At 42.2% G+C, this 140398-nt stretch overlaps 11 protein-coding genes, 1 long non-coding RNA gene and 1 pseudogene across 16 annotated transcripts; 8 read left to right on the forward strand and 5 right to left on the reverse strand.

Moving 5' to 3' along the window:
- Positions 1-11621: 11621 nt before the first annotated feature.
- gpat3 (glycerol-3-phosphate acyltransferase 3) lies at positions 11622-19920 on the reverse strand. 4 transcript variants are annotated; one of them, XM_026354700.1, is made up of 14 exons: positions 19899-19920; positions 18935-18989; positions 17548-17743; positions 17329-17395; positions 15078-15366; positions 14825-14899; positions 14655-14744; positions 14461-14554; positions 14268-14383; positions 13828-13883; positions 13648-13733; positions 12754-12882; positions 12423-12502; positions 11622-12160 (listed from the first exon to the last, which is right to left on the reverse strand). In XM_026354700.1, the coding sequence occupies exons 3-14, from the start codon at positions 17689-17691 to the stop codon at positions 12025-12027; spliced, it is 1362 nt and encodes a 453-aa protein (XP_026210485.1). In that variant the 5' UTR covers positions 17692-17743; positions 18935-18989; positions 19899-19920; the 3' UTR covers positions 11622-12024. The 4 variants fall into 4 exon arrangements, with proteins under 4 accessions (XP_026210485.1, XP_026210482.1, XP_026210484.1 ...); XM_026354697.1 differs by lacking the exon at positions 19899-19920 and adding an exon at positions 19338-19406; XM_026354699.1 differs by lacking the exon at positions 19899-19920 and adding an exon at positions 19134-19202.
- Positions 19921-20130: 210 nt separating this feature from the next.
- Positions 20131-23987, forward strand: abraxas1 (abraxas 1, BRCA1 A complex subunit). Its single transcript, XM_026354701.1, has 9 exons — positions 20131-20223; positions 21179-21269; positions 21517-21553; positions 21685-21751; positions 21825-22021; positions 22406-22525; positions 22598-22682; positions 22770-22881; positions 23303-23987. The coding sequence occupies exons 1-9, from the start codon at positions 20143-20145 to the stop codon at positions 23602-23604; spliced, it is 1092 nt and encodes a 363-aa protein (XP_026210486.1). The 5' UTR covers positions 20131-20142; the 3' UTR covers positions 23605-23987.
- A 55-nt stretch (positions 23988-24042) lies between these two features.
- On the reverse strand, positions 24043-25701 carry mrps18c (mitochondrial ribosomal protein S18C). Its single transcript, XM_026354702.1, has 6 exons — positions 25609-25701; positions 25386-25438; positions 24905-24988; positions 24616-24673; positions 24483-24542; positions 24043-24176 (listed from the first exon to the last, which is right to left on the reverse strand). Exons 1-6 carry the CDS (start codon positions 25667-25669, stop codon positions 24100-24102), a joined length of 393 nt encoding a protein of 130 aa, XP_026210487.1. The 5' UTR covers positions 25670-25701; the 3' UTR covers positions 24043-24099.
- Positions 25702-26254: 553 nt separating this feature from the next.
- helq (helicase, POLQ like) lies at positions 26255-33311 on the forward strand. 2 transcript variants are annotated; one of them, XM_026356944.1, is made up of 18 exons: positions 26255-26795; positions 27116-27746; positions 27951-28129; positions 28331-28531; positions 28624-28696; positions 28788-28885; positions 29057-29155; positions 29440-29585; positions 29662-29901; positions 30234-30375; positions 30581-30685; positions 30775-30982; positions 31365-31522; positions 31604-31702; positions 31943-32116; positions 32205-32318; positions 32652-32786; positions 32905-33311. In XM_026356944.1, the coding sequence occupies exons 1-18, from the start codon at positions 26625-26627 to the stop codon at positions 32992-32994; spliced, it is 3063 nt and encodes a 1020-aa protein (XP_026212729.1). In that variant the 5' UTR covers positions 26255-26624; the 3' UTR covers positions 32995-33311. The 2 variants fall into 2 exon arrangements, with proteins under 2 accessions (XP_026212729.1, XP_026212730.1); XM_026356945.1 differs by having other exon boundaries at positions 32883-32992.
- Positions 33312-33691: 380 nt separating this feature from the next.
- LOC113158713 lies at positions 33692-36532 on the forward strand (annotated as a pseudogene).
- A 105-nt stretch (positions 36533-36637) lies between these two features.
- On the forward strand, positions 36638-39022 carry LOC113158714 (tripartite motif-containing protein 16-like). Its single transcript, XM_026354821.2, has one exon. It carries the CDS (start codon positions 36976-36978, stop codon positions 38569-38571), a length of 1596 nt encoding a protein of 531 aa, XP_026210606.1. The 5' UTR covers positions 36638-36975; the 3' UTR covers positions 38572-39022.
- A 286-nt stretch (positions 39023-39308) lies between these two features.
- hpse (heparanase) lies at positions 39309-46637 on the forward strand. Its single transcript, XM_026354823.1, has 13 exons — positions 39309-39333; positions 39531-39946; positions 40937-41061; positions 41660-41788; positions 41855-42028; positions 42549-42720; positions 43504-43551; positions 43646-43739; positions 43819-43925; positions 44364-44478; positions 44817-44941; positions 45023-45169; positions 45648-46637. The coding sequence occupies exons 2-13, from the start codon at positions 39696-39698 to the stop codon at positions 45805-45807; spliced, it is 1647 nt and encodes a 548-aa protein (XP_026210608.1). The 5' UTR covers positions 39309-39333; positions 39531-39695; the 3' UTR covers positions 45808-46637.
- A 571-nt stretch (positions 46638-47208) lies between these two features.
- On the reverse strand, positions 47209-49524 carry LOC113159045 (myosin light chain 5). Its single transcript, XM_026355517.1, has 7 exons — positions 49302-49524; positions 48717-48824; positions 48562-48637; positions 48258-48362; positions 47737-47815; positions 47600-47648; positions 47209-47324 (listed from the first exon to the last, which is right to left on the reverse strand). The coding sequence occupies exons 1-7, from the start codon at positions 49302-49304 to the stop codon at positions 47220-47222; spliced, it is 525 nt and encodes a 174-aa protein (XP_026211302.1). The 5' UTR covers positions 49305-49524; the 3' UTR covers positions 47209-47219.
- Positions 49525-51411: 1887 nt separating this feature from the next.
- On the forward strand, positions 51412-74810 carry ppp3ccb (protein phosphatase 3, catalytic subunit, gamma isozyme, b). Its single transcript, XM_026354027.1, has 15 exons — positions 51412-51987; positions 58091-58288; positions 58976-59100; positions 61080-61191; positions 61341-61486; positions 61762-61901; positions 63358-63435; positions 64299-64393; positions 64520-64645; positions 65771-65848; positions 68650-68734; positions 70251-70348; positions 71240-71266; positions 72486-72722; positions 72771-74810. Exons 1-14 carry the CDS (start codon positions 51936-51938, stop codon positions 72668-72670), a joined length of 1545 nt encoding a protein of 514 aa, XP_026209812.1. The 5' UTR covers positions 51412-51935; the 3' UTR covers positions 72671-72722; positions 72771-74810.
- A 1598-nt stretch (positions 74811-76408) lies between these two features.
- On the reverse strand, positions 76409-86567 carry dmtn (dematin actin binding protein). The gene is given in 16 exon segments (XM_033326283.1): positions 76409-77883; positions 78504-78584; positions 78832-78897; positions 79172-79179; positions 79348-79393; positions 79780-79862; positions 79865-80027; positions 80248-80342; positions 80784-80918; positions 81011-81055; positions 81226-81334; positions 81988-82032; positions 82123-82266; positions 82347-82427; positions 82785-82839; positions 86418-86567. Coding segments are annotated over 15 exon segments (1224 nt in total). The 5' UTR covers positions 82794-82839; positions 86418-86567; the 3' UTR covers positions 76409-77769.
- On the forward strand, positions 81366-86411 carry LOC113159745. Its single transcript, XR_003298640.1, has 4 exons — positions 81366-81754; positions 81859-82038; positions 84766-84858; positions 86007-86411. It is a non-coding gene; the product is annotated as an uncharacterized LOC113159745 (long non-coding RNA).
- Positions 86568-87785: 1218 nt separating the features above from the next.
- Positions 87786-92022, forward strand: pbdc1 (polysaccharide biosynthesis domain containing 1). Its single transcript, XM_026354696.1, has 6 exons — positions 87786-87912; positions 88486-88551; positions 89471-89530; positions 90410-90550; positions 91323-91434; positions 91731-92022. The coding sequence occupies exons 1-6, from the start codon at positions 87883-87885 to the stop codon at positions 91823-91825; spliced, it is 504 nt and encodes a 167-aa protein (XP_026210481.1). The 5' UTR covers positions 87786-87882; the 3' UTR covers positions 91826-92022.
- A 659-nt stretch (positions 92023-92681) lies between these two features.
- xpo7 (exportin 7) lies at positions 92682-113507 on the reverse strand. The gene is made up of 28 exons (XM_026354695.1): positions 113431-113507; positions 106661-106807; positions 105977-106070; positions 104940-105106; positions 104791-104856; positions 104597-104701; positions 104071-104236; positions 103455-103528; positions 103245-103364; positions 103016-103162; positions 102706-102878; positions 101819-102012; positions 101546-101651; positions 100939-101074; positions 99536-99609; positions 98819-98899; positions 98384-98447; positions 98171-98279; positions 97855-97961; positions 97488-97576; positions 97259-97366; positions 97079-97161; positions 96767-96981; positions 96231-96369; positions 95986-96143; positions 95688-95786; positions 95477-95604; positions 92682-95071 (listed from the first exon to the last, which is right to left on the reverse strand). The coding sequence occupies exons 1-28, from the start codon at positions 113461-113463 to the stop codon at positions 94978-94980; spliced, it is 3276 nt and encodes a 1091-aa protein (XP_026210480.1). The 5' UTR covers positions 113464-113507; the 3' UTR covers positions 92682-94977.
- Positions 113508-140398: the final 26891 nt, after the last annotated feature.

Raw genomic sequence — 140398 nt, forward strand, 5'->3', positions numbered from 1 at the left:
TTAAAAGGATGACGAGGAGCCGGCTGAGTGTGTGTTGGCTGAGGCCTCTCTTCTCATTTTCCAAGTGCACAGCCCCCGTCGCATAAGCTAGTGATTCATCCCCTTCATGCCCCCACCCCTCCCTGTCAACAAGTGCTGCCGCCTCCGTCTCATCTCTGATGAAACGCTGTTTACTGCAAGCTCACGCCACGGGGCGCTGGAAGAGCAGTCAGCCGAGGACCACAGGTACCATCTCACTTTCTTTCTGGGAGGGGGCAGCGGGGGAAAGATGTGTTTCATCTTCTCTCAGCTTCAGACTGGTAGACAGGTCGACATCAGTCGTGGTCAGATCCTGATCCTGAGACATTCACTTCTTATTTTTACGTCATCACGTCTCTCTGCTGACGTTTTACTTCTTCACTGGTCATTTCTCACCTTTGGGATAATTCATTCTCCATCTTTGGTTTGTGGCATCATTTTTATCTGCTGCGTCTCTCCGGTTAATTTTTAAACAGTTATATTATATTATTAATATTATACTGTGTTTTCTCTTTGTGGTCATTTTGCACCTTTGAACTTTAAGTTCTATGACTTTCATTACCTGTCACTTCACACAGACCCTGGGCCGGGGGACACTCGAGCTCTTGGACCTCTGTGCGTGTCCCCAGGAGGCCCGTTCACTAATCCGTTTAGTATTGGGCTGGAATTGTTTTGAGGCTCTTGCAGACGTTTCAGCGTGAAACACAGACCTCTGTCATCTAATTCCTACACAGCCTCTACACAAACTACCAAATTAAATTTTTATTTTCTGTGAGCACTTTATGAATCTAATAATAATCTCTAATAATATTGTATTCAAAATGATGATCTACTACTTTTTTCTGGAGCGAATAAAAATCTAAACAGAGATTTAAAGATGGAGTTCTCTCAGGTAAAGAAAATTCAGTTGGTTTCAGCATCTTTTTCTCCAAACGTTAGGAGCTCATAGAGGAATTTAATTTAATTTGAACTCACACACACTTCTGCTTTAAAGACACTGACATAAATCAGTGCATCAGGTCTTTATTCACTGTGCTGCTCTGACAACAGTAAAATAAAGTCAGATAACATGACTGTAATCAAGGCTGAGCCACAGCCGGTAACTCCTGAAAAGATTTATGAAGGATTTAACAAGCTTTTCAGTTAAACTGTAAAATATGGCTTTGATTACTCAGCATTACAGAAATTAATGTCTTTATTTAAATTAAAATAAAGCCTTATCACTGTAGTATTTAAATAAGACAAACGATGACAGGACTTAAATAATGACTCTGTCTTTATGTTGGCCTTACATTAATATTACTTTTTATCTCCGTCCAGGATATTAATAATGGAATACTGTGGGAATTAATACTTTTGATCATTAAGAGTTCAGAGCTGTATGAGTGGGAGAAATAAGCACTCAGGTCATCATTAATAACCATCATAAAACATAGAACCACGGGGGCTCTGTGCTGGTCATTGATCATGAATATTAGCAACGGCAAATGGAAAATAAATGGCACCATTTCAATCCTCAAGGCCCCCTCAACAGAAGAGGCAAGCAAGAGAGCATATTTCATTTCATCCACCAAAGCTGACAGAGGAGCAGGAGAAGGAAGGGCACTGTCCAAAATCCTTTTTGTCCTGCACACCTTTCTAGTTTCAGCGTGAGGTCCTTAGAACTTCTTTATTGTTACTGTCATAATATCAAAGACACATGTTAATGTTCCCATACGGGTCCCAGTGTGACCTGGTTCTGTATCACAGTAAAACATCTTAGATCAGCATCTGCTCTGGGTTTGACTTATAATTAAAAGCAAAACAAGTTCCTAATGCTAAATTCTTAAATAGTTTAGTTTGATCATTACGAATTCATTTCCAGTACTGACGTGTTAGAGAACGTACTCTGCTCTTTAGGTTCATTAATGTGCAGCTTCTGTTTGTACGACTTCATCTTCATCTTCAAAGAATGGCGTCCATAATTATCCAGAGTAAACTATCGATGAACTGGGTTCTTTAACAGTTTTGCCCTCAGTTTATTTTCTCCAGCATCAAAGTGTCTGAACAGTCCAGGAACTCCAGCTAACGATGCTAAGCTAACAGACCTTTTGTGCTTTGTCTTTTTGCAGATGACACACCCCTGTACTGAAGGTGTGTTAGTGAGTGAGCCCTGCAGTTGATCGGGAACTATGTACTATTTACTGTGGGGAAAGGTTTAGGATCTCCATGACCTTGACTTCAAATATTCAATGACTTCACTACTGTGTGGTCACTTTTCTTTACTCTGTAAAGGACATGTTGTCTCTCATCAATGAACCTCTGTGTAATCTGTGTAATTTCAGTCAAACATGATGCTACAGTGATGCTGTCAGTCTAAAACTGTTCTGATCTAATTAGCATTTAGCTCAGAACACTGTTGATCTGAAGTTCCTTTAATCCAAAGACAAATTTCAAATTCAGGGGACTAAAAAACAACCTTGACCTTCATATTCACCTTAAATCCATCATCAGACCTAGTGTCCTTTCTTCTGACTGCATTGTATGAAGTCCAACCCCCATGCACCCCAGGCCCTTAAATGATAAAAGGAGCTAAACAGTAAACTCCTGTGGGACATCATCTCTCCAACAGAACACATTTCTGCTCTAACATATACTGTAGTAAAGCTCGGAGCAGAGCCCTGCAGCCGAGGATAGATTTATTCCCAACGAGCAGCCCGGGGCGGTGCCACCGGTGTTACGATGACCCCATACATCATGCCTCGTGTGAGCACATATTAAGTGCTTTTCTCACCCCCCACCCCACCCATTAAAAGTAAATAATCCTCAGAGAATGGGGCATTTGTTAAGGAGCCATCCTATTCTTCATACGTGACAGGTATCTGTTTGTACAAAGCCGGGGAAGGTGTGCGCAGAGAAGCGGGAAGCAGGGTGGAATGATGATGTGAGAGGACTGAATGTGGCTGTTAAATCCTGCTATTAAATCCCCTCTGCTGCTGCTCAAAGACAAGATTTACACCCCAGTGCTACTGTGTAACCCCAATGTTTGAAGAAAGCCTCACACCTTATTCGAAAAATGAAACCTTGCTTCAGTAAGAACCGAATTAAAAAACTGAAAAACGCACAATGTTCAGTTCATTAACACAAATTTCTTAATGAGCAGAGAGAGAAACCAATTAGTAATTAAGTCCCACCATCACATGAGAATAAATGAAAATTATGCAGCTGCATTGCTTTCATGTTTTTGCATATTTATGATGCTGAATTCATTCCATACCTCCATATAAATCATGCAAATTTATGAAGTGAAGGTTTGGTTTTATTACAGCGTATTATGTCATGTTCAATGTCTGAGGTGTCGCAGGGACGACGTAAAGGCCAAGCTGGTGGTGGAGAGTCGGAATTATTTATGGACACTTCCTCTGTTACACAGGGCTGCAGTGTGTGTGTGTGTGATCAGGATATCGATGACACAATCTGTTTCAAATGTCCACTTTTCACTCTGTGGCCTGAATCAATGCGGTTTGAAATATGTGCTTATTATCTAAAGTCGTGACCTTTCCTGCTGGATGGTCAACAGCAAGCAGGTGACTTTGATTAGTTCTGCAGCAGAAACAACGATTTCGGTTGTTAGTGACCGAAGCAAGTAAAAAATGTCAAACTCACCGTCCTGGTGTGTTTACGCAGCTCCACTGTAGCATAGTGTGTTGTTTCTCTTTTTATAGGTTTCTGTGCTTTCTTTAGTTCATTTTCACAGCAAAATTAAAAATATATTGTCCTTGAAACTAGAAATTAAAAATTCTATGTATTGTATTTGTATGTATTGTATCTATGTATTGTAAATTGTATGTGACATGTTCAGGTCTTTGTTCAGTTTAATTCATGAACAGATTCAGGGAGAGAACCGCTAGTGCGGATTTCAGCCAGTTTATGTCCGGACAGGTGATTATTAGGAACATTTGATTATATTTTATCTTCTAGATCTGCAAAGTAACCAGATCCAGGTTTCTCCTCTGGATCTGTGTTGCTGTTGACACAGTGAGTGTGTTTTTCCATCCAGAGTAGAAATGGTCTGAAGTGGGAAAGTTGGTGCCAGTAAAAACAAAATGAATCGAAATCTTCCAGTGAAGACAAGAAGACAACAGATGTGTGTGAATCAATGCTGCTGCTGCAGATTTCCTCAGATCAACACATGGAACCCACAGAAATATCCTGTTTTCAACATCATCAACTGGAGAATGAGCACAGCAGCTGTTTATCTCCATCAACCCGTCAACACCAGCTAATGGAGCTGTTTTTACAGAATTTCTCAAAATCTGGTTCAGATGTGTGCAACATCTGGAAGGAGACACACCTACGACAGACGCCCAGCTTTTTATTTTTCTACTTAGCTTTCATGTTTTAACCGTCCACTGCTTTTCACAGATTAGCACAATGTTAAGCATCCTAACAGGATTATTCTGGTTTTAAATGCACAATATGAACCAAACGGATGCAGGAACAGACACCGGAGTGAAGACACGTAAAAGAAGGTTAATTCAGATTAAAATACTTCCTTTGACTTTTATTACATATCACAGCAACATTTGATAACATAACAAGAGGCAGCTGTTGATCAAACACATTAAAAGAGGAAATGTTTCCTGTTACAGCAGTGAACGTGCGCTCAGCACAACCATGTAATAAAGTCGTGGAACAGACTGTAAACAGATGAAAGTGTATATTAATACCTGTGTTTTAACTAATACCAACAGCTGTAATAATATCAAGATGTACTAACAACAGCTTCATTCCAGTGTCATGTATTAAATGTGTGTGTGCTGCTAATAGATTTTAAATAAGAGCATTTAAAGTAAGTGCTTTGAATTTTTCAGCAGGGTCTCTCTGTGCTCCACAGGCTGCAGGTCTCCTCTGATTCTTTCAATCACCGACATGATTCCCATAATAAATAATGGATGTGGCCGATCCACGAGCAGCTGTATGAGTCCTGAGAGAAAGCTCTGCGGCGTTAAATGATCTGAGCTGGGATGAAAGGCACACAATGAGCGGGGAGGAGGAGCCGTGGAGGGTTAAATGCTCAGCAAATGAAAACCTCACCGTCGGTGTCGGGAACTTTGGAACATGAAAACCTCACCTTCAACTAGGGGCCCACGGGGCCCCGGCCCCTGACCCGGCACCTCGGTCTGAACATGATTGCTTTTGTTCTGTGGAGAATATTTAAATAGGGCTTTATAAAAGCGCCAAGTGTGGGTCATAACACGCCGATTCTTCCAAACTGGTACAGATGCTACCTACGAGCAGGGTCACAGCTCAGCGGTTAACAAAGCGCTGCCTGCTTAGAATGATCCAGACTGCACATTCACTGCAATTTAGCTTGAGTAATAGATGGGGGTCACGCTGGGTCACTTTCAATTTCCACTTCCACGGGAGAAAAATGAAAACAACTCATTTGCACAAATCTGAATAATTCAGTCACTCAAAAATGGGAGAGATGAAAATATGGGCATGAGGAGAGGATAAAGGAAGAGGAGGGAGACACTGTTGCATGTCGTGCAGTAATGACGGACGGCCTCTTAGTCGTCTTGCATAAAGGCTAATGATGAATCTGACAGAGGATATGAATCCAGATGTAAGAATAAAGCGCCCCTTTCTCTCAGCAGCCTCACTCGGGAGGCTCCGCTGCCTCCAGTGAGCTTTTAAACTTATCATAAATGTATTAAGATTGCAGCGGGCCATGAAACAGCTGTAGACAATTAATCTTCTGCAAATCTTATCCGAGGAATTGGTTTCTGCAAAGTAACATCTGCTGCGAGAGGCGATTATTCATGGGCAACGCACAGCCGCCGCGCCTTTATGCATAGGGCACAATCATTGCCAATGAAGTAAAAATTTATAGTTTTCCCTGTTCAGTAAAAATAACATTCAGCAGCATTAAAACATCATCCATCAACATTGTCCTGGGGCCCGGGGCCATCCCAGGCAGAGAAATTAAAAAGTATTCATTCTGCAGAGAAGTTGCCGAGCGTGCTGCTCCGCTCAACTGCTTTTTTTCTGCATTGCTGCTGAGAATGAAATTGGTTGCCGGCGTTGCTTTTTGCTCTGCTTGGTGAAAGAGGAGAGATAAACCTCGTCCCCCAGAGACGGTGATCAGACAGTGCAGGCCGTGATGGATGACAGTCAACATGGACTTGCCAAATATGAACTTGGAATAAAATCAAGCAGCGTAATTTTCTTTGAAAGTTATTTCTGTGATGAGATGTGACACAGTTTAGTGCAGAGGAAACAAAATACTGACAACACACAACATAGAATACATCACTGGGGCCGCAGTGGAATGTCAGGGTTAGGGTTTGTACACACTGCTGCTGGAAACTCCTGAGCTTTTACTAAAGAGCCCTGAACAAGTGCAATCAGACATGTCACAATTTCAAAACCTGCAAACACAAATGGACAAAAGACAAATTACAAAAATAGGTAACATATGCTGCGGAGGCAGAAAACACTGTTTCCAAAAACCAAATAGAAATCTGCTAGAAACTTGTTATTTAGCAGACAACATGTCTCCAGAGAGTCACTCCTCAGGTATCAGCTCAACTGAACTTTTTCCATCCGGTAGAACTTGTAGAAAGTTCAGGCCTCTTATTCTCTCGTCTTCCTGTAACGTGCTGCAGGCTGCAGCTACTGTTTGCAGTCCAGTTGTATTGAAGGTCATTATGAAGCTTTGTAGTGTGTCAGAGAAGTGAACTGATAAATGTCTATTTGAAGGCTTTTATTGTGAAAACGCTGCATCTATTTATCAGAGGTCATGAAGTGCAGTTTGTGTGTAGTAAATTTGTGAACTCTGTGTGTGGCTTCAGTATCTGCTGTGAACAACTTTAACTAAATGTTTCCAGTTGTGTTCATCAGATCAGTTTGGAGGGATTTCCTGTTTTCTGTAGGATTGAGGTGTGGATTTCAGCACAGGTGCTTCCACCAAGCGCCACCCACCAATTTAAATACAGTTTGCACAGGTTCAAACAGCAGAGCAGCTCCAGACGCACTGAACCGTGATCTTGCTGCAAACTTTTACCATTTCCACTAAATGTGTTGATGCTGCACTGCTGCACTGACACGAGCTGGAATATGAATGGGCCGAGTGGAGATTGATAGAGACCCTCTTCTTCATTCCCCAACTGCTGTAATCTCACAGATGGCAATATCATTTACAATAGAGGCTGTCAGCTGGAGCCGGGCCAGACGCTATCTTAATACGAGCTTGATCATCTGTAACTTTGGCTGCCTGTCAGTTGTTTTGGTTTTTAAACAAAGCAAAGTAAGAATATTGTGGCAATCAATCCTCATCGCTGTTTCCGGTGCTTATTGGGAAAAGTAGTTAAACTCCTCTATCACTGGTCTTAAAAGCAGAATTCCCAGAGGAGAGAAGTCCAGCTGAAGCAGCTCGGTTGGATGGTGAAGAAGGGGGTTCAGAGGCTGCAGAGGACCAGACTTTGGCACCAGTGTGGAGAAAATAGAGACACTGGTCCCATCAGGAGCTCCGTGTGGAGGCAACGTCGTTTAAACCTGAACATGTATTGTTCAACGCGACACGCTCGATTTATCATTAGTTGTGAGGGGAGAACGGATGAGTACACTTTCAATTTAGTTCCGCTGCTTTCTCCATTCATCACACCTCTCTCATCATCCATCATTTCCCCAGCTCAGATCCATAGCAAAAGGCACTTTCATAAGTTTAATACAATTAATCTTCATGCTAAGATAATTTCATATTAATGAACCAAGACATTTATTTGATTATTCATTTGATGAAGTTGCACGAGCGGCGGCGTTGACAGGCTGTGTGTCGCCCACTGAGCATGAAAGTGAGAAGATTTCGATGTGTTTCTTTTGTGTTGTCTCTCTGTGGAGGTTTATGTACATTTCCCACAGAGCCCGTGATGCCAATGTCTTCTGTCTTCATACAACAAGCCCTGAGAAATTGGAAAAGTTACAGCAATAGATAGGAGGTGACCTGGAAACAAAAGCAATCAAGGTTGGAGGAGGATGTCGGGAGCAGAGGGCCACCAGCAGCAGCAGCCGCCATCAGGCTGCAATTCAGCCCCTCTGTCAATAAAAGAAGAAATACCTTTTGAGGCACAGGGCCGAGGGCAAAGAGGAGTCTGCAATTTCACACCTTCATGTACCTCGCTGCAGGACATTTTTCATGTAACTCCACCTTTCCACTCAGTAAAACACAATGAATTGTTTGGGACAGATTGTGGATGACGGCAGAAATGATTCCTCCCCTAACAAACAGGGATTGGAGGAGCGGCCCGGCCTCTCGGCTCTGCCTGTCCAATCACAGCATCAGTACATAATTATTTTCTAAACTAAATAAACTGGAATTTAACCACAGATCAATCAGTTCTCCACTTGAAGAACTTCAGACTCAATCGTAGCTCAATCAAAGCCGGGAAAAAAAATCAATTCTGACCAATTATAGCCGCTTTCATTAGTGTATGTAAATGAGAGGCTCGGAAATGGTTTGGTCTCATATTTCCCCCTTCTGGTCAGACGGACTCACAGAGGTACGCTGAGGCAGGACAGGACATTAAAGAGGCATCATGTATGTACAGTTTGACCAGAGACAACACAACACAGAACCAGGGATGTGGTCTGTGGATCCTCAGCTCCTGAAGAAAAAACATCTGATCTCCTCCACAAAGCAGCTTTTAGTTTCTGTGAACGAGTGCAAAGAAGACGACGACTCAAACAACATAAGGCAGTGTCCAAATGGATCACATCTCCCTGGAAGCAGGAAATACGTCACTGGACAGTTTAATAACTCAATCAGAACAAAATAAAATCTCAGGAAAACAGGAAAATATCTTCTTATAAATATAAGAAGGGAATATTTCACCTGACCGAGTTAATATCTCACACTAAACACATGATGAAGTGCACGTAGAAAACATCTCAGAGTTAGTACAAATACCTGAAGACGAGGTCATCTAACCTGAACTAAATCAGATCTCACCTGGACACAGAAACCTGAGATGGAGGCCTTCTGTGGTTCACTTCTTTATATCCTGATACATGTTTAAAGTCTTGTTGAAATGTCTTTTTATCAAACTGCTAACAAGACGCACACGCTGCTTTTTATTGCATCATGTTCAGTAGAGTTTCCCTCCGAGGTGCTGGTAGAACAGACACATGAAGCAGCTCCTGAGCTTTTCAAGTGCTGCATCAATGAGCTTCTCACACGTGCTGTTTGCTGAACGAGCTGCTGCTGACCAACATGGAGATTTCAGGAATCCCTCCGAGTACAGACAGTCTGTATTGATCCCTCTCCCGGCCGTATTGTACCTCCTCAGCATCACATACATTACAGCAGGAGCACAGAATAGATGGCAGAACAATGTATTTAGAGGCATTACACTCCAACTAATGGCAAGTCTTAGAAGCAGCTCCAGTCATTTACCCTTGTGAGTGGTCAGAGCGCTCAGTTCCCAGCACAGCGTGATTTAAAATGATGTCCTCTGTGGACTACATTCACTGGGATTCAATTTGGAAATGTATTCATATTTACTTAGTGTACCTGCATTACATTTGTATAGATCACTGAGGGTAAAAGTAAAATTGAGCAAATCGAATCAACATATTGGGACATACAGGGTGGTTGTATGGAGTCTTCAGTGGGGGTCACTCCAAGGCCTTTTATGATGTCCCTCTGAAATCTATCTGAATCACATTAAATTGGTTCTAAAGATGTGCAGACACATACATCACAGTAAATGGTGTGGTGGAGCATCGCTCGCCAAGAATCCCACCTCAACAATCGGGTTATAGAATCGGCTTTAGATCCTATTAATAATTCACAATCTTGTTAGGGGAGAACAAACATTTCTGTTCAAGCAATTTGAGTTGTGGGATTGTTATTATAGCCGGGTGCTGCAGGCGGCCTTGGCGTGAGAGCCAGAGAGGCTGTGAAACGTAAGCCTGGCTGTGTGTGGAAGAATAACTCCATGCTATTTCACACTCTCTGCTTTCTTTATTAAAGCACCGTCACAGTAAACATGTCCCGGCCCGACTCAGCTGTGCAGACGCTTACTGTAATTCTTTCCTGTGTCGTCTCGCTCATCCACTGCCTCCATTACACAAGAGGACGAATAGATTGGGGTTTTTATCATCAAGGACACGTCTGGGCTTTATGCAACCTCCACAACAAGGTCATCATGTCGTGAGACTAGTGATGTTGCAGAAAACGAGGATTCAGGTAAATCACTGATTCATCCAGGCTCATTTTCTTTAATGAATCAACTAAAAAATATCAGAAAACATGTTCAACAACCACATCTGCTTATTTTATGACAGTTAGACATGAACTGTCACTATATTACACATTATATATACGTTACCTAAAAGGTCACTTATAATATGTGTGAATGCAGTAAAGGCCCCAAACTGAGGTGCAGAATAGAATAGAAGTTGAAATTGATGAATTTAAATGATGAAGTCTGTCTAACGTAGTTTTTTAAAATGTGTAAAATTAAATTGAACAATTAAAAATGTTTGTAGCATTAACAGTAGAGTTTTCAATCTCCTTCTGTCTGCAGCGTCAGATTCCGACCTGACTCCATTTAATTATCTATATTCAGTTTGTGCTGATTCTAAAAACAGCTACAGGACAGTTTTCATACAGACTTCAACAGCTGATCTTATTATAACTGAAAAAGAATTTAATACAAAATAAGAATCAATTATTGATTCAATGACAGTTGAAGAACTTTTTAAAACACCATGTATCATCAATAATGAAATGTGTCGGGGTCACGGTGGACGTCCTCGTCTTCGATCCTGAAACTTTATGTCTTAAACTTCCTGTTTGTCCACCTGGACTGAACTAGTGAGGAAATGTGTAAATTCAAGATGTGGAATCTGTGTTTTTTTAACAAGTGTATTAATTAATTAAATAATCTGCAGTTCAATTCTATAAAAAACACATGTATGTTCTGAAACTGAAAACTTCACTGTAAGTGCTAAAGAGAGTAATGAGTACTTCATTCTGGTTAAAATACTGTGTTACTGCAGTTACCTGTATCAGAGCCCGACTGAGTGAACAAGCTGAGATCAGGATTTAGAAATATACAAGATGGAAGGTGAAAAATCATTTGTCCTCATTAGAAGAAACTCACCAACATCACATCACATGATTTAGACTAAGAGAAAATTCAAGTGTTGTAACGTTCAGCTGTGAAAACAGAGGCTCTCACCCTGATGACCTTCAGGATTCTTATTCGAGGTCGCCCAGGTGAGTTGTGCCCAGATCCATAGAAGTGGTTTGCACCTCCCCACTCGGCCTTTCTACCCAGGGTCTATCAGACACTGGAGTCATATTCTCTGGCCTTTGCTGAGCTGAGAGAGGCCTGCAGGGTCTCGAGCTTTTAGAGTAAGACAGACGATTAAAACTGGGCCAGTTCTCAGTTTCTAGTTTATTGGATGTAATAACTACATCTACTACAACTTACCTTTTCAATTTTTAATAAAAACAATTATAAAATAATAAAGTCCAACTAAAATGTGTATCTCAATGTTTTCTGTTAGGTTTAGTTCAGTTTAGTGTGAAATACACAGAAAAACTGAAGAAATGTGTTTTTAAAAAGTCTTTTAATTACAGAAGCAGCTTCACACATTTGGTAAAAATATTCACCTACAAACATTAAAAGCAGTTTCTCGGTACGTCTTGTCTGGTTCACTGTGTCCTGTGATGATGGTCTGACAGGAGGTTTGAAGTGTTTTTAATCAGCAGGAGAAAAACGACCAACAGGGTCAATCTGTGGTCAGACTCTGCCCCCTGCTGGTGCAAAGATGCTTCCAAGCAAACAAGAAGGAAAATAAAAAGACTTCTGGTGCAAGAATCTCCAGGAAAATATGGTTTCAATAGAACTGTCACTGGAGAAGGTGGATGTTCCCAGATGGAGCAACAGAACTGGAAAACATATTGGATCCATCCAGACCACAGGAGACGTGTAGAGAAGTGATCGTCCAGAGTTACTGCTCCTCCGTGTTTTCACTGCATGTTCCTGGAGACTTGTTGTTGTTGTGTCCAACGACGATGCTGCTGAACATCTTCTGCTGCTCTTCTTTAAGCGAATTCTTCACCTTCTCTCTTTTCAGTCCTCCGTCCCTGTGAGAGACAGAACAAACAGCTCCATCATCTTTGAGTCAACGGACAACAAGCAGCACTGGTTTCAACTGTTTCACTGCTTATTTGTCATATTTCACAATAAAACCTTTAGACTGTGATCAAAGATGCACCTCGTCATTATAGTACAGTAAAAAGTATCTGAAACTGTCCTTCAGTAATACGTGAGTACTTGAGTAAAAGTACTTAGTTATATCCACCAACAAAGATGTAATGTGTCTTGTTAATAGCTGGTTGTCCTCACCACGCCAGGTCCAGCAGTCCTCCCTGATGAGCGATGGCAGATTTCACTCTGTTTGCAAACTGAGCTGCATCCTCATCATCCTTCACAGCACACAGTACACAGTACAGACAGTACACAGTACACACAGTACACAGTACACAGTACACAGTACACAGTACACACAGTACAGACAGTACACAGTACACACAGGTTGTACTTTAATTTAGTGATCATACACAGTAATATTTACATGATACTGATCACATCATTATGAAAGTAACCAAAAGTTTTATCAGCGATGAAAACAGTGTGTGTGTGTGTGTGTGTTTGGAGGGGAGACCACTTCCTGTACCTGTATAGTCATAGGGGGGAGGTACCACACGTTGACGACGATGGCCCAGCTGGTCATCATCCGGAGCAGGTAGCTCACCATGTTGTATTTGCTGCTGTTCCAGAAAGCATCACCGAACCGAGGGTCGTACTGAGACACAGACGGGAGAGTGTGTGAGAGGGAGACGAGTTTAGTGTTCTGTCAGTTCTGTAACGGTCCCTGACTAAACAAACACACTGTGTTTGCCTGTTTGGTTCATGTGGACTAACGTGAAGCTGAAACTGAGCGCGTGTACCCGAAAACCAGGTTTCAGTCGACTTCCAATCAGACACTGAGGACTCGAGAGTTTCGAGTGAAAAGCCAAACGGATTTTATGATTTAAGTCTTAGTAAGAATGAAGAACTACTGTCTTTCTTATTTTGGAAGGAGTGAGGAGGACGTCATTTATCAAGGCCGTGGGTCTCCAGGTAGACTGTGATGTGGACACTGTTATTAACTATTAGCCCTGCAAAACACAGGCCCGCTCCAAGGAGAGAGAGCTGAAATCCAGCAGGAGCAGAGAAGTGCTGGGACGTGATCTCTCCAGATTAAAGTGGACGCGTCATCGAATGAAACGGCCTCTGTCACTCATTACTACTGGTACTGCTCTTCATTTCTTCTGTTCTGATGGTTTTGATTTGGTTTCTGTTGTTATTTTATCTACTGCTGTGGCACCTGAACTTCCCCCTCAGCGGATCGATAGAGCGTTACCTACTGTTCTTTGTCATGTCAGCCAGATACAACAAACAGTACCAGAGTGCAGTTGGCAGAGTTCACACCACCATCCACACATCAACTGAACCAAACAGACCAAAGGTCAAAGTTCTCTCAGTGATCAGCTGTTGATCTTGACATCATTTCATTCATCCTGTTCACCTTCATTGCTACTGGATATATCGTCCCTCCGATTTCAAAGCTTCCCTTCTTAAACATCATGACTGAAGTGTTGTTGATGCAGGTTCCTGTTAACAGGGACAGACACAGACAGACATTATCTGACCATAAAACCACCATCATCATCCTCACATCACAAGCTGCAGCACAGCAGAGGCTGACCTTCAGGAAATATCAGGATGGGAAGTTTGGTCTTGGCTGCAACGTGAGCTCTCAGCCTGCAGACAGAGGGAGTTCCTGTTAGTCTCTGCTCCTCTTTATCCTCTTTCACGTTCATTTAAAAGGTTTTTCTTTCAGTGCAGGACATGAAATTCTGGATTCTCATTCATATCTGAGTGATGTGACCGATGTGGAATCACCAGTTAGAGCAGTGGACATGTGGTCAGAAAGCATCATTCAGCTGTGAACACTTGAGACAAGTCTGTGATGAATGTTTCATTTTCAAAGGGAACAGAACGATGAGAATGAGCATGTTGGACTTGACTTGATGTTGAACATTGTTCAACACTTCTGATGCATCATGCTGCTGCTGCATGTGTTGGATCAGGTCTATTCGAGTCAGATGTGGCTGTTCTAGGGTCTCACGTTTGAGTCTGTCTCACCTGTTGGTCACAGCGTGGCGGTCTTTCATCTCTGACCTCTCGAACCAAACATGAGGACAAGAACGCACCATCGACCTCTGCATGATCCCCATCAGTCCTCCGTGGATCTGCCCCACCTGAGGACGACAGGGAGCATGGAGCAGTGACATCACTGTACGAGACGCACTGAGCCGCTGTGCTCACTCGTACTCACCATAGCGTAGCAGCCGTCATTGGCCAGAATCACAACATCGATCGGTGTGGTGTGATTGGCTACACATATTCCCCCTTTCTGTGGTCGGTTTTCTCTGTAGACGTAAGACAAAGACATTTTCCTTTATTAGCACTGACAGAAGAAGCACCAGCACTCCCACGCTTACTTATGTAAAGTGAAGTGAAGGAACAGACCTGTTGTGGTAACGGATGGTGGCTGACAGTCCTCTGGCACAGATCCTGTAGCAGGTCAGGTGGACCACTTCACTCAGCCAGTTCTTCTTACTGATACACAAACACACGCTGTAACTAACAATAATAAAGAGCTCTACATGATCTGTTTAAGGTGCGGACGGCTGCTGTACCTGCTCTCAGGCAGAAATCCAACCAGAGTGGTTCCGATCACGAGCCACGAGAGGCCGATGATCGCCAGAGTTACCCTGCGAGAACACAAGAGGGAGGACGTGCTGAGAAGACAATAAAGTGACTTTACGAAGAAGAAACAGGAAGAAACATGTAAAAGCTGAAATGCAGGCTGCAGGGAGTTCTTAGGATAAAAGAGCTACGTTTAATGAAGTGGTTCTACTTCTGTTTCACTGAGGAGAGTCTCCAACTGACCTGAGAGGAAGGAGGATGCAGTAACGTACGAAGACGCCGATGCCCCAGATGATGGTGAGCCGGAGACTGATGTAGCGGAAGTTCTGGTTGGTGCGAGTGAGGAGGTTCCAGGAGGCCAGCTCCTCGGAGGAGAAGCGCTGGGTCACCTGGTCGTCAGCGATGCTCTCCAAACCTTTCTTGCAGAAATAAATGGCATCGCTCAGAGCGAACTGCCCCTCCACCACGGACCCAGAACTCCGTAGCTGCTCTATCTCCTCCTTCATGGAGCTCGCTGCTCGCTCTATGATCCCTGGGAAGCAACAACAGGAAGGCTGCAGGTAAAATTATAAAATAAATAACACAGTTATTGAACACCAACACTTATGTAAAGACGTGTATTTGAAAAGAACTGAAATCGAACTGGTTTTCACTAAAAGTAGAGTAAAAAACAACTGAAGAACAAAGTTTCCTCTTATCGACCAGTATATCTGCAGATTTCCAGTATCAGTGCTGAGTTCGGGAGAGTCCAGGTTAACTCAGAGTAAAAAACGAATGTTGTGTTAACCTCTATGTGATGAATGAAGTAGTGTCCCCTCCAGCCATCAAGTCTTATTTACATAGTGTATCCACACCTCTGTGTACAGAGCTGAACTGTAGAGTCTGATGAGGCCAAGTTTTTGTAGATGACTCAGTAACTTTTGCACCACTGTGTTTCTCGTTATTACCAACGTGTTGTGACCCAGTATAATAATTAGCTACTGGACATTTACATTAAGTCGGCCCTGCGATGGACTGGTGACCTGTCCAGGGTGAACCCTGCCTCTCGCCAGATGATGACTGGGTTAGGCTCCAGCATTCAAGTGACCCTTCAGAGGACAAGTGGTTTGGATAATGGATGGATGGAGATTTACATTAATTATTCAGCGTTTTGTTCCTTTTTTCACGTGCACATGTTGTTTGGATTACTTGTAGAACAGCACTTCTTTCTACGGCTTCAAATGAGATTAAACCGAGCGGCAGCAGAAGAACAGTGTGCATTATGTTAAAGCACAAACGCTCCCAGGATCACAAGGGTGCTGACCTCTGAGAAATGTTTAACTACTTTAAATGTTTAGCCCCTTATTCCACTCTGTTCCTCTTTTATTATAAGGAGTCTCATCAAAAAGCCTGAGAACCAATAATGTGCTGAATTTTATAATCTCACTTTATAAAAAGAAGATTTATTTTTGTGGCTGAAGGTTTAAGTATTTCTGACATACAGTGCTTCATGTTCAGTAATGCACGTGATGTTGGACAGATTACTGAATGAGCCTCCTGGGAACCAGGAGAGAAACCCGATAGATGAAAAGACATTACGAGGGGCTTTGTTCCTGTCTAACTATCCGACCGTAGGGAAAGTTAAAAAACTGTGGAACATGAGTGTGTCTGAAGGGTTAAACTGGTGCAGAGCCAGTGTCTCATAATAAACTTCATCTATTTGGCTAAAGTTGCACAATCTGCTGTTGCATCATCATCCCGAGACGAGCCATGTGTTTTTCATCAGACGCTGAGGCTGACCAATGGAGAGCCCCCACACTCACTCGCACAGCGTCACGTGATCTCTGAAACAAGTCCCTCATGCAGCAGGACACAGTCTGCTGAGAGCGCAAACAGGGAACTACAGCCGCTGCTTCCCGACTTCCACCCATGACTGTCTCATGTCAGTCAGCGCGTTAAATAACAGCTGGTTTGGTTGTGTGGGTGTTTTAACCCGGGACCAGTTGGATAAAGACATTGAAGATCAGGTCACAGTGTTGGTTTGCTCTTTGCTCACTCTAATGTAGGTCAGAGATTTTATCCACAGAAATAAAAACGGACTCTCTTAAGACTACAATGTCGGCCATATTGTGCACAGACTGACTTATAATGAAGATCCAGACCAATCAGCCACAACATAGAGTCCTGGACCCCACAAGGCCTCGGGAGGTGTCCTCTCGTATCTGGATCCAAGACATCAGCAGCGGATGCCTTAAGTCTTCTAAGTTGAGGTGTGGTCTCCATGAGCTGGACTCTCATAATGCCTCTTCCCCAAGTAAATGACGTAAACGCAAAATGTGATTAATGAGACCAGGACACCTCCTTCCACTTCTCCGTGGTCCAGTTCTGACCCGGGCGGTCAGGTTTGGACCTGCAGGTTTGGAGATGCTCTGCCCCGGTAGTTGTTGAAACTGTCCTGTGGTAGAAACAGTTTAATAAACTCTATAATCCTCACAGTTACTGTGAATGGACGTACCATTGGGCAGAGGAACTGGCACAGTCGGCTGCTTCTGCCGCCCTCTCTGGATTCGAAGCGTGGCCCACTACAAACAAAGATATTTTCAGATGATCTCTGACACAATGCCTGCTGCGACGCATTTCCTAACTGTACACAGACATTAAGTAAGGAGAGAAGAGGGAGAACACATGTCCTGCTGACACACTGTGGGAATTAAATCAGGTCTGCTTCTCTTACCTTCAGGATTTTGACCAGGACCTGGATGTAGATCCCGGTGACCCCCAGGGAGAGACCAAACATAGCAGGGAGCATGATGAGGAACACCACCACAAACATCCACACCTGGAAAACACCTACAGCCACACACCAGAGGTCCTCCATCCCTGACACCTGAGACAGCCACAACTCTGCAGCTCTGAGGTCACGTCATCATCTGCAGCACAGGACAAACAGCGCCAGAGATCCTCAGTGAACATCAGAATGAACTATTTTATTAGAAGTCTTAGAAATCTTTCCAGAACAACAGCTGTCAAATAAATGAACAAATGATGAATAATTAATAATCTAATAAGAAAACATTAAATATTAAACTGGTGGTAAAACCTTTTTCTTTTGCTTTTATAGAATATTTTTCAAACATTATGTCCACCACAGCTTTGAGTGCATGTTTGTACATCTAATGACCTGTGTACAGTGTAGTATTAAAGATACTTCAACCACATTTATGTTCCTGTACCAATAATAATATAATAAAATATTATCCACCTTTATTATTGGTTGTAAAACACATGTATTATACATACAGATATACATATACGACAGAAGTCATCCCAAGGCACTTTACAGTGTTTAAGACCTTACAGAGTATAACTATATAAAAAAAAAGATCCCTGATAACCCAACAACCCCCATGAAGAAACCTCCAGCAGGCTCATGGTGGGCGGCCATCTGCCTCGATCGGTTGGTGTGAGTGGAAAGAGGAGAGAGAATCCAGTAATGAGCCATTCTGCATAAAGAGTACTTTTGGTACTTCAAATATATTTTAGCTAATCTTATACTTTTTGAATTGTAAAAAGTTGCAATAGAATCTTTCTGCACTGTGGTATTTCTACTTTAACTTAAGTAAACGATTTGAGTTTGTTCCACCATTGTGCACAAACAAACAGAGCCTGTATGTACTGTGTAGGCATCACACAGCCTACACACAGTACACACAGTACATACAGTACACACAGTACATACAGTACATACAGTAAACACAGTACATACAGTACACACAGTAAACACAGTACATACAGTACACACAGTAAACACAGTACATACAGTACAAACAGTACATACAGTAAACACAGTACATACAGTACACACAGTACACACAGTACATACAGTAAACACAGTACATACAGTACACACAGTACATACAGTACAAACAGTACATACAGTACATACAGTTCATACAGGACATACAGGACATACAGTACACACAGTACATACAGGACATACAGTACATACAGTACACACAGTACATACAGTAAACACAGTACACACAGTACATACAGTACACACAGTACACACAGTACATACAGTACACACAGTACATACAGTACATACAGGACATACTTACCCACATACATGGATCATACTTTTGGAAAGACAAACACGTGCAGCTGGTTCAGTTACTGTTAAAGTAAAAGAACAAACTAACGTTAAATCCTGGACAGCAGAGACTAAAACACCAGCAGGCTGGATTACAGATGTTGAAGTAACAGTACCTGGAGCTGTGTTCGTCGTCCTGCGGGTTACAGATGTTGAAGTAACAGTACCTGGAGCTGTGCTCGTCGTCCTGCGGGTTACAGATGTTGAAGTAACAGTACCTGGAGCTGTGCTCGTCGTCCTGCGGATTACAGATGTTGAAGTAACAGTACCTGGAGCTGTGTTCGTCGTCCTGCGGGTTACAGATGTTGAAGTAACAGTACCTGGAGCTGTGCTCGTCGTCCTGCGGATTACAGATGTTGAAGTAACAGTACCTGGAGCTGTGTTCGTCGTCCTGCGGATTACAGATGTTGAAGTAACAGTACCTGGAGCTGTGTTCGTCGTCCTGCGGATTACAGATGTTGAAGTAACAGTACCTGGAGCTGTGTTCGTCGTCCTGCGGGTTACAGATGTTGAAGTAACAGTACCTGGAGCTGTGTTCGTCGTCCTGCGGATTACAGATGTTGAAGTAACAGTACCTGGAGCTGTGTTCGTCGTCCTGCGGATTACAGATGTTGAAGTAACAGTACCTGGAGCTGTGTTCGTCGTCCTGCGGGTTACAGATGTTGAAGTAACAGTACCTGGAGCTGTGTTCGTCGTCCTGCGGGTTACAGATGTTGAAGTAACAGTACCTGGAGCTGTGTTCGTCGTCCTGCGGATTACAGATGTTGAAGTAACAGTACCTGGAGCTGTGTTCGTCGTCCTGCGGGTTACAGATGTTGAAGTAACAGTACCTGGAGCTGTGTTCGTCGTCCTGCGGGTTACAGATGTTGAAGTAACAGTACCTGGAGCTGTGTTCGTCGTCCTGCGGGTTACAGATGTTGAAGTAACAGTACCTGGAGCTGTGTTCGTCGTCCTGCGGGGACAAAGACACCGTGTCCCGTGTCCCGTGTCCCGTGTGGTTTTATGGCACTTACGGCTTGCCATACCCAGCTGATCAACCCGCTGCTGCCTCTTTAAGACACGCCCCCTGCTGCAGCTTCCTGCGGCCGCGCTGCGCAGGACAAACGCAGGATTCCGCTGCGGCCGCGCTGCGCTTGAGTGACGCCGTCAAAGCTGTCGGTGCGGTCAACAAGCAGCATGGCGGAGCCGACGGTCCGAGTGTCCGGGATCGTTGTGGCTTCTCTCATGTTTCATCATGTTAACAGTGACTCCGACGTGGTGAGAAACCTCCTTACACCTCATTAAAACGGACATATTTCAAAAGGGGGATCTGTCGAGCGGCTAGTGAGGTGAAAGCTGGGGAGAGGGTTGAGCTAGCAAACAGAGGCGTCCTAAGGTCGACAACAAACTTTTACACGGACTGTTGGTGTTTAGTAGTTTCAAAGTTAAGGTTTCAGTCTGGACTTCAGAGCAGCGGAGAGGAGCTTAAGTCGTCAAAGCGAAACTACAGCTCCCACTGCACTTTAACGGAAACACCAAGCTAGGAGTTCAAGGTCCCGCACGCACCAGACTCCATACAAAAATGTACTAATTTGATTTGCCGCTGACTAGGAGCAAATAGTTAAATCTTTTGATGTATGTTTAAATGATGTATGTTTCAGTTGGGTCTTCTGATTAATTCGGCACATGTATAAACTAATAAATGATACGAACTTAAGTCAAAATTCAACTTATCCAACTGGCGCCACTGCTGAGTTGTAGTCAACTACTGTGAGACAACAGATAATAAAAATAGCAGAATTTAAAATGAGGTTCGCAGGGCACTTGGAACTGTCCTACTGACAGCAGCTACTGTACCAACATCAGAGGAGTTAGGTTTACTTTTACATTACGTTACCTGGGAATGTCTTTAGTTACTTTACAGTTCCCGTTAATAAACAAATATTAAACAGATGAATCATTTTCTGTTGTTAATGAGAGTTTATTGAGCCACAGGAGGCAAAATCATAAATTAGGCAGCTGTAGTAAATAAATGTTTTAAAATGAGCTTCATCTGTATCAGCTGCAACATTAGACATGAACACGTGAATGCATCAGTAATCATAATCCAGTAATGTGAGCTGGTCTTTTTTTAAATTTAATTTAATAAAGAATGAATTTGCATTATTTCAACTTGTAATCACAAAGCCGCAGTTAAACAGCTCCAGTATTTGGTATCTGTGTCACTTTGCAGGAGGGTCTGATCCTCGGAGAGAGTAAGTTTGAGGAGCAGATCACCATCAGTGATTCTCAGGCTGATCACATCCACATCGAGGAGACATACAGTACGTTCGTCCACTTACGTCTTCATTGATGCATTATCTCATATATGAGCGGATAATACTGGTGTGTCTTATACTGCTATTTTACATGGAGCTGACCATACCTCTGAACTTTTACAGTTGGTCATTTAACTGATAGTACTTGTATACAGTACTTTCACCACTGATATGCCTCATGAAGCTTATAATCCTTGACAAGACTTTTCAATACTTGTTCCACAGTATAATAAATAATTTCTTTCTCCAACAGACGTCCAGAAGCACATCGCCTGTCGCAAACTGAACAAGTGAGTACAGCATAGAGGAGTACATGTGCAGCGTACTGAATTGTAATTAAATGTAATAATGCAGATGTTCAGTGAATTGCTGAAGGAATTGTTCAGTACATTAATGCTGGTTCTTATTTTGATGCTTGTAGTTTTTACAACAGCGTCGGAGCGGTGGACGTAGAAGCAATAAAGAAACTACTGGCAGACAACAAGCAGGTGAGAAACTTCACGTGTGGATTTGATTTGTTCCAAACTTCAGCAGAGACTGAGCTGTTTTTCTGTTACACAGGAGAGTGTGATTGGTTGGTACAGGCAGCGCAGGAACACGGATCAACAGATGACGTTCAGGGAAAAGATCGTCCACGAGAACCTGAAGTCTGCTCTGTCCAACCCTCACATCATCTTTGTGCTGCTGACGCCCAGTAAACTGACACCTCCAGGTTCAACTCACAGGATGGAGTACGCCGCCTTCATCTCACGCAGCAGGTGAGTGGAGACGAGAACATGTTGGGAGGAAATGACAGCGTTTCCCTGGACACTCAAACGGTTAATGTGAAGTTGAAGGTGTTTTTCTTTTTGTCAGTATGGAGATAAAATATGTCTTTAATTGGATTCACAGTGGTCTGAAAATGTAACTTGTTGAAACCTTAGTTCACTGCTAAATGTTTCAATGATCATTACCATAGTGTAGAAATACTGTAACAAGCGAAAGTCCTGCATCACCAACTTTATTTGAAGTATAAGAAGTAATATCATGGAAATATACTTAACTACTCATTATGCGTCTTTGATGCATTCACATGTACACATCTCTGCACTCTTTCTGTTTGCGGTGCACCTTAGATAAAGTGCTGTCTTTCTTCTGTGAAGGGAGTTCATGAACGTCCCCGTTCTGGTCAACAACCTGGGTCTACTGGAACAGCTGGCGTACTGGAAGGTATCAGCTCCGTGCTCTGCAGCGGGTTATAACGTCACCATGAAGAAGCACGGGTATGATCCTGCACACAGTTTACATTTCACCTGTCTTTCTGCTGCTGTAACTTTGACGATCTGCTGCTGCAGGTCCAAGTTCTTCTCCTCTAACGGGCTGCTGAGAGAAGTCAACGAGGTCAATAAGATGAATGAGACTCTGCAGTCGGAGCTGCAGGTGAGGAACAGGCAGATCCGTTTGAAACTGTGTGTTTCACCTTCCTGCTGCTTCACTCAGTCTTTCTCTGTGCTTGGTGTTGGATAGAAAGCCTGCAGGAACGTGGAGGAGAGTGAACGTCTGGTGGAAACTTTGCAGGCTGAAGTTTCGACTCTGAGGAGACGAGTCAGAGAAAAGAAACGGAGCAAAGCAGCAGGAGGTACGTCTGTGTCTTTGTGTTTGATCTGCAGTAATTCTAACACCTCAGTTGAATGAAAAGAGGTGAGACGACCTGGAGTCAATGGTAATGGCCTTGTGGTCTGCTCTTTGTTGCCTGTTGTTTGGGATTAACATACTGTGAATTCATGATCATGAATTAATTAGACACCAAATCTCAGATGGACACTGTGGCCCACAGAGCTACTCTTTGAACTTTGGCTCAATTTCCACAGTAGATAAATGAAATTCAAATTACTTCATTCGTTTGTTAGGTTTTATTTAGTTTTAGAATTAGCTTTAGGTCATATCTCTGCAAAAAGGAAGGAAAGAGAGGTTGTTTAGGAAATTCTAAAGGGTTCACAAACCTTCGAGCACCACACTGTTTAATTCAGGACTAAATGATGAGTGTTTTCTGTGGGCAGATGCAGACGGTGGTCGACTTGAGCAACAGAAGAACAACCCGCGTCTGCACGAGGCTGTCAGAGTTCTGTTCGCCTGCTCTTCTCTGTTTCACACTCAGACTTTAACACTTGACGCCTTTCCTGTTGCCGATGGCTGCTGCTGCAACTCCGAGCAGGATGAACACACAATGCAGAAAAACTCAGATACCCTGAATACTCAGGAAACTCTGTCCCTGCTGAACCCCTGCAGAGCAAACTGTCGGAAAAGGCTGAATGAAACGTTGCCGGAGAGGGAAAGCAAACGCAGGAAAAGCAAGTCCTGATGGGAAACTGTTACTGGCCAGATGAGATAAGTTCAGGACGCCTGACCTTCAACTTGTTTTCATCAGTTGATGGTTGTTAACTCACTGACATGAAGCTTATTTTGATGCCAGTAAACAGATTGGCTGTTGATGACGGGAGACGTTGATAACCAGCGACTGGCCTTGAAATTGTACAATTTGTTTTTCATATATTGTCAGAATGGTTTGATAAAGACGTTTATTAAAATGTGTTGTAGTCGTCATTGCCTGATAGGCTAGAACTGTTTCAGTACAGCTGTAAGTTACAGAATTTACCTCATGTGTTTAACAAAATGTGACTAAATAAAACATACAGTAATTTTAGGACTTAGATTACATTTAAAAACTGAAATATCAGAAAATTTTGAATTTTGAAGAGGCCTGAAGAGGTCAAATGAACTGACTGACAAGACGTGTTACTCAGAGCTAAAAGGCTTTAATAGACAAAAGATCACAGATTAAACACACACTGATCCACTAATCACGATGTCTGACACCACAGATGTTGGGGTCCTTCATGAACTGTGGATGCTTGTGTGTCACCGACATGAAACCTAGAAGGACAAAAAAAAGATTACAAGAAATAAAACCTGATAAAGCAGAGATACTGACATGAGAAGCCTGTTTCATTTTGAATCCAAGTAAATCTGCAGCCAAAAAAATCCCATATTTATAGAATCAATAATTCACATTCTCTAATTGTCCAACAGATGATGACAAAAACAAACTTGATAACTGCGACACTGTTGTCAACAAACATAGTGGACTGGCTTAAACATATCTGCAGCAGGGCACTTTGGTCCATTATTATCTCATTTCCCAAGAAATGTTCTGGATTGTTAAAGATCTTAGGGACGTACCCAGTGAGTGAGCTTTCTTTATAGCTTTGGAGACTTCCTTCTGTTTTTTCCCACACAGACCTAAAAAAGAAACAAAACGTTTTTTTAATGTACAAAAAACTAGAAACATCTGCGTCACAGTTCAGCTGCTCACCTGTGATGTGTCGGCCATAGATTCTGCCTGTGTGAGGTGAGATGAACTGAGACAGCAGCTGTAAGAAACAGGACAGGTCGAGTAAATACACTTAGTTAGCTTTTATGTTCCACTGTAAACAAAACTCACTTTCAGTTACATTTGGAGATCACTGATGATACCAAAGCTTGTTTCGCTCCAGCTCTTACAACAGTGAAACCAACTTCAACACAGGACTCTATTGTCGACAACAACATTCAACAATAACACATAACTGAAAGGATCTAAAATCAGTTTAAGAGTAACTCACCTGAATATTTTTGTAATCCACTGTGACACTGCAGAGAAGACATCTTTTCTGAGGTTCTTTGTACGGATTATCCATCTTTACAATCTTAAAGAAAATAAATGTACCCTGTTATTGTAGCGCCGTTCTCAACTGCAGCTTCCCAAACAACAACTTCCCCGGGAGGAACAATAAAATATGTCATTAATATTATTATTATTATTTTATTAGTACTGATACATTACTGCACTAAGCAATAATGTACATTTTAGTAAACATTATAATAACATCAGTCTAGTTTCACGATTATTGTTGTACGCTAGTTTGCTGCCTTTGGGGTTTATTTATAATACTGGATTGTATTTTCTTTTAAATTATTATGCTGACATTATATATTATGTACTGAGCTGGTACTTTCTCTTCGTACATGCTCAGTCAAGGATTACAGATGGCTAAATGTAATACAAATGCATGACTAAAGAAGTGAATTAACAGACAAACCTACCGCGTCGTCTTTTTGTTGGACTACGTTTGAAGCGTTGGTCAAACTTCTTAAACCTGTGAAGAGAAGTTTAATTTTCACAACATCTTGTTAGCACGCTAGCTAACGTTAGCATTAGCAGCCAGTGGCTCTGAATCAAACTTGTATTTAAACAAGCAGCAATAATGACATCTACACAAGTGTATGAATGCATATAAACTCAACATAAATATTTAATTCCCCTTACTTGTGTTTCTATGTTGAGAGAAAACTGACTTTAGCCTCTGTAACCCTCTCAGAGCAAGCATTTTGACCTGACACAGGACAGGAAGTGGTACGACGCCGAAATGAGTCAGGAGGAACTGTGTTTTCTAAACTGTGTTCCCTCTAATGTTATTCATATTTCTTTATTATTATTTATTTATTTACCGTCTGTTCTCTACTCAAGGTTGTTTTCCATAAACATTCCTTTATTTTATTAACGGGCTAATGGCTAGTAAAAGTGATTCTGATTTATGCTTCATATAAATAATTAATACATTTTACGTTGTTTTACGATTTTACAAAAATGCTCCGAGTTTATGTGTTTCGGAATAGTTTAAACGTTACCCTCATCAAAGATTTAAAACGACAAGATAGAAATTACCCCGAAATGAGCAGCACAAACAACAACAACAACAATAAGAGAGATTATGTTCAAACTCATTTAGACATAATCAGTATCAGTATCAAGTACAGCTACAAACTAGAATATACCATCTGGTGATTATTATTTTTATTTATTAAACCTATTTGTAGTTTACTGTAAAGGAAGAAAGAAAATGACCCAAATAATTTAGCATTAAAAGTAGCTAGCTGACCGTTAAACCGAAAACGGAAGTACAAGTGCAGGATTTGTCTTTACCTAGGAAGTGATGCCAGTTTTCAAATGTGATGCACGCCGGGCTCCAAACTAACGTTACTCCAACAAAAATAGTAATTAACGTTGACTAACTGTGAGTTTGTGAAGTTATTTTGGCGACAGACTTTTCTACGTTTTGGGCCATTTGTGATTGCAGTGCTTTGTTAGCTAGCTGAGCTAGCTGAGCTAGCTACCTACTGAACCAGGTAACGCTAAGGTTGGTTGGACTCAATCTAACCAGGTGAACTTTACTGTGACTGACATTTAACATCATGGAGAACCCAGTTTAACTCAGTTCTAGTTCTCTAGCTCCGTGTGTTCCAGTCTGACTGGGGTTTGCTTACTAGCTGAGCTGCACGGTAATGAATGGAGAAAAGCAAGAACTTAGAATAAAAAGAGTTTTCAGTAGAAAGAGGCCGAGGGACGTCCTGAGGACTCACCTGACACCTGTCAACAAGAGAGGAGGGGGTTCACAGCAATGTCCCTCAAACAGGAGGCTCAGCAGCATCATGGCTGATGTCAAAGCTGTGGAGGTAACTACAGTAATGTGCACATCACATACACAATAATGAAAGTAACTGCCAGTAAAGTAACACTTCATAGTCTTCAGACTGTTTACATGATCCGAAATGTATAACAAAGAAGTACTCATACCCAATAAGACATAGACAAGTCCAACTGTCAACATATTAATAAAATGAATGTAAACGTCTTAGTTTAATTCATGGACATGATTCTCGAAGCAGAAGTCTTATTCCATCAGCTACTTTCTGCTGTTTGATCATTTCATCTCTAACCTGAGCTCCACTTTAATGAGACAGTATTAACTTTACATTGTGTGTGTTGTTGGCAGTACTGCAGTGACAGTGAGGATTTATTTGGGGGCTATGACAGTATCCTGGAGGACAGCTCTCTCTTGGCAAAGCTGGACGATGTGGAACAAAATGAACGACAGAGTGACCTCCAGAGTGCAGCTCACACCGATGCTGTGGATCAGCAGGACTTCACAAGTCTACGACCATCAAATGAAGGGAATCAAACCTGTGAAGACCTTCTCACAGACTCCATCTTAGACGACCTCAGAAATGAACCCTTGGAGGACTTACCGGCCAGCCAGCTTCAGTTTCAAGAACAAGTTAATGAAAATGTAAAGAGGAGCAGACTGCAGGAAGGAAATAAAACCTCCACACCCGACAGGACTGAAAGAGAGAGGAACATAGAGGACAAAACCAAGAGGCAAAGCAAAGTGAGGAGGAGCATGACGGATCACCTGAAGAGGACGATGCTCTGTAACGCGGCAGCTCCCTCAAATGTTTCTCGAACTGTAGTTTTAAAAGAAGCTGTGGTTTCTGAGGAGATCAGCGTCGCCATGCAGGCCATGGAGACCGTATCTGCTGAGACCACTGACCTTGGACCTTTCTTTGGACTCCCCACCAAAGTGAAAGACCTGATGTACAAACTCAGAGGAATCAAGAGTTTATACAGTGAGGCACCGTTTTCTCTGTCTAGTAGTTCTGGTTTTTGTAGTTCGCTGCCACCTTCTGACTTTTTGTGGCTAATTAATCATTTATTAAAGTTATCATAAGACTAGGGCAGCTTTTAATGATTATTTTTCGAACCGATATTTTAAATAGAACACTGACATTTTGCCAGTGCAGTGCAAAGAGCTTTATTTTACTGTTTTTCAGATTGGCAGGAGACTTGTCTGAACCTGGGCTGCGTTCAGCAGAGGAAGAATCTGATCTACTCTCTTCCCACCAGCGGAGGCAAAACTCTTGTTGCAGAAATCCTCATTCTCAGAGAGCTGCTGTGCAGAAAGAAAGACTGTCTGTTCATCTTACCCTACATATCACTGGTGCAGGAGAAGGTACTGAGACCAGAGATCAACTCAGACACAGACCTGCATTTGTTCTTCTAACAATAGAGAGAGATGAGCGATTGCTGATAGTGTTGATAATATCATATAAAATGTATTTTACAGATGTATTATTCATGGATATATTGAATAGAAGTGGACTAAGAACTGAGCCATGCAGAACACTTGTTGACACTGTCTGGTTATTTGCAGGTTCGTGGGTTAGCAGGCTTTGGTCTGGAGCTGGACTTCATGGTGGAGGAGTATGCTGGCAGTAAGGGCAAGTTTCCCCCAGTGAAGAGAAGAAGCAAGAGCTCCCTTTATATTGCTACGATAGAGAAAGCCCACAGCCTCGTGAACTCTCTGATAGAGACAAACAGGATGGAAAACCTCGGGCTGGTGGTGGTTGATGAGGTCCCAGCACGCTTTGTTTGAACAAATGGTGTTTTAGTTGTAAAATAAAGTCAAGAGGAGGTTTAACTGAAGTGTCTTTACTCTACACACAGCTTCACATGTTGGGGGATGGCAGCAGAGGAGCGTTTATTGAAATGACACTTGCTAAAGTTCTTTATATGAGCAGTAAGTCTGTTGTTATGATTCCCTTTAAATCACAGTTCACTGTTCACCACTGTTCAAACTGGGTTCATAATGATTTTCTTTTCTGATCCAGAAACAACTCAGATTATTGGCATGAGCGCCACTCTGGGAAACATCAGAGACCTACAGACGTTTTTGAGGGCAGAAAATTACACAAACGACTTCAGGCCTGTAGGTTCTGATCATAAACATCTAAATATAGCGAACATCCTGACAGCTTTAAGCCAAAGGCAACATTAAGCTGATTATAGTTTAAATATTTGTTTGTCTGGTGAATCTGTGAAAGACACTGATAGTATTAGTCTTTGTTACCTGTAGTAAAATCACCCTCTGTCTTTTCAGGTCCAGCTGAAAGAATATGTTAAACTGAAGGACACGATCTATGAAGTGGATCCAAAGGAAGAAGAATGTTTCAAGTTCTCACGTGCTCTCAACTTTAAGGTACGTACAGCATTCACAGTTTGTGTTTGTTTGAAAGACGAGAGTCGTCATGTTTCCTGGAAGTGAGAGGTCTGAAACTATATTTGTCTCTTTCTCCGAAGAGAAATGATTTGAAGTTTCGTCCAACAGCCTCAACATAGTGATTTAATTCTGCTGTAGCTCTCCATGTATGAGTTCATTCTCTTTTTTTACCAGCGTTTGACCTTTTAAAGCAAATATTACAGCATGTTGTGCATGTTCTGTCTGTTCAAGAGTTTTAAAAGATATCATCTGTTCTTCCTCAGTATTCTAGTGGGATGCAGAGAATCGACCCAGATCACATCATTGCTCTGGTGACTGAAGTCATTCCGACACATTCCTGTCTGGTCTTCTGTCCCACCAAGAAGAACTGTGAGAACGTCGTCGGGATGATCTGCAAATATCTGAAAGAGTGAGTGAAGCAGTTGGACGACGTCTGCTGTACTGATGTCATTGCTCCAGATGATTCAGTGTCGTCACTGTTACAGGGAGTTTCTGCAGCACAGGAAGACAGAGAAGACCGTCCTGCTCAGAGAGCTGAGGGACAGCGGGAACGGCTCTGTGTGTCCTGTGCTCAGGAAGACTGTGCCCTATGGTTTGGCCTATCACCACAGCGGGCTGACCACCGAGGAGAGGAAACTGATCGAGGAGGCCTACTCCAGCGGGGTGCTCTGCCTCCTGACCTGTACCTCCACCCTGGCTGCAGGGATCAACCTTCCTGCCCGCAGGTGAGTCTCTCTTTAAAGGCAAGTAGCGAACAAAATCCATTTTAGATATTTCATTTTCAATATTCACAAATTGCAAGTAATTCAGTAAAGCAGAAACATTTCTTACTGTTACACTTTAACTGCTAGTTCCTGGATATTCAGTGTTAGTTTGAATCGGCACGTAAAAAAAAACTAGAATCATTGAAAATATACAAATCTGACCTGAGCACAAGTTGTTCTTTAATATGTTTGAGAAGCTGTTTAGTTACAACTTCAGTAAAATCTTTATCTTTTCAATGCTTTAATGATTTATCTGCTTAGCTGATAAATTGATTCAGTGTCTGCTGATCCAGAGTGATTTTGCGCTCGCCGTACGTGGCCACAGACTTCCTGAAGAGAAGTCAGTACAAACAGATGGTGGGACGGGCTGGTCGAGCTGGGATCGACTCTGTGGGAGAGAGCATCCTCATCCTGCAGGACAAGGACAGGGATATGGTAACAACACTCACAGCACACCCACTAATATGTGTGGTAGAAGACATCACTTTCTGCACCCTCTGTATGTTCCCTAATAATAACTGTATGTTCATGAAGACACAGGGGGGGTTACCCACCCTTCAGAGGTTAACAACCTGTGACTGGACAACTAGAACGACATTCAACATGAGCTGTTTTGATGTTTCTTATTTGCTGTTTTCAGGCTAAAACACTTGTATGTGCCCCGATGGAGAGCTGTTACAGCAACCTGATGCATGATGACGGAAAAGGCATCCTGAGTCTCCTCCTGTCCCTCATTGGATTAAATGTAACCTCTTCCTGTTTCTGTGTTACCTTCACATCTGAGCATGTTACCCAGACGCAGACGAAGTGAACGCTGCAGCTGTTGTGTTGCAGATCACCACATCGCTGGATCACATGAGGGAGTTCCTGTGTGGGACGCTGCTGTATGTGCAGCAGAAGCAGCTGTGTGTGGAGAGGAGCCTGTGGGAGGTGGTGCAGCAGGGTGTCGACCTCCTGAAGGAGAAAAATCTCATCACTGTGACTTCAGACGAACATGGTCAAACTCTGCAGGTCACCAAGCTGGGAAAAGCTACGTATAAAGGTAAAACCATGTCACTCTTACATCTTTACAAGTGTTCAGGAGTCTTCAGATGTTTTACTCTACTTCTACTTAAGTAATACTAGTTTATAGAGGCATATTAACATAATGATGTTTGAGTTCTGATGAAGAGCTTCTCTCATTGGCCACTTTATTAGGTACACAGGTGTAATCTATTACAGTCACACAGAACAACTGGAATATAAATCATCTCTTTATGTTGTGTTAATGTCATCACACATATTGTAGCAGCTGGCTCCAGTCAGACTGAGGTGATGGTGAATGAGATCTCCAATGGGAATCAGATACAGGAGTCATTTTATATGTCTTAATACTGATTATAGGGGGACTTTCATCGTGCAGTTCTGTGACTTCTCCTCCTCAGGTTCAGTGGATCTGACCTACAGCGACATTCTGTACAAAGACCTGTCGAAAGGTCTGGAGGGTCTGCTGCTCAACAGTTACCTCCACCTGGTCTACCTGGTGACACCCTACGACATGATTTTACAGTGCAAACCTGACTGGATGGTTTACTTCAGACAGGTACTGAGACATTGTTGGACACGATAAAGTCGCTGCTTCACAGATCTGTGTGAACCTGTTAATGTCGCTGGTCTGTTCCAGTTCACGCTGCTGTCTGCCGCAGAGCAGAAGATGTCCGCAGCTCTAGGAGTACCTGAGAGTTTTGTTGCTAGAAAAGCTGCAGGGCAGACGGTGAAAAAGGTAAGAAAGCATAGACGGTGAGTCTGGTGCTGCAGAATAATCAGATAATAAAGAATTTAAATAAATATCTGGGCTCCTACTGGTCTTTGTGTTGACACACTGTGAGGCGTCCCAGTCCTAGTCTGGATCCAGCATGACAGTTTGCTATTTCACTAAACCAACTGTAGATCAGACCTTATGGCTGTGAGAGCAGCTTCTGTGCCGGTGATCTCTCCCACTCAGTGTGCTGTTGTGTTTCAGGACTCGAACATGGTGGTGGTGAGTCGGATGTATTTGGCACTGGTGCTGTTTTCCTTACTGAAAGAAACCAACCTGTGGAGCGTAGCCGACCGGTTTCAGCTGAGCCGAGGCTTCGTTCAGGCGCTGCTCAGCTCCTCCTCCGCTTTCTGCTCCTGTGTGCTTCACTTCACGGAGGTACCAGCATCACTGAGATCTGATATAAACTGTATCTGCATGTAGAAGATGTCTGAGGCAGTTTAAGCTGCTTTCTGTCTGTGCTCAGGAGCTGGAGGAGTTTTGGCCGTTTAAAGCTCTGCTGACGGAGCTGATGCGGAGGCTGAGCTACTGTGTGAAGGCTGAGCTCATCCCTCTGATGGAGGTGGCTGGAGTCATGGAGGTCAGTGAGGTTACAGTCCTCACCAAAACAACAAAATAATTATATGACTCTTCTACACTAAATACCAAACACTAGAATTTTTGTCTGTTCACTAGACAAAACAACACATTTGAGGAAGTCACGTTGGATTTATTCAACACAAATTCATCATATATTTGAAATATTCTACTAAACAAGTCTTAACATTTACTGTTTGCTCTCATCGGGATTTTCTGTCGTTCTTTTTTATGTTATAGTAAATTTAATGTTGAATTGTTTTGGACTGTTTGATTTGAACAAATTTCAGAAACTTAACTACACGACCTCTGACACACGGTTTATTTTTCCCTCCAGTCGAGAGCCAAGCAGCTGTACAACGCTGGCTATAAGACACTGAACCACCTGGCAAACGCTGACCCTGCTGTTCTCTCCGACTCCATAGAAAAGCTGTACAGGAAACAAGCCAACCTGATAGTGGCCTCTGCTAAAGTGAGCCTCTTGTTCACCTGTCTTCTTCTTCAGCAGGTTTTCATACAGTCCAGGTCCGAACATGATAATTAACTGGAGAACTTTTCTGTCTATCAGATGATGTATCTCTGTGTTCCAGATGCTCCTGAATGAAAAAGCTGCAGCTCTTCAGGAGGAGGTGGACGAACTGCTGACGGTACCTTTAGATCTGCCCCAACAACTCACCTGAGCTTTTATTCTCTTTGTAAATGTTTGTATTATTGAATTAGTTTCAAATACATATCTTATTAAAATAATGTGCAAGAAAAACCTTAATGTGCTGATTTCATTCAACAGTAGAAAACAGAAAAATCTGGACCAGTCTGCTGTTATTCTGTTTTCTACTTCTATCAGTTTTATTGTATAATATGGGAAATGGGTTCTTAGGGACAGCAGATTAATCCACATTCACGTTGGAGTTTCTGATACTGTACAACTGACATTTTGACACTGATGATTAGAGGGGAACATAAATTCTGATACAACTGACCACATTTTAATCTGAAATAAAATTAACACATTAAATAAAAATACATATTAGCAATTGTATTATTTACATTTAAAAGGTTTTAAATGATTTTGTCTTTATGGCTGTTTTTAGTTAAAATAATCATTTACTGATAATATTTTACCTCTAATATAAAGTTGTGTGTTTGGAATTTCTTACATTTGCAGTTTGTTTGTCACCTATGTTCACACATGTGCCCCTGTCTTTGCACAAATGCCCCACATTCAAGAAATTGTTGACACTCACGTGTAATGGAATGATTAAATCTCAGTATAGAATAATTAACTGAAGGGAAACAAAGCCACATTCCCCTCCCTCCCTCCTCGCCCTGCTCACACGCCCTCCACTGAGGAGACACGTGTTGTTTAGAGCTCAAAATAGTTTCAGTTTTGTGAAAGTGAAACTCAAACAGTCTGAGAGCTGAGATGGCGCAGAAAGAAGTTCAGCTGGACCTAGAAACTATTTGTTGTTCGATCTGTCTGGATGTACTGAAGGATCCGGTGACGGTTCCCTGTGGACACAGCTACTGTCTGAACTGTATTAACAGGTTCTGGGATGAAGAGGGTCAGAAGAAGAAACACAGCTGCCCTCAGTGTAGACAGACCTTCACACTGAAACCTGTCCTGGTGAAAAGCACCATGTTGGCTGTTTTAGTGGAGCAGCTGAAGAAGACTGGACTCCAAGCTGCTCCTGCTGGTCTCTGCTACGCTGGACCTGAAGACGTGACCTGTGATGTCTGCAGCAGTAGGAAGAGAAAAGCCCTCAAGTCCTGTTTGATGTGTCTGGCTTCTTACTGTGAGGAACATCTCCAGCCTCACTATGATTCAGCTCCATTAAAGAAACACAAGCTGGTGGAGCCCTCCAACAAGCTGCAGGAGAACATCTGCTCTCGTCACCATGAGGTGATGAAGATGTTCTGTCGTACTGATCAGCAGTGTATCTGTTACCTCTGCTCTGTGGAGGAACATAAAGGTCACGACACAGTCTCAGCGGCAGCAGAAAGGACTGAGAGGCAGAGAGAGCTGGAGGGGAGTCGACAAAAACTCCAGCAGAGAATCCAGGACAGAGAGAAAGAGGTGAAGCTGCTTCAACAGGAGGTGGAGGCTATCAACCACTCTGCTGGTAAAACAGTGGAGGAGAGTGAGAAGATCTTCACTGATCTGATCCGTCTCATGGAGAAAAGAAGGTCTGAGGTGAAGCAGCAGACCAGGTCCCAGCAGGAGACTGAAGTGAGTCTTATCAGAAAGCTTCAGCAGAAGTTGGAGCAGGAGATCACTGATCTGAAGAGGACAGACGCTGAGCTGGAGCAGCTCTCACACACAGAGGATCACAGCCAGTTTCTCCAGAACCACCCCTCAGTGTCAGAGCTCAGTGAAGATACAGACTCGTCCAGCATCAACGTCCGTCCTATGAGGTTCTTTGAGGACGTGACGGCAGCTGTGACAGAGCTCAGAGACGTACTAGAGGACATACTGAGACAGACATGGAGAAACATCTCACCAACAGTAAATAAAGTGGATTCTTTATTGTCAGTGGGGACACAGATCAGAGATGAGTTCTTAAAATACTTCTATGAAATCACACTGGATCCAAACACAGCACATACGAAGCTGTTATTAACTGAGGGGAACAGAAAAGCAACACTGCTGAGTGAGAACCAGTCTTATTCTCATCATCCAGACAGGTTCACTAGATACACTCAGGTCCTGAGCAGAGAGAGCCTGACTGGTCGCTGTTACTGGGAGGTGGAGTGGAGCGGGGGGGGGAGTTTACGTAGCAGTCAGCTACATGAAAATCCAAAGAGCGGGGAGATTAACTGAATGTATATTTGGAGGCAATGAGAAGTCCTGGGCTTTACGATGTGACCAGAACAAATGTGTATTTTTTTATAACAAGATCCAAACTCCAGTCTCAGGTCGTCCGTCCTCCAGAATAGGAGTTTACCTGGATCCCAGAGCAGGTGTTCTGTCCTTCTACAGCGTCTCTGGAACCATGACTCTCCTCCACAGAGTCCAGACCACGTTCACTGAGCCTCTACACGCTGGACTTTGGCTTCTTTATTCTGCTGGAGACACTGCAGAGTTCTGTAAACTGAAAGAACTAGAATGACAGCGCTGTGGTCGGATGTCTGTGTCCCTCAGTCAAGTTGCAGTTAACATGCATGTTTGTACAGACTCATTTTCTAACGGGTGAAAAGAACTATAGCACTGGCTAAAGGTGGACATGCAGGATGTCACAGTGAGACACTGTGTTCAGTCTGGACACTATTGTTATAGTCAGGTCATTTGTTAGTCTTACAGATTTCTGGATGGTTACTTCCTGGTTCAGTTCAGGCACAGGTGTTAACGCTGCACATTATATTTGGAGTTTGATCTGAGACTTTGTACAGTAGTCGTTTGGATTTATATCTAGTTTGTTTCTCACTCAAACAGTGACCTGCACTGTTTGAGTGACAGTAAAGTAAATGACTACATGTAGAGAACTGAACGAGAACCATCTGTCTTCTTATACTTTTAATCAGAGAACTCAACAATAAAAGTTCACGAGTGTTAATAAAGATTTTTATTTTTTTTACCACCTTGGATTATAAAGAAAGGTGTGAGTAAGACAGAAAGTTCATGATTCCACTTCAAAATTACAGGAAGAATAAGTTTGTGCTGTTTTACTTAAAAATAACGATTTAGTTAAAATCAGTTGATGAAGTTTTTAGTGGTTAGATTTAGTTTTGTTTCAACTCGACTGAACATAATGAATTATTCCTCATTATCTTTGTAATTGTGAGATTTTATTTGTCCTACATACGAGACGTTATTCTGGAAAATCTGATTTCTTTTGGTATAATCATAAAATAACATCCTGTGTGTGAGGAGGTTTCTCTCTTCTTATAAAGAATTGTCTTTACATCGATTCTTTACTTTGGATTTTCCATTTGAGAAGTGAATTAAGATCTCTCATTATGTACTAAAGTGTTTTCTGTTAGTGAAACATGAAGACGATGTGTGTGGATCAAATCTTATGATGATGTGATGATTCATGTGTTTCTGCATAGTTTCAGTTGGAAGAATTGGAACTAATCATTTTCTATTGTCTGAGCTGCTACAGGACACTGAACAGAGCCTGTTACCACATTACTCTGTGTTAACTAGAACATTTACTACATCTTACTACTGCTGACTAAAAACAATAAGTGAGACTGTAAAATAAATGTGTTGATAAGTTTTGTCTTTTCCTTGACATGAAGAAGTTCAGGGAGGATGTAACAGATCATCTATTATTAACGTTAGATAGTTTAAACGAACCATCGGATCTGTGTTTCGATCATAAGAGGAAACGTCGTCTGGGAAAAGTTGACAACTAGCACTTAAAGTGTTTGAAAGAGAAAAAGGATCAAACACACAGTTTGTCTCTTTAAATCCTTCCTCTTCTTGAAACGAGTCAAAGCCTGATAACCCTCCCTCTTCCTCTGAGGAAGCTCCACTCTGGCAAAACATTTCCTGGTTCCCTCCCCGTCAGATCTACAATTTCAAGATGGGTGTAACCAGCATGTGGTGAAGTGCAGGAGCTGACGGACCCCGTTCACTGCAGAGACACGTGCTGTTTAGATCAGAGGTCAAACTAGTTTCACTTCAGACAAAGTAAAACTCCAACAGTCTGAGAGCTGAGATGGCGCAGAAAGGAGCTCCGCTGGACCGAGAGTCCTCCTCCTGTCTGATCTGTCTGGATGTACTGAAGGATCCGGTGACCGTTCCCTGTGGACACAGCTACTGTCTGAACTGTATTAACAGGTTCTGGGATGAAGAGGATCAGAATAAACGCCACAGCTGCCCTCAGTGTAGACAGATGGAGGCTGCTCCTGCTGGTCTCTGCTACGCTGGACCTGAAGACGTGACCTGTGATGTCTGCAGCAGTAGGAAGAGAAAAGCCCTCAAGTCCTGTTTGATGTGTCTGGCTTCTTACTGTGAGGAACATCTCCAGCTTCACTATGATTCAGCTCCATTAAAGAAACACAAGCTGGTGGAGCCCTCCAACAAGCTGCAGGAGAACATCTGCTCTCGTCACCATGAGGTGATGAAGATGTTCTGTCGTACTGATCAGCAGTGTATCTGTTACCTCTGCTCTGTGGAGGAACATAAAGGTCACGACACAGTCTCAGCTGCAGCAGAGAGGACGGAGAAACAGAGAGAGCTGGAGGGGAGTCGACAAAAACTCCAGGAGAGAATCCAGGACAGAGAGAAAGAGGTGAAGCTGCTTCAACGGGAGGTGGAGGCTATCAACCACTCTGCTGGTAAAACAGTGGAGGAGAGTGAGAAGATCTTCACTGATCTGATCCGTCTCATGGAGAAAAGAAGGTCTGAGGTGAAGCAGCAGATCAGATCCCAGCAGGAGACTGAAGTGAGTCTTATCAGAAAGCTTCAGCAGAAGTTGGAGCAGGAGATCACTGATCTGAAGAGGACAGACGCTGAGCTGGAGCAGCTCTCACACACAGAGGATCACAGCCAGTTTCTCCAGAACCACCCCTCAGTGTCAGAGCTCAGTGAAGATACAGACTCGTCCAGCATCAACGTCCGTCCTGTGAGGTTCTTTGAGGACGTGACGGCAGCTGTGACAGAGCTCAGAGACGTACTAGAGGACATACTGAGACAGACATGGAGAAACATCTCACTCACAGTGACTGAACTGGATGTTTTACGGTCAGAACCAGAGCCACAGTCCAGAGCTGAGTTCTTAAGATATTCACGTGACATTAGACTGGATCCAAACACGGCACACACAACTCTGTCATTAACTGAGGGGAACAGAAAAGCAACAGTCATGAATCAACCACAGTCTTATTCCAGTCATCCAGACAGGTTCACAGTCTACACTCAGGTCCTGAGCAGAGAGCGTCTGAGTGCACGTTCCTACTGGGAGGTGGAGTGGAGAGGGACCAGAGTTCACGTAGCTGTTGCGTACAGGAAAATTAGCCGAGCAGGGAACGATTCCGGTTTTGGATGCAACGACCAGTCTTGGGCATTAGATTGTGACCAAAACACATTTAGCTTCTATTACGAAAACATCCAAACGCCCGTCTTTGGTCGTCCGTCCTCCAGAATAGGGGTTTACCTGGATCCCAGAGCAGGTGTTCTGTCCTTCTACAGCGTCTCTGGAACCATGACTCTCCTCCACAGAGTCCAGACCACGTTCACTGAGCCTCTACACGCTGGACTTTGGCTTCCTTACTCTCCCGGGGACACTGCAGAGTTCTGTAAACTCAAATAGAAAAAAGTTGAAGTGGATCAAACTCAGTATTTTATGTTATTTTACTGTTTCTTCTTTTCTTTCAGCAAATGTTATTATCAGTATTCAGCTTTTCTGATTGGCTGTTAGTGTTTGACAGTGTGATCTTTGCTCGTTTCTATTTGAATCATGTTGTTTCTTTTGACTGCATGAGTCTTAACAGAGACTTTTAATTATAACGGTCCATTAAGTAAATCTGAAACCTGTATTAAACTGTGTTAACCACTTTTAAAATCAATAACTGTAATCATTATCTAATAATGGAAATAAAGCTTTATTCAATCCCAAGTTATTTCAATTAGTTTATTAGTTCTTTTCTCCTGTAATTAAACAACTTTTTGATTTCAATATTACAAAAACAGGTATTAATACTTTTTACTTAAATTGTTTTCCAAACTGACATTATGACACATGTTCCCGTCACTTATTAGTTAGACCAGGGACACGTGGTGGTTTGATGGTAACACTGCTTAAAACTGTGAAATGAGGACAAAACATAAATCTTCAAATCAAATCACTGGAACCAGTATCAAGTGGAGCCATGTTAAATGTACAGCACATGATTTAACATTTGGTTTATCACTGTGCCCTTCAGAATTCACAGTATTATTATTATTATAATTAGTTATATATTATTATAATACTGAAACAGTTATTAATATAAAGTACCTGGATGTTGTTCCCTCGTGTGTCCAGTAGGTGTCAGTGTGAAGGAACCTTTTCTCAGGTGAGGCTGTACCTGAGGTAAAATCACCAACAACCTGAGGTTCTTCACAAAGTCAAATATTCATGTGATTCTCACATTAAATCTTTGTTCTGTGCTCACACATTAACTTGTTCTACAAACTGAACACAGCTTGTTTTACACCGTGTTAATTATTAATGAATCAATTCCACTTTAAACTGCAGCTTTTTAATTTTACTGTCTGACGTCACCTGAGTCCAGGTCCTGGGGGGTGCACCGGGGTGGACTCTGTGATGTCCGGGTCCTGGTGGGGGGGTCCACCGGGGGCCCCTCCCGGGGGAACCTTCGTGTGTCCTCTGGTCTCCGTCGATCCGCTGATGCTGCAGCTCCGCAGCAGGAAGTGTCTCCGTCAGTCTGCACCATGAACCGGGTCGTGCTGCTGAGTCTCTGCTTCCTCTGGACTCGGACCGGCTCCTCTCACCGGCTCCTCGGACCTGACTCCGGCTCCGGCTCCGGCTCCGGCAGAAACTCCTCGGGGTCGCTCGACGTGTCCGTGTCCGTGTCCGTGGACGTGGACTTGTCCTCCGCGATCCGCCGGGTGGACCGACGCTACCTGTCCGTCACCGTGGACGCGAGCCTGGCTGCGGAGGAGAGGTTCATGTACCTGCTGAGGTGGGTGTCGACCGCCAGCTCACCTGGTTAATCCTGGGGAAGCAGCTTCCACAGGACACGTCGGAGTGGATTTACTGAGCACACAGCTGTTAATCCGGATTAAAGAAACCTCTTAGGGATTTACGCACTTACTCGTGTTGAGGTATTTGTACTGCGTTTCTGGCACTTTTATTTTGAAAGTGCAGTATCAGTACATCACGACAGTGGTAAAAAGTAACTGAGTACTAGGAACTACTACTACTACTAGGAATTTTACTTGAGTATAGTTGAATTTAACAGATGAGCTGTAATAATATTGAATCTTATCGAAGATTAAAAGTAAATGAAACCTCTTATTATTGTCAGTGTTGAACAGGAAACAAACTGCTCAGGGTCACGGTCAGCGACTTATGAACCCTGAACTGTCCTTTCCTGCCGCGTCTTCGTCTTCTAACCCTAACCCTCTGAGATCCCTTTGTAGGTGGACATGTTACCTCCACCTGCAGATGTTGTCCCCTCCCTCGCTGCCTCTTTATCTCTTTGTGTCTGGTCTTTACAGGAGGGAGTGAGAGCTCTGTTCGCAGTTCATCAGCTCAGAGTTTAAATAAGTTTCAAAAACTCACAGACGTCAAGTCATCTGCTTTTTGGATTTTTGAGTTCTTTGAAAGTTGAACTAAAATCAAACTCCATTAATTGAAGAAAGACTGTGAAGAGTTTCTGATCCTTCTGTTGTGGCCTCCCTTTATATTTGAGTGTGAATATTTAAAACTATACGTTAGTTCAGTTTTTACTGTGTTTTTATCAGTGTTTGTCTTCATTCTCTTAAAAAGTGAAACTTTAGATTCAAACCCCAGTTTTCAGTTTGCTCCATAATCTTCAAACATACATTCAAATTCAAACGTTTGGTGAGATCCACTCGTTTTCTGTCACATTCGTCTTTTAATATTTGCTCCCAACACATCAAACGATGGATCATTTCTGAATCTCACATCAACACTGTTCTGTTTGTAGCTCTCCGAAGATCAGGACGTTGGCGAAAGCTTTAACTCCAGCTTTTCTGAGATTTGGGGGGACCAGACAGGACTTCATGGTGTTCACGCCTCAGGGGTTTCATAAGGACTCGGGTGTCACTGCAGGTAATGTCAGGTTTCCCTGATCCTGTTGGACGTAATGAAAACAGTCTTTTCGTTCTATATTTACGTTCAGTTCTTTAATTAAAGCTGAAAATCTACAGTAGATGTTCAGAGCCAACATGAAGAAAACTGTTACTGTCCACATACTTATGGACCTGACTGGGCACTGTTATCCTATGCAGATGACACAAACTGTAGCTGTACAGGTGTCTTCTGATGATCTGGTCTAATACTTGTCAAACCTTTTTTTTTTACTGTAGAATAAAGAATCATTTTTAAAGAACAGATGATAGAAGACAAATCCACAAGGTCAATAAATGAAAAGGCACGAATACATGAAATGTTCTTCACTGGGACATAAAGAAGATCCGTGTTCCAGGAATCAAATGTGTCCGTCTTCACTGTTTGTTCTTCACAGCTTTGTTCAAGAGGCAGAATATGTGTTCAACTGAACCTCAGAGCAGAGAATGTGCTGTTATAGTTTGACTGGACTCAGTTCAGACCGGGGTCCAGCAGGTCAGGCGCTGTGTGGTCACTGAGGGTTTTTCTTCTGACCTTTGTGCAGCTGAAGTCACGTTTTGTCCCTTTGTCTGTGACTCAGATCCGTCCTGTGATGGAGTGGAGTTACCTTCATGGCTGGAGGACAAGCTGAAGAAGGAGTGGACTCAACAACAGCTGATCCTGATGAAAGAAGACCTGCAGAGGAAGTACACCAGAGTCAAGTTCACAGGTACGAGTCTCATACAGGCGTCCTTATTGAAACACTGCTGCTGCTAAAGTCCTCTTCCTGTGACAGAGTCCACCGTCGACCTGCTGCACTCCTTCACCAACTGTTCGGGCATGGATCTGATCTTTGGACTGAACGCTCTGCTCAGAACCGCTGACAACAGATGGAACAGCAGCAACGCCCGCTCACTCCTGCAGTACTGCGAGTCCAGACGGTACAGGATGTCCTGGGAGCTGGGGAACGGTACGAACAGATGTCCTAGATTTGATTTTGTTAACAAAAGAGCTGCAACACTCTGAACGGTCTGCAGACATTTTGGTAACTGATGAGTTGAAATCATTTTTCTAGCAGAAAGGTAAAAAGAAAGTTTGAGCATTTTAACATCATCACAGTCGACTTGAAATCACGATGCACCTTTTTAACTGTTTCCAGACATTTTATCAAGCAAATGATTCAAACAACAATAATTAATAAGCAAAGGAAACAGCTGTTCATGTGTTTTGTTCATTATCATACTGAAGCCTCAGTTCTTCTGACACTGAGGTTTGAGTTTCACTTCCGTCTTCATGCGTTGAGAGGACTTCATTTAACACCCCTGAGTGCACACAGGAAGTTATTTCATGTTTTATGTACTTGGGAAAACTGTTTCAGTGGTTTTATGTCACAGTTACAGAGAAGGAAGTGTGAACAGTTTAGTTTCAACACACAGTGTTTGTTGTAAACGGATCTGAAACTGACACTGCTGTCACTTGTTGGTCTTCAGAACCAAACAGCTACGAGAAGAAGGCTGGGATCCGTGTGGATGGAGAACAGCTGGGACGGGACTTTACACATCTCAGAGAATTGATGTCAGAATCCAAATTGTACCGTGACGCTGGGCTGTACGGGCCGGACGTGGGCCAGCCACGAGACCACAGGATAGACATACTGAAGGGGTGAGAGGTCACACGGAGACAAACCTCATCAGCGTGTCAGTAGAGCGGGTCCAAGTTTGTGAATGACATTATATGTATTATAGTATTTAGTTTGGCCTTAGTTCAGCTTTACCAGGTTTTAATACACAGTGAGTCTGTTCAGTTTCACTTCGACCAACTTATGTGTTGAGTCACCATCGTGGGGACGACTGAGAAAGAGCACTGAGGGAAACAGCGACTGTCAGCTCGGTGTGTCTCAGGCTATAGATACAAAGAGGAGGACGATGTTTCCACACAAATAAACTGTGTCTCCACTCTGTTCGGACTGTTTGACTCACACGACAAGTGTTTTAAAGCTGAATACATCACATCTGCACCAAAAACAGACTCCCGCCAACAGGTTTTCAGGCCCTGAGCGTGTTCATACACATGTCCTGTAATATATATCTGATGAAAAGTGTTGTGTTCAACTTGAAACTGAGTTGAACTGAGCTCATTCTGTCCCATAATTAAATTCCAGAGTCACATGTGAGCTGCAGACTTCACTTCGTTACCTCCAGAAGTGTTAAATGAATGGACGACTTCTCCTGTAGAGTGGCAGGAAGGTTTCATACGGACACTGAACATGACACTTGGATTTCTCCTTCAAGTGCTTTAAATAACTGTAGTGTCAGTTTTTGTCATTTTACTAATTCAGATCATGCAGTGATGCGTTCTCTGAAATCCAGTATCAGTGAACAGAGCTGATACGTTCTAATCATGTGTCAATACTTTTGAATTGGTTGTGACTTGTTCTGTATTCAGGTTCCTGAAGAGTGGAGCTCGGGTTGTCAACGCCTGTACCTGGCACCAGTGAGTTCACCTTTACTCTGCGCTGTGTTACCTGTGCTCCGTCACTTCACCTTGTTTCTCCTAAACGTCACTCGCTCTCCTGTCTCCTTCCTAGTTATTATGTGAATGGAAGAGACGCGTCCTTGGACGATTTTCTAGACCCAGTTGTTCTGGACACACTGACTGTAAAGACTAATAAAGTCCTGCAGGTAATAATGTACAGCAGAGTGTTTCACCTGTGGGAGGTCCAGGTGTTGAAGTGGATCTGTGTTTTCCCTCCGTGTCCAGGAAGTCAATCTAGTTTCTCCAGGGAAGAAGGTTTGGCTGGGAGAGACGAGTTCAGCCTACGGAGGAGGAGCTGCAGGACTGTCGGACACATTCGTAGCAGGATTCATGTGAGTTTTTAAAGACGGTAACCTGAACTGTAGTCAAGACCACATGAGTCTGGGACCAGGGAACAGAAAACTGATCTACTTGAAACTGGGAAAGGACACAAAACAGTTTGATGAGAAAAACACTACAAGTTCACCGACTCTGCCTTTTTAACTAAATGTTTGTGCTCAGTGTTGTTAGTTAACTTTAAATCTGTCGGTTCTGTGACTGTTGTACTTGACAAGAACAGAACAGAGTAAAACCAGAACTACTGTTACTGAAACCCGAACACACCAAAGCTTCTGTAGCTGAGTCGTCTGTGCATCGTGTTTTTTTTTACTGATCCATCACCTGATTTAGGAAAAAGCCACAGAGCACTGATGCTGTGTTGTTCCCACTTTTTATTCAACCTGGACATCAAACATTTACCAGAGTTGTGTGTGAATATGTCCTATTTTCAGGTGGTTGGATAAATTGGGCCTGGGGGCCGCGCTCGGCCTGGATGTTGTGATGAGGCAGGTGTTTGTAGGTTCGGGGAGTTACCACCTGGTCGACGACAACCTGGATCCTTTACCTGTAAGAAATAGTTCATTCAGTTTCACAATTTAAGCTCAATGTCAGCGTCTGTGTTGTCTTCAGGTTTTACTTCAGTGTAAGGACTGAGCACATTTATTCAAGTGTTGTATTTGAGTTTTTATTTCCAGTTTGTGTCTTTGTATTTAACATTTAGTCATATTTATAACTATGAGTGCTTCCTGCCACTGGGTTTCTGTGGAGTAACATTCTCACACCAGCCGGTGAACATCGAGCAGGTATTTCCCTCAGGAGATGCTGGAGACCAGAAGCAGAGCTAAAAGAGAGGGAACCTGTCGGTGTGTACACTTGATTGATAACTGTGATCTATGTTCTTTTAGGATTACTGGCTGTCTGTTCTCTACAAGAGACTTGTTGGACCAGAGGTTTTAAAAATTGAAGCTTTTTCTAATTTCGTCCAAAGTAAAAGAGTGAGGCTCTACCTGCACTGCTCCAACACTAAGAGGTACTGCAGCTTCATGAGCACATCCTCCACTGGTTTTATCTGCTGTTAACATTTAATCATCGGGCGTATTTATTTCTGCAGTTACAGACGTGGAGCCGTCACTTTGATATCCATGAACCTGAGTAAGAAACCAGCCAGGATCTCTGTTCCCGCACTCGTCTCCTCCAGCACAGTGGAGGCTTTTGTCCTCCAGTCTGACCAGCCGGGAGAGCGGGGGCTCTACTCCAGGTGCCAGTAACCCAGAATTCCTCCATCTAACCATTTATCACTGAGTTTCTGAAGTCTGCTCTGTTTGCACCAAGACAGCAGGAGATAAACTTTACACTGTTTTACTGTTTGTCTTCATGATCAAATCCACACTTTGTATTTGTTCCTTTCTTTACGTTACATTCATTTGGAAAATGCTTTGTCCAAAATGATTCACAGTAAGTTTATTCAAACCACACAGGAGTGTGGAGCAAGAGAGAGATTGTGATGCTAAAAACGGAGCAGATCCATATCGTATGTACACATATTCTAAAAGTACTCAGGTAATTACCACTAAAATCATCAAAGATGCAGAAAAAGAAAAAGATCCAGAAGTCAGGGAGCAGCATTAAATACATTAAAATCACATTTGGTTTATAAACCAATAGCCAGCAGAGTAGAAGAGCTCATTCTCCACCGTTTAGTGACTGATGAGATGATTTTATGTGTTTTTACGAAGGTCAGTGAAACTGAATGGAGAGGTGTTGAAGATGGTGGATGATAAAACTCTTCCTGACCTTAAAGGAAGTCGTCTGCCTCCAGCTAAACATCTGCAGCTTCCTGCCTACTCTCTGGCCTTCTTCGTCTTCATAGAAGCTCAAGCTGCAGCCTGTCAGTGACTCTCACAGACCTCATTGATCAGACAAAGAGAGCTGCTCATCACTGGATTAAAAACACTTGAACTTAACTGAAGATGGTAAATGAGTTTGTTTCCTCGAAGGGAGATCTTTTTTACATAAGGGATTCTGAAGTGTGTTATTTATTAATGCTGCGCCTGCTGTTGTTTACTGGACTTTATATTTAGTATTTTTGTACCAGTCGCAAGTGAAACTAAATGATTTACACACCAAGTAACCTAAAGAATGTTTGTGTAGTGAAAACTTATAATTAATTAATTAATAATTAAGAGTTTTGACATCTCCACTCATGATTGAAGTATTTTTCAAATTCTGGCTCCAGTGTAGCTTCAGATCAGGTCAGATGGTGAAGGTGTTCCACAAGCCTCGATATTGGGTCCTCTACTTCTTGTTCTATGAATAGATCATATTTATTTTAAAACTTACCATTGTAAAGTCTGTTTTTATGCTGATGATACCATCTTCTAGGTTGATTTCTAAATATCTTTTATTAATTTTTAGCTTGTTCTGAAACCTAAAGACCTTTTTTTTAACCAGAGCACCAGCTTTAATGATCCCACTGGGATCTATTTCTAAAAGCACACTAATTTGAATTTTTTTTTATCCTACATCTACAATAAGCTAGAAATATTCTAAAATGCTGCTTTTGTGCAGAAACAACATGAAATATTTTCGCTAGTTTCTGCAGTTTGTTGTGTCCACATTAAAACACTGACACAAGAATTTCTCTTCCTGTTGATCAGTGTGGAGAAAAGGTGATCAGGGCATTATCTGTAAACGTGAACTGAAATAAAGAGATTTCTTGAATTGAATTTGTGTTTTATAGTTAATCAAATTCTCCAGCTCAAACTTATTAGTTAGTTAATAACTGAGAAATCCCAAGTTTTCTATGTTTAAGAGTCACAGCAGTGATGAGCTGATTGGATGTTTATTAAATTTCATCAAATAATATTTATTGTTTAATTTTACAACCCTTGTGCAAAAAGACATAACTAGCAAAGGCTGCACCTATTTATTCAGATATGAGATTTCAGTCCACCCTGGATAATCTTGGAGGTAAATGCTTCCAAAAATAAGTAATTTATAAAAGATACTGAGCAGTATATCCATGATAACAGGTGACAAAATACCTCAGCTATGAACAGGTCAATGCAGCACATTTCAGGATTTTATTACTGACCCAACTTATCGTAGACTGAGCTGCTAAGTACTAACATACTTACATCTACAGTCTCCACTAATATGCAGACTATTTTCTCTTAAGCTGGAACTTCATAACTTCATGAATGATGACAGCATTAGAGGTTTGAGAAGTTGTGATGTGTGTGTTCTTTTTATTTCCAACATGAAGCTGTAATACATCACACACACAGTGCAGCAGGTGTGTCTTCAGTTCACTGTTCTTCCTGTTCCTCTCCGTGTGTGATGATGTAACACAGAGATTTGTAATCCAGGTTTCCTGCAGCGTCGATGTTTGATGACTGGAACATCTGCTTCACCTGCAATCAGACAGTTTAATACCAGATCAGCTGTTGTAGTACAGAAAGTAAGACTGAGGCTGTGGTTCTACTGGTGAACTCCCACAGACCAGCTTTCCAACTCCTGTGCCTGAAGGTTGATTTCATCTGATTTCAACTGTCTACTAATGTCTATCAAATGCAAAATGTCAGGAGAAATGACTTGATCTGACACAATTCTGCAACACGTTGACCTGAAAGATTTTCTCTATATTACCTGAGAATTGTATAAAGTGGAAATGAACCTGATTCTTTACCTCTTCAGATGTGAACTTGTCTGCTTGTGTCATCAGTAGTTTCTGTAACCTGCAGCAACAGAAAACACAAGCATCTGTTTTCTGACACGGCAAAGCAGCATGTCTGAATCTCAATCAATGCGCAGCTGGCAACTTACTCGTCTTTGTGGATGAAGCCTTTGGCATCAGGGTCGAACATTTTGAAAGCGTTTAAGATGGTTTCTTCAGGGTCGGTGCCTGAAACACACACGCACACACACAAACACACCGATGATCGATAACATCAGTATACATCACGTTCAGATGGTTATTATCCAAGCTGTGGGCCTCCAGCCATCAGCTGTTGCTCATGACTATTTTTCTTTAAAGGAATAGTTCAACATTTTGGAATCTCTTCTCTTTCGTTCAGTGAGGGTTAGATTGAAAGCCCTCTCCATGGAAACAGACACAGATGATCCATTCATGCTCGTGTCTGTGCACAGAATAAGAAGCTATATTCAGCTCCTGCTCAGCTGACACAGCTGCCAACATGAGTGCTAAGGAGCTGCATGGGACTGCACAGCACCTTTTGCACGTCCATGTCTTTAAAAGTCATATATACCAGACATTAAACTCAGCAGTCACCAGTGAATGAGTCTTAGTTTGGATAACTGGTGCAGTTCCTCTTTCAGCTTCTCACCGTGCAGCTTTTCTCCAAACAGGTTGAGGAACATGGTGAAGTTGATGGGACCTGTGGCTTCCTTCAGCATGACTTCCAGCTCGTTGTCCTTCACATTGAGTTTACCTGAGGAATCAAACTTAACACTGAACCTCACACTTCACCAAGTCATTTCTCTACAGAACACAATGTAAAATGTCCTTATTCTGGTTCCCAACGGGTCAGTTTCCGATGTTTTAAGCTCATTATTCATCAAACAGTAACTAAGTACCAGTAAATGTACCACTGCTCATTGGGATGATGATTAATAATCAGAGCTACAAACCCAGAGACGCGTACGTGTCCTTCAGATCTTCTTTGTCGATGAATCCGTCCCGGTTTTGGTCGATCAGTGTGAAAGCCTGAGTTAGAAAGAGACGGGATCTAAGGACAAGATAAACCAGTTAAGATGAATCCAGTGGGAGAGACGAGTTCTCTCACCTCTTTGAACTCTTGGATCTGGGTTTGTTCAAACATGGAGAACACATTGGACGAGGCTCTCTGAGCTCTTTTGGCGCCTCCTTCCTTCTTCTTTGTCTTTCTGCTCGCCTGAGAGAAGAACGTGTTATCTATTAGTTCACTTCATCCTGAGACAGAGAAACGATTGATGACGTCAAAACAACAGAAGTAAGGAAAGGTCACAAAGGTTTTGCTTATGTCCTAATAACTGCAGGACTGTGTTCAATCAGATCAAATGAGTTCAATGATTTTTTACAGTTGTTACAGGAAACAATTAATGAATTTGACTCCAGCTTGGCTCCAGATTTTATATTTACTCCCTTTCCTCTGGAGTTTGAAGAAGCTTCACCGCAGGTTAACAACTGTTCTGTTCTACACATTAAAGCTCTCAGTGTATTTTCGACTTATTGCTCTAACAGTCTGTTTAAAACATCTTAATCTTGTGGCTCTTCAGTTGTTTCCTTTCTTAACCTAGTCATATGTACAGCTTTACTCTTCACCCTTCACTTGCTGAAAATAAAAACCATTAAACGTTCAGATGTGAAGAATGAAACTCTGAGCACGTACCATCTGTCCTCTGCTCCCCGTCTGTGATGCTGTTGCTTCAGTGCCTGTTCTGATGATTTGGGCACTGAGTTTAAATACAGCAGCTGCCTCAGATGCACAGAGGGGATGTGATGATGGTCTGAATGAAGCCCGGTCTTCAGGGACCCCCCCAGCCTCACAAAGTTCCCCTTACATGGACAAGATGTTTGGTAAAACTCTGCTTCTCCAGAGGCTCAACAACTGCTGCTGCTGATCAAAACCTTTTAAAGTGTTTCTATTTACAGTGATTCACATTGGAGACAGACGCCGGAGAAGGAGAGAGGAGGACAACTGACACGATATTCCTCTTTGATTCTTTATTTGAGAAACGTTAGAGCATCAAATGTTTGTTCTACTCTTATTAAGGGGTAAAGAGAAAAATAGACAGAATATCAAACATGACGCACATTCAATAGGAGTGATTTAAGTAGTAATCAAATGTCTTTCCACATTACTTTAAAGGCAAAAGGACAAAATAACTACATCATCTCTATCTGTGACCCTTAATAAACATATAATATCAATCCAGCCTATACAGCATGGCTGCGCATACTTATGGTTTAATGTTTTTTATTTCTTGTGTCTTAAGTTCAGTTATTAATGATGTAACAATAAAACTAAAGCAACTGTGAAATGAACAATTTGTAAATGGAGTTTGGCTCATTCGATGGTTTGGATTGGAGTTTTTGTTTGTTTGCTTGTTTTTCAGACTTTTTACACTATTCTACTACATTTTAAATTAAAATATTGTATTGTATATTTTAATACTCTTATTCAATGATACAAAGCTACTGTTGATGTTAGCGATTTATAGATTTTTCAACTAAAATATCCAATAATAATAAAACCCACCAATACGATCAATAAAATCTATTAGAGGTTACGGCCTAAACAGAAGATACTGTACAGTAGATACCACCTCTACTACTACAAATACTACTTTTCCAATAATACTTATACAGCATCAATGATGCCTGTCACTGTGCCACAGTCCGGTCCAACATCCAGAGCAGGGAGCAGCCCTCAGCTGCAGCTCGTTCTGTGCTTTGTGTCCACATGGCGGCGCTACACTCACTCTGTTCATGTGCCATGTTAAAACATGACAAAGGCTGTTTATTCAGCCAGGTTGTTGTCATATTGTTATTATATATATTTATATTTGATATCTACAGAACCTGTGTGTAAAGGTTTTATCTGCTGTATAACAGACTGGAAACCAAACCCCACTGAAAACCCTAACAATTTACTAACTCTTTGTACAGCGGCCATTAAATATGACAGATAGACAACTAGTCGTGGTGCTGAAGCAGTTCAGTTTGAACTACTCTAAATATCGGCATATAGAAGCCTTAGCATGCAGTTGGAATTCTCTGTTTAAACGGCGTCTGGTCGTCAGAAGGAGCCAGACTGCAGGCCGGGCTGAGTGAACTGGTTTTCTTTGTCTTCTGCATGTTACATAACTAACACCTTTAGCCGAGAGCTGGGCAAAATGAAGGCGAGTGTAAATTGCACAATTTGGAAACGGAGTCTGGCACACTCACAAAAAGAACTGCACTACGGAAGCCTGATGACTTCCCACATAAAACAACTGTGTAATTTTATTTAAGATATTAAATAAATACTTTACAGCTGATACTTCATGTAAAGCTGAGAAACATTCGTAGTTGACCTCATATTTTACACGAAGCTGGTAATACATCTGTACTTTTACTACTGACACTGATAATATTTGTAAAACTGTGAACTTTTATTACAGATACCTTATATGAAGTGGGTAATGGGTACTTTAACTACATTAGGGTAAAACTCATTCTTTGGATAGAAGGATCTGTCAAATGACTAAATGTGCAGTTTTACTACCGATAGTTTAATTATACGAAGCAGATAACACTTGTGCACTTACTGCTGATGCTGTGCACGAAGCTAATGGAGTATTCTGAAACTGTAGTACAGTGAAGTACTAAGAAATACTTTTGAGTACTTGTTGTAGCAGAAGTGAATCACGAGGATGTGGGTTGTCCTAAACTCAGCGGACCGTGAACGCGCCGCACCAGTGTCACGCTAACACTACATTACCCACAACCCCCCTCGTCGAGCCATGTTGTAGGAAATCCGCTTGCGGCGGATTATTGTAATCCGACAGAGGTCTGGACGACACATCGGATCACGACAGAGAAAAGCGAAAGTCCAGCGGCCTGTAACAAATGCAGCTGGTCCGATAATAACGGGATAAAGTTGGGATATGATCTGACGCCCCGCTCGGTGCCCCCGCAGACAGTGATCGGCGGTGCCCGGGCCGTTTCCTGGACCGATCCATCTCACACTGACAGCGGCTTGGCATCACTGCAGCGCTCGGCATAGAAGAAAAAGCTTTAATTTGTCGGCTAAACAGCCCCCTCCCTTCTCCCTTTCCCCGTCAGCCTTAGCTCCAGCCCGGCTCGGCTCGGCTCGGTTGCCCTGTCTGCGGACTGGAGCGCTGCTGCCGCCGCCGCCGCTCACGCTCAACTAGCTGGCGCGGCTAGCTTTCTGCAGCTAGCTAGCTAGCTAGTCGAGAATTGATCAAGTTTAGTTCGGTATTTCTCAGATTTTCGGACCCGCAGCACGGAACCAGGGAGGATGTCGGCGAAAGACCAAAACAAACTCTCCACCACCGAACGACCTATTAAAGGTAAGACTAGTTGTTGGTTCTCGTACATTTTGTCGTCGGGTGCAGGAAGTTAACGGTGGCAGCTGTCAAAGCTAGTTTGCTAACGCGCCGCTCGGTGACAAGTCGGTCCCGTTAACAGTTAATTTACTCGGGATTAATTTTTTGTGGAGCCCGGTGGATCACGGAGCTTAAACCACCTCTCCCCGTCATGAGGGGACGGTTATGCAAGTGAATGAATCCAGCGGCGGCTAATGATTTAGCTTCGTAGCTTAGCCGTCCCCGGAGAAGCAGATGTCAAACGGGGAACGGACACATGCGGTTCAGATTGACCGAGACCCCGGCGTCCTGTCGGGGAACAGAAACGAGCCGGTCCCCTGGAGGAATGTGCGTGTTGGTGCCAGCTATCGAGGGGTGGTGAAATCATTTCTGGGGGTGCATGTGACCGTGAACGCAGCGCTGCAGTGTTGGTGATTGAGTGCAGGAGGTGTGTTGTGACCCCCCCCCCGCTCCCTCCAACAGCTGTTTGTGGAAAAACGACTTTTAAAGGTGAGAAACGTTTTATTGGACCTGGTCTCTGCTGGACCTGGTCTCTGCTGGACCTGGTCTCTGCTGGACCTGGTCTCTGCTGGACCTGGTCTCTGCTGGACCTGGTCCCTGCTGGACCTGGTCCCTGCTGGACCTGGTCTCTGCTGGACCTGGTCTCTGCTGGACCTGGTCCCTGCTGGACCTGGTCCCTGCTGTGGTAGAACAGTGGAAACTGAACCACATCTGGGGAAAACTCTTCACTTCGAGGTTGTTGTAGTGTCGGAGTCTGAATGTGGGAGGTGTAAAGGACGAAACGTCTGCTTTTAGAAAACAACTTATTCTGCACAGGAAACACTGAAATAGACCCACTGCAGGTTTTCCTCAACACGTCGCTTCTCTGGGGCTGAAACTCACTCGTATCTCATCGATTCATCTGCTGATCGACTTCTTTTTGTTTCTTTAATTAACTGTTTGGAGGTTTTTCCATCATTCATTGTAGTTTTGTTCAGCCAGTAGTTGACAGCATCACATTCCAGTGGAGAAGATGAAATCAGAGGATTTTGGCTTTTATTCCTCAGAAATGACTCAGAATAATTCATCTTGTGGTTGTGGGTGTGTCTGCAGGGCTGCAGTGTTGGTGAGTGACTGTAGGAGGTGTGTGTGTTGGTCTTTACAGCAGCTGTGTTGGGGGGAAAACCTTTTAACACTTTATTAGGTCAACTTTAAAGTTTAGTCCCAGCAGGTTTACAGTTAATCATTCTTTGTACTATTGATTAAATGTATTCCTAAGATAAAGATACACTAACAGACTTGGCCATAAGTGGTGTGCACTGTTGCATGCCAGATAATAGAAAATAGTCGAAACCGTCACTGACCGTCTTCCAGAGTCTAGGGTGACATCTTTAAATGTCTCTGAGTGGGTTAGGAAGGCTTAGGAGTGTAAAGCTGCATTAAAGCATCCCATCATTAAACATGCCCTCTTAGAGTAGTCAAATATGGAGTAGCTCTGTTTAGGGAACCTCTTCAGCCTTCTTTCAACCTTTTTGTCCATTATATCACACAGAAAACGCTATAACTGTCAAAAAATGTTTTATCCACAATGAAATCGTGCCCAACCAGCACAAAGTGATGCACAGGAACACTATCTCACGTCTGCCTACAGTTTGTAAAGCCTGAGAATAATTAGACCTCATTCAACAAAGACACAGAGAGAGAACATCAGCATCAAAATAATATTCACTAACAGCAGCTATAAATTCAGTTCAGCCACTGTTTTATTATTTTTTTTTTATGATTTAGCTCATTTACACCATTTGCAAACTGAACATTTTCTGTTTCATGGACCTCCTCTTGGTGGTTACAGTTCATCCTTGCCGACAGCCACTGCAGCAGCTCAGTGTCCCGTTGAACCTGGTCTATGGGCTGTTTCTGTGTCCTCTTGTCTGTACCGATAGATCTGCTCAGTCCGCTCTGGCCTTTTGGCTTAGTTACTGATGGTAATCGAATCAGTCTGCCCGTTTGCGCTGCCTGGCATGTGTAATGATTCTGTCCTCATTCATGATTGATGGAGCTGGACCTGACGATGGAGCAGACTCATTCCCTTGTCATAGGCCATATGACGGAGCTCTTCCCTGGGATCTACGGGTCCTGTAGTAACTCCCTGCTCTGGGCTCCTACTTGTCAGGCTCAGGACGACGCTGGTAAACACTGGGATCTAAAGGTGAATCACTACCACATCATAGCTTTTTAAGACTTAGTCCAGCATTTAAAGTGTTACACCTGCTTGACTCACGTTACAACAATCGCAGCATGTTTTTTTTCTGTGGCTCCGTCTTATCTCTTGCCTCTCTCTCATCTCACCTGTTTAAAAGACTTTCAGCCATCCGGATTGAAAAAAACATTTTGTCTGCTGCTTGATAAAAGATGTTTAACCAGTTTTCCAAAGTTGTGATTGTGTCTGGAGCCTCTCCCAGCTGTTCCTCATCAACAGTACCCTCTGTACAGCTCCTCAGTCTATCACAGGGTCGCACATAGAGACAGTCACTCACAATCACATTCACACCTACTCAGTTTAGATTCCCCCGTTAACCTGTGCAGTCAGGAGGCACCCCACGCATTTCTCGTACAGGGAGAACATGGAAACTCCACGCAGAGAGGGCCCAGCCAGCCGGCAGGTTCAAACACACCACCGTCTTGGTGTACGGTGCGTCGCCATGCTGCTGTTTCTTATCATTCAGTAGATATTTTATCATCCAGATGCTCTTTGCTGATTGTACAGAAAGTGCTTTTAAACAGGTGAGTTAATGAACCTTCAGAGAAACCAGTGCTTACCTTTTGTAAACCAAATGTTTGCTAACACACAAAGAGTGCGAACCATCGCTAAATCTCCCTATTCCCTCTGAATATGAGCCATCCATAACAACTTATTCATCTAAGGGTTTCTGTTCTGCAGATGGATCCCTACTGGATTTTTCTAAACCCTCAAATTTCGAAATCGTTATTAAAATCCTTTTCACACTGCAACACTGCAGAGCAGAATAGTCTCACGCTCTGTTTTCTGTTTCCCATTTTAGTCTCACATCTAACCTCATTGTGTCCTCAAATACAGCACTAGATTATATTAATATCCTGTGCATGGTTCTATTTTGTTTGCTTGTTAACCATGCAGACAGTGGGGAAACACTTAGATGCCTGAAGTTTGTGCAGAGCAGCAGAAACACAGCTTGTCTGATACTCTCTGTGTTTTGCTTATATTTGACTGCCTTCTGACCACAGGGCGTACCGTGGCCAACAGGGACAAAGTTCTCTGCAAGTAAGACAAGCAACAAAACAGTGACACAGTTTTCATGCCTTTGGTTCTGAATACCACCACAGTGTGGACCATCAGCCTGAATTCACAGGTTTTGTCAAGAATATTGGATGAACCGTGCAGGAGTTGGGACGTGCCAACTACCTGGAGGGTGTAAAAGAGGTTTTCCTTCCCCAGGGAAAGAATTCATCCTTCATCCACCACAGTTGGGTCCTGCGGTCTCCTGGGCCTCGTGGTGTTCAGGACCTCACCAGTATGAACCAAATAGTTGAACTGCCCACATGTCATAGTTTTGTTCTGTCTGTTTGGTTCTCTGTATTTCAGGTGCTTGTTCACTGGAGCTCTCAGCTCTTTGGACATCATATCGACAGTTACCTCAGTGACACGTGTGGACCTGAGAGTCTGTAGTTGCTGATAGTTATAAAACTCTGTCCATTCAGCCAATGACAGGAACGGTGCATCTCTGTTGATGATTTGAATGCCACTTCCTACAGTGGGCAGTCACGCCTCATTTTCACAACTGTGGTTTTGTTTTCCTCTCTCACTTTGTTTCCTCAGAAACGCGATACTGGCTTTCAACTTATTGGGTAGATAATCTTGTCTGATCAGAATCTGTCTGGTTTCCTTCTGCTGGTGACAAACTGAGCTGGTGATGAACCAGTTCAGGAGAAACAACATGATTGGCTGAATGTGTGCGACCTGGTTTGGTTCCAGAGTTGCAAACTAAACTAGACCACTGGGCCAGAGTGTGTGTGAGAGTGTGTGTGTGTGTGTGAGTGTGTGTGTGTGTGTGTGTGTGAGAGTGTGTGTGTGTGAGAGTGTGTGTGTGTGAGAGTGTGTGTGTGTGAGAGTGTGTGTGTGTGTGTGAGAGTGTGTGTGTGTGTGTGAGAGTGTGTGTGTGTGTGAGAGTGTGTGTGTGTGTGAGAGTGTGTGTCTCTTCTGAAACACTTGTGTACATGAATGTAGAGGTAGAGAGCAGCCAGGCGTGAGTGGTGACACTGATCCAGTATAGAAGTGAAGAACAGTTTGAAACATAAATTCCTGATAATAAATCTCACATGTGTAAGTTTTTGACAGTAATGAACATTTTTTCACAAGTGAATGTTAATAGGTCCCTTTTTGTTGATTATAAATAGAAAGGTTCGTTTTTTTTAATAATTATGCAAAGTTCCTCATTTACCAGCTTGCGTTATTTCTTGACACAACACCGCCCTGTCAACATCATACATTAGATTTTCATAAATACAGACATACATAGCACAAGCTCCATTTGAGGAAAGCGTGTAATAATGCAGTTTCTGACCAATATAGTACAGTATTAAACAGGCATTGACTGTACTAAACTAAGGTACCTGTACATCTGTAAAGGGTAAAACAATGCAGACTGATATTTTTAATAGTAGCTCACAGTCTGTGTTTATTCTAACCTCTGTTGTAAACACTGCTTCTGTCCTCGACTCTAGAAGAGATTTTAACCTCAAATGAGTCGCTGCCCATGTTGTACACTAATAAAAAAACGTTTTCCTGAGCTCTACCTATTAGTCCTGCTCAGTGCCAGCGTTGCAGCGCTGCTCTACAGTGCAGCGTGCCACGCGATGGTGAGCATTACATTGATGGTTATCAGGACCAGAAACCTTCATCATGGCTTCATTAGTCATCAGCTAAATCATTGATACAGAAAATAAAGTGTCAACATAGCTTCTGTGACTAAGCTATTGTTGGATAATCATAAGCGTACAGCTACAGTAATCAGCTGCAGCCTAGTAAATATAAACAGTGAAACCAACTTTTACCTACTGCTGCTTGTTAGTTACAGTCCGTAACCTCGAGACTTGTTCAGCTCTAGAACAACCTTCTCTTTCAGTTCAGTGTCTCTATGTGAAATAAAGGTGTTTTCCAGAAATTAAGCGGTTTGGTATTTCCTCCAGGGGCTGGTGTGCTGCCAAACTGTGATCCATTGTCTTCAGGTCGAGCCTCGACATGCCGTTATGGTCTTTGGAGGACTTTCTGTTACTGAGCTGGTTGCAGGAATCTCTGTGAAATTCCACTGAATACTGCTCACCGTCAGGTGTAGGTCCGGTTTGATAATGGAGAACTGTCAGAACTGTAGTCAGCTGTATTCACATTGAAACACACACGCAATTGTAATAATTTAGTTGTGGTTGTGTTGAAGCCAGGTCTACAGAAATGCAGGTTCTCCCTAAGGTGGACTCTCTCAAGTTAAAGCTGTTGCTGTTTGGACCATTTTTGAATTAAACTATCTATGGGTAATTATTTTGGACGACATTTTGTGGTAAAGTGATTTATCCAAAAAATAATTAGGAGATTATTAAATAATTAAAAATTATTATTAGTTCACGCCTAATTAGCTGTCACACCGTGTCGACTACATTGATTAAATTAAAATATCCTGGACTGAATCAGTTGGTGATGAAGTCAATAAGTCTTAAATTAAATCTTAAGCTAAATATGGTTTAATGTTGTGCTGTTGGACATTTGAATGTAAGGAAAGGAACAAACAGGTGAATTAAAAATGAAAATGGTGGTTTGTTGCAGCTCTGGTCCGTCGTTTGCCTTCTGTGTAAAAGAAAAACACACTAAACTAGGGTCAGTTCTTTGTGTCTCTGCTGTCGGAGGGGACTGTGCTTCGTGTTTGTCACTCTGTGTTTTTGGTCTCATTCAGAAAACGTTGCCACAAAAGCACTTAGTAGACACTGGACCAAGTTGTCTGTCTTCAGTTGCTGCATATTTCACCAGTCTGTCCCTTTCCCGTCTGTCTCCTGTTTGTAGCGGTGCCATATCCTCCCGGTACACGCCTATCGGTCAACGACCTCTATGACAATGGGATGCCCAGCGTGGACCTGCTGAAGGCCCACCTGGTGAAGGAGGGCCGGCTGGAGGAGGAGGCAGCTCTACGAATCATCAACGAGGGAGCCAGCATCCTCCGCCAGGAGAAATGCATGCTGGAAGTGGAAGCCCCCATCACAGGTAAACACTCCTTGTCATAGTATCAGATGGATTTCCCCTCAAACTGAGACCATTTGGAGTCAAGTAAAGTGACACAAAGACGGTCTGTGTGCAGCAGCGTTTTCTGGAAACTCGGCCAGTTCTAGAGATCCACCCTGCCTCTGATGCAGCGGTGTATTTCTGCAGCTGCCCTCCCTGACATGTGGCTTAGCTTAGGTATCCAGACCTCCACCCCCATGCCCTCTGACTATTTTTATCGTCTTCTGCACGCTCCTTTCTCACTTATTGTTGCCTTGTTTTCATCGGTTTTCTTTGTTTTCATTTCTTGAAACTTTTTCTCCTGTTAAACATTTCGAGCCTGCTGAGAGTCTTTGTGACAGTAAGAGTTTTATTGCAGCTTCTTCTTATGTGCCACAGAGCTCCATTATTGTTGACAAACTATTAAAGCTGATGAGTCACACTGTTGTACACTATGAATAGACACTATAGTTTATTTTCACTCAGTCCCACATTTCTAAATAAATAAATATTTCTAATAAATAAAATGTGGATTAATCCGCCACTGAAAATAGTTCCCAACAAATGTTTGTTTAAGAATCATGCTCAGAATGAGAACTGTAGATTCTCTGCTCCACGAATGCAGTATGAACCTGTCTACAGAATAATATTGGAGATGCACACGTAACCCAACTTGTCTTTTGTCTCCAGTGTGTGGAGACGTCCATGGCCAGTTCTTTGACCTGATGAAGCTTTTCGAGGTGGGCGGATCCCCCAGCAACACCCGCTACTTGTTCCTCGGGGACTACGTGGACCGAGGGTACTTTAGCATCGAGGTAAGCGGCTCAATGTTTGAGTTTCTGCTATTTCATCTGACATTTGGAGCGGAGGCCTGTTGCTCGGCCTCGTCCCCTCACAGCTTAGCAGAGCGTCTTTAAATAGTCATAGCAAATGAAGGGCGCAGTGTCTGCCTCCTCGCCCTGCTGACTGCCATACTCAGCGCCCCACCCTCACACACACCCACTCAGACACACCAGCGTACGTGCACACACAAGCCTCCCAAACAATCCGAGGGAAGGACTGAGTGTGTTTTCTGGAAGGAGCCTTGTGTGTCTTGTGCAGCTATGGATGGCATGACATTTTTATTGGCTGCTGTCATGCTGCCTTGTTGGGCTTAGTGAGTATCCTGGAGCCCTTTCTGCACAGCTCAGGCTGGGCCACAGTGAGCTGCATTATCCTGTTTCAAAGACGCAGACAGAATCAGGGTCAGATACTTTATGAAGACGCAGATGTTCCATTGAACTAGATTAATTTACAAGTCATTTATCTTCAGAAAAACCAGACGCTGTATACACACAGTTAGACTACCTGACTGCTGTAAGACTGTTATTTTGTACTGCATGTTCCTGTAGCTGTTAGTTTTGGCCCCTGGACAAAGATATTACGGAATCGGCCGTTTCATTTGTTGTTGTATTAGTCAACAAAAAAAGGGAAAACGTTTTAGTCTTGTGTTTTTATTTTTACAGCTTTTAAACAATTTGAGTTCACAGCTTCTCCATCTTTGTCAGGTTACCATGGTTACAGCTGTCTCTGTTGTTCCAAGTGTATTTATTCAAGTAATCACAGTTTTACACAGTATTGTACTGTAGTATTTTCATTTTCTGACAGGTTATACTACTAAATACTACTAATAGTGTATTTGTTATGTGACAGCTACAGTTACTAGTTAGAGATTAAACTAGTGGTTTAAAACCTTTTTTACCTGTTTAGTTGTGTTTGCTTGTCATGTTTTAGTTCTTAACTTTATGTCAAATTATTCACAGACTCCAGCTCAGTCTGCTCTAAAGGTACCGCTTCCTGTCTAATTCTCAGAGGATTGTAGACTTTTTCATATGAGATACTGAAAAATATTGCCCTGTTTCACTACTGAGTGCAAACCTCACAAATCTACAGACTTCAAAGCCACATTTCTGGATAAAACCCAGGCGCAGAGTAATGTACTTCTTCCAAGTTGGACATTATTGTTATTATTTCTTTGCACTTTCTTCCACTTCCATAGGTGATTAAACCAGTTTACATTGATTGTTTACATCAATTTTCCTAGTCCAGGCAGCAAAAATGCAATGAGTGACTCATGCCTTATCCACGGAAATCTACGTACTGTGTGTCGGCCTACATCGCAGTACTCCCGTCATGTACTTCATGCTATACAGTGAATCCATTTGCTTGTTATGCTTGTCTTTCCTCTGCGATCAGGCCTGTTTAGTTTGGATGAACAGCTGGTCAGTTCTGGCTCATTATCGACTCCTTCAGAAACACACATAAAAAGAAATGAAATTAAACAGGTGGTGTGATGCAGCACAAAAACACTGAGTGAATGACTGGCAGCAGAACAGAGTGGGTTTGTTTGGACGTTAAGGATTACATCTGTCAGATCCACTCACTGAGTTCCAGTCCATCACTGGTTCTTTTTCCTGATAACAAACACATTTCTATGGGTGAATTATCTCCATCAGACCTGATTCCTGGAAAATCTTAATGTTAATGGGTTGCCAACTCCTGCACATGACAATTCAATAAGAGAATGGAAAGACAATAAAAGTGATCTGAGCAAGTCTCCTGCTAACATCAGTCCATAGAAAGTGTTTGAATGAAGTGTTCCCTCTGGAGCTTTCAAGTGAGCATTTACTGCTCCGTGATCATATTGATTGAAGAGTCTATTCCTGATGGCTCTGGCACGGTTTATTGAATTATTGTTTAAATCAGATTTGACTGTATGAGTAACTTTCTCCTCCAATGTGTTTCCCCACCTCAGTGTGTACTGTACCTGTGGGCTTTGAAGATCAACCACCCGAAGACACTCTTCCTCCTTAGAGGCAACCACGAGTGCCGGCATCTCACAGAGTACTTCACCTTCAAACAGGAGTGTAAGTCTCTTTTGGTTTGTTTGAGTTGCTCTTTGAAAGTCCCCGCCATAGACAAACGTCTGATCTCCCTGTATGCTTTGATACCGAGAAGGCGTGGTTCAGCAAAGTCTATTTAAAATGACGTGTGTGTGTATGTGTGTGTCCTTCAGGTAAAATAAAGTACTCGGAGCGAGTGTACGATGCCTGTATGGAAGCATTTGACTGCCTGCCTCTGGCTGCTCTCCTCAACCAGCAGTTCCTCTGTGTGCATGGAGGTCTGAGCCCTGAAATCACCTGCCTGGACGACATACGAAAGGTGAAGCAAGTTCAGCTGAGTATGGCTGTTATTTGAGTTCCCTGGAGTCGGATTAAATCAATTTATCGTTCAAATTATCTATATCTTCACTAACAATAAACCCAGACCTTATAGAAATAAGTCTAAATAAGTAGTATGTCCGATTTTAGCATCAACTTATTGCTGCTGCTGTGATGTCTCTTTGTTTTATACAGTTTGTAATATTGAAGATGAGACTCAGTTGGAGTCTAACAAACCCTCAGTGGGCTCTGTCTAAACCCTCTTTGTGTTTACAGCTGGACAGGTTTAAGGAGCCTCCTGCGTTCGGGCCGATGTGTGACCTGCTGTGGTCGGACCCGGGGGAGGACTACGGCTCAGAAAAGACCCAGGAACACTTCTGCCACAACAGCGTCAGGGGCTGCTCGTATTTCTACAGGTAGGATGCTATCAGGACTCTGAGTGCTGCTGCAAATGCTCGTGCATTAAAAAAGACAGAAAGCAGCTGGGTCTGTTAATCTGAGCTGATTAAAGCTTTTCTAAACAATGGCTTATCTCTGGATAAGTGACCGCTGGTTAAAGCCGCTGTCAGACAGATACTGAAAATAAATATTAGCATTATCTGCTCTGTCTTAATATTTGTACTGAATTTGCAGTGTTGACACCACATGGAGGTCACAGTGAGGTGAAAACTGCTGCTGCTCAGAAGCCTCTTTTATCCTGTGTTAGTTTGTTTTTATAACTCATCATTTTAACGATTTAAGAATTACACCGATTTCCTCTAATGTCGCTAATAGATCTGTTAGTGATTATGGCCTCCTGTCATGATGAGTGTTATTTGGACAGGTTTCTAAAAGTCCACCGAGTGCATTGCTGAGTGAAAAGCTTGAAGTCCATCCAGGTTCTGTAGCTTCTGGCATTCGGCTCCAAACCACAGCCTTGTTCCCTCAGTGCATAATTGTTCTGACATAGTCGAACACAGTCGGGACGTTGCTTTAACGCTAACATACACTGACTGAATGATTTTTTTAATCCTGCCCTCTTTGTAATTGACATTATTTGTCCCTTCACTTTGAAATTTTACCTGTTTTGATGTTTTATCTTGTAAGGTCAGTCTGTAGCAGTGGTTTTTGTTACTGCTTTTAAAAACCCTGAGCTTCCAAATATCTTATTTTCCTCACGTCATAAGGAGTAATGTGATTTTTAGCAGCACCCCTAACTCTTCCATTAACTCTGGGTTAATTATTCATAATCTCTGAAATACAGTCATTTCTTTTATTTTACGCACTAAAACCATTTTTAACCAATAAGACATTTTCTTCAAACTGTGTGTAAATTCAGAAACTTCCAGAATTGTATTTACGATGCACACACATTTTATCCTCCACACAGTTTGTACCAATATCTTTCATACTGTTAATGATACAACAGTAAACGGTGTCAAACTGCTGTTATACTTACAGTATATTTCAATTCATGCCACTTGTTAAGCCTGATGGTCTGATATCATAGGATGACAAAAACAATCTCAGAGGCGCTAATGGAAAAAATAGTCCTTTTATTCCCACTGCAAAAATGCAGGCAGTGTTTCCTGCTTTTGGTTATAATTTAATGAAGTGTATCAGCAGCTTCTGTGAGGATCAGATATAAATGTCTCCTGAAGAAAAAAGCTTTGACCTTAATTAATCTCTAATTTTAGCACTTTGAGCATCTCTTTGACTCGACTTTAAGCAGTTTTCTTAACTGTCGCAGCAGCTGAGGTGATGGAGAGACAGGCGAGCTGTAGGAGGAGACATCATGGCTCCACATTATGAAACGACCGTCCACTGAAATCCACTGTTTGTTTGCCAAACTGGCATCTTCTCCTGCTCTGTCACATCTTTTCTGTTTTTCAGTTACCCAGCAGTATGTGACTTCCTGATGAACAATAACCTGTTGTCTGTAATCCGAGCACATGAAGCCCAGGATGCAGGGTGAGTCAAACATCCACCTAGATTTTTATATTACCTGCTAAATGATGGGATGATCGTCTCCTATTATAATCTTATTTTCTATTTTGAGCTTTGCAAACAGGAAAACGCAAAGTTTTACGCAAGTAAAAGTATGTGAACCCCTTGGAATGACCTGTTTGTGGTTATTGCTGTCAAAAGAGGTTTGGCCACTTTTCCAACAGCCCTTGAATGTTTAATGGGTGTGTTCAATGAAGATTATAATAGTTGCTATGTTATTATCTTAAGCACTTTGTTTTTGTCTGTACTTGTGACTTAGAGGACGATCAGATGACATTGTATGAGCAGTTAATGTAGAAACCCAGCTAAAGACACACTTTTTCTTGCCTCTGTAATTGCCCACCCACACTCAGATGTGCTGTATCTCAGAAATGTTGAAACTGTGCGTACGTTGTCACAGTTTGTGATCATTTCTTCAGCAAACCTGACCAAAGGTATTCATTAACAACCTAAAGCAGAATAACCAACATTAACTTAGCTGTCCGTACTAGCTGGGCTGAAAGAAAGAGTGAATGAAAGAGCCTGTATCAGTTTGATGTGCGCATCTCTACGAATAAAATAAGATAAAAAAGGAAAATTCATAATGTGGCAGTCAATGGTATAGCCTGTTTTTCACAGTGACAATGATAAAAGAACTGAATATGATGATTTCATGAATGGGGACAAAACTCTGAACTTATGACAAGCGGCCATTTGAGGACATTTGTTTATTTTAAGGTGACTTGAGCCACAGTGTTGGATAACGTCCAATACTCTTAGTCTCTGCTGCCTTAATGTTCTTATCCAACTTTCATCCTTTTCTAATTATGTATTTTTCTGTGTTTCAGTTATCGAATGTACAGGAAAAGTCAGACGACAGGCTTCCCTTCTTTAATTACAATCTTCTCAGCTCCTAACTACCTGGACGTGTACAATAACAAAGGTAAGAGATGAAGGACAGAAACCATGGCAACATGCTGGAAACCTGGAGCCTTGGCAACAGGAGACAAAAAGTGGAGCATCATGAAGTAGAACTGTTAACGTGAGTGTGTGTGTGTTTTGTCGACAGCGGCGGTGCTGAAATATGAGAATAATGTGATGAACATCCGGCAGTTTAACTGTTCCCCTCACCCCTACTGGCTGCCCAACTTTATGGACGTCTTCACCTGGTCTCTTCCCTTTGTTGGAGAGAAAGGTGAGAGACCTGCCTGCTGTGTGTATATGTGGTGCTTTAACGTGGAAGTGGTTTTATTATTGTTGTTTATATAACAGTGAGGGATCCAAAGTGAACAGTTAATATTCAGGTGATTACACTTTAATAAAAACATAGAGATGAATCTACATTTCTAAATCTTTCACACAGCACCTTTAAATCGGATGAGGTCTAGATCTGCCTAGTGACACAGACGTTATGTATCATATGACATAGCTACAGTGCAGGAGGGACGTCATTACGAGTTCTTGGCTCTTTGTATAATTGTGTTACATAATTAGGTTTACTGTGTGTTTACAGTCTAGCTTCAGGCCTGTTGTTTTGACCCCAACTGTACGTTACAGGGTTTGAATCATTTGCTGCATTTACATTCGAGCACTGACCATTTTTCAAAGTTTGAGTTCGAGCTGAGGTAAAGACTGAGAGTGCAGGGCTAGAAGATAGTTCATCAAGCTTTAGAGGCAAACTGACTTAACTAGGAGATCATTTTGTCCACAGGACAGGACAGGGAGTCGCTGTGCCTCACAGAGCTGCAGTGACAGTTTTCCAACAGCCTGGATTGTTATCTCTAGATAGAGCCGTCCGTCTGACTCAGTTGGGTCATAATATCTGTAACAACAGAGCCCCCGAGTATCTCAAAGGCCGCTTTCTAACACTAACATGGGAAGTTGGTTCTGTAAATAATGGGCTGCAAGTTAAATTGTGGTTTATTGAAAACTTCAAGGACCACAGTGGAAATAAGTCTTAAACTGGAGGATTAATCTTTAATTAGTTTACTCATAATTTAGCACAAATGCCTCCCTTCTGCTGGTTTGAAGATTTGATGGCATTTGAAGAATCCAGCTTGTACCTAGCAAATATACCATGAAAGATAATGATCAGCTTATTAATTGAGAATAAAAATAATTCAGTTGTAGTTCCATGGGTCAAGATTTCAATATGTAAATGGATTTAGCTCATTTGTTACAATACTACCAATTTAAGAAAATGCTGCTGTTTGTCTGTGCTGTGAAGTGTTTAGTTTTTGTAACGACCATTTGCCTGTTGGAGGTTAAACCTGCACATGAGCTGTATGTGACTCTGGCCTGTGCTTGTGTTTTCACACAGTGACAGAGATGCTGGTGAACGTGTTGAACATCTGCTCCGATGACGAGCTGATGTCAGAAGGAGACGACACATGTGAGGGTAAGAACATGTCGCGCCTCTGTACTCGTCATTAAATCAAGGCCGTACAGATGTTTCCACTCGTCGAACTGCCTGATTTTAGAGAAAAAACCTGCAGGGGCATGAAACAGTTTGTCACCTTGATGTTTTGTGTGATGTTATGGTCGTGTGGTTGTAGGGTGTAAGATGTGAAAGCTCTTCTTGTTGTTGGACAACAGCAGATAACTTTATTCTCACATTCCTTCTCACTATGTGTATATAGCAGGCAGCTATACAGTATTTACAAGAGTCACTTAATGACCTAACAAAAAGGAAGTCCAGTTGCCATGACTGAACTTCCAGACAACTTGACCTGGGTGAGAACGAGATTTAAGTGAAACAGCCACATGTGAACAAAAAACAAGCGTAACGTCACTTTGCGCTACAGTCAAGTCAGTTTCCTAAAAACTGCTGGGTTACTATACGGTCCAGTCAATCAAATATAAAGCTCCCTCCCCTGACTCCTGTGTCTGTTGATGCTCTCTTCTAAAATGATGTATAAGCCCATTGGCTCCTCCTGAAGACTTCAGTCTTAACCTGTAAATCCTACCTGAGAACATGTCGACTTTGTTAAACAGGTTGCTTTTAGTTGCAGAACATCAGTCTCCAGGTTGAAGCTGCAAATTCAGCATTAAAGATGCACTGTTGAATTTTCTGACGTGTTTAACTTATCTTAATGTGGTGATGTGTAAAGCCTCCTGCCCAGGGATTTGCTTATCAATTTTGATACTCATGCTACAGCTAGTTTGTTTCCAAAAGTTGTATATTGTAGCTAGACCTGGAGAAATAAAGCACACAATACAAGGAGACAATCGTAGAAACACAGATAACAAAGAGAAAGGGGAAGATGCCTCAGCCAGGTTTGAAAGAGAAGCAGAACAATTGGCCAGGACTTAAAAGTCCTCAGATTAGAGCAGAGCTGCACCAGAAGATAACAGCTGCTCACTGTAGTTTTATCAAACAAGAGGAAAGGATGCATGTCTTGGGGACTATTTTAGCAGTGGATTAGTCCACATTTGGTCCCTACTGAGCGTTTGTGGCAGCAGGGTGGTGAATGTGGGACTAAGTCAAAGTAAACGGCAGTGTGATGAGGGAACATGTTGGTTATCACAACAGTGTGAATCACTGATGTTTGGAATCGTTTTTAGCCACGTTTTGGAGGCGTGGCTCCATTACAGGCAGTGAACAGTCATATTCAAAGAGTGTGCACATTGAGGGTTGACCTACAGCAAGTCTTTAACACGCAATATAATTAATCAAACCGATCACAGCCGGAAGAGGAACTGAAACCCTGGAGGAAGCTGAAGTGTGGTGTTGGCTGATGAAGCGACTTGTGTGTTGGTGTGGTGGTAAAGCTCACTCTCCTACAGTAGCTGCTGGGAGCTGACGCCAACACATTGCAGTGTTTATCCACAGAGAGTGGCCGTGTGCCAGAGCTGAGTCTCTACAATCTGCTGCTAGGTCATAATGTTTTGTTCCCAGAGCAAACATTACACTCACATACTGTGTGTTTGCAGCAGTGAGGTCTGAAGCCACACACACTGCTTTCTCCAACAGAATGACCTCAGTGTTGTTTCAAAGTTAATAATAAAGTTTATTTATATTGTACTTACCACAATCAACAATTACAAAGTGTTTAACAAGGCTGACAGACAAAGAACTGAGAAATACTCACAGATCAACATGAACACACTGAATTCGATCAGACAACAAAAGCTCAGTTACAAGATGATTCTTGGGCAGATTATTCTATAGCTTCAGTGACAGATAAACGCTTCCCTTGCATTAGCCACTAGGTCCCTCTCTGAGACCTCAGACTGCAGCAGGTCGATACGAGGGAAATAATTCAGAGATGTAATCAGGGGTCGGGTAATGAGCAAATTCTACATCCAGCTGTCTGCCGGTGTATGAGCTTCTAGAGGAGTCATTGGGCTCTTTTGTGCTGTGTTACAACAATATGGAGTCTGTGAACTGATGTTTGATTTATGCCAGTTAACAGGTCATTGTCCAATCACAAGTGACAGCATGTGGGATGGACTCTGTGTCTTTAAAGTTAAATACTGAAGTTTGCCCAAAGTGAAGCTGTGTTAGTAGCTGTCTGCTGATAACTCGCAGTGATTCAGTGATAAATTAGAAGCTGCAGCTGTCACATAAACAGTGAAATGTTGTCTCACATAAAACTAAGACAAACAGAGTGGAGGGCCTTTACAAAAGATCTGCTCATGTTAAATGTCTCTTCTATCTAACAGAACATTGTCAAAACTGTCTGTACAGGAAAATGGCAAATTGACAAATGAAGACCCAACACATTTATCCAGTACATGGTATTCATTCAAAGGCATCAAGTACTAACCTGTATGTACAAATAACCGCTCACTAACAAAAAGAATTCAAAGCAGGAGTACTTCTGGTATTTCTCACAACCTCTGGTGCCCTTAGAGGAAGCAATAAAAGGCCTTTATAAAAGGATGGTTAACACATTCAAAGATAGACCAGCACATGTTGGACACTGGCAATGAAGATATGTCTTAGCCCACATTTAATAAAGGCCTTGTGCAAATTTACATGCATGTCATTAATTTACTATACATAAGTTTCCCTTTCGAGAGCACAAACACTTTACGTCTTCCTCAGGTCTCTATATTTGTGGGATGTAAATTAAGAGCAGACTAAAGACAGAACACTATTATTTCTCAGAGCATCAGCTTTAATTATCATATGTATTTCTCACTGTTCCTACATTTTCCCTCCACTGACTGACGTCCTCTCATGTTCTTGTTCAGGTGGCGCTCCAGCTGTCAGAAAGGAGGTGATCAGAAATAAGATCCGGGCCATTGGAAAGATGGCGCGTGTCTTCTCTGTGCTCAGGTGTGTGTTTATTTTTCTGATTGGTTGAAATTCAGATAAAGAAAAATCTTTTGAAGGTTGAGCCCTTACTGCACTTTCTGTGTGGAACATGAACAGTAATGAGGTTTAAATCTAAATGATTTGGTTTGACTTTTTAAAGTGATGCTGCTTCTCTGGCAATGAGAGATACTGCATTCAGGAGGACCGTCTTCATTTAAAGATAAATTTAAATAAATAAGGTTATTGGACTGAAACCGTGTGTGGACTGTTACACGTCAGCTGTATCCGTGTTCCAGTCCTGCTCCACTTTACTGGAAGGCTAATGACTTTTTCCTTGATTTGCAAGTGTCCTCTTTATTCTTGAGCAAGTGTGTCAGAATAATTTGTCCTTTAAAGATGAATATTCTTTTTCTGAAAATGTCAGTTATTTTAAGGCCTAGAAAAGCATCACACACGTGTCCAAAGCGCTTCTTCCACTTCTATCTATTATTAGTGAATTAACTATCACTATCACACTGATGATTAGTTTTGCTTTTATTATCTGTGTGATTTATTTTATTTTTTTACACTGCAAGGTGTGTACCAGCCTCACTACAAAGCACGATTAGTACAGTTCAGTTACACTAGTGCAAAAGTTTGAATGTGTTACAAATATAAAAAAGACATTTTCGGAATATCATAAATACCAAAGATCGCCCACGCAGCTCAAAACCCTCATGCAGCTAACAGATAGAAACCACAGACACAAACATATTTACAGTAGCTATTCATCAGCCTGAGACAAAATGTTTTCAGTTGACATTAACTCGTTTTTCAGAATCTGCTGCAGATATTCATCTAAAACTATTGGCTAACATTGACTTTCATCTAAAATAACTAAATAATAATAAAGTTAACGTCAGTCAGAAAAGCAAACAAATTCTGTTTAGGTGTAAAGTTGGTTAAAAGTCAAAAGCTAAAATGCTATTAGATCTGTCATCAGACCGACTAGTAGTATGAATAACCAACTGAAACTTGTAGTTTAGTTAGTGACTTATCATGATTATTACGTGTGTGAGTCAGGTTGTGACTCATCAACTCATTTTCTGAAACTTGAGATGTGATGGCAAATCTACAACCAAAGCTCACACAGACAACTGAACTGCACATAAAAATAATCCAGTAATCCAAATGATAGATTAGTAACAAGGCTCAACAGCTCACAGACGCCTGTTACATAGAAAAACAGCAGAAATCTGAATTCCAAATGCATTTTGTAGTTTGTTGTAGTTGTTCCCAACGTCAATGGCTTCAGGAAGAAGTGAGTTAATTAATGCGCTGTCATGTACTTTGGTAGATTGTTTACTTCAATACTCAGCTTCTAATAACTTGTGCTGTAGCTTCTTGATTTGTCCTAGAATATATGAAGAAGTCTCGAGACGGTGCTAATGGAAGCTAGACGTGTTTGTCAGGTCATATTGTAATAAAGATTAAAGGTCCTGTTTGAATCACTGTTGATGTTTGAAGGGTTAATATTTGTGTGTCTGTGTGTTGGCAGAGAGGAGAACGAGAGCGTGTTACAGCTCAAGGGGCTGACCCCGACCGGAACGCTGCCTCTGGGAGTTTTGTCCGGAGGTCGGCGAACCCTGCAAAGCGGTAAGTGTGAACAGCATCACAGCCCAGCATCCCACCAAAGTCTAACACAGAGTCCAGCTAACACTAACTCCCTGTGCCTGCACTCACACTGAGACACTAACCACTCAGAAATGGCCCCAAACTCCACCTCAGAAACATTTCAACACACACACACAGTGAAATGAAGCGGTGAAGTGGTGTCGTCTCCTCCTCTGAAGGACCATTCTGTTGAAGCATCTCTACCTTGCTGCCCTATAAAGACAAAGACAGAGAGTGAAGGTGGTTCAGACAAACTGTAAAACAGAAAGATTACTTAAATACCAAGTGTTTGTTCATCTACTAATAATCATACTGATATCAATAATACTTTAATGTACACTTCTCATGTGTTTGAAGGTAGAAAAAGGAAGTCCATTACTTTTGCATTGTGTTTTTCTAGACGGCACCAGGCTAGCAGCTTCCCTCACTTTCTGACTGACAGTTTTACAAAATAAAAAACTAAAATTGAATTGATTCGATTCATATTTGATGCTGATTACCTCTCTGCTCCACTGATGAGTCAATCCTCTAATCGTTTCATCTCTGGCCCAGTTTGATATCTGATCATCTCACTCCGAACTGAAAGATCGATCTCTGTGATTCGGCGTTTTCTTTTTATGGCAGCATGGTGTAAACACTTTTTATTCCTCTAACAAACCCTGATGATGACTTTAATCATGTACTGAGCTCTAACCTCTGTGGTCACTACATTGTGGATTGGGGGGTGGGGGTTGTCTGATGATTGACTGACTACATGTTAACAGGGCTGACTGATTGCAGTGATAACGTGACTGACTGAATGCATTGATATATAACGTTCCCACTTTCTCTCCATTGGTTTTGGGCATGGCACTTCTACTCACGCTTACACAGCCACCGTAGAGGCAGAAGAGGCACGAGGTACGCAACCATCTCATCTGTCTCTGTCTCTCTCTGCTCTGTGTTGTTCACCTGTTTCAATGATGTTGTCTGTTTAAAAAATCGTGGTTAAAGGACATTTTGTCACTTTCAGCCTCCTCCCTCGTGTTCTAACAGAGAAAACAATTCACTAGAGCACAAGATCTGTTTTTATTCATATGAGGAGATTTGTTCGTAACAGCAGTGTAGCTCAGATAGTCGCCCTTAGATTTAAAGAGTGAACACGATTCACAAAGTTTAAAATTGTAAGATTTTATAAATCCTCCCACTGTGTCTGTTAAACCAATGTAGTTCAGTAGAAGTAGAAAGTGACATGAAAATTGAAATGCACTAACCACAAGTACTACTTACGTACTTGAGTAACTTTGACAGTACATCATTTTAAAGTTGTGGTTGAGAGAACAGACTGTGTTGAATTCTTTAAAAAAGAGGAATGACTCAATTGATTAACTCAGTAAAGTGGACTTGATTTAAAACAAGTCTGTGATGAGATGAGAAGATGAGTCTTGATGTAAAAAGCTGTATCATCTGCATAGAAATGAATAAAATAGTGATTAGTAAAAACATTAACCTTCCATATTTAACATAAACAGTGAGGTGTATGACATACAAACACAACATGTGTCTATGAATCTATGATCAGCATCTTAACCTGATACTTCTGACAACATCACAGAAATGAGTGTCTCTTTTTTACCTACAAGTTAAATCAGTGAAATGACCCTTTATTGAAAGTCTGTTTCTCTGTCTCCATGCTGTCCTCGTCCTGTTTTGAAGTAAGTTTACTGTCCTTGTAGTATTCTTTATACGCGATGTATCAGTGATAGATGGCTGCAGCAGGGTCAGACATTAAACTGTTGATTTGTTAGTTATTAAATACACTTTGTATTCAACTCATGTACGTAAATTCATTATAACATTTTATTTAATGGTAAATCATTTATGATATAGTTATTATAGTGATTATTGTCACGTTTTATGTGTTGTTGGTGGCAGCACAAACTAAACCCTCCACAATCATCAATCAGTTTAACTCTGAAACCACAAACGGAGATTTACTTCTATTCTTCATGTTCTAGTAGTTTGAGAAATACCGGGTCAGGTCCAGGTGTTGAAACTCCCTCTGAGTGGGTTTGTGACCCTGCTGTCTGTGATCGGCCCGTCTGCGGCTCTGCTCTCATCGACTTCTGTTTCCTCGCAGCCATTCAAGGCTTCAACCCGCAGCACAAGATCCAGAGCTTCGAGGAGGCTCGAGGTCTGGATCTGATCAACGAGAGGATGCCACCCCGCCGCGACAGCAAGCAACACGAAGCCACCCCCTGCCTGAACAACCTGCCGGCCAGCACCGGACCTCCAGACAAGAACGGCACCAATGCACAGGCCTAGAACCTCCCCGTTTATCTCCCCTCTTCTCCTTCTTCTTCTCCTTCTTCTCCTTCTTCTCCTTCTTCTCCTTCTTCTTCTTCTCCTTCTTCTCCTTCTTCTCCTTCTTCTTCTTCTTCTTCTTCTTCTTCTTCTCTCCTTTCCTTCCTCCCTCCCTCCCTCCTTCCTTCTGTTCTCCTCTAAAAACAGGAGATGCAGCAGTTCAGTCCGAGCGACTCTCACCGCGCTTAATTTATTTTATCATCTAAGTATCATAGTTTAAGACTGAACAGGATGAAATCTCAGCCGTACGTGGACCTGACCTGAAGGCAGTCACTGCCCGGTCCACTCCAGGCGAATCCACTTTATGATCAGAACAACACTTGTTGATTTAGTTGAGGGAGGAAGTGACGCTCATTCAAACGCTGTGTTCGTGCCCCCACCCCCCACACACACACATAAACGGAAACAAAATCAGATTGCATAAAATCCATCCTTTCTTATGCCAATGATAGTGTGACTGAGCTCCGAGGAGCAAGTATTGACATTTATATTATATATGTATATTTTAATTGTTCCCTCTTTTCAATGTGATGGGTTTTTTTTTTTTTTACAGCACATAGATTTAGGCTTAATTATCCAGAGCGGGGTGAGAAGGGGTGAGAGAGGGAGGGAGGGAGTCAGGGGTGAACAGAAAGACAGAGGGGAAGAGTTAAAGGGTTATTTCACTTTATTGTTGCAACTTGGGTTTTGAGTGTGGAAGTTCATTATAAGGTCGAACTCGAGGTCCTCTGGCTTTTCATTCATGGTCATGCTGAGTTGACTCAGATGTGAAGAAGCTACTAACTGGTATTTTCTTGTGAAATCACTTGGGTCTTATTTTGAGGCTTTGGCCGTTGTTTCCATCAGTGACGACACAACAAAGTTAAACTCTTAGATTTGGGAACTTCACAAAAAGAACTGCTTAAAGATGACACAGCAGAAAAATTCAAATAGTAGTTGGTTCCAGTATTTTCTTGTTATTCTGAGATTAATTCAGTTTTTAAGAGAAACTTCTCATAACAACAACATGATAAATGAACATATAACGAGATGCTAGTGTGAATGTGTGATCGAGGTCTGCTGTCCGATACCGAGTCACAGCGCAGCCACTGATACAGAACACACACACGATGGTCACACGTGTGCTCGGACAACAAGAGTCTTAATACATCACGTCTCCACGTCGTCATGTTGTGAGTGCTTACGACTCCCCAGGCAGTTATTTCTTTAAAATAAGAATAAATATATAAATATGTCACTATAGCCTGAAATATTTACTGAGTTTCAGAAACAGTAAAAGTTTGATTGTCATTCTGTTTATGCGAAACTCTCAAGGGACCATTACGACCTGCAAGGCAAAGGTCAGCCGACAAAACTGTGTACTGTGTTGAAACCAGTAAAGAATCTCTGCCGTCGATTCTCAGATGTTGTTCAGTGAAATACAAAGAAATAAAATGTATAATTTGATAAGTAGAATAATAAATAATTCATAGTAACAGTCAAAGAAATCTGATAACAGAAGAAAACAAAGTTCAGCACATTGTTACTAAAGTAAAGTCTTTATTTGTCTTTTTAAGGATTTGTGTTCCCAGATTTCAGATACTACTAAAAGTTAATTGGAGATTAAAACATGAATTGATTTAGTTGCGTATGAGGGATTTTCAGAAATCACCTGATGTTTTCTGCACAATTAAAATAATTAATTTTAATTCTAATTATCGTGCTGATAGAAATTATGGACAAAATCTCAAAATACGACCCAAGTAAAGCTTTAAGAAGACAAACATATGAGCAGGAATATAAAGGGAGACGGGAACTAGAGGTGTGTTTTCAGCAGTGATGAGGACTTGGGGGGTTTGCTTTAATGGTTTTGTTTTTTCTTGATTCTTGGGAGGTGGGTGGAGTGTGCAGGCCTCATTTCTGACGCGTGTTCAGGTCTCAGAACATATCTCACAGAATGTACAGTAACGGTTAAACAATAAAAGCAGAAAAAAAACAGATCCTTTTTCTTTACAGCTGAATTTGGAAAAAAGCTCAACTTTTTTTGTCGACTACATGTATTGCGAGGCCTCTCATTTATGTAGATGTTTCACTCCATTCAAATAAAAAAACAGAAAAGTAACCGTGCTTGTGTGTCTCTTGACTGCTGCTGCTGCTCTCGACGCTCAAGGACGCCGTCTCTGTGTCGCCGAGCGGCTGCCAATCAAAGCCCAGCGTGGGAAGTGTTGCTTTGAGCGGATTAATCCAGCGGGGACACGAGTGGCATTGAAACATTGCCAGCTCCTCGCTTTTATGTGCAGGACCCATGTGTTTCTTAGCAACACAAACCCTCCACATTATTACCTGCAGTTCACTCCAGATGAAGCATCCACAGCTCAAGTTTGCTGAATCCAGACAGAAACGAGTCGTGAAAATAAAAATGCAGCTGCGGGGGTTTGAACACGAAACAGTCAGAGTGCTGCAGAACCTGTCGCCAGTACAGGTACAAATAATCCAAGTTGAGAGGTGTGAAACGGTGGAAACAAATCCAACAAAGCAGAGATGACGTGCGTTGTGTTGAATATTCCAGGGATCCAGTTCTGGTTACTGGTTCTTTAAACATGAAGGAGCCTCATATGGTTCTGAGCTGAGTAGAAAGCTCTGGACTGATTAATGAATCCGACAGACTAACAGCAAATATCAGGACAGAAACAGATTAAGTTTGTTTTTACACTGAATCATCCAAAGATAAAAAACAAATTTTTTGTCTTCACAAATAAAACTTAATTAAAATGATGCCATGACTAGTTTATCATATAAAAACATATTGTAGAACTGTTTTGGTACGTGACCTCTTTATATCTTTATGTAATATTGAATATTAGTTATAAATGTAGTAAAACTCAAAACCTGAATCCTCCTTTATCCCTAACTCAGTACTTAGAGAAGCACCTTCAGCAGCAGTTACAGTTAAAGCTTCTTAAACTTGGATCTGGGCACTTTATCTCGTTCTTCATGGCAGATCGTCTCAGACTCCATCTCACTGGACCAGATGTGTCTGACCTCTCAGATGGTTCAAGTCTGGGCTCAGGGAGCGTCCAGCATGTTGCCTATCTGTGTTGCATCGGGCTTCATTCATGTTTGTCTCACTTCTGATCAGCCTTCCTGTCCTGCGGCTCGCTGACTGTAGGGATGGTATGAGCAGGTGATGAGCAGTGCCGGCTGTTTGCCAGACGTGCTGCTTGGAGATCTGCCCAAACTGTTTAATTTGGTCTCATTTGACGACAGAATCTTTGTCCTCGTGTAGTTAAAATGTTGTTTGGCTTTCATTTAACCACCCTGACTGTTACTGAGAGGCTCCTCCTGCCAGGTTCTCTGCAAAAGCTCTGACAGACTCAACTCTAGGAAGAGTCCTGGTGGATACGAACTGTGTTTCACTCTTATTCAAGCTGCTGGTCCTCAGAGCTCCTCAGGACAATATGAAACCATGAAATGGTTTCATATTGTCCTGAATTGTTTTTCACCCTAGTTGTTGTTGTGGTTGGATTGTGTAGCTTGGTGAACTGTGGGTCTTTATACAGCACACACAGCTCTGTACTTTCAAATGTCCAATAAGTTGAAGTTCCAGACATCTGGAAAAGAAAGAAACTGGGAGAGCTAAAGCTGGTTTTCCTGCGTAAAATTAAAACCTAATCAGAGAGAGACGTTTCTAGGAAACGGGAGAAGAAAACACAGGACGAGTGACATTTACTCTGATTTATTTGACTACCTTATAACAGAAACAAAGACAACTGGATGGTATGAAGGTGAAACCCGAGGGAAGCATGGAGATGATGGAAGCAGACACAATCCTATACAGGTGCTACCATGTGGATTAGAATGAACTGATGCTCTAAAGTGTCGCGGTACATGGATGAAATGAGTCGTCAGTAAGTGCTCCTAAAAAACTGTACAGCAAAAATCATATTTTCAAAAGAACAGTAGCAAACGAATGTGAGACCTTTGGCAGTAAAATGACAATCCTCAAATAAATAAAAGCTTCACATAATCAATAGATATTACAATCTGCTGTACGAGAGCGTGTTTAGTACGTAACAGCTGCTCCGCACATTAATCAGCTGTCATTCAAGTTAAGAGCAGAAACATTTGAGAGGTGTGAATCAGGAAGAGAGTTCCTCTTTGTCTTTACTAATGAGTGATGCTGATAAATGAGGTAACTTCACAAAGGTTAAAGGCCAGCGGACGTAGAAGGTGACGTCCGTCCTTCTCCCGACTCTCACATTAAGAGACTCAGGTTCAGGTTCTCAGTGTTTATGCTTGTTCCAAACAGGAACACTGAAAGGTGGAGGTGAAAGCCGGACGTCATCACGTCCCGCTCATCACTACATTGCTGCATGAGGTGTTCAGCCTGAGAAGAGTAAAGGCCTGTCGGAGGTTAGTCAGCTCACACTGAGCCGCTCTCAGTAAATCTGAGTTAACACTCATTCGTTTGGAGGAATTAAAGAGTGAACTGAATTGATTTGCAGGTAGAAATCACCATTGGTTTCTCTGGGCGTCTGTTTCCGTCTCTCTGGATTGAGGTGAACAGACAAAGTAACTGTGCTGTTAATATTAGACATATTGCTCTGTTTTTGTTTATGGCTTTTTATGACCATAGGAATGATGACTCAGTGTTTCCAGTGCTCTGACTGGTCGCTAGTTTGGCTCTGGACACATTTGGATGTTATCATCCAGAGCTGCTAATCTCTCTCCGTGATCCAGACCTCTGCAAGTTCAACGAGACAAAAACTGAAGAATGATGTTGGTGACACGTAATGAGGATGATCTGCAAGCAGTGGTGATTATAAGTGCAGCACAGGTAATATGTATGAGTGTCAGTGCATCAGGTAAAGTTAGTCAGAGTGAAGGTTGTTCAGGACCAGCCATCAGTGAACTCTGCCAGAGTTAGTCGATGGAGGACACGTTTGCTACCATGATGAAAGTCTGTGTGTGTTGCTGAGAGGATATCTGATGTTATGGCCTGTTTCCCCTCCTCCTCCTCCTCCTCCTCCTCCTCCTCCTCTCAAAGCAGCAGTATTTGTTGAGAACGAGGTCACTTCCTGTTAGAAAAGGGAGGCTTTCTTCTTCAGTTCATTTCGTCTCCACAAAGACAGCCGGTCGAACTCGGCCATCGCCATCCCAAACACCTGCTCGAATTCTTCTGGAGCCAGGTGCCTCTGAAAGAAGAGAGAAAGAATTAAAGCAGGTCAAATCCAGTTGAACTTCAGTAGTCCCTCAGAACCACTGAGGATCTTTTACGGGGGAGGACACTGAATCTTCCTCAGTGCCAATAATATCTGCTTTCAAGCCTTATTGTGAGCGACAAACTGCAGTTCTCTGTCATCTCAAACACAAATTGAGGGTTCAGCCTCCAGAATCTGTCAAATCGGTTTTATTTAGTTGAGACTGTCAAACATCAGTGTTTAATGTTGCACAAAAAATGAACCAGATTTGCAACAGAAAGTACAACGGAAACAGATTTAGAGAGTTCATCATGATGGAGTGTCGATGACTCATGTGCCTCAATAAAATAGCAGCAGACAAAAACATCTGTGTGGAGAGATGAGGAGGCTGTAACCTTCATTAAATCATTATAGAAAACCAACAAAACCATATTTCATCATGTCTTGTGCATTTTCACTGCTGGCAGACCACGAGGACACCAGGTCCCAATCCAGGTCGGACTGTTTGCACCTGATTCAGTCACTGATAATGAAGTGTCCTCACTCCTCAGAGTAACATGCATACAGGCTGTACTCAAACACACCATCACACACACTCTGTCTCTGGTACGAACCTCCAGCCTGGTGCGGTCGACTCCTGGTGGCAGCTTACAGCGCCCCCTGTGGGTCACGATCAGTGCCTCATAGGGATAAATCTGTACAGCAGACACACACAGTACAACATGCATTACAAAATGTGACAGAGATAGATATATATGTATATATATAAACATTATCAGCAGATTAGAGATCAAACTGTTTCATGTTAAATGATGTTAAAAACACAATAATTAAAAGTTTAGTTCTCTTCTGATTAAGTTTCTAATGTGATGATTTAGGACTTTTCTCTTATTGTAACACGCTGCAGACAAAATGATGAATCGGAGCTGGAGCAGCTCTCACCTTCTGCTCCAGGATGCTCGGCAGAGAGTTTCCTCTGTCCATCCTCTCGCGTCGAGCCTCTCCATTCTTCAACAACACATACACAATAAAACACACACACACACACACACTGTATGAAAGACACTCCTGTACCGTCCCCATCAAGCCAAGCCAAAGGTGAGCATTGTTAGAAATCGGTGCATGGCCGCAATGTAGCGCACACACGTTCACAGACAGTTCAGCAGGATCAGGACTGTGCAGGAGGAGTTAATGCAGATGGCAGCTGTGCAGTTGCAGTAAAGATTAAACACAGTGCTGCTGAGGGCCATGCACATGCTGCACAAAGAGAAAGCACGCTTACCTGAGCAGCTGCAAAAACACGACAGGAAGATAAATCAGTGAAGAAATTCAGCTTAAATATAAGTTTGTTATTACTGAGCTACTCCTGTAGGTGTGACGCTGACCTCCACTCTTTGCAGTATGTGTTTACTGTGTTGATGTTTCTTTTATTTTCTACTTTCAGAAGAGGAATCGTACCTGGCCGTCCTTTATCCCCGTCTGTGGAAAACTCTGCAGACTGCATCTGCAAACATAAGACAGTCAATATAGTTAAACTGTAAATGATTTAAATAAATGTGACTATCTGCATCTTAAGAAGGCAACAAATCATAACCATGAATAAAACTGACTTGAAGAGTCTAATTGATCTCTGATAAAACCTAAATTCATTTGGAACATGTTCATCTTGAGATGATCATCATCACAGGGGCGATGAACCTCGCAGCCACTGTTCATTATGTGTAAATCCACGTTGTCCATTATAAAGTCAGCTCTGCTTTGATGACACAACATGAATATTTGTCTTTCAAAGCTGCTTTAATAACATTTTAGAAACCGTTTGCCTGGTAATTCAGTATTTAAACCTCACGTCTGAAGTCTGAATCTGTGTCGACCCATGCTAGAACTCACTCTGGTCAAGCCTGAGCCCGAGTGTGAAGGAGACTTCGATGCACTTGTTGTCAAACCTGCAGGTAAAAAAACAGAAAGCTCCTGAGAACAGACTCATCCGGACCCCACGAAGCAGAACCTGAAAATCCACCAACAGTCTTACTGGTGTGCATGTGTGTTCTGTCGGGCAGTGACTGTGTCTTCCTACGGAAATGAACGGCCTTCTCTTTCTCCTCCTTCAGGATCAGACGGCCCAGGTTGGACTTGATCTGGATTCAGCACAAACACAAGGACTCAGTGCTGTTTGACAAGGTGAGCGTGATGGTGAGTCTGTCCTAACGTCTGAATACAGTGAACCATTATCTGATGCATATAGGAAATGATTATATGTTGTCCCAACCTGGGAATCGGGTCCAGAACATGATTACCAGGTCAGTCTGACATTAGATTAGATGTCCTCGATTAGAGAAACTTTCTTTCCCCACAAACCTTTTCCAGCTCCTGTTCCTGCAGCGTCTTGGCTTCTTCCGTCAGGTCCTCAAACTCATCTTCCTCCTGCAGCTTCTTCTTCTTCCACTCAATCTCTATGAGAGTCCAACCGTAAAGTTAGGTCCACCTACAAACACAGCTCTCTGTGGTGCGTTCATGTGACTCAGTGTACAGTCAGGTTTACAAGAATTAGAACAGCGTTCATTTGTCTACTGTCATACTACTTAGAATAAACCTGTGGTCTGTTCTTTAACAGTTTCACAAAGTATTCGAATTAGCTGCTGGTCTTTAATATTCTCTCATTAATGTATCTAAAAGTGAGCCGATAAAAGGTTTTGGACTCTGTTGCTGTTAACTGTCAATATGAAGGAGCTGCTGGTACCAGTGAAGTGAGTCCACGTTAGGACGAACCAAACCAAACCAAACCAAACCAAACCAAACCAAACCAAACCATCAGAGAGACAAAGACATTAGCTGTGACTGAAATCAACTAATTGGTAGATTCTTCAAAAATAGGAACACAGGTGATCTGTTACCCATTGCAGCCAAAGAGGGGGGGCAGGGCCAGTACTCTGTCTCTATCTTGGACGGCTGGTTGGGGTCTGGAGGCTGAGCTGCAGGAAACTTTGCCGACTGAATGACTCCGCTGCCTTCGACCGGTTTGTTAAAATCTGCAGAGACACATGTAGAACGACATGAGAGTGTCCCGGGGAGGACGGAGCAGGAAACACAGGAATGAAATCACAACTGAATCACAACTCACCCTGTTTGTAGATGGGAGGTTTCCTGTAGATGTTGGTTCCAGTTTCTGAACAAACATTAAGTCATTAGAAAGTTCAGGACTGACGGTCAAAATAACGTGAACAATGATTCTCAGTGTGAACTGTCATGGATTGATTTTCTCGTACTCTTTATTTTGGTCCTTGAAAGTGTCGTAAACCATCTGAGAAACGACTCCTCGGTTTATATGTTTCTTACCTGGTCTGTGGAAATGCTGCAGGCTGGTGCTGATCTTATGTCCAGCCTGAAGCTGCAGCATGGATCCTCCAGGAGAACCACTCTCACTTTCTGCTCTGCGGCTCTTCACCTGAAAAACACACACACTGAAACTGGTCGTATTCGTTTTCTGTTTGTTTCCTAAATGATCAAACCTCCTGATTATTTTCAGGTCTCTATGATTTTCATTTGGTCTGTGGAATTCATCCTGCAGGGGGAGCCATGCACAGCATTATACTGACTACACACAGAAATGAAACTGAAACTGACTCAGGAATGTTTCTGGGTGTTGTCTTGTCCCTGAAAGTGAACTTGATTTGACAGCATTACAAACCCCTCACAGAGGACTGATGGTCACAGAGACGCCGTCTGTTCTCAAACTCTAAATGTCACATTTCCAACACAAAGCAGCGACTGAGACTCAACAACTAGAAACAAACAGGACGACTTCAGAGTCTGGATCAGTGGAAACTGTTTATTAAACTTAATTAAGCTTTTAATTGAAAGACAGGTTGTTGATTCACTAATCTGTCTCCAGTCTAGAAAATGCAGAGTACACAAATCGTGTTATGTGTTGTATCTCGTCCCCCATTAACTGTATTAACTGTGTTACAGGTGTCAAGCTACGTCTGAGCGACGACTGAGGAAATGAATCCAACCTGCAGTGAGTGTGAAATACGGATGGACGTGTTCAGTTACTCTCTAAACGACGTGCATCAAACCACAGTTTCTTGTGACTCTCACCTCAGGAGACATGGAAGGAGACATGGCCGGAGGAGACAGAGATCGCTGCAGGTCAGAGACACAGTTAAACACGTCAACATCAGTCAACCTCTGTAAAATGTGAATCCCAGTTAACTTCACTTTGCGTTGCTGTACCTCTCTGCGCGGTGGGTCGAGCGGGGAAAAGCTGAGGTGCGGTTGGTAGGTCATCAGGTCTGGTCTCTCCACCTGCAGGATGGCTTTGTCTCTAGGCAGAGCTGCCAGGTCTCTGTAGCCCACCACCTGGTCGTTCACCCGGGCCTGAACACACACAGCGGACCATTTAGTGTGAGCGAAGACTGATAATACAGGTGTGTTAGTTACAGCAGGTATGAATTTACCACGATGCCAGTGGCAGGAGAACCTGGGGCACTCGGGCCCCTGGATGAAGGCAGGTTGACCGGAGTTAACCGTCCCTCCACCTGTGACACCAGAAGCAACAATCAGGAGGAGAAATCATTTCAGTTCGTTAGGACTAATTTAAATGAAGGGAAACACAGAGACGTCAGCAGAACAAGTCCAAAACCCATGAATATCTAAAAATGGACTAGTCAGACTAGTTCGTCAGAGTCCTACAGACTTGATTAGTGTTGTTCAGAGTACAACATGTTGAATATTCCTATTCATAATGTTAATGAGTCTGAAGAGCAACTGCAGCTTCCATATAAATGTAGTACACAACAAACAGATCTGCTTTCACAGTTCTTTTATCTCCTTCTCCTCTAGAATAAGAATAAGAACAGTGTCTGAGCTCGAGCTTTTTCAGGGTCATTGATTACCTTCTGCATGGCTGAAGAGAAACGTTCCTCCTTCGTGCTGTGTGGTTTTAAACAGCTGGAGAGAAATAAGATGAGAGAGACAATCAGCAAATGCATCAGCCATTACACAGCCTCCCGTCACAGACGTTTGATGAATGAGTTTGCAGAATGACTCATCGAGTCTGAGCAAAAAGAAACCAGTGACATGTTTTCCCTGCTGCAGGTTTCCAAGAACGAACTCTGTTACACACCTTCAATTGGCCTTTTTCACGGCAGACGTTTGGAGGGATTGTGAGAAAACCTGTTTTCAATCCCAGTCATTTTGTTTGCACCTCCGTGTCGTAGTTTTGCATCTTTTTGTGTCTCTTTAAACCAATAACTGACCCACTGGGATCCTTCATCCTCCTTCAAACTAAATCACTGAAATGTGCTGAATAAAAACTCACTGAGAGTTTTTATGACCACGTATCAGTGTTGATACAAACAGGACACGTTGATGCAGCCTCCAAACGATCTGTCACCACTTCATGTTGGCATGCAGGTCAACAGAAGTCAGAATAAATGGTTTTATCATCAATAATCAACATATTAATGTTTTCTGCAGCCAGACGATGAGAGGTCAAACAGTTCTGACCTATAAGGTGTTAATGAGCCGTTAATAATGACCTATCAGACAGTGGTACCGCTGTGTCTCTGGTCCTACCGAGCTGCATCCAGAACAAACGATCCTGTTTCAAACCTTTCAAACACAGCGTGTCCCTCGGGGTGGGGACAAGGAGACGGTGTGTAAAACAACCCTGAGAATCTGATTTGGGCCTGGCTGTTATCAGAGCCTACTCAGGGGACGACTGTGGAGGTGGAGGAGGGACCAGCTGTAGTCCTGCTCACAGGAAACACACCTTGTAGCTTAACAACACAAGAGCCTCTCTGCTCAGGATATCCTCCAGCAAAGGATCTCTGCTTCCTGCGGAGCCCCTCCACACATCTTCTCTTTCATCTGTGGCACCCTCCCTCTTCTTCCTCCTTCTCCATCTCCATCCTACCCTTCGTCTTCCTCTCCCTCCCCTCTCCTGTTTATCAGCTCACCCAGCCGGGCCAACGCCCAGACGCTGCTCAACAGTTATTGCTGTGGTTACACTCCTCCCTCCAGAGAATCAACAAGACACAGCCTGGAGAGTTGAACCTTCCCTCCTTAATTTTTAGCCGGTGCAGCACCAAAAACATCTTTTCAGACTGAGTCACCTTTATATTCAAAGCTTTAGGACGTCCTGTTAGAGGCAGCTACATCTTAGAAAGTCACACAGAACAGCACAAACATTTCAGTTTATTAGACCGGTAGCCCAAATAGTGGAGGGACATAAACAACCATCAAAGCATCTACACCTTAGAGACAAGTCCACAAACCCACAACCAGACCTACTGTTGATAAAATGTTAGACTCCTCTAATCTGTGGCGTTCCACAGGGTTTTATTCTCGGTTCACTGTTATTCTACCTACTAACTAACTAACTAACTAAACTAAAACCTGAAATCAATCGTTGACTCCCTGCTGAATTCTAGAAATCTTCCGTCAGTCACCCAGTGCTGCAGGTTTTAGTGAGGTATTATTATTTAGTAATGTGGGTGGACTCTTATTTCTCCAAAAACAAACAAACACGTCAGCTATTGCTTTGGCTCATTGGATCCACATTTGCGTTGACTCAAACATTAAAGTGAAGAAGGCAGAGCCGACACATCTAAGCTGACAGTTTGAACTAAACAGCAGGAAACGCTCTTTAAGTCTTAAACCGTTCATTGATCATATTCAGGATGAGAAACCTGTTTGATGATCTGCCTTTATACAGATACAGATCTCACAAGATCCAGGTTTGTGATCATCAGCATCACAGACGCTATGTTCAGAAACCTGTTACAGGTCATTTCTCTCTCTTTGATGAACCAACACATTTAAAAGCCGTTGAACAAATGTCGTGTCTCTTTCTGTGTTTCTGTCCACGTGTAGACGGGGTGGGAGGATTTTTACATGTCACAGCTGGGGAGGTTGCCATGGCAATCACTGAACCTGCTCAACATCAGCATGTTTGGCTGAATCCAGGTAAAGTGTCAGATTCATGTGCTGCAGTAAAAGGTTCAATATTCTGCCCTGAAATGTAGTGAAGTAGAAGTAGCATCAAATACAAGTATCTCACATTAGTATTCGTGTATAAGTTCCTCAGTACTTAGTTACTTTCCGCTCAGCTGTCTGTGGGTCTCTGAGGACACAGTGATCTGACCGGCAGCAGACTGAGTGCTCTCTGTGTCCGATAGTCTTATCACTAAGAGCTTTTAACTGCCAGGGAGCCATCAGTGGAGCTGAGCTCAGTGTGTGTGGTCCATTAGTCCTACTGGACCTACTACACACACACACACACACACACACACACACAGTTTAAATATATTAACAAGTGATCAGGTAAATGTACAAAGTGATAACAGTGTCGCAGTGACATGTTCTCAACTAACAGACATTAAACTACAACTAGAGACGTTTTGATCATTGGTTAATACGATTGAACTTTCAAGTGATTATTTAAGAGATGATTTCAAATATGAAATAACATATGAATAAATGGTCTCAGTCCAGGTGAATATGTTCAAACAGCAGATAATAAGAATTTGAATTAAGGACAAACTCCAGTCTAGTGTAAGAAGAATGAACTGTTCCAGAAGAAGCTGGAAATGTTTGCAGCTTTTTGCTTTTTCTTTCCTGCTGAGTTTGCTGAACAGGAGCTGCTGTAAGTGATCTGATGAACACTGAGACCGATCAGCTCACAGTTCGTCTTTTAAAGCATTAAACTAAACAGATCTGAGAGTTTCGAGTCGTTTTAAGCCACTAATTCATTGATTCATCTAGAGATGAGTTAGTTACACTCCTAACAAACATGTCTCTGTTTTACATCTGATTTAGATTTGTAAATGTATTTTATGTTGCATTCAAGTGTATTTTCCACTATTATTATTAATATTATCATCATCGTCATTATTATTATTGTATTGATCAAATCATTATTCAGCAGATTCACCAACAAACATAAAGGTCAAACATTAGTTAGTTGGATTTCTACTTTTTGAGTTCTGGACTCAAAGGTAGGTACTTTCAGGTAGAAAACATCCAGAATCATCTGGACTCTGATGCCACGGTGCACTTTTCGTGATTTGTGACAGGAACTGAAACATTTCTACAATAACATCTGTTATTTGCAGCCTTTCCAACCAACTGCTGGTTGAATTCAGCATCTTCTGTTGACTGACTGAAGCTGGTTTGACTGTCCGTCCGCCGTGCGGCTGCGTCCTGGGGCGCACAGGCCTGGATCACACACTGCCCCTCAAAACCCTCAAAGTGCTTCAGTAACGATGTGTTCTGACCAAACGGATCGTGGAGATCAGGTCCGGGATGATCCTCGGTCCTTAGAGCTGCACTTTAACGCGCTGCCGCCGCTCATCATGTGGCCTTCGGTGTCTCGGATGAACGGGGAGGGTGAGGAGACAAGTGCGTCTGCAGCAGCACGATAACAACACGGCCGCGGAGACCCGGGTTAAACCCCGCACAGACGCGGGATGTGGTCGTATAGTCCTAATAAATATGAAGACAGAGGGGAAAGAAGCGGCTCCTACCTCCAAACAGCGCAGATTGAAGCGAAGTGCGGCCCGCGGAGCTCAGGATGGAGACGGACGCATCCAGGAGGGCGACGGTGACGCTCCGGCCGAGGAGGAGGAGGACGGAGGGGGAGGAAGGGCGGAGGAGGAAGAGGAGGAGGAGGAGGAGGAGGAGGAGGAGGAGGAGGTGTTATGTGATGTGGCTGCAGCCTGCTTGTAAAGCCCGAGCAGGGGGGCTGCTGTGACCCCAGGAGGAGGAGGAGGAGGAGGAAGTCGTTTTCCAGTGGTGGAGAGTAACTAAGTACTTAGAGTACTTAGAGTATCTACATGTTTATTTCCTATTATCTGTCCACAGTATTTACACTATATTGTATTTATTATTCATACTAGAGCCTCATTCAGAACATCCACAGACTAATTCAGTTTAGTTTAATCTGAACTCACACAGGTTCTATTTAAACTCACGTTTATATTTAATTTCATATTTCTCTTTGCTTCTTTTCACACTCTTCTGTGTTACTAACTCATTTTCATACTGGGTAGAAACTTCAAGTAGCACTGGATAGTTTTAGCACTGATCACCCACCACAACAACTTTCTGGATCCTGCTTTTTATATCTGTATTATTTTGAATTAAATGTTCCTAACGATATAAATGAAGAAATGAACCTGAAGTGGTAGAAGATGAAATGGTAGAAGATGAAATGGTAGAAGATGAAATGGTAGAAGGTGAAATGGTAGAAGATGAAATGGTAGAAGGTGAAATGGTAGAAGATGAAATGGTAGAAGGTGAAATGGTAGAAGATGAAATGCATCGTTTTGGCCACAAGATGGGAGAATAAACCACAGATAGTTTTAATCATCAGTTTCACCTCACATCAGCTCCACTTGCTTTACTCAATATATAAAGCAAGTAAATGTAATTCCACAATTAGACTAAAATCTAATTCATTAATAAACTAAATTATATTATCTGGGGTCCATAGAACTGATCTTTGATTTTAAAGTTAAAAACGTTCACTTGAATTTAAGGAAAACGCAGTGTGACTTATTTTGTGAAATCAAAGACTGTTTTATCTCAAACTTTTCGAAATCAGTAACAAATAATAAAAGTAAAATGTTAATATCTCAATTTTAAATCTGACACTGGCCCTTTAAATGCGTGACGTCACCTAAGTGTCAAAGTTGAGCACATAGAGTAAAGAAAGAAACGAGATAGTTCCCTGCTGTGACCGTAGCCTACACATGCTAATGCTGTCAGTAAAATAAATTATTCGGATAGCGTTTTAAAGCCTCAACACTTTGACACTTTTGTTATAATCCCGAACTAAACACAGCTCGAACTAATAACCTACTAAAATTAGTATTTTGTTTGAATTTACAGTTCAAATTACTACGCTGCCTGTTCGTCCGATCTGCGCATGCGCACAGCTCGAACATATGTAGTGTTCATCTTAAACTAGACGATCTTTGGTTGACAAACATGGCGTCGGGTGATGGGCTAGCCTCTCTGGTAAGAACCACAAACATTAACGTTTTAGATTAATTGTACTGTTATTAGGTGTGTTATCTATCATCTGGCGTATCAGAGAGTCTGTAGCGAGTCTGGGAAATACATAAATACATATAAAAAAGTGTTAACGGAAGCAGGGTAGTTAGCTGACTGTGCTAATGTTGGCTAACGTTAGCTAAGAGTACAACACGTGTAGACAAACACTGACTGTGACCTGTCAGCTGTTTGTCCTATTGTCAGCTGTTTGTCCTATTGTCAGCTGTTTGTCCTGTTGTCAGCTGTTTGTCCTGTTGTCAGCTGTTTGTCCTGTTGTCAGCTGTTTGTCCTGTTGTCAGCGAAACATACACGTTCTAGTGGTTCATACATGTCAGGCTCACTGATTCCACGTGTTTAAGTTGTAATCTGTTTCTTGTACAGCCCTCCATGTGTCCCTTACTGTGAATACTGGCCTTATAATAACTTCTATATGGTGTCACACTTACTTTAAACTACTTCAGTAGTACTTGTAGTAGTACTTGTAGTAGTACTTGTAGTAGTACTTGTAGTAACTGTGTTGGTGTGTTTGGTTCCCAGGGGCCGGAGGGAGCCTCTGCTGCTGCTCATGCTTTGTCTCTTCCAGCAGAAGCTTATGGAAACGATGTAAGTGAATATTTATTAAATGTTTTCAGTTTAACAGGATTTATTATTGTTTGAAGCTCTGGATGCAGTCGTTGAATATTAATAATGAATATATTTAATAACAGTGAACGCATCAGGCTTCATCTGTCTAAGTCAGTAATGTTACAGAAAATATAAGTGTTTGGTTTAATATACATTATTTAACATTGAGATGAGATGAATCTTGTAATTTTATTTATTTGTTTAATCAGCAGCTCAAACCTTCAAATATCCACGTCTCTGAAACAGGAAATTATACATTTTAGAATTATATTATTTTATATATTATAATAATAATAAAGTAAAAGTAAATACACTTGCTTGGTAAATGTTAAATGATCATGATTATGATTGAGCAGTTGACTATGAACTCCAGGGTCAGTGGTTAGAATCCTGGTTGATGTCAGTGGAGCTGACGTGTACTGTCTCACAGCTGTTCAACAAAAATGTTTTAGTTTCGAGTCGAGTCGAGTCGAGTCGAGTCGAGTCAAGAAGCTTTATTGTCATTCCAACCACATATAGCTGAAGCAGTACATAGTGAAATGAGACAACGTTTCTCCAGAACCATGGTGCTACATAAAACGGCAACAAGACAAACATCGGGCTGAGGACTGCTAAGTTGTCCTAGCAAAACACACAAAGTGCATCCTGTGCAGAACCATTCAGAACCATTAAACCTCTAATATGAATGAATGACTTTAGTTTGAACTGTTTAATGACTTCAAAAGACAAATGGCAGGTAGAGGTTTTTATTCTGGACACAGGTGTTAGTACAAAAGTACAAACAGCCTCTTAAAGAAAAACAGTTTCCATCTTCGTGTTTCTAGAGATTCTGATGTAACAGGAGGCTCAGAGCACAGTGAACCTTTAACCTTTGACCTGTGTGTGTTTCTTCTCTCAGCCTCGGCTCGAGGTCATGTGGGCGATGAAGGCGTACAACCACGCAGAGGTTTACTTCAACGTAAGTCGCTTCATCAGCTCTTTTCAACTTTACCTGGTTAATTACACACAGACGACAAGTCGCAGCCGCTCTGTCCCAGAGTTTGTTTCAGTCTCGAACTTAATAGTTGAATTAATCTTCAAACCTGTGAAAATGTTATGTACCAGAGAAAAGAACAAGAATGACACTGATGTAGGACTACACACCGTGATAACTCTCTGGATTCCCACAGAAATCAGGACAGTTTCTAACTCAGACTTTTCTGAATCCTCATATGATTTTCTAGTTTATCAGTGAAGACTGTTTGTTCTCCACAAAAACAAAGGCATGATGTTGTCTCAAGTGCAGTAGAACAGTAGTATTTTAAAAAGTGTTAACATGTTTTTGAAGCACAAATTAACATGGTGATGATGTTGGCTTCATAAAATGTAAGTAACTAAACTGTTCTTATTTTGAATGCCATTGTGATTTCATTTGTTTTTATGGAGAAGAAGTGGTTGTATGAGACAAACTGATTCAAATTAGACTTTGTTTTAAACTCCAAATAGTTAGAAGAGCCTGTGAGGATTCAGGAAATACCTTTCTGCAGTGTTTGGAGAGTCAGCCCTGTGTGCTAAGCTGTGACTAATCTAGAACCACATAATATATGGTTTGTTCAAACTTACAGAAACGAACGGAAAAAAATCAGATTAATTCAATTTAATTTGATTCTTGCAGTAACTGCAGAATAGTTGAACACATGTTAAAACAAGTTTACACGAGGAAAAATAAATCAGAACCACTGGAAAAATGTGCAGCAACATGTGATCAATAATTGGAGATTAATCTGAAACATAATCAGACTGTGTTGACATCAACAGCACAATTAAAATACAAACGAATGTTCTTCTTCATCTGCAGCTGATTTCATCTGTGGAGCCGAAGTTCCTGAAGTTGACGAAGCAGGACGATCAGATCTACTCGGCGTTCAGAGAAACCTTCAAAGACTTCGACATCAAGCTGCTGAAAGAAGACGAGCTGAAATCTGAAGAGGCCAAAGAGGTCGGTGACAGTCGCTCACAAGCGAACGTCAGTTCAGGTCAGACAAGTGAGAGAGGTGGCAGGGTTCAGTTTGAACAGCAGCTGACGACACGTTAACATTTCTCTACACCTGAGCTGGTAGAACTGCAGACTCAAGTACATGTGCACGCTTAGTGAAGTACTGAGAACAATAACATGTACTTGAACTACAAACATCCTCGCTCCGAGTTACTGATCAACGTACTAACTACAAAGTATTAGTAAGATATTTTCTTCTGAACTGTAATAGAGGAAATGTAAGTACCTCAGTTGTACCTAAGTGCAGTACTTACTTACCACCTCTGAGTTCAACTTAAACCTTGAAGACGTGCACGTACAAACCGAACGTACACATTCAAAGATCCAAACGTTTTCAGTGAGGAGAGGAAAAGTTGACGAGGTTTTTCTGTCTGGCACTTTAAATGTATTAAAGGACGTGTTCGTCACTTTCCAAGTCGTAAGAAGCGTTTCTATATGAACACCGAGTCAGTTTGATGCTGGGATCGTTCCTGTTCATCCATCACATCAACTTGTAAACACATTTTTACACAAAACAGGATGAATGACTTCAGCAGCGCCTGACTGTTCTGAGACAGACTGAGAAAGACTGAACTTGTCCTTTACTGCCTGTTAAATTGATTTCTCACACTGACACGTCCAGCTTGTAGCACTCGCTGACACTGATGAGAAAAGCAGATTGTTCCCAGCTGAATTCTTCTGCTCGACTGAAACAGTGTGATGTGTTTGTGTGCAGAGGTGGCGTCCGTTCTGTAACCAGTTTGAGGGACTCGTGGAGGATTTCAACTACGGCACGCTGCTCCGTTTGGACTGTGAGAAAGATTACACCGAGGAGAACACGATATTTGGTGAGTTTGGGTTTCTGCAGGGTTCACACGTAATGTCAAAGTGAATTTAACAGTTCATAAGTACAGTCGTCATAAGTTTTTAGTTTGAGACCAAAAGACGGACGTGGACCCTAGTTTTTATTTCCTGTTCGGCTTTTGTGCTTAAACCCAAATATCTTCAGTGAAGAGCAAAAACAAAAGAAATCGCCTTGTTGTTCTGCTACATTAGAAGAGTTCTGAGGACCTGTAGATATCCTGTTTATTACTGAACTCACTGATACTGAGACAGAACTGATGAATCTCGACTTTTTTTCCAGCCACCAGGATCCAGTTCTTTGCCATCGAGATCGCCCGCAACAGAGAAGGTTACAACGACGCTGTGTACAAGTCCAAATGTAAATCTAAGAGCTAGCCTCAACATAACCTAGTAAGAAGCCCCCCCGACCCTCGAACTCTGTCTTTGAGTTTTCATTCTAAACAGTCTCTCCTGTTTTTGTATTTACTGTAAAGTTTCATTGTGCCAATTGTCAGAAGTGGTCGTTGGTTTTGTAAAGAAGTTTCTTTTGTTTCCTGAAACAGTAACAAATAAAAAGTCTGATACGTTTTCCACGGACTGTTAATCAGTTTGTTCCACTCTGTCAATGTTACTCAGGTTTTTAATTTGCTTACTGGATCCTGAACCTGGTCCTCGGGTCCAACCCACTGCTGAGTTCCTGGATCAGGTGCATCTTTTTAGCTTCTGAACACCTGATGCAGGTAATCAGCTGTGAACAGGGCTGAGTGTAAAGGAAACATATTACCTTTAAAGTGCAAAGGTCACATTTGGAAAGCCAAACGGGACAAAAATCACGAGATCCCACCTGTCAGAAACCCAAAATTGTAAAATTAGTCTCAGGTGACGGAGGTGGAAGAGTTTGTCCAGCTGAACTGAACAGAAACAGGAAGTGCTGTTAATCGAATGAAGTCCATTATAAAAAAAGATTCAAAGAGACCATATCGTGCTTAATTTGAGATTCTTAGTTACAAGGCCAAAGATTACCAGAGGTAATGTAACGTTACATCTACAACACAGACATTAACACACAGGCAGTGAAGACACAGCAGAAAATAAAGCTGCACAACCAACAGAGCAGGTCCTGTTGAATGACAGAGCATAATATGGCCTCTTTAAATCCACTGAATATGTCACCACAGCTGGATGGAAACAAACTACATGTAGGATCTGTTAACGTGAACCTGGACAAAATACAGAAAGAGAAGCAGCGATCTAAAAATCAATGAGGTTTATTTGCAGTCACAATGCTTACACTATATGTAGCAGACATCCAAACAACTCAAACAGCTACTCACTCTATGGACCCAACACATTCACATCAGGGACACAAACCAAAAATTAGGAACTCAATAAACATCCATGAGTGCTGACATGGTTAGAGATGAGCTAGTTGTCACAAACAGTTAGCAGCAACATCGTAGAGAGTAACACAAGTTGCTAATAGACTCCACTCCTGCTTCTCTTTGTACACTGTTCTGACCTCTACCAAGGTTCAATGCAAGATTCTTCAGATATTTAACCTGGATTCCTTCAACGGAGCTCTGACGGCCACGTGGTGACAACCGGGAACTACCGCAGTTTCCCTCTATTATTAAGAAGAAGATTTTGTCCGGTGGCACAGACCTCGGCTGTTGAAGCCTCCGCAGCACCATGAGACGCCACATACACACCAGGCAACAGAACCACTTCACACAAACACACACACAGACAACACCACACACACCCACAACCAAAAGGACTCCGCTGCAGGACCTAAAAGGACGGGATAGTCCCAAAACCTGGTCCGGGGGAATCCAGAGTGTCAACAAAATGGTGGAAACTGCATCCAGCCTACCAGAGGGGAAAATGTAGCTGTGACCATGTTGCTTACACATCGATCATCGCAGGGAAACAAGCGAGTGTGTGAACACGAGACCTACAGGACGCCGGGTCGCGTGTCGCTTTGATTAGAGGAGAAAGGCGAAGCCGGGTCAGACCAGACGGGACCCTGTGGAGGGAAATGACAGTTCATCTCCACCTTGTAACTGCGTCTCTTCAGGCTCTGGGTCGACACCACCCCCCCACACCCACCTCAGCTGCAGACATTCAGGAATGTGTCACTGAAATAAATAAATTCAAGACAAACAGTTGGAGCCTCCTGAAGATTTCCAAAAGCAACCAGTACTTTAATCCTTCACTCGCTGTCTCATCTTCTGTTCCGTTTATCTACTGGTGCAGCTGGTGTTAATCTGCCATCGGTTATTTTGACCCAATAAAAAACTGAACAATAGTTTTAAAAGAGAAAAATGACTCAAACACTGAAACACAGCTGAACTGGGTTTTAGGCTGAAATGACTTGTTGACTGATCGTATTAGAAAGAATTACTCAAAAAATGTTTCTTTAATTGCACTTTAATCATTGTTTAAGTGAGAATTCACACATTAGTTGTGTTTTGATTTTCAGTTTACTGATAGAAAACAAAGAAGCTAAAGTTACGGTAACTTATCTACTTTTAACTGAATCTCTGAATTAGTTTTTAATGTTGCACTTCATCTATAGTTGAACTGTATTAAAATATGGAAATCTTTCAGAGGCTCCCGCTTCTTATCCTGATCATTGTGTGGCCACAGAGTCAGACGAGACACAGTCATCAGGTTGAGATCCAGTAACTGTCCCTTTGACGGCCGCGGGGTACGTGGCTATTTACATCACTTCAACCAGAGACTGAGAAAAATGTACAACGTGGATGCTCTGAATCTCCCTTTCGGTTAGTGTGAACCTCTGCTTCTTTTCACGGTGGCAGCTCTGCAGCCCGAGTGCACCTGTGGTCACCTTCGGCCCCTCCTACCCCGTAACTCGCCCGTCGTCCCTCTCTCACCTCCAGCTCCTGTGGAAAGCTCGCTCCCCACACAGACAGACAGTTGCACTAACTCACTACACTGTAAAAAGCTCAATCACACGGTTTTTGTTTTGTTTTTCCTCAACTCACCCTTGTGTTTCAAATTCAGTCATTATAAACATTGTTCAAAATGTTACGAAAAAAAATGTACACTTGGTTTTTTGAGTGTTTTTCTATACAAGGCAGGCAGAAGCGGATTACTACGTTTACCGGCGTTCGTCCCCGTCCTCACCCCCACCCCCACCTCACCTCCTTTCACACCCGCAGCACCCTCTCCTTCCTCTGGGAGTGATTTCGAGTGCTTTAGCATGCGACCCCTCCGCTGTCGGGACGAGTCAGACCAACGCAGACTGGCTTTAAAATAGATCTGTATATATTTATATATGCTTATATCAAAAAGGAGGAGGAAGGGGGAGGTGGTGGTGGTGGTGGTGGTGGTGAGGTTAATCAGCAATCCCGTACGTCACGTATCGGGCCGAGGAGGTGATCCCCAGGCATCCGGGCCCAAGGGGGGAGGGAGGCGGAGGAGGCTGATGCAGAGAGGGGAGGGAGGCTGTGGAGGAGCGAGGGAGGGGTGAGGGGAGGGGTGAGCTCTGTCTGCGGCTGGGTAAGACTCTGCTGTGTGGAATGTCAGCTCATCATGTCGTTGCTGTTGACGCCGTAGGTTGAGTTCTTCATGCTGTCGTTGACTTCCCTCCTGAACACCGATAAGTTCTGAGTAAACCTGCACAGAGACGAGAGAGCGACAGGTGTCGACAGGTGAGACGGGTGGAAATTCAGGTTTGTTACTGTGGACAGGCTCCTGTTTTTCTGTTTATCAATGTCAGAGTGTGTTTGCTGTTTTTGAAGTTAAACTGTCTCTTTTTCTGTTTGACAGTAAATCCAACCAGCTGATCTCACAGCTGATGATTGAATGTTTTAATAGTAACGTCAGGTTTGATTTTAATCACTTCATGTGGATTTACTTTGATTTTTAACATAAGCATTAAATACTGGCCTCTCCTTCTGTAACATACTGCTGCAGTGTGATGAATGGGACACAGTGTAAAGCTCTAGATATCAAATGCTAGATAGCTGCACACCATTTATCACACATCTGATCTGTGTCTGCAGTGATAATGTGACCAACCTGTCCCGATTCTTTGTTAGTAGATTCCTCTCTATTCCCTCCATCAAGTTCTCGAAACATAAGTGCATGGCTTGCTGCTTCTCTGGGGGCTGGCTGTTGACGATGCTGTTCCTCAGGTCAGCGAAATACTGCAGGACGCCCAAACACACACGGAGTGAGTACACACACAAATGATGTTGTGAGATGAGATGTGTGTGTGCGTGACCTTTACCTTCTCGTTGAGCAGGATGAGGCCTAGCAGAGGTCGTGACATTGACCACTGGTTCCTGCAGTCCTCGAAGATGATGATGTTCAGAACTGTGGACAGCATCTGCAGAACAATCACAGGCTCAGTTTCACAGGTTCATCACCGAGTTTAATGTAAACATGGACTAATGCTGACTTATGTTTAGCTGCTGCACGAACTTCACAATAAAAGCATTTTAATATGAATCATGGATCAGGACATCACTACAAACTGCAGAGAGTAACCATGTCTCAGATAAAAACGTTCGAGCAGATCATCTTACCTGTTGGATCATCTCCGGGTGCTGCTGCATGATGTGTAGGAAGCGGTCGTCCGTTGCCATCGGAGTGGGACGCTTCTTTGTGGAGCGCGATAGCTGCTTGAACAGGTAGGTCACTATGTGGTCCAGACTGGAGCAGCAGCCCGTGCACACCATCGTATCTGATCAACAAACACACACAGATGTAATACACACAGAGTGACGTGCACTCTCTTTATGTAAAAAACACGTGAACTGTGAGTGTTTACCGAGCGCTGTGAGCCCTTCTGATATTGACGACAGGATGTACATGATGACGTGAGGCTCCAGACTGGCGATGAAGTTCATGTGGTCCTGTGTCAGCACTTCCAGCAGAGAGTAGAACGACTGGCTGAGCTTAGGATAGTCCTGCAGAGACAGGACGGGACCAAAGTCAGGGTTAGTTAGTGTGTCACAGATCCTGCACAACAGGACACTGAGAATGGAGCAAAACAAGTCAGTCTGTGTATGAGACGATGTTCTGAAGAGAAGTGTGAAATATGTGTAAAAATAGAGTCTCAAACAAAGATCACAGAGTTTATGGGCTCTGCTGAACGACACCGCTGGGATAGATCCAGAATCCAGAATTATGTTTGTGTTGATTTTTACAACTAAAGGTTTTGCACATGTTGTAGCTTATTTTACACTGTAGTAACAAATCTGGTAAATTTCTTTTCAGCATGTAGAAAATCTCTAAACTAGGACCGGTCAGCTCAGTTTGAGAAGTTCTCTGCCACTCAACCAACAGAAACCCAGCTGAACTCACCAGTAAGTCGCTGTGAGGGATGGACAGCAGTAGTTTGATGAAGGTCTGTAAGGCGTTGTCCAGAGCGTCGTCACCGTACAGACGGAAGACCCCGAAGTTGACGTAGTTTCCACTGAGCACCGCCTTCAGCATGGCGAAGCACACGCTGACCCCCTTCAGCTTCACTCCGTACACCTGGTCCTTCGGGACTTCTCCCAATGTCAGGATCCGGTTCCCTAAAGAGATCAAACGAATGAACGAACAGGTCAGAGCAGGAGAGGCAGGAAGTTAAGGTGGGGTGAGGATTCAGGGGGTTCATACTGGTCTACGTACCGTAGGTCGTGATCATCTTGCTGGTTTCTCTGAACAGCAGGATTCCGTTGGGAGACGACACATCGAACTGTAACCTCTGGGACCTGTGAATTAAAAATAAATGAATTATTAATGAAACATCACAGTCTGAAGTACGATCTTTCTTCTTAATTCTGAAATGTTCTATATAAGCTAGTTTACCTGTTGTGAACAAGCTCAGCCATTAGCTTAAGGACAGGTGTGGTGCATGCTGGGTCGTGGTACCAGAGCTCTATGGCCCGCTGTAAAATAGGCATGTAGGCTGGATATCTGAGGGTCTGGGTTAAAGGCAGTGTGATTAATATTAATTACATTTCACTTCAGTTTTCAGTTATTTCATACAGTGGAATGACTCTCAGGTCAGTTCTGCTAACGTCAGCTGCAAGGATACATCCAGTCGAAGAGCATCATGAAACTGGTCTTGGCGTTGAAGGCGAATGCGATGCCTCGCAGGTCTCTGACCAAACCCACCAAAGTCCTCTAAAGGACACCACAGAAGAAGAATATTGTTAGTCCAAAACACCTTCTCTTGACCAACCAGTGGCCAATTAACTTGCTTTAACACGTTTTTAAAAAACTGATCAATGTATTACTCCTGTGTAATAAAAATGATTCAGACAGCACATTTCAGACACGGCCACCTGTCAAATACGAATAGTGTGTGGAGCAGTGAGAAGATTTAAAATGTGTCAGTAATGATCTACAAACAGCAGGTGGTGTGGTGGCTATGTGCAGAAGGCTGTGAGCGCGTTTATCACCTTGGCTTCTTGCTCATTGAAGGTGTTTGTACTCAGCATCTGAGCCACAGCTTCAAACGCAGCCGTCAATGGCAGCATGAATTGTTCAAACTGGTCCTCATCCTCACCTACGAACACAGAGAACACAAAATATACCATCAGTGTGCACAGTACAGGCAACTATAACAAATGCACACATGAATAAATACTGCTGCTCTGGGAGTTTGGTCAAATCTAAAAAGACCTTAAATTATCATAAATAGGTTCCACAGTTGGTTGATTGTTCTTTTATTGATGTGTTCACAGGTGAAAATAAAAGGCACGTGTGTGTATTTACCCAGATCGACCATTAGCAGGCGTCCCAGTGCAGTGTAGAAGGTGGTTCGACATCTCATGTCGCTCAGATTTGACTGGTTGTTCACCCCCAGGAAGGAGAAGTGCTCACTCTGTCAGAGCAAAAATCACAGACTTTAATAAGAGCACGTTTCCATTTGCAGCATGCGCCTTCAATGATAATCATACCAACACGACGGGTACGTTGTGTACTCACCGTGTGGTTATTCAGCATGAACTGGACAGCACTGAGCTTCACCAGCTTTCTTACACTGCTGTACGTGCACAAACATGAAGTCAAGGAGAAAACGCACAGATCCAGGACTTGATTAAAAGCTACCCTGACTCTCCAAGCTGCAAACTCAGGTGGGGGGAAACTAAATGACCGAAGTTCTTGCACTTTGTGTTTTTATTGCCCCACATAAATTAAATTGTGTTTTGCATATTAAGTCACACTGTGCCATTAAAAATGAATGTAACAGTGATTTAAAAAAAAAAAGAAAAAGGACTGACCTCAGTTTACAATACAAACGCGTTCGATTCGTCCAGGAAAAGGACAAATACACACAAAAACTACTTCGACTATGTTTGCATGTCTGTACTCTGCATGAACACACATGTACATGCACACTGACACACTCCTGAAGGATATCCTAAGGAGAGGTCGTTCAGTAGCTGGAGCGTCTTGGAGGTGATTGGTTCACACTGGCCCCAGTACTTCAAGTTTGTGATGCTGAAAGAGAAAAGAATGTTTTCATGTGATCATTAATGTGAATTCATGACTTCGATACAGTTAGAAATGTGACTTATATGAATATGTAAAAGTTATAACTAGTATTACAATTACTTCAGTTAAACTCATCAGAAATTTAGAAGTGGAAAAAACAATCTTTAAATTGTTAAATCCAGAGTTTTATCATCATGTCACAGTCTTCATCAGCAGTTCCAAAGCTCAAAGTGCTGTGAGACGTGGCTACATTAAAATCTACTGACTTAGGTTTATTTTATAAAGTAATTAAAAAACGTTTCAGCTTATGTTCTGTCTTTTTTTTTTCTAAAACAAAAATATAAATAAATAAAAATAAATAAAGACCATTTAAAAAATGAAACTATTACTTTCCAACCAGCATTTAAAAACAGCTTCACAGGACAAATACAAAATATTTTTAAAAGAAAATGGATAAGGACAAATGTTTATGTTCATTTTACCACTGCAATGTTCCTTTTTCATTATTTATTTAACATTTTTAATTTAAATTCCAGTTGTACAATTATGCTGAGAATTTATTTTATTTTTAATTTATAGTTACTGTTCTTGTGATAAACACAAATATAAAATGTATACATATTATTATTATATTATACTCACATTTTCCCTATAAAGACGCTGAGTACCATCGTCTCGTCATTCAACCCAAGAACTTCTGATAGTCGCCGATAAAGCTGGAGTTTAAAAACACACACACACACACACACACACACACACACACACACACACACACAGATCTGTTAGCGTGAACAATAAACATCCAGACAAACTACAATATTCTACAATAATAATACATCAATGAGCTGTAAAGATACATCTGTTCATTTTATTTTTACTGAGACAGACACATCTACAGACACATGATGTGAGCGTCTGACACAGATTTATTCGTAAATGGACGTCACTGTCACTAGTATCAGTTTCAAACACTCTGCTGAAGGCAGATACCGTCAGTCACAGTAAAATAAATCAAAGATCTGTTGGGTTTTGACAAAACAGAGCTGAACTGTCTGTAACACAACTATCACATCAGAGTGAGGAGATAACAGATCTCCAGAAGATAAAGAGCTGGGAGCCTCAGTCTACATGAACTGACAGGAAACGGGGCCGTCCCACATCAGACTGACCACCCACCAGCTCCTCTAACACTGGTTACTGTGTCGACTGCAACACGAGCCCTTTTCACTCTGCCTGTTCAAGGTGGGACTATGGCTGTGGCTCTATATGAACTGTATGAACTCTGAATAGGAAGCGTGAGCCGAGTCTGTGGAAGAGGGACGAACACGCTTGGTTAAAAGCGATGTGACATTTGCCACTGGGGTCGTTTCTCCTGGAGACTCTGCCACGTACGATTGAGGAGAAACAGGGAGACTACGTTTGAATGGCGGCAGCTGAAGTGTTTGGTAGCATGGGAGCCTCCGAAAATGTCTGTTCTGACCACAGGCTTACCCTAACCCTAACACGTGACCTCTGCCAACTGCAACACTGCACTGTCTCCCTGTTTGTCCTTCATGACACACAGATCTGTGATCATTAACACACAACACATCCTAGAATTAAACTCCTTAAGTCTTATAAGGGAGGTAACATCAAACCAGATGTGCACACGTGGAGACAAACTACGGCTTCTACATTTCACACTTATCTGGGATGGTCACGTTTTGCAGTTTCTGCCCCGAACAAAGAAAACACACGGTCAGTCAGTATGAACCAGTCACCTCTAAGCTACCTCTACACATTTGTACAACATCAGTAGTGGCAGACTGAGACTGTGTGACTCTATAGAAATGTCTGCAGTCAGCATTAGCACACACCACAGGACAAAAGACCTGCTCACTGTCACCAACTTGGCCCCCAGTTAACAGCAGACATGCAGGATTACTGAGCTACTTCCGTAACGCCAGGGTTCACTGAACACAGCACTTACATGCTACAGACAGCTGCGCTTCGAAAGGAGCCGAAACAACAAAAGCACAATAGAAAAGTAGAAAAGTAGTTCTCACCTTTGATGATTTCTGCACCTGGTCACCGATGTAGATCTTTCTGAACTGTTCAAAGAAGCTGAGCATGGCGAGCTCCAGTCTCTCGTTTCCGGCCTGAGCTAGTCGAGAGTCGGTCAGATTCATCAGCTGGAGCACCCTGAGACGTAGGAGCAATAATGTTAACGGGTTTCAGACATCGAATACATGTAAGTCGCTTTGGATGAAAGCAGCTGACAAATGACTAAACAAATGAAATACACAGGTAACTCTGCTGGATTCCTCTCTTTCAGACATACACACAATTCTAAAGATAATTTTACACACAAGTTCTGATTTAATGGTTTCTATTATTTTCTACATTGCATGTTGATTTTGAAAACATCAGAACTATGGATTCTGTATTTATGTTTAATATTTTTCATGTTTCAGATTCCTTAAAATCCAAATCCAGCATCAGCTGTTTGGAGGAGACTATGTGAATCAGGCCTTCATGACTGAACTGCTGCAAAGAAACCAAGACTGAGATAGACGAGTAAGAAGAGAAACACAAAGAGTGGACATTGGACCAACTGGAAACTGGTACCTGGGTCTGATGGCAACACATGACATTTTAAATCTCTGCTCTTACCGACAGACTAACTCTCCATCCATAGCGTCCTGCTCGTCTGTACTTGCAAACGACACCCGTCCGCCGATCACTGCTCCGATTATGTAAACCAGCCACGTTAACCGACCTGCGCACAGAGACAAATGAGTAATTGGTGAATCTTTTAAAGTCCTAAATGGTATAGATGTTTATCTACTTATGGAACTAACACATTTTATAACAAGTAAAGTCCCAATCATTACAAAGACTCAGTAGTCAGGGTGTGTAACGTATTAATGTGTGTGCAGCACGTACCCTCCTGCACAGTGATGTCTACAGCACTCGAGTTGGTGGACTGCAGCAGCTCCTGGTAGGTCTGAGCTGCCTGGTCGAAGAGTTGGACGAGTAGAGCGCACGTCTTCTCATATTCACACCTCCCAATGGTGGATAACTGGTCAAGCTGCTGCTGAACGAGGCCGGCGTCATCTAGAGGGTCTTCTAAACCGTCTCTGTGGAGAAGATGTTTGAAAGACATGGTTCATTAAGAGTCATGTTTATTTGTCTTAATGCCTCCAGCTGTGTATATATGAAGGCCTGATACATTTCTTCCTCTCTGAGCACCATCAAAAACACATCAGTGATCCAAACTGTTGTGGGGGTGACATGTTTCTATATCACCATGAAACCCTCTGCACCACATTCACCTCATCCATCCTCTTGCCACTAATAGACACTATAGAACACACTGGGATTATTCCACCTCTGAAAATAGCAATAACAAATGCACCATTTTCTCTTTTGTGAGCTGCTGTTGTAAAAATTAAACAATAAGCCAGTTAAATACTTTTTAGTAACATAATACAATTTTTTAGTCGCTATAATCCAAAAGATGCAATCTTAAACTACATTTTCTACTGATTCTAAACTATCAGAGCAGACCATCACTGCTACAGAGAAAGACACAATTCCCCTTAAGACAGTGAATAAGGCTTATTTAAGGTTGCAGTGCAGCATGACCTCATAAAGCCAGACTGCCATACCTGAGCTACACTGTAGAGTGTGTAGTGAATAATGCAGTTATTCCTTTATAACAATCAGCATTAAACATATATTATATTATATAAAGTGCACAGAGACCCTGCAGAACTAGCAGCACAGCAACACACCATAACTAAGTACCATATAAGTCAGGCAGATCTTACCTGAGGATGACGTGGACCGACTCCAGCCGTGATGTGATGTAGGCCTTCGTGACCTCTGGAGTGTATGTCTCCAGCAGATGAGGTTCTGTGGCTTTAACATAGGGGACCGACGCTGCCAGACGCTGCCACAGACTCAGCAGGTAGTGAACACTGTTGGGGGCAAACTCCCAGTGCTGACAAGGGGGGAGGAGAGAAACAGATGTGGACTAAATCTTTCCATATCCATAATAAGTGTACATAGTATGATGTGGTTTAATAGAGCATAGTACAGCAGGGCAACATAACAAACATCATAACACTCAGAACCCACCTGCAGACTGGTTACGGTGAAGTTGGCTATGAGTCGAATAACTTCTGGGTAGTTTTCTACTTTGACCAGCTCCCCCAGCTGGTAGTTACTCTTCAGCCTCGCCAACAGACGACAGAACTCATGGTAGTTATTAGGATCCGGCAAACACTGCAACCCAAAACATTTCACAACCTCAGGCAACCAACTGACAAAAAACAGAGCGTGTGGGTGAAGCAGGTGAGTTACCCACCTGTGGATTCGCCAGTATCCTCTTAACTCCATCAACCAAATGTGAAAGAAACTTTGCTCGTTCTGCGTTGTTGAAGAGAGATCTCCTGACAGACGCAATCTGAACTAGACATGATAACACCTACACACACATACACACAAAACATTTTGTCTCATACAGGAGGCTTCACAGGTTATTCTGGATGTTTTATTGTGTTACTGCTTTACTCACCAACGGGGAGAGGGATGGAGGGATGGAATGATACAAATTGAAAAAGAGCTGCAGGGTGGAGGAATCAAGAAACGCTGCAGGAGAGAAATAAAGAAGCTGTCAGTTTCAGTCAGACACATGCTGATATTTAATCAAGTAACCTAATTCAGCCAAGCAGGGAGTTCACAAAAGAGGCTTTGACCAGTTGTTCGAAGGTTTTAACCCGGTTTTGTCTTGTTTCCATAAATACAGAGTCTTTAAACAAATGTTCAACATGGGGCTGTATCCTCTTGTAGTCCTTTACAGCTTTACTTCCTCCAGTGCTTAAACCTTCCTTCATGCTTTCAGTGTTCATACTTAATTCCACTCTCCGCAAATAACCTACAAACTGACAATTGTACTTTCTACTGAAACTCTGTGGTTTTTACACTCCAAAGGATTAGAAACGCTCTGTGTTGCTCTACTCTAAGTGTTGCACACTTCAACTGGCACCTTAAAGTGTTTCCATGCTTAACGTCAGCAGCTCCAATCCAATACCTCACATTAAGCACACGTTTACATTTACAACACATTTTACATTTGAAAACATTTAAAACAAAAACATGTTAAAACATGGGAGTAAATTCGCAGCAGCTACCTGATCTCCACGATGTGGGGATCTGTACGGTGCAGAGGTCGTCTGAAGACTCATCTGTGGAAGTTCCTATAAAGTCGTAGTTGAGGCAATTGTAGCTGAGTTTGAGCAGCTGCATCAGAAGACCGTGCTGAGACTCATCATTCAGGTTCAGGTTTTTCCCTGAAGCCTAAAAAAACAACGAAACAAAAAAGCCTCGCTCTTAGCGAACAGTGAGCAATCACATTTTATTTTTTACAATTTAGGTGATAAAAATATGTTCATAAGATATTTTCCTATTTGGAGCATTGGCTACATTTATTAAGACATTCTAGATTTTTGTAGTAGCAACTGAAGTAGATCAGAATGTGCTTTGTCACTAGTTTCAGTGATCATATGTAAATATGAGCTGTCGGACATAGAATCTGTTTCTATTTGTGTCTGTTTGTCACTTTGTAATGTAAATCTGCAGAAGAGATTGAAGATATCCTGTTAGTTACAACCACAGACTCTTGTAGTTTCATGTCCTCTCAGAAACAGATGTACCTACCTGCTTGAGAAGGTTGCAGGACAAAGTGAAAATATCAAAGAGGGAGGAATCTCTGAATGATGATGCTATCTTCCTATGTTTGGTCAGAGGATGTGTCGTGTCAGCCTTCAGAGGAGAGAAAAACAAAACAAAACTTCATTAACATGTTCAACACGACAAAAAAAATGAAGGTTAAAGAGAAGACAGAATCGTACCTGATTGATCTCATTCGTCAGCTGGGACAGAATGGTGACCCCTATGATGCAGTGTTCAACACTGTCCTGTAAACACATCAGTCACACAGCTTAGACACAGGCACAGTCATGCTGGTTTTGAACCAAACTGCGACCGACCACATGCTCACCTGCAGAAATCGCGTCACATCAGCAATGACGTTTCTGAAGACGTAGTCATCTTTCTGACAGTCGAACCAGCCAAGTTTGGTGATCCTGGCATAGAGCTGGATCAAAGCCTGGGTCACAAATGCTGCTAACTTCGGCCGCGTGGCCAAATAATTCAGCACATAGTTCCCTGTATGGTAGAAAAAATAAAATAAAATAAAAAAGCTTCATGACACTGGAACAGCGCATCTGAAAACCAGGCTCGTCTGGGTCCTTGTTAAACATAGTGGCAGATGATTTAAATCAGAGATGTATGTCCATCAATAAAAATCTCAACAATAACATGAGGTGTACATGTTGCTGTATGATCCAAAAATGAGAGGACAGACTTAGTGAATAACCGCTGATGTACATGAATCTTTCAGTGTAAAATCAAAACCATCAGATGCATGTAGAGCGATGAGGAGACATTAATCTTCCTCACATTAATATATGAAACAGGAATTTCACATTTACATCATTTGAGCTTTTTACTGCAGCTCCTTTCATCTTCTCTTCACACAATTAGTTCCACCCATCAACCAGCTGATTCACTCAGTAGAAAGTATTGGAAACAAGACTTAAGTGACTTTATTTAGGTCTCACTTAAAATTTATGCTAAGTTCTGACTAGTGTGATGATGGTGGATTAGAAATGGAAGGCTGCATTTGGGTCTGTGGCCTCTCTGCTGAACCTCTCCAGAACGTTTTAGGTTGAGAGAATCAGTTCATCATCCGATTCAGTAGATTAAAAAAAAAAAAGAACTGAAAATGAACAAAGGCCCTAAATAAAGAGGAAGATGTGTCATACTATATTAACACATGTGCATTTCAAATGGCTGAAATGAAATCAAACAGCACGTGTTCCTTGAGACAAAAGTAGTTTTGAGCTATGTTTTCACCTCAGATAAACTAATATTAGGAAATGTGTGTTCCTTCTCCAGCTGTGATTCAGATGCTTCTTACTGTCCAAAGTCAGCTGCCTGAAAGGAAACTGGTTTCAAGTGCTCGCAGATACTCACTTATGTCGATGCGTTGCTCGAGGGGTAGAGGGTTGCTGGTTCGAGAAACCAGTTTAGACAAACAGGTGGCCGCGAGCAGCTGAGAATATGATGACTGTGAAGATGCCAACACATAACAGGTTAGATGTGTGCAGATTAAAGACTCAGTATATACAATGAAAACAAATAAAACCGTCACATATATATTGACATCTCCTTTCACATTGAATGATTTATCATTTTATAAATATTTCTTATATTACACCGCTCTACATTACCATGACATACACATACATTCTAACTCTTGGCAGGGTTTTTCTACCAGCTCCATCTGAATCTTGTTTTGTAAAACCACACTTCCCAGTCTACAGACGTCTAAACTGGAAGTTAGCTCAAAGCGGAAACTCCAGCAGATGTGGCGTTTAGACTGTACAGTTTACCTAGTGTTTAGCTTCCATGGCTGTAAGAGTGGTACAGAATATTTAAACCACCTAAACTGTTAATAAAATGATTGTGTTTCACCAACTGTCCAGTGCCTAGTGATTACTTTAATCATCGGTTAACCTGTTGATCATTTCTTTAGTTAACCAGGTTATATAAATACCACTGGCAGTATGAAATGATTGTTTGCACTGACATAAGGAGCTTCTGTTTGTGCATCACCAAACGGGCAAACCTCAGCAGTGACTAGCTGAGACTACTCACATTGCCTCTCTCCAGCAGGAGCTGACATTTGCTGAGACAGTCGGGGCTGTTGGTGAACTCCACCAGAGCTTTCTCTGCCTGGTGTCGGACGGCGGTGTCGGTAGTCTCGTACAGCTGCTTACACAGGATCTCCAGCTGGGCAAGGCCCTAGATAAAGACAGAAACATGGAAGACACAGGGCTTATCAGTCGACAACAGGCAAGTCTCACACGCTGAAAACTTTTTTACAACATGGAACAAACTCACCAAGCACATCATGTTGTTAATGCAAAAACAAATAGACACATAATCACTTTACCCACAGCTTAAAAATATAGTCTTGGTGTAGATTCTGTGTGGTAACTTCATTTAACAAACCACACCCTAGCGCAGTTAATTAAATCATTATACTGGTTTATGATAAAAATATTTTGATAGTAAATCATTTAGACAAAATATATTTAATGCTCCTCTGAACATTTGGGGTTTGGAACTATTGGTTGGACACTTGAAAACATCACCTTGTACTTCTGTGGAAACACCTTTAGATCAATCATTAGCATTAATATGCTAATGATTGATTAAAGCTTGCTCAAATGGGATTGTTGGGTTTTCTCTATAATTTTTTTGTATAAATATTTTCTGTAAGGTCTTAAACCATACACTGTAAAGTGCCTTGAGATAACTTCTGTTGTAAATTGGCGCTATACAAATAAAACTGAATTGAATTGAATTGAAATTAATATCAGGGCTGATCCACACATATTTTAATAGATCAGCTATAACAAAGCAGCATTAGCAGCATCTACAGCATTATGAGTATAATATATATTTTAACAGTTTAATTATTAGTAGTTAATTGATTAATCACTGACTATCTAATCTATATCTGTAACATCACTAAACATTCAGAGTGTTTTCTCTGACAGTGACACATCTTCTAATGTCATGGTTCTGGTGGAACTGTGAAGTAACTGTACACAACATGAACCATCATGTGTGTAAAAATGTGACCAGCACAGAATTGGTCACCAGCCGAGCAAGCTTAAAATCACCCCATTCTGATCAATGGGTGCATCTTTAGCGTCTAGAGTAATAGTGTATTGGACTAGAGCTTCCTAAACCTCACCTACACTTTGCTTTGGACTTGAAGCCTGTCTTCTGTGTAGAGATGGTAGTGGCATCTCTGGGAGTACATATTTAAAATCAACATTTGTGCAAATAAAAGAACCAGATCAGACTGTGTAGATACAGATACTCAACATCAAGAGACTCAACCTGGACTCTGATCTAATAAACCGTGATCGGGCCATCCATAGCTTTAGGAAAATGTCACTGGCACTTGTAATCACTTTGATAAATTACAGTACAGATATTAATCTAAAAAATAAACTGCAGACTAATTGATGATATGCAGAATCATGAGAGCAACCCTAGTTTTTAAAAGTAAACTGCAGCAGACGTTTTAGAGTGGCAGGCGTTCACTCCCATACATTTAATGATATCAAGCTTTATTAATGTGGCAGGAAACATGCTGAGTCATGCACAGTCACAGTGAGATGTCATTTACTGATATTAAAATTCCAAATGTTGGGGCCTGCAGGTTAAAGATCAAGATTCGGTGAATGGAGGAGGAGGGGGTTCTTATCTGGTCAGCATACATTTTGCTTTGGTGATGCATTCACTGGTTGAATTGGTGTATGAGGAGTTTGTGCTACAGTGTGTTTATAGGGAGAACAAGTGATGGAGGTGAGGAGCAGTGTTATCTGCAGCAGGTATGACACTGTAAAATTCTGCTGGACTCAGATAAGAGCTCTGCACCAAACCCTGGCTGCACATGTGCTATTTGCTGCACCAGATGAAGCCAAACTCTGAATACTTCCAGCACTAAGTTTATAAATTGCACTGATAATTTTGCATCAGACCAAGTAATAAAACATCAACAAGCACACTTGGAGTCGTGGCTGATAGTAAAGGTGGGTGGTGGTGTGAAAGTCCGGCAGTATGACAGTGTAGTTTAACTTTAATTATAGCAGACTGTGGATTAAGAGTAATAAAAATATTGAGTTTTGTAAATACATTTTAAATGTTTTCCCTCCACTGAAGTGTATAACTGCTCATATATACATGTTAAATGAAAACCACTGTTGACATACATATTTAAAGTTTTTTGGGACTGTAGTGAGTGTAGTGAGCTGTTGAGTGCGTTTTCATCCAAATGTGGTAAAAAGTTTAACATAAATCAGTTAAACAAAATGCAAATTAGCATGAATTTCTTATTTGTCTAGATAAACAGTTCATGGCTCTAATTTTCTTTCTTTGGTCTCAGCACCAGTATTAAATACTACATTAACATTTATTTCATGACATTTATTTGTGTAAAAGGAAATGTACCAACTTAAAAAATTTCCCAACTTAAATTACCAGAGACACTGGCTTCATTTTAGAACTGAGCTGGTTTGTGAACTCTAAATGTCATTAAACCAATATTATTTTTGGTTTAATTTTGACATGACTGTTAATGGTGCCAGATGAAGCAAACTCAGCTAATACTGAGAAAGAAATGTAGTCTCTAAGATTTCTAATGTAGTCTCTTTAAGTAAGAATCCATTAAGTCATATTTCAAGTCTCATTTTAACTAGACAGTAGAAACTAATTTAAAGACGTCTTCATCAATAGAACTTTCTAAAATGAGGGACCCCCCTCCTCCTCAAGATTAAGATTTTGTTCAAATTCTGTAAAGTGACTCAGACAAACGCCCATCATGGTTTGTGGCAGGGATAAGGCTGAAAACACCAAACCAGAAGAGATGTTGGAAAAACACTGAGCCTCAGATCCACTGCTCACATCATTTTCAGTTTCTGGGAAATTGTTTGTGACCCGCTCTTGAGACGACGTCTGCCAGTCAACAGACGGGTTTTGGGTTCTATTTTAAATCAAACCACCTCTATTTTTGAACGTGTGCAGCCTGAGAGTAGACAGATGTTTCTGAGTTTCTAGCTGTTAATTACTGATTCTAATTCACATCCACATGTGCAGTTTTATGTGGATTCAGCATTTCTCATACAGGTGATTCACCAGTGAAGAAGTGGACATTTATTGTAGATATTGTAAATAACATTCACTGGTCAACGTGCGAGAGGCCATGCAGTGATGTCCATTATAGGATCGTGTCTGTTTTAATACAGCACCGTCTGATTTGTCCAGACGTTCTGAATCTATTGATATTATACGGTGTAGATGATGATATATTCTTATATTATGTTGAGGAGCACTGTTCTGACAGTGTCACACATTGGTGAACTGCTACCCATCATCTGTCATGTTACTGACCTGTTGCTAATTAGTTCTTCCTTGTTAGTACCACCTACTTTTCCAGCTTTCTGTTGCCTTCATCCCAACTTTTGTGAGACGTGTTGCTGCCATTATTTATAAAATTACCTTATTGACATTTTTGGTCACAGCTTTACAAATCTAGAAACGTTGCTTAAGCAGCACATAGGGTCTCTCGTTTTTGTAACGGACATGTTACAAACAGTGCAGAGCGAAGCCTACAGGAACACATGGGTTAAGAGAGAAGTACAACAACCGTATACCTACAACTGAGGTACAAGTGGGAACATGTGTTTCAGTTTTTAATCTGTTTGACCACGAAGTCATTGGTAAAAAACGTTTAAAGAACACACAGCTATGGTTACATCTTGTAATTGTAGCTCTATGAATACAGACATAATAGTAAGTTACTTTCAAGTTTTAAATTAAGAAACTGAATTTAAAAAAAGAAAAGACCCCGCTGAACTATGACCTGTGCTCTGCTATCATACTTTTCTTTCAGATTAATCCAATTAACACCTCGAATCACTTGAAATAAATCAATGTATGTAAAAACAGTATGTGACCTGAATGGTACAGGAGATGGAGACTGTTGAAAGCAAACAACTCAACTTGTCATATGTGAAATTGAAATAAAAAACCTTTCTGTTTTAACTGGTATCCATGCTCAATAAGCTGGTCTGACAACTTCTCAGGAATTTCATTCGTTAGGTTGCAAATGAGCACGAGGTTTGCTCACCTTGCTCACACATGCTTTACCACTTTCAGTTTCATCAGTCTCCAGAGATTTGACAGACAGCATTATTATTATTATTATTATTATTATTATTATTATTGCTATTAATGGCAAAATACATGTATTAAACCTCTTTTGCAGAACTACTGTATGAGGGAGGCTTCATGAACAAGTAAACAAGAACTAAATATTTTAGAAATGTTATGGGAATTCACTAATCTGAATAGAACTCATATTTAGCCCAGTGACTCTGAGATTATACAGAACCAAACCAAAGCAATAAAACGTGAGACCATCTTCCTCTTTACAAAAAAACAGTCAAGACTACAGCTACGTCTCATCATCAATTAGTCTGTTGATACATCATCTACATCAATAAGAAAAGTTGTTAAATGTCAGACTCAGCGATAATTGAGCGATTCTGCCCTAAAAACTGTCCAAAACCCAAAGATATTTAGTTTGCTTATTCTAATAACTGTCATTTCTGCTTAGGAAGTGCCTTTAAGTGATTTATCAGTGATCAAAACTGATAACCAGCTTATTAAGTGACTTATTGTTGAAGTCCCACAAACAAAAGTGTGCCTGGATCATTTTTGTGGGAAACTAGAGTTTTTGAGCATTTCGTTTGCAAAATTACAATAATGTCAACAATGAATGTAAAACATTAGGGATGTAAACTGGTGATCAAGTTTTCTGGCACAGATCAGAGGCCTTTAATATCAGATATTTGTTGATACAAATTCCAATCTGAACTTTTATTGTAGTAAATAACAATTCAATGCTTCTAACACGTTGAAATAGCAGCTGCAGCCAAATTAATGTGACACACTTTATTTCTCTTGGCCGAAACACTGAGGCTCCTAATGCACATCTATAATCTTTATAAACTTAAATTATTGATAAGATATGAATAAAAGTGTGACTGAAGAATGTGACTCCTGAGTATAATGTGACACAATCCTCTAGAGAGAGAAGAGGTCTCACTCCAATATATTTTTTACAACATCCAGCCCTGTTGCCGACCCATTTTCTGGGTTCTTTTTAGTAAAATAGCATCATCTCTCTCTGGCTGGTGCACGAGCTCATCATAATTAAGAAATAGAGTCATAAATATCTTTTCTACAGTTGAAACCAGTACTCAGAAACTATTTTTATAATAAATGAATCATCTTCTGAACATCATATGAGACACTGGAGCAGATGTGCAGAGTTAATGATTTTCTTTCACAGTAAAATGAATATGTTTGGGTTGTTTGAGTTTAGGTAAGACGAGTTATCCAAAGTTGTTTTCTTGTGCTACCAAGTTAATATATCGTACTTTGTACAGACCAAACTATTATTAAAATTGAAAATCTGAGAAATAAAGAGTATATATGTAGAGCGAGTAAGGCAAATTATACAGTTCCTTTATTTAAGTACTGATATCACACTGTGAAAATACCTGTAATTAAAACCTGAATTAAAAGTATGAAGTATAATCTGGACGCTCCATCGTTACTGCAGCTTCGAAGTGTTGAACACATGAATCAATGATTATTATCCAGTAATATCATTTCCATTAACGGTACCTCATGGAGCTGATACCTTTGCACTTGTACTGATTATATCTATTTGAACGCACTGAGACACTGATGCATGTGCTCTGGTGTGTAGTACTATGATGAAGCTGTTTGGATCAGTTCCAGACAAACTGGAAGTGATGCAGCTCCTCTGTGCTGTTTCTGTGAATGATAACTTCTGACTACTGTCAAGTAGTTATAGGTCCTTGTTAGGATAGGAAGGAGAAAAGTGTAAATAAATGCAGAGTTAAACTTCAACCAGAGCAGCCTCCCCTCTCCTCTCCTCTCCTCTCCTCTCCTCTCCGTGTGGCAGCTCTTCCCAAACATGTGTCCGAGCAGCTAGCTTCAGCATGCTAGCTAAACAAAACAGCGCTAGCCGGTTACGCACATAAACAACACCGGTGTAAAATCTGCGGCGGCTTTAATTCAGTGTTCACAGTCTCCGACATGCTGCTAGCAGCCGGGAAACATGAGCCTGGTTTACGGATAAACAGTTCCACAAACACGAATCATGTTTTCAAACGGGCTCGGGCGGGAGAAGTTGACGTCTGAGTGATGCTAACGTTAGCCTAGCCTAGCTTGCTAAAGGGTCGGTTAGCTTTAGCACAACAGTGCAACAACCAAAGCTGAGACATGAGGTGACCAGCGTCCAGCTCCAGGTCTCAGTCCGGGTTCATCAGGTGAGAGATGTTCACACGGAGCTTCACACCGGCGCCAAGCTGACAGTTAACCCGTTCCTGTTAGCATGACAGCTATCAGTCCGCGGCAGCCTGTCCGTGTTTTATTGTTTACTCCCCCGATAAAAAGCTCCGGGGCTCCGGCGGTGACGTGCGTTCAACCAGCACGAACAAAGACAAACCCGCAGGCTGCAACACACATGTCCGCTGCTTTTAGTTTTTGTTTTCCAGCCTGAAATCCCTCCTCCTGCTAACACAAGCTAACTGTGCATCCAAGCAGCCCGAGCAATGACAGCAGGCCACAAGTCAACACAGGCGGCCACATCCTTTCTTTTACCGCCGGACAGCAACAACACGGCCGCCTCCTGCAAGCAGCGGCCGCACACAGCCTCCGTGCCCGGAACACGGCATCCGAATCCGCGCTCAGGCTCATTTACACGCTCCGGGATAAACTATCGGTTACAAAAACATGAAACCTCTGCTTACCTGCACATGATCCGCCATTTTTCTCCATTTCATGCACCTCTCACTCCCCCGCTTATGGGTAAGGAGAGCGGCAGCAGCGCCCCTGCTGGCAGCTCCCGGGAGAAGCTGCAGACAAACACAACAGCACCTCCACACAGGATCACACTGGATCTCTCAGGATCACACTGGATATCCTCTGGATCACACAGGATCTCCTCAGGATCACACTGGATCTCCTCAGGATCACACTGGATCTCCTCAGGATCACACAGGATCTCCTCTGGATCACACAGGATCTCTCAGGATCTCCTCTGGACCACACAGGATCTCCTCTGGATCTCACTGGATCTTACTGGATCTCTCAGGATCACACAGGAGCTCCTCATGATCACACAGGAGCTCACAGGATCTCACAGCATCTCACTGGATCTCACAGGAGCTCACAGGATCTCCTCAGGATCACACTGTGTTTGTTAAATATGAATCTGCACTTCAGTGAAACTTTACTCAAACACGTCTGAGCAGATTTATTGAAGCTGATCCCAGTCTGATCAACTGGAAACCAGATAGTTCCACCTTTTTTTGTTAAGGTGAGGTTCTCTTCTAAATGTCTTAGCGTTTCTTTTACAGGGACCTCCTGACCAGTAGAACCACAATCTGACTGGTCTGAGGCCAACAAGCAGCTCCACTCGGGCCGTCGGGGTTCAGGTCCTCGCTCACCGCACCACGGGTCGGCAGAGATTAAATCCTGCTGGTTCAGGGGTTAGAACTGGATCATAAGTAATGGAATGATGAATCCATTCATTTAATGATATTTGACTGAAAAGACTTTTCTCACACAAAGTTTATTTTCCTTTAAAACTACTTAAGATACTAAAAATTAAGAGGAATGATTTCCTGCATGTTCTTCTCTCTGCTGTGGACTGTGACACAGGTAACAAGTGTTTCTTTGTCACCTCTAAATGAACTGTGACTGGTTTGTGCAACAGGAGGCTGCTCAGCTTGATCACGTATCGTTGTTGTTGTTCCTAATTCTTTCCATCAATCCTTGATCTGTTATCAGTCATATAAAGAAATGTTTCACTGAAGTTGGAGAAGAAACAGCAAACTGGTCTGAGAGTGACTTTGTGTAACTGGAATATATAAAGAAACAACACACAAATACTACTACTAGTTGTAGTAATAATAATAATTATCAACATAAACTCTTTGCCATGTGAAGTGGATGGAAGGGAACATAGGACAGGTTCTCTATTTGCATGCAGCAGTTCATCAAACATCATTGCAGCCCCGACATATCCAAATGTACATCTCCCGTAATTAACAGAAGGCAGAGGTTGTTAAAAGGTCACCGTGCATCAGAGAAGCCGACTCACGTCCATCTCTGTCGGTGTCGTTACGTGTGTTGCAGCCAGAGGGCGACGCATCGTTTGTGCAGCGTGTTTCTAGTTCCGGCAGAGAAGAACCTGGAAGATCTCATTCAAACAAAACGTGTTCGAGCAGAGACACCGAAACAACCTGTAGATGCTCGTTGTCCACCTCAACACGTGTTTTGCTTCTGTCAGATCGTAAAACTTCACATTAAACTCAAACGAACCAGTTTGAGGAGAAAGTGAGTGTTTGTGATCCGTGGTGCGTTCCAGTGAGCTCGGAAAAACTGATGCCACGGACACATGGAGCCTCTGTTTGAAGACAGACAGAAGCTCTCTGTTCAAAACGGGGGGAGAGAAGTGGTGCCCGAAGTTATTTAAGACTAATAGAAGTAGTTAAAGTATGAAAAGTAAAGATGCTCTTTATGCAGAATGTCATCAGTGTATATTATTATTATATAATTCATACATCCATGGTAACCACAGAGACCATGCAAAACCCCTTTTATGTTTTAAATGATTATTGTCATTTGAATGAATCCTATTTTCTGAATTCTAAGCTTGTGAAGTAGCAGCAGCGTGGTTTTACAGTATGTGTCTGTGGCCACTGGAGGACAGCAAACACTCAAGGATCTAAAACTCTTTTTCACTTATTATGAAGCTGAATCACAAAAACACAGATGGTGCTGATGCAGAACGCTTCTGTCTCTTCAGTTTTTTAGTGTCTCCCGTCAGCTCGGTGTGTTTGTGGACATTTCTGTTTCGTGTCTGTGTGACGTTTTTTTGCACCTTTGCTGTTTGCTTTGTCGTCATTTTGTGTCTTTGCAGTTGCTCATTTTAGTTTAAGTCTGCAAACATCCATCAGCCCAACCGAATAGGTCTCAGGTTTCTTTCTGAAATCCTGTCGAGGTTTCGGCCATTAACACCAGATTCACACATTCTGACAGCCATGAAAAGAGGTTTGTCCTTGAGAAAAAGATTAGTGAAGGTCAGCTGTGTAGAGAAGCTTCAGTTGATGTGATCTGTCACGGGGTAAAAAGCTCTGTTTATCTGCCCTTTTCTCAGCAGCTGTAGAAAAGCAGTAAAGTGGTCCACTCAGAGCTGACCTTTTGTTGATGCCTTCCTGCTGTAGCTGCATTTAGCATTTCATCATCAGAACAAGTCTCTGCTCTGCTCTCGTTAATGTTGGCAGAGCTCTTTCTGTTCTTTGATGTCTGACTCCTGGGTCTCACTGGAAATACGAAACTCCGATTTAACAAAGTGCTTCACACGCACATACATAAATACTACTCAACTACTCAAGTGCCCAGAATGTAAACTCCTCATTTTAGTAATTTATGGGATGAATCTGCTGCTGAGGTTTCTGTCAGGTCAGTAAACGCGGAGCGGTCAACTCATCAACACCCTCGTGCAGGTCCCTGGGAGTCCAAAGCAAAGTTTCCTAACTCTCCACGCTCAGCAGCCGCAGAGAAATATTCAAAAGCAGCAGAAGAAAGAAATATTCTACAACTTCCTCTGTGTGTGTGTGTGTGTGTGTGTGTGTGACATGAAACTGAAACATTTCCTCTCAAACTTTGCTTTCAGCGTCTTCTCCCTGACTGAGCTCATTAGTGCATTGATTTAAAAAACGATTTTAATAATTGATCAGCTCTGTCACCCTTCATTAACTGACTATGTCTTTGGGCTGTTTGATTGATCAGTGAGGAAGACAACCATTAGTTGGAGCCCTCGAGCAGCACATACCTGTATCAAATGTATACATGTACACAGGCACATAATCATGCAAAGAAAAAAACATGGACATGCCTAACAATGTGTTTGTTTCTTCCTCAAGGGGGCAGTATATGACCAGGTACACCAGCACCCTGCATGTTAAATAGCTGTGAACAATGAAAACACCACCACTCCCATGTACCTACACACACACACACACACACACACACACACACCAACCACTTCATAAACCTGAAGCTAATGCGTTTGTGTTTCTGTCACATTTCTCCTTCAGCCACAAATGCATGTTTATCACTTTGTGTGCAGGTGTGTGTGTGCGTGTTCATGCCCACACACCTGCTGGGTAATTTATTAAAGAAAAGAGTCTCTCTGCAGGACGCTGTTTGCCCGAGAGAGACGACCGAGAGCAGGAGGAAGCACAGACACGTGCGTTTCGAGATGAAAGTCTTGTGCTTTCTGTTTGGTGAGATGAGGCAGAGAAGCAGCAGAAATAAAAAGGGGAAAATAAAGACAAGATGAAAGAGGGAGGAGAACGAGCATTTAGAGTGTGGAATAAGAAAGAGGAAGGTTATTAATAAAACCAAACGGTGTGGCTGTCTGAGAGAAAATGAAGTGTAAATAGAAGAGGGAAATGGAAGTAGAAGAGGTTAAGACAAGGAGAGCGACACACAAGATGAAATCATAAGCAGAAGGAGAGGACGGGGAAGAGGCTTTGAGAGCTGGGGCCACAGGTGGCCCCTCTTCACTCCATCAGGTAGAGGAGATTGTAGTCCACAGGGAGAGGTGGATTGATGGGTGGATGAGAGATTGAGATGAAGCAAACAAAAGGAAATTAGCTGCTTCAAACATGTCCCTCACCGCTAATGTCCCCTTCTGTCCCCTTTGTGCCCGTCAACTTCACTGTCTCCTCCTCCTCTGACTCTCAGCAGCTTTAAGCCTTCTGTCTGTCTTATGGTTGAATCATGTGGGAGTTCTGGCAGAACAGCATGTTTACATGTTAGAAGCACTGATGAGAGGAGGTCGTCCGGGTGGATGGTGGACGTATAAAGAGACCACTGGAGAGACAAGAGACTGTAACACACCACTCTGTGGGTCTCTTGTATTAAACTATGTCCATGGCTGTTTATGTTGGAGCACTTTTGATTAATGTTAGCAGAAGACAGTAGTTCCAGTTAAATGTCCATTAACTTAACTTATCTTGTCTTTTTCATATATACAGTATAATATTTAACTTTTATGATCTTTGTGATTTGTCTCTGCTCACCCGGTGTTGAGCATACGATGACTCTGCATCAGGCTTCCACCTGCTCTATTCACCAGCAGCCAGTCTGTACACAGACAGCACAGCATGTACTGAATGTGGGTGTTCACATTGTTACAGGACCGCACACATGCTCAGATAAACTGTGGCACTTTGAGAGCACATATTATGAGATGCACTGTGTGCAGCGAGCTCTGGAGAAATTCAGAGCTGCAGTTTTATTAGACACAGAGAAAATACTGCAGCTCTGTGTGTGTGTGTGTGTGTGTGTGTGTGTGTGTGGTAAAGTAGGAATAGTTTCCCTGCACCAGAGGATGGAACATTCCTCACTTCATTCATTGTTGACAAGCTGAAGATGTGTGTGTCTGTGTGTCTGAGCAGTGTGTGAAGCAACATCTGTCAGCGTTGGTCATGTGGGTTGTAGAGGAGACGCAGACTGGACTTCACTGATGTCCCTCTGTGTCAAAACGCAGCACGTTAATAGAAGCAACATTAGCTCCCTGAGGTTTGGATGATGTGTTTTCTGACCTGCCACAGGAGGTCTGTGTATATCGAATGTTCTGTCGAGTGGATTGAAAATTGACACACCATGGGAACGCACACACATTATTCACTGTGGACATGTGTATTTCAAACAGCAGTAAAATGACTTGCTTTCTTATTTTCTGCCCCAAAGTTACTAAAAACTAAAAACTGTATTATCAGTTAGCAGTAGTGGAAGAAGACGAGAACTACTGTAGAATAATCTCCTGTCTAGAATCAGAAACGCTTCTAGATCGAGGCGGCAGAGGGAAGTTTAATACTGTTCATATACTTGTATTGTGCGGATGAAAGTCAACATCAAATTGATGAATCAATACAAAATAAACAAAGGATGAATCCATATTCAAAACCATTAGTTCCAGCGTTGTATGAAATAATTATTAGTAAGTTACCTTCACCAATTAACAACAGAATAAGGCTGCTGGCACCTGAATGTCTCATTGACGTATGTGACTGCTACATCTAAGAATATAACAGTCACAGGGAAATTCTTTTACTCTGAGCACTTTTATTATTGTTAAATATTTAGAGGGTCTCTATAATGTGGCTTTAGTACTTTTACCTAAGTAAAGGATCGTGGTACTTCTCCCAGCACAGCCAGTTAGCACAGTTTGTAGTGAAATGCAGACAAATGACAAAACAAGAAATTTCAACATGACAGAAAATTCATTATATCCACGTCACATTTTGCTGCTCAATGGAGAAATAAGAAAATGTTGCACCGTGGAGCTAAACCTGAGTGTGCAGCAGTCAACAGACAAGTAAATGCTGCACAACATCTAATGTAGAAAATATCTGTCATTCAGTTTATCAGCGTCCAAAGTGCTGCAGAACAAAATGTCCTCAACATCAATTCTGTGGACTTCAAAATGCAGCGGCCCACCTTTGCTCTTTACACCAGTCTAATAACATGAGCTATACATTGGAGCAGCAGCGAGCGTGAAATGGGTTTAACCCTGTCGACCACAACAGGTTGGAAACACAGGTCTGCAAACAGGGAGCGTGCAGTGTGGGTCCATTATGGCTGGCACACCGTCGACAGGATCCCTCCCAAAACCCACATTGCAGGAGGAGATGGAGAAAAGCCTTCAGAAGACACAGAATCTGCTCCCATATTTAAATAATGCACAGATTTGTTTCCCCAGATTTTCTTGGAGTCCTATATTCTGGAACAGGATGCTGCATTTCCCTCTTGGCTGTGGAAGCATATAGATCCTGGCATAACGTGATTGGCCACAACTGATCAAATTATTTCCACCAGCCAGTGTTTCCTCGGCCAGAGCGGAATCATCATCTTCCAGGGACATCAGTGTGCAGGACGGCCCCCTGTACAGCCGGGGTCCGTGTGCAGCAGAGTGAAAAGGCTTCGTAATGCAACACTTCCATCTGCTGTCACAAGACCAAAGTGGCCAGTAGGCGAAAGAAAAACGTATTTAGCGTCAAACAAACACTTCCCACACATTTGTGCCACTTTTGATGTGGACAACAGAGTTCATCACTGTGAACGAGAGACTATCTGACAGTGTGAGAAGTCATCTTCACACTGAAGGTCTCCTCCAGTCATGCAATGAGACATTTAAAATCAATCAGCTTTGAATAATAAACTGTGACTTGTTTAAAAAAAACAAAAATAAAATTTAACTTAAAAATTCTTAAATCATGAGCTTTTTCTCTTCACATTAAAAATATTGTAGCTTTTGGAATCTGTAAATGTAAAAGTTATAACCCTGCATATCACACTTTTGAATTACAAATTAATTATTAGACAGAGATCAGCCTCCACAAATGCGTCTTCAAGTCTGAATGAGAGAAACTTTGTGTATAGAGTCAAAATTCTGCCTGAAGAGAAAGTAGACCACAAGAGAGTGAAGGAGAATAGAAGCAGAACAGATCACATCACTGTCAATGAAACACATGGTTCTAGTTGAACCTGGCCCTTTATTATCATAGTTGTTGGGATATTTCAGTCTGGAACACTGACATCATTAGAGCTACAACACTAAACTGCACTGAATACAAATACAGGTACATATTGTATAATAGTTAATGCTTACAGAAGGATTCTTTCTCCATTTTCAGAAAAACGATTTTGATTTTAAGAATTTTACTTTAAACATTCTTAAAATGACACGTGTTCCTTTTCCCTCATTCAAAAATACTGAATGTATAAATATGCAGATCGAAGTTGAACTGCTGGACACCAGACATCTTCTTCTTCTTCTCCCTGTAAAGTCTCAGTGTTTGTGGCCTGAAGGCTTCAAGTTTCCCAATCACACTGTGAATGTTTCATGCTGGACCACATTTCTGCGATGCCATAAATCCTGCAGGTACGTCCAGGTGTTAAACTGAGATTTAAAGTGAGCTCAGAGAAGCTGTGTGAAAACAAACTCGCTGTACCCACAGTGGTTTTAGTGTCTGTCCATGATCCTCCTCAGAGTTGGTGCTTCAATGATTCAGTACCATACCAGGAGAGAACAGGTCACGTTCCCCTTTTGTCATAAATGCAAATGTTGTTACCAGTAAGTTCAGCAGCTAAATACTACAGAGAGGTGACACGTACATGGCCACACATACTGTGTGTGTGTGTGTGGGGGGGGGCAGCCTCCCCTATGATGGCTGATGTAAGGTATTGTTATGGAGCTGTCAGGTCTTATCAAAATGTGGCAGTGGTGGAGAAATGGCAGAACATGTTTCAGGGCTATGAAAGCCGCCAGGAGCTCTAAGTAATTTGTTTTGGTGCAGCGGAGCCGTGATGGCCATTTGCCGTTCGCTACCATTCTGCACACAGCCCCCAGCCTTTCAGACTGTTGTGACAACTTTCCTCCATGATGTGGCTTCGAGCAGAGCGCCCCGACTAAAAAAGGTCTGGTTGTGTTCGGTGGACGTCATCGAGACATCAGTGGCACAGAGGGAACACAGGGTCAAAAGTTTCTATTTTCAGCTGAACAAATGCTCCAAAGGCTCACAACAGACAGTGACGTGATTCACTTGATAGGTGGTCACTGGGCCCCGACCCTCAGCCTGTCTCCTACAAGGAGTTGAATGTTGAGTGAAGACAAATGAGCTGACTCATCTGATGAACTGGTCACAAAAAGAGGACTTACACTAAATCAGAGAACAGACAAACACAATGAGCTGCACGTGTCAAGAAGGGCTAATTTAACATTTTGTCCAAGTTTTCTCTAAGAGGTTTGTCAACTCATCAATGGATCATCAGGACTGGACTCTCAGGCTGTGTCTGAACGGTAACTCTGTTTGTCTTTACTGACTTTACCAACAAAGGGAAAGGATTAGTGAGGAGCATGGTGGGCGGCTAATGGGCAGAAACTGAAACCCATTGGGAACACTGGAGGCAGAGGATGGAAAGCTTCACCTGTCTCAATCTGGAGAAGGTGAAAAAGTACAGCACATACTGAGGACGTACAGTCAATTCATGCAACGTACTTTCTGCTTGTTCTCCAATAAAACATGATGGCAGCAACAATAACAGACAGAAACCACCAGAACAGTCGGAGTGGTTTGAAGTGTTCAAAGTAAAACAGCTTGAGCTCCAACAATCAGCTGACAGTAACTGTACAAGTTACATGAATGTTCGTAAATGACTTCTGTCTTTAAATCTGCTCCCACAGTGGATCTGTTCTTTCTTTTCCTGGTGGACGATACTGTTTTACCAATGAGCAGCCTCATCGTGTCATCCCACAAGAAAATCAATAGGGAAGGAATAAATACAGAGGAAAAGAAAAAAACCTGCAAACAAAGAGCTCCAGACTCGAGAACATGAAGCAGAAGAAACAGGCGACGTTAAAGAAGGCGCAGAACACCGATCTGGTCTTGATAATATTTGTCTTTAAATTGATTTCCTTTCGTGCCCACTAACAGAACCAGATGGGTTTTTTTCTTTCTTCAGCGCTGAACCACCCACACGCTGCTCCTTAAACACATCGATTAGAAACACAATGAGACTGTGTAAGGAGTCAACGTTTGGTTAGCAGCTTTTCTCCCTCAGCTCTAAGCCGCTGTTTTACCTCCAACCCCAGGTATGATATGCAGGAGTAGAGCGTAAGTCAAGTACTGCACGTCAATGCAAACAGAGATACAGAGGTACAAATCCACCTTTTGTTCGTCAGAACCCAGTCAGATTCCAGACCTCAGTCCACAGAGCTGCTGTGTAATGACATGAAGAGAGACGTTCACACCAGACGTCCTGAGAATCTGTCTGAGCTGAAGCAGTTTGAGAGGAAGAACGGTCCAAAGTTCAGGTCTGAACCACAGCTACACTGAGAACCTGCTGCCAAAGGTTCAAAGCAGTTCTTAAAACACTGATTCACTTACTTTTTCCACCATCACTCTGTGTTCAGTAACAGTATCAGAGTCATGATTGTTTGTGTTTTATCAGCTTTGAATTATTCTGTGTGTGTTGACATTTGTGACCAAATAGTTTTCTTACCACTGTTACAGAAGTGTTAGTGAGAGGGTTGGATGGAGTTATATGAGTAATATGAGGCTCCTGTGGGGGTAGCTCAGTGTGCAGCCTGTTTACATGGTGTGTGTGTGTGTGTGTTTGTGTGTGTGTGTGTGTGTGATCAGAGAAGATACGTTTGCAGTAAATGTATAGTTGAGGCTGGACCAGATCACCGTATGAGTTTGATATTTTGCTGCTATTTTGCTAACGGCCAATAAAAATACTACAGGTTGAAATGATGTGTCTGTGACTCCTGAAGTGGTTTCTGAACTGTGCAGTAACACAGCAGTGAGGCTGAAGGTGGAGCGCTGCAGACGGCTCCACTGGGCCCCAGACAGCCTTCTAGACAACACCCACATTATCTTTTATTAGCTGGTTTATACTTTGTGAGGTTTTCGTCAGGTGTTTTATTCTTAGTGGTGTTGGAGCTACGGCTGCTGAGAATATGTGTGAAGTGTTTGAAAACAGCTGGTGGAGCTGATTCTCCCGTCGGTGCAGAAGAAGAGGGGTGAGGTGATTTAAAGATGATAAAGGAGCACGTGGAAAACAGAATGGAAATGTGACATTTCATGTGTTAATGTGGGGAAGGCTGCAGTCTTCTCATCACACTGATGTCTTCCTTTCTCCACTGGAAGTGGACAGGGGTTGGTGCGGTGAAAAACAATACAGGAAGTCCAGTTGGAGTAATGCATGCTATTGGTCAACAGTGTCACTTGAACCGACTGAAGTAGATTAACTTCAACACTGAAGTTAATCTACTTTACTGCGTCGTTTGGCTGGAGCCCCCTGTGATGCTGCTCCCCCCCAACACGCTGGCTTAGCAGTAAATCTACTAGATGAGGATCTTAATATTCTCTACGAGCCACAAAAAGTCCAGTTGTACCTGCCTACACCTGTTCCTCTCACCTTACACAGTGTCTTTAGCTCATGTCCCGGAGAAAGTCATGAAGGTGACGTAAGGTGAAGGACCTCACCTATAGGTTTGAATTGCTGTATGTAGTTACTAAACCATTTCCACACGAGCCTCAACTATATTTAGGGTTAATTAACAACTATTAGTATCCCAACACCATATACTAACACACTGTGGGATGGTGAACTGACTTTAGTATTCAGCTCTCACGGAGCTGCTAACAGAGCTGGAGACTCGTCACCACTCCCTCCCACAACACTGCAAATTACACCAATTTTGTTTTAAATGCTTCAAGATCACACCTGCATTATTATGTGGTTAATTAGCTTTTTTATATTAAGTGTTTTATTCTTAGAGTAGCTCCTGACTCATGAGACCCTGCTGTCCTAAACCTCACTAATTAAAAACTTGGACAGAAACAAGTGAAAACATTATTTTTATTTATTTCTAAGGTGCTGAAATAAGGCATCTAACCAATTGTGTGCTTTACCCTGCTCCCCAGTTATTTTAAGCTGCAGTTTAAATTCCATTCGTCACATTTGAAGCCCAGCTGGGTCACGCCTCCTGGCTATATCACAAACCTTTTACCTCTTGTCAGCTGAAGTGAAGCCTAAACTCTGCAGGCACGGCCCGTTTGGTCATGGGTTTTGTTTAGTACACATCAAAAGTTCACGAAAAACAGGAAATAAATTTAGCTCCCTTTTGGCGAGAGCATCAGCAAAATGATTTGACCTATTTTAGAGTCAATAATCAGCTTAAGCTTGAAAACTAAGCTTGGTCACAATTACACGTAACCTACGTTTGATATGTTAGTCAACCTGTAGGTTTCTCCACAAAGTGACCTTTGGTTTATGTTACGTACAGTTTACTGGGGATAAAATGTTGTCTGAGGAGGTTATAGCCCTTTTTATGAATTTTATTGGAACTTAGAATAAAACTAAATAAACTAAATACAACAAATGTAACAGGAGAAACTGAAGGTCACCAACTTACATTCTGTATAAACCAGAAACAAACAAATGAAATAAATAAAGGTTCTCATGGTCTCTAATGAGGTCTTCGTGGTTTCTAGGAGGTTCTAGTTCTTTATTCCTCCATGAGGCGTAAGGGGTCATCACATTGGTTATATAGCATTAGCTTTTTGTCAGTGGTCAATGAGGAGGTTGTGGAACAGTCCTACAGCAGGTCATATAGAGACAAGTCCAACTGTTGAAACTTGGGTTTGTGTGTGTTCTCGTGATCCGTCCATGTCTCGTGCGTCAGAGGGAGGAATGAACTCACTATGGTTTAGTGAGGTGAAGAAGACACTTCCCTTAAATAAACAACATAAATGTCCCTTTTCCACTACAGGAACTTAGCGATGCGTAACCAGAACTAGGACAGAGGTGGTGGATTCTCGTTACAGTAGCTTTTCCACTGTGTTTCCAGAACCTGGGACAACAGGTACAGTTTCAGAAGCTCCTGTAGTGGAAGAAGACCAATGAAACTTAAATAAACTATTATACAGTGTTGGTGCTAACTTGAATTTAACAGTATTCACCAGCATCAGAGTGATGACATCATTAGTATGAACTAAATAAACAGAGTGGCTACGAATCAGGTGCATTTCCATAATCAGAACTTTCTTCTATCATCCTTCAACCTTTGTCTGAAAAAACCCACTCGCTCCTCAGATTAATCATCACGCTCGCTGGATGACGTGCAGTCGTGCCTCTTACACTGTGTTTTGAGGATGTCCCCTATGTTGGTGCACAGCAGGTATCTTCATTAACTTTTCTGACTTATTTAAATCTGACAGTAATTGACCCACTTTTCTGACTCACAAAGATTCCAGGTTTATTCAGGGAGATTATTTGAATAACAAGTGATGCTTTACTTTAGGCAAATCTCCAAACTGAAATTCCTGATAAACCAAATACATTCTGCCCACGGCTGTGTAGCTGCCAGCAGGAACGGCAGGTTTACGTTCTAGCAGAGCTCAGAGGTTTCTGGCACAGTTTTACCTACTTACAAAGCAGAAGGAAAACACTCCAGTGACAGTTGTAGTATTTTATATTTAGACTTTCTGTCAAACTGGAGAGTTCCTGAGATCTATCCTCAGACTTGTTCTGCTTTTACAGGTCCTGTGTGCTTGATCAATAATGGAGCAGAAGCAGTTTGTCAGGAGTGAAACTACCTGTTTTCACTGCAGCCACATTTTTACATTTACCCAGTGTTGAGGGAACAGCAGGATTTTAACGTTATTAGAATACAGACAAACTGAAGCCAGGTTAAAAAGAGAGAACTTTAAAGCTACAGTATGTGACTGTTTTTATTACTTTAGTATTTTATTTAAGGTCAGCCTGGCAGCAGTGCAGAAATATTCACGTCTATATGTTTTGGAGTTGAACTCACTCTTCAAACCAGTCAGAGAATTTCAAATATGTCTGATTAGTACATTTTGCAGCTTTGTATTTATTGTAATTTGTTAATGACTAATGCAAGAGTATAGCGGAGCGGAGAAAGGGAGAGCTGGGTGGAGAGCTGTGCTGGTGTTAGGGTTTAATTGCATATAGTAGTTTTACTTCCTAGCGAGAATATTCAACCGTTCAAGGCCATAAACACAGAAAATATTCAGAGCTACATTTCCTTTTACTGAAGAGTTCCTGTGAGAAGATAGAACGAACAGCAGTCCTGCACAAGTAAATATCTTTATTATTCTAATAAGAACATAATAGAATAGAATAGAATCATTAATAATGATGTAGTTTGAATAGTCTGAATAAGTCTGTGTATTGTTTTTAATTGTATTTTAGCCTCAGGTGTTGAATGTTTACTCTGATTTAAAAATAATAAATTTAGGCCATCTTCTGGTTCTGGCAGGGGCACCAGGGTATTTTTCAGGGGCCTGTGCCACCTTCGTTCACCCCTCTGGCTCACCCCTGGATGTGAACTTGCCTACAAAGCACAGTGAACTGAGGAAGAGCTGAGTAATGTGTTTTAATGCATTTTGCTGTTGGCAACAAAGGAGTTCATTTGAATTCATGTGGTGTCAGAAATCAGTGAAAGTACAAGTGACTTTTTCCTTTTCTTTTCTGAAGTCATCGTTTATATCGCCGTCTCCTGATAACCGCTTTCATTATTTGTCTTCTTCCTTCAGGGTTACACATTCAGACGCAGGAAGACAAGTTTCAATCAAGAATAAAATAGAGCTGTATCCACTAAATGCGAGTACAGACAGGCTGATGTGTGGCTCAGCACATACATATGAGGTTATTTGTAGAACATGTGGCTCCCAGCTCCTTGTTTGCTTTCACCTAATGCACTCCAACAGTTCTCGTTGTGGAGGAATAGAAACCAGTGGGAAGAGCACGGAGTTGTTATTCATTTCATAATAGTCTGTCTGGCAGTGCACACACACACACACACACACACACACACACACACACACACACACGTACACTTAATGTACTGTACACTCACAGAGGACTGCTTTGGTTACTGGCCTTGTGTTGCCTCTTCAGCTCACTGCAGGCTCACAATGGAGTCTGTGATATGCGACTGCACTCCGAGTAGTTATTATTGATTGTGAGACTGGACCCGACCAAGGACGAGATACGGAATAAAAGTCACTTGAGATTTGCTGTTTTCTGTCTTTCAGTGGACCTGTGTGTTTATACCTTCCTGCTACTTTAATGATGCCGACTTGTTTCCGTTCTCTTGCATTATTTTCTTCTGACAAACAGAAAATGACACTTGACTACACAACGAGAGGAGGTGATTGAAAAACCTCCAGTCAAAGAGGAAATGATGGAATAATTTGAAGAAATATAAAATTTCATGTGGGAATTTTTTCTACCACAGTTTTTCATCTCTTCAGTACCATAGAGCCAAGTCTAAAACTTAAGCTTGTGACTTTTAAAACAACCTGATGAGGTTTGGGGAAACTCATGGTTTAGGACCTGGTTAAAGGAGACAACAGTCATCAGAGCAAACTGCCAGGATAAATACTGCTACACACTGATTCATAAGGATTTATAAAAGACACAAGATAAACAACTCATCCTGATGTTTCACTAACACTGTTCAATTAATCCTTCCTTATCCCCCCTGCAGTTTGTAACATCGTTCTCTCCAGCAGCACCACGTCCTGCGTACATGCCGGTACACTGCAATTGTTTTTCTCCGTGGGCTCGCCTGTAGAGTTCATTCTGTATGTTCAATATCTAATTTATGTATCAGCTGAGTTCTGTCATACAGGTAGTGTGTTTGTGCTCCCTACTGAAACTTTAGCACTGCTCGGGCTCATGCGGGGAGTTCCCTGCAGGGAGGAGAAACTGCACCACCGGCTCCAGCTGCAGCCGGTTCCTGTTCCATGATGAGGAGCAAAGTGTTTCAGCTCTGAACCACGACAAGAGAAACGGGTTGAAATTTAAAGTAACAAGTGCTAATAGTAAAACAGGTTGTTTCAGGTTTTCCAATCACACATTTCCACCTATACTAATGGAATCGACTGAAAATCCTCCTGCTCGAAGTACAAGAGGATTCTGCACTTTATGAGTTCTGTGATACATTTCTTAGCCTCACATTTTAACCCTAAACCATCACAACTCCAACCTTAACCTGGTTCTAACCTGAGCCCTGAAAACACAAACTGAGAAGAACAAAATGTTCTATCAGTGCTTTTAAAATATAATATCCTGTCCCTGGAGACGGACCCCCGAGGACTCTGCTGTCATTGAGACAGTCCAGGATGAGTCTCTGACACCAGAACTCTACTAAAGTCTTCAGGTTGTTTTTCTTGTAGCAGACATACACTCGGGCTTCAGCTCACATTAGCTGGTCACAGCACATCGGTCTGTGTGATGGAAGCCATTTCCTTTTATTTGGAGAATCATGAGGACGTGAAGACATGAAGCATTTCCACGCCTTAGTCCTGAGGTTTGACGTATGGAGCGTTACTCACGTCTCTGTACATCCATGCTACATACTGTCTGTGCTCCAGCATCCTCCCACCCTTCAGCTCTCCATCATCCCCTGTTTCACCCATAGTTTCCTCTATCTCCCTCCTCCAGCTTTGCTCATGCCTCCTAGCATCTCTCTACTCCTCCACTAGCAGCAGCAGCAGCAGCAGCAGCAGCAGCGAGTCTAAGACTGTATCTCTGCTATCTTTAAATCCTCCAGTGGGGTTTCTGGAATCATTTCATTGGGTCTTTTATAAGTAAAATGCTGCTCTGTGTGTGGATGTGCCTCAAGTAAAGGCCTGAGCAGCATAAATGAGTGTTTGTGTGGGACCGAGGTTTTCAGGGCGATATCACAGTCAGTTTATCAGCAGCTGGGTGCAATTGGATTGGACCTGAGGACAGGAATTAATATGGTGTTGAATTAAGATCCTCTCTCCTCTCATCAGCTCAGAGCCGTGTGCTTGTTTGTGGCCTCAGTTGTGTGTTTTATGGAGCCGATCTCTGATCTGCTGGAGACACTATGATCTAATCTGTTTTTGCTGTAACGTTTTCAGTTCACCTGCTGCTGCTCCTCCCACACATCACATCACTGCGCAGTGGGAAACACACAAGTGACCAGAACACGTTACATTTTTTAACTTGCTTGAAGCAACGAGTCATTCACGCAAAGCTCCACCTCCACAGAAACTGTGGTTTCCTTGTGAGGAACGTAGATATTAACATTCAGTAATTCTTGATAAGCTAATTAAATGCTGCTATTTATCATCATGCTCCAGTCTAAGAGCAGCGTCTGATGGTTTTAAATGGTGTGGAAACAGGTAGTCTGGGTCCTTCAGAAGGCAACACCGTCCACCTGTGACTCTTCTTAAGGTCATTCTACATGAGCGATTAGGCAATTAGACAAACTCGAACTCACTAATGAAACGTAAAACAGGAGTCATAAAATAAAATACCACTTTGGATAATTCAGATACTTTTTCACTAATAAGAACAGAAACGGTGACAGAATGATAATTGGAAAAGGAAAAATGCTGCTGCATGCTGAGCTGGGTCGTTGCAGCTGCTTTAGTGCGACCAGCAGTAATCTATTACAGTTACAAACAAGTTTGGAAAACAAAACAGGAACTTTTTGAAAAGTCGTATCTGTTCGTAGAAACATTTCCCAGACGTGCCGTCTGTCACGGCTTTGCTCTGGGTTACTTGGAGTTTGGTGATCTGGTTTATTTCTGCCCCCTTTGCTTCCAGCATTCAGCTCTTTCCTCCCTCAGTTACCTGCTTGACACACATACACACAACACACACCTGCTGCCTCTCACCTTGATTAGCTCCGCGCTCACACACCTGTTTTCTGTTAATAATCAGGTCACTGGCAGAAACACACCACTCACTTTCACTCGCTCTCTGCACCAGTGTTGGACAAGTAACTCACAAAGAGTTTTACTTTACTTTTACTTCTGACTCCTACAAAAAGTAGCAACATTACTTTACTTATACTCAGTATGTAGTAATTATACATATTGTTATTATTTGTTGTATTACTCCCCATAAAAGAAATGACATGCAGCCACAACAGCAGTGAAATTAAAACATTGTGTTCTAGTAACTACGATTTTGACTAAACATCCACCTGAGGAATGAGTTTCCTCCAGTCAACCCATAATGTGTTTCTGCCTCTGACTCTTACAGGTCGCGTCAACCTCGCTGCTCTCCAAAGTCTAACTGTTGATCCAGTGAACACGCAAAAAGCTTTTAATGTCAGCCGTCAACCACATCTCCTAGGAAAACGTATGAGCACACACATCAAGCTGCACTCAGGGTAGTGTAATGTAGTAACTCAGCAGTACTTGGATCAGTAATGCTTTTACAGTTTTGATAATAAACTATTTGCTGCACTCTGAGTTTCCTGTTCTCTGCCTGTAACTCTGTCGACACCTCCCATGAAGTCGAACTGACCAACTTCTTGTAATTTGACCATGGCTAATTCCTGAAGGGCTTTGTGGCAGTGTGTAGCAGATGTAGAAGAGCTTAGTGGAGCAGGGAGAGGTCTGGAAAGGCAGCCTGTTTCAGGAGACACCTGTGGATCTTCTGGGAGTGCGGGGACAAACGTCCTACTGAATATTGTTGTGTTGAATTTAATGGAATAAAGCTGAACTTTGAGTAGGTGGAATTTATGTGAAAGCAACAAAAACAAATAAAAAACTGAAACAACCCACTGAAAACAAGATTTATCTGCAATCAGCAGTAAAACTGGTGCAGAACAGTTTCCACATGCAGATACACAAACAGCGAAGGACACTTTGTGTGTTCTTCCTTTGTTAAACTCGGTTTGTGTCGCTGTTAACAATTATAAAACCGTACAGACAATAAGTCATTGTGTGCATGTGTGAGTGGAGCTGTGTGTGTCTGCAGTGCATCATTACTCAGTCTCCTCTGGGCTTGCTATTGCACAACAAATTTGCTAGAACATTTCCCTGATTACAGCCTCAGGGTGGAAGAGTGCATGTTAAAGAGTGAGTGAGTGTGTAGGTACTCGGAGTTTGAAGAGGTAAAAGAGTTCTGACATGTCTTTCAGTGAAAGCATCAACTCTTTCTGCCCCCGTGTGACTCCTGACTCCACTGGGCATGCTCCTGTGCATGCGTGTGTGTTTCTTCATGTGTGTGATGTTGTGTGTGTGTTATCAGCCCAGAGGACAGCCGGGCCAGACCCTGCAGTGTCGTGCTGCGTTTGTTGTTTTCCCGGTGGCCTGCTCAGGCTGCTGCAGAGCTTTATCTCCCCCCGTGTGCTGCTCTGGTTTGAAAAACACTGCATGCTGCGAGAACATCTGCATTTATCTCCGGCGTCAAAATCAATTAGTTTGCCGAGTATCACATAAATGCAAAGAGCCACAGTTTTTATTTTGCATCGTTTCAACAGAATAACACAGTAACTGTCTGATATATCACATGTTGAATATCCAGGTTAGAACAAAAAGTTATTAGATGATTAGACCGTGGACTTCATTTTGAGTTGGAATGTTTGTTCATCATTTAAGAACATGATGCTAGCAGTTTCCCTTTGTTTTCAGTCTTTGTGCTAAGCTAAGCTAAACATGACCTGGACAATGTCGGCACCAAATGTAGAAAGATGAACCTGATCTTTGGTTCAAGTTTCGAAATGTTTAATGCCTATTTGTCTTTTAATTTTTGGTCCATTTGTTTTTAGGAATAAGTGAACAGAGCCCTGAACACTGCGTTCCAACAGTCAGCAAAATAAAAAAACGCTCAGGAGGTTTTTTTTTTAGATCTCTCCGGTCCGATCAGAGGAAGAACCACAAACTATTGGACCATGTCGAGTGCATAGTGATGATTTATAGGAGGTTTGTGTCCACATGATGAATTTAGTTAATTTTATATAGTGGTTTGGTCTCCACCACCTCCTCAGGAAAAGACTTGCTCTGTAGCTGCCACTTTGGTCAGCAGCTGGTCTCTGACTGTTTGTTGCTGAGCCCTTAGTGGAGCTTTCCTCTGACAACACAATGAGAGCAGAGAGTAAAAGGAAAGCTGTGGTGCACTAAACGATGAGCTGAAACTTGAACTGAAGCAGCAGATTCAGATTCGGATCACTCTCTGGAGGTGCATCACCAACACAGATACCTGTCACACTGTTTTAGTTATAGTCTCTTTATAGAAGAAGGAGCCTGTAAAACGACCTTCCCCAGTTTGTACCGTACAGAAACACTAAAACATAAAGTCATGCCGTGTGCGTCACGTTGTCTTGTGAGAGTGAAGTCTTCGAGTTATGTAAGTGTCTGCTGAGAGGAGAGAAGAAGAGACTGAGCAGGCGCAAGACGATGAGTGATTCAGGCTGATCAGGAAGACACTCGGGGGGTATTTCCCACAGAGGCGCTGAGACGAAGCGGGCCAGCAGCTCACTGATGTCTCTCTGCGAGAGTTACAGCTTGTGATGGTTGGCTAATGAGGCCCTCGAACCTCCAGTCCAGCTGCAGGGGAGGTCTGCCTCCTCCTCTTCTTTCTCTCCTGCTTTATTGATGCTATCATACTCCTCCAGACACGATGAAATATGCATCCACACTCAATTATCTCTGACACTGCTTCATGCAGTATAACACAGACACACACTCAAAGAAACAGGGGCACCATCCCCTCTGCCTCAGGTTCCTTTGCTCAAAGACACGGAAACACACACACAGGCTGGTTCCAAATTTGCAAACTGTCCAAATGTATTGACATTATTGAGCTATGAGTCTATGAGTCCGGACACTAAATCAAGTTTCTTTAGTGCTCCTGCTGTTTCAACCCTTTTTCCAAGAAATGATGTTTTTCCAGTTAAATCGTATGTTCCACATGGAATAAAAACAAGTAACATGAATGTACTGAACTGACGTCTTACAGATGGCTTTAGGGTGGATGGTGGATCCTCAGGAAACTTTTTAACTTTTGGTTCAACCTTTAATTGTACCAGGATGGAAACGTACACATAGATACAAGAGACAAAGGTGAATAACTCAGAGAACAAGGGGCTAACAGTATAGGAAGTTAAAAGAAATTTATACTCTCCTTCTATATACACCAGCAAACAGCTAATGAGCAGGATTAATACTAGGATTTCACGAGAGGATGAGTACGGATAAAATAAAGTAAAAGGTTTCTTTAGTCCCTGAATAGAACTGAATAATTATTTTTTTTCAGTCTGGTTCATTAGCTCATATTCAGTGTTGGTGACAGTTTCTGATAGAGATGCATGGATTATTGAATGGGTCTACTGGGCACGGAGCCTCTGTATGAAGTGAGTGTTCATGTTTCTAAAAAGCTAAAAAAAGCTCTTAAAAAAAGACCAACAGGAAACAAAAAATCATCACAAAGACACTTAAAAAAAATAAGACAAAGACTCGAATCAACCACGCAGACAAGGGAAGCAGCTCCACACGTATAACTGCTGTTTGACTTGTATGTATTCATCAGGGATCTGGGGCCTGGGGACCATTTTCTCATAATCCCTTCATACTGATGGACGTGAAGCTCTGCTCTGGTTGAAATCAACCGTACGAAGGGTGAACAACAACCAGCCCGAGGACATCAAAACTGAAGGAGAGAAATCAACTACAACTACAACAATCGGAGGCCTTTAGATTACTGCTGGTGAAGCATAAAGACTTCACTGCTGGGAGAAGGGTGGTGCAGTGTGCAGCTTAAACCAGGTCACCTTTGGACTGTGGGCATCTTCTGGATAAATTAAACATTCTCTGTGGCCCCTGGAAGCTGCTCAGCAGCTTTTCTAGACCTAATGTTGTCCCTCTTTCCTTCACTCCTCTGCTGCTCTTCCAGTGAAAAGATTCTGTAGAGAGATTTTCCTCCGCTGAAAAATGGGCCGTGTTCTGTAAATAAAACTGATTTGACAGATAAAAGACTGTTTCTGCAGGTACGAGAGAAACAGAAGGAAGGAAAGTTGGATGGGAAACAGAAGACAAGAAAAGTATCTTGGGACAAAGTTAAGTGTTGTGGTGACAGAAGGCGTTACAAAAGGAAATAAGTAGAGAGGGAGTTTGTGGTGTTGATTCAGAGAGGCAGATTAAGTGTGTCAGGTGAAGGGAAGCTGCGAGCACTGTTACCTTGGGAACAACTCTCTCCTCTCTCGCTGCTGGTGGGGCTCCATGACTTTTAATCCCCTTAATCTCACCACATCCCATTGGAGTCGTTTCAAACCGGGTTTTGATCTTTTGGGCACACGTGTGTGTCTATGTACGTGCTGCTGTTTATGTGTCTCTGCTGCACACACGCATGCAAATGTGGGTAAAGTCTGAGATTATGATAAAAAGAAGTAAATCATATGGAAACAGTATCAGTGCAGAAGTGAAGCTGTTTACCTAAAACAAGCTGAAGAGCTTCTTCCTCTCTGCTTCTCTTTCACCTGTTTTCACTTTCCTCTGCTGGAACATGAAAGATACCTGGAAAAATCTTCCCACAGGTGAGAAACAAGAAAACACTGACAACACATTTCTACCTTAGACCCAGTGGACGGTCAGTGAGCGCTGCTGGTGCGGCGGATATTTCATAATAAGCTCTAAGTTAGTTCAAATTAAACAACCTTCACGCACCCCAACGACCTCCACAGGGGGTCCAGAAACATACCTGACCAGGCTTTGGTTGTTTACCTGAGGTTTTGGACTTGTGCAGTGCCACAGGACCGAACCCAAGACTTCGCCAGTGTTAGGGCTTTTGGACCAACACACTGAACCACTTTGGTTCTTGTCCGTGAACCAGGTTCATTCAGAGACGACAACATGCAGAAGAACAGAACATCAGAACACCGTGTTCCTGTCTTGTGTCTTGTGAACCAGAATTCTAGGTTTTGAACTAAACCATTTTTGATCTAGATTCATTATTTTGGTTAATGAACCCCTCGTCTGATGAGCTCTGCCCCACTTTTAAATAAATGGAGACTGAGACAGAAATACCAAATAAAAAATACTAAACCCACATTTGACCATCATCTTGCTTTATTATGTAGCTCAGGTGTCTTCACAATCATCCGAGCTGTGAAAGACTCTCTGGTTGATGATGTCTCTGTAGTGGATTTATAATTCAGGGACAAAGTCTCCTTCATTTTCACACATTGAGGGAAACTATAATTTCACTGATTAAATGAGACAGCGTTTACTGATTGTGGAGAAAAACCTGCCTTCTGACCTTAAAAGCTGAGAAGAAGCCAACTCAGAGAAGAGTGACGGAGTTCCTCCAGCAGCACAGAACACAGGAAGCACATGCAGCCAGTGATTGGTTAATGGGTTGTTAATCTCATTAACATTTTCATTAACAGAGACCTGATACTTTGATCAAATATTACTATTACAGTGTTTTACTCTTACAGGACCACAGAGACCAAAGGTAAGTTAGTAACTGCTGTAACTAGACAGTGAGTAACTAATCAACCCAACCCAAGTAACTATTCTTAAAATAATCACTGCAATTTTATCCATGACACATATAAAATGTAAAGTTAATTTACTTTGGGAGATTAGCAACTCCTAAACGTGTCCATTAGTGCCGACTGCTTTCTGACTGTCCTACAAATGAGTCCGTTTAGCAATGATACTGTGCGAGAAACGACTGCACATATGACCCTAAACATATTGTCGTATTGTTTTTTAAGTACGTCTCAGTGGCCGTTTCTCCTCTTATGGTACTGACAAAAAACAAATTACACTGAGCAGGAGACACGGTTGATTTCAAAACGTTCCAATACAGAGACCAGTCAGTGATCAGATAACTCAAAAACTCCCACTGTACCTAAACAGCACCTAACATCCCTTCCTGTTAAAACTCCAACACTTTGCTGAGAGACTCCATCAAATGATCAGTTAATCAACTAAATTGGTTTCTAATCTCCTACCACCAGCATCACAAAACTACCTGAACCAGATGATTAATGTGAGAACATGTGATGATACAAACTGAAAATTAGATTGTAGCAGCAGTTTGTTTTGATGGGATGAATTCTTGCACACTGTGCTGTGTGTGAACACCCAGCGTGAGGAAGTGAGACTGATTGTAAGAGAAGAAAACATGGCAGCACCAGAGGAGCTAACTTCTGCTTTCCTGGGGCTGCGTTCGGCTTCAGGCTCATTAGGTGGTGTCTGATGGTTTTGATTGATAATTTCTCTCTTCTACTCGATCTCCTTCCCTCTGCCGCCCCCGTTCGATGCTCTGCTCCCCGTCTCGCTCCCTCCCTTACATGCAAAGAACACAATAACAAACAGGTGTGTGTGTGTGTGTGTGAGACAGCATACAGTGTGTGTGATAAGGGAGCAGCAGGCTGGTGTTGATTCAATAAGAAAGCTATTTTCTCTCCTTCTGCATCTGGGTTGGAAACAATCAGTCTTCAGGGTGATGTTCTTACCCCTATTGATTTTGTGTGAGTGTGTGTGTGTGTGTGTGTGTGTGTGTGTGTGTGCACCTCCCTGTGGTTGTGTGGATTAATTTGAGTTTCAAACCATCGCTGTGAGGACATTTACACTTTCTAGCAGATCTTTAAGGGTTAAGATTAGTTTGGGTACTTTGGGGATTAGAGATGTAGCTGTAGTGGTTAAGGTTAGGGTCAAACGAGTGTCCTTACAACTATAGACACACGTGCATGTGTGCAGAACCACCAAATAGTCCTTATCCAACCCCTCTGCTGAGGTATCCTGTACAATTGCAGCAGGGGAAATCAATGGCTATCCTCCCTACACCCTGCTCACACACACACACACACCGTCTAAACTGTAGTTTAGTTCACACCGATACGCAGCTTTGTAATAGCTCAGAACCTGTGTATGTGCTGCTGCCTGTTGGCTGCTGAAGATTTGTAGCTGAGCTCTTTCAGTTTTTCTCACTAACTGGGCTGAACGTCAGGTCAGAGCTGAAGGATTGTTTGACACAGTACACAGTTTCCTCCTCTGCATCAGTCTAACAAATGACGTGATGAAATTTAGTTGTTAATTCATGTGTTCACACCTGGTCTGGTCCTGGTTTGGTCCAGCTGAATTCTACCTTTTACTCGATGTTGTCTTGGTCCCAAACAAACTCTGGTGAAGTTTCTTTGTTGTGAGAACATGACCCGACCCCAAATCTGCAAAGTGTTGTTAATCTGAGACCAGGAGAAGTGGAAGAGGAATATAAGAGGGTTAGGGTTAAACAGGAACAGAAACTACTAAAACCACGTCCCGTTCAGTCCACACCAGTCGAGCATCAGTCAGGACAAAGGGACAGACATACTGTCTCCACCAGCTGAGTGACAAACAGAAATCTGCAGCGTTCTTATGTCTGATTTGTACAGATTTTGCTCGTATGCTGCAGACGGTGAGGGACGTGAAAGCAGGGAGCTCACAGTGACACACGGAGCCTGATCAGCGGCCTCTCAACAAATCTGCACCCTGACGATTCTGCACATTTTCAGAAAAGAGGTGTTGCTTTTTAAATTCACTGTGTAATCACATCTTCACACCGTCTGCATGTGTTCGACTGCTGTGTGTTGTTGTGAGGTCGCATCTACTCACTGACAGCCGTACGTCTCTTTCTAAGTCTGTTTGTGCCTCCTGTTGAAGCTGTGGTTGATGTGAGACTGCTCTCTCTCCACTCTGAACTCCACGTCATGAGTCCTGATATACAATCCACCAAATGTTCACATTGGTGAAATAAAACTGTTCATAACAAACATTTCTCTCACTCCACTAGAGGTTACTGTAAGCTGCCTTAGTGCTTACTTTCTGCTGTACAAGTAATTTAACCTTCCAAGTAGCCTAAATGCAATTTAGTGTTTCTCTCCACGCTTCATCTCTGTGAACACAAAGAACAAACTGATCTCAATACTACAACTGAACATGGACGTGACACCGAGGACTCGGTCACTCCGAACACTCACTGAAGATAAGCTGTGACGGGTCAGTTATCAACGTGCTGTCTGTCAGTAATCAGCTGATCTGACGCAGTGACCATCCTATCACACAAACGCATCATGTGGTCTGCACCTGCCTGCACTGAATGTAAAAACACACTTCACTCACTTCTTATATGAAATGTTGTGCCCTGGTGCATGTTTGCTGCAGGCTTTTCTTTACGAGACGTCTTTAAGGATGCTGTGCAGATCGATTTAGATTCACACTATAGGTGGAACAGGTTGTTAGTGTCGAGCACCTGTACAGTTAAAACTACTGAATCCCACCCACAAAAGCCAAATTCAGACAGTTTGTATTAAAAATCAGCATCAGTGTGTGTGTGTGTGTGTGTGTGTGTGTGCGGTGAGTGACTACAGAAGGACAGCCCTCATTATGGTCAACAAGTGAGATACGCAGCCAGCGCTCTGATCCTCTCTGTAATTCTGTACTTTTAATCAGCCCAATCAATCTTCACCTCTGTCCCTGCTCTCCATATTAAACACACACACTTCTCCATCTCTTTACTTTCTCTCCGTCGCTCTGCTGTGTGCTGAACATTTATTTGCGGGTACTTGACTCCCCCCTCCACATGAGCTGGTCTACACGCAGGCTAATAAAGCGGCTAATTGTCTGGTTGTCAGCGCGGGATTGATTTGTCTGTTTCAACACTGATAACACAAGCAATCATCTCTCTCTGTGAAGCCTGCACGCACTATGTTGCTCCACCGTCACTGCTGACATTTGACAGCCAGGAGAAGAGAGGGAGAGCGTGTGTTCAGGAAAAAGAGAAAGTAGGAAGATGAGCAGACTGGTGCGACAAACTTATGAGGACTACAAGGACAAATGAAGGTTTTCAGTTGTTGTTTTCCTCCCAAATAATCAGTGAGTGAATGACAGGCAGAGAATTGAGAAAACTCACAGAAGCTAACAGCGATGTTGTTTTTTAAATGTACGTCTCACTTTATCTTCCCCTATAGACTGACGTGCATTTATAGGAGGAGGATTCTGGATTAGTGAGTGACTGATCGCTCAGTTTGTTTGTGGGGAAGAAACAGAAAGCACATCCCACACAACCCTGTCTCCCAGACTTGGGTTTATATAGGACAGGACTGTTTTGCCAAATAGGTAGATTATGTTCACTGGCAGTGATTTTGCAAAAGAGCTGCTGTATTTTCGAGCTGCACAGAAGTCACAGGGACGTTCTGAAGTTTAGGTTTAACCAGTAGATGTCTTTTGGTCAGAGACAGATCCTGGTTCACTGTAGTGGGGGACGCACCTGTTGTTTCCTCCTTCAGTGTTTTATAATGAACTCTTTTATCACCTGTGGGCATTTTAAAAAGCTTCAGATGTTACAGTGTACTGTATTTATTATTTATTCATCAGCTGTGATATTGTGCAATAAAAACATGTCTGATCAACCAGATTATGTCCATATTTAACTTTTTTAGCCTCATTAGGGAGGAACAGGAACACATAAAACAGTCTCAGTGAAATGAACAAGCTGCAGGAGACAAACCTTTTCTGACAGCTTCACCTACACGTCATCATTAGTTTAGTCGTTTTAACTAATGGTTCAGATCAAAAATATCAACGTTCATGGCAAAGTTCTGGTTTTTCATTCAGCACGTGTCTTTACCTCAAACCGATGTTACCTGTTAATGAACTATGTGCAGGCATTTGTCTTTTTTATTTCTCTCCCTCACCATCTCTTTCACTCTCTGTGTATTTTCTCTCTTCTCTCTCCCTCACGTCCTTTTTTAATGCTTATCTGAGCTTGACAGGTACTTCCGCAGCACAGCTCTGAATTGTTACGCTCCTCTATCGAATATAATCAAACACACTCAAGTAAAAATAGCTTATCCACACAACCTCTCAGCACAAACAGAAATGCACAGACTCCGATTTGTACTATGATGTATCGAAAGCTGCAAAAGGATGTTTTTAAAAATGTGGGATGAGCAGGCAGGGCAAGGTACGGACAAAACTCCAGGCAAAGGCGTGAATTTAATAGCTTCAAAAAGTGCTTGTACGTTCAGTTTTTCCTATCTGACTCATTCATGCACAACTGGCCTATAATAAAGACGTTTCCTTTTGTGAACTCATGCTAATTAAAATCAGAAGCAACACCAGGAAACCACTCGGAACAAAGGCTCAAAATTCTCTATTTTCCCAGCGCAGCCTTGAATACATATCAACCCTCAATTCCTCTGTTCTACTGTGCTCACGCAGCATGCTGATGGACGTCTTCGTTCCTGTTTTCGACATCAGGCTCAGCATATTTACTTTAAACGTTAACCTTGGGAGCACTGTGGGAGTCAGGTAAAAAGAAAACATTACACCTGTGTAACAA

This window comes from Anabas testudineus, chromosome 12, assembly GCF_900324465.2.
Source record: "Anabas testudineus chromosome 12, fAnaTes1.2, whole genome shotgun sequence".
Classification (NCBI taxonomy): Eukaryota; Metazoa; Chordata; class Actinopteri; order Anabantiformes; family Anabantidae; genus Anabas; species Anabas testudineus.

What these genes read in the sequence shown, in the direction of transcription:
- gpat3 (XM_026354700.1), bottom strand. Translation starts at nt 17,691, where the DNA reads ATGGAGGACCTCTGGTGTGTGGCTGTAGGTGTTTTCCAGGTGTGGATG. An exon ending in ACCATCCGTTACCACAACAG is followed by an intron (nt 14,555 to 14,654) that starts GTCTGTTCCTTC and finishes TTACGTCTACAG; the next exon opens with AGAAAACCGACCACAGAAAG. An exon ending in ATGACGGCTGCTACGCTATG is followed by an intron (nt 14,384 to 14,460) that starts GTGAGTACGAGT and finishes TGTCGTCCTCAG; the next exon opens with GTGGGGCAGATCCACGGAGG.
- abraxas1 (XM_026354701.1), top strand. Translation starts at nt 20,143, where the DNA reads ATGGCGGAGCCGACGGTCCGAGTGTCCGGGATCGTTGTGGCTTCTCTC. An exon ending in GTCACCATGAAGAAGCACGG is followed by an intron (nt 22,526 to 22,597) that starts GTATGATCCTGC and finishes CTGCTGCTGCAG; the next exon opens with GTCCAAGTTCTTCTCCTCTA. An exon ending in ACGGAGCAAAGCAGCAGGAG is followed by an intron (nt 22,882 to 23,302) that starts GTACGTCTGTGT and finishes TTCTGTGGGCAG; the next exon opens with ATGCAGACGGTGGTCGACTT.
- mrps18c (XM_026354702.1), bottom strand. Translation starts at nt 25,669, where the DNA reads ATGCTTGCTCTGAGAGGGTTACAGAGGCTAAAGTCAGTTTTCTCTCAA. An exon ending in CTATGGCCGACACATCACAG is followed by an intron (nt 24,543 to 24,615) that starts GTGAGCAGCTGA and finishes TTTCTTTTTTAG; the next exon opens with GTCTGTGTGGGAAAAAACAG. An exon ending in AAAGAAAGCTCACTCACTGG is followed by an intron (nt 24,177 to 24,482) that starts GTACGTCCCTAA and finishes TTGTCCTTCTAG; the next exon opens with GTTTCATGTCGGTGACACAC.
- helq (XM_026356944.1), top strand. Translation starts at nt 26,625, where the DNA reads ATGAATGGAGAAAAGCAAGAACTTAGAATAAAAAGAGTTTTCAGTAGA. An exon ending in GGGAAAAGCTACGTATAAAG is followed by an intron (nt 30,983 to 31,364) that starts GTAAAACCATGT and finishes TCTCCTCCTCAG; the next exon opens with GTTCAGTGGATCTGACCTAC. An exon ending in GTGTGCTTCACTTCACGGAG is followed by an intron (nt 32,117 to 32,204) that starts GTACCAGCATCA and finishes GTCTGTGCTCAG; the next exon opens with GAGCTGGAGGAGTTTTGGCC.
- LOC113158714 (XM_026354821.2), top strand. Translation starts at nt 36,976, where the DNA reads ATGGCGCAGAAAGGAGCTCCGCTGGACCGAGAGTCCTCCTCCTGTCTG.
- hpse (XM_026354823.1), top strand. Translation starts at nt 39,696, where the DNA reads ATGAACCGGGTCGTGCTGCTGAGTCTCTGCTTCCTCTGGACTCGGACC. An exon ending in AGGATAGACATACTGAAGGG is followed by an intron (nt 42,721 to 43,503) that starts GTGAGAGGTCAC and finishes TTCTGTATTCAG; the next exon opens with GTTCCTGAAGAGTGGAGCTC. An exon ending in ACATTCGTAGCAGGATTCAT is followed by an intron (nt 43,926 to 44,363) that starts GTGAGTTTTTAA and finishes TCCTATTTTCAG; the next exon opens with GTGGTTGGATAAATTGGGCC.
- LOC113159045 (XM_026355517.1), bottom strand. An exon ending in GGACACGTACGCGTCTCTGG is followed by an intron (nt 48,363 to 48,561) that starts GTTTGTAGCTCT and finishes TTGATTCCTCAG; the next exon opens with GTAAACTCAATGTGAAGGAC. An exon ending in GGCTTCATCCACAAAGACGA is followed by an intron (nt 47,649 to 47,736) that starts GTAAGTTGCCAG and finishes CTGTTGCTGCAG; the next exon opens with GTTACAGAAACTACTGATGA.
- ppp3ccb (XM_026354027.1), top strand. Translation starts at nt 51,936, where the DNA reads ATGTCGGCGAAAGACCAAAACAAACTCTCCACCACCGAACGACCTATT. An exon ending in CACCGAACGACCTATTAAAG is followed by an intron (nt 51,988 to 58,090) that starts GTAAGACTAGTT and finishes TCCTGTTTGTAG; the next exon opens with CGGTGCCATATCCTCCCGGT. An exon ending in GAGGGTACTTTAGCATCGAG is followed by an intron (nt 59,101 to 61,079) that starts GTAAGCGGCTCA and finishes TCCCCACCTCAG; the next exon opens with TGTGTACTGTACCTGTGGGC.
- pbdc1 (XM_026354696.1), top strand. Translation starts at nt 87,883, where the DNA reads ATGGCGTCGGGTGATGGGCTAGCCTCTCTG. An exon ending in CAGAAGCTTATGGAAACGAT is followed by an intron (nt 88,552 to 89,470) that starts GTAAGTGAATAT and finishes TTCTTCTCTCAG; the next exon opens with CCTCGGCTCGAGGTCATGTG. An exon ending in AATCTGAAGAGGCCAAAGAG is followed by an intron (nt 90,551 to 91,322) that starts GTCGGTGACAGT and finishes GTTTGTGTGCAG; the next exon opens with AGGTGGCGTCCGTTCTGTAA.
- xpo7 (XM_026354695.1), bottom strand. Translation starts at nt 113,463, where the DNA reads ATGAAATGGAGAAAAATGGCGGATCATGTGCAG. An exon ending in CCTGCTAATGGTCGATCTGG is followed by an intron (nt 97,962 to 98,170) that starts GTAAATACACAC and finishes CTGTGTTCGTAG; the next exon opens with GTGAGGATGAGGACCAGTTT. An exon ending in GCTGAGCTTGTTCACAACAG is followed by an intron (nt 97,162 to 97,258) that starts GTAAACTAGCTT and finishes TTTAATTCACAG; the next exon opens with GTCCCAGAGGTTACAGTTCG.